This window comes from Microplitis mediator, chromosome 9 (assembly GCF_029852145.1).
Source record: "Microplitis mediator isolate UGA2020A chromosome 9, iyMicMedi2.1, whole genome shotgun sequence".
Lineage (NCBI taxonomy): Eukaryota > Metazoa > Arthropoda > Insecta > Hymenoptera > Braconidae > Microplitis > Microplitis mediator.
In genome coordinates, this window is record NC_079977.1 from 7,537,060 (window position 1) to 7,681,238 (window position 144,179).

The 144,179-nt window shown below is 28.2% G+C and overlaps 5 protein-coding genes across 7 annotated transcripts; 1 reads left to right on the forward strand and 4 right to left on the reverse strand.

The window, feature by feature from the left end:
• Positions 1-9,651: 9,651 nt before the first annotated feature.
• LOC130674460 (transmembrane protein 132E) lies at positions 9,652-87,530 on the reverse strand. 2 transcript variants are annotated; one of them, XM_057479796.1, is made up of 10 exons: positions 84,497-87,530; positions 30,194-31,259; positions 28,969-29,124; positions 28,561-28,852; positions 21,014-21,157; positions 19,931-20,827; positions 16,251-16,719; positions 15,789-16,117; positions 15,215-15,453; positions 9,652-10,904 (listed from the first exon to the last, which is right to left on the reverse strand). In XM_057479796.1, exons 1-10 carry the CDS (start codon positions 84,528-84,530, stop codon positions 10,310-10,312), a joined length of 4,221 nt encoding a protein of 1,406 aa, XP_057335779.1. In that variant the 5' UTR covers positions 84,531-87,530; the 3' UTR covers positions 9,652-10,309. The 2 variants fall into 2 exon arrangements, with proteins under 2 accessions (XP_057335779.1, XP_057335778.1); XM_057479795.1 differs by having other exon boundaries at positions 28,561-28,855.
• Positions 35,575-40,233, reverse strand: LOC130674461 (phospholipase A2-like). Its single transcript, XM_057479797.1, has 4 exons — positions 39,805-40,233; positions 37,720-37,879; positions 36,058-36,210; positions 35,575-35,931 (listed from the first exon to the last, which is right to left on the reverse strand). Exons 1-4 carry the CDS (start codon positions 39,944-39,946, stop codon positions 35,850-35,852), a joined length of 537 nt encoding a protein of 178 aa, XP_057335780.1. The 5' UTR covers positions 39,947-40,233; the 3' UTR covers positions 35,575-35,849.
• Positions 87,531-90,695: 3,165 nt separating the features above from the next.
• Positions 90,696-96,482, reverse strand: LOC130674815 (rRNA methyltransferase 3, mitochondrial). Its single transcript, XM_057480237.1, has 4 exons — positions 95,883-96,482; positions 93,453-93,694; positions 93,201-93,356; positions 90,696-91,514 (listed from the first exon to the last, which is right to left on the reverse strand). The coding sequence occupies exons 1-4, from the start codon at positions 96,233-96,235 to the stop codon at positions 90,766-90,768; spliced, it is 1,500 nt and encodes a 499-aa protein (XP_057336220.1). The 5' UTR covers positions 96,236-96,482; the 3' UTR covers positions 90,696-90,765.
• A 1,983-nt stretch (positions 96,483-98,465) lies between these two features.
• Positions 98,466-103,853, forward strand: LOC130674877 (uncharacterized). The gene is made up of 4 exons (XM_057480316.1): positions 98,466-98,642; positions 99,918-100,390; positions 102,647-102,988; positions 103,061-103,853. The coding sequence occupies exons 1-4, from the start codon at positions 98,579-98,581 to the stop codon at positions 103,664-103,666; spliced, it is 1,485 nt and encodes a 494-aa protein (XP_057336299.1). The 5' UTR covers positions 98,466-98,578; the 3' UTR covers positions 103,667-103,853.
• Positions 103,854-112,807: 8,954 nt separating this feature from the next.
• Positions 112,808-118,546, reverse strand: LOC130674836 (tumor protein p63-regulated gene 1-like protein). 2 transcript variants are annotated; one of them, XM_057480258.1, is made up of 6 exons: positions 118,203-118,546; positions 117,864-118,071; positions 116,880-117,056; positions 116,593-116,697; positions 113,293-113,426; positions 112,808-113,221 (listed from the first exon to the last, which is right to left on the reverse strand). In XM_057480258.1, exons 1-6 carry the CDS (start codon positions 118,291-118,293, stop codon positions 113,034-113,036), a joined length of 903 nt encoding a protein of 300 aa, XP_057336241.1. In that variant the 5' UTR covers positions 118,294-118,546; the 3' UTR covers positions 112,808-113,033. The 2 variants fall into 2 exon arrangements, with proteins under 2 accessions (XP_057336241.1, XP_057336242.1); XM_057480259.1 differs by lacking the exon at positions 116,593-116,697 and having other exon boundaries at positions 118,203-118,545.
• Between the last annotated feature and the right edge of the window lie 25,633 nt (positions 118,547-144,179).

Genomic DNA, 144,179 nt, shown 5'->3' on the forward strand with positions numbered 1-144,179 from the left:
CAAAGTAAAACTTGATGAAAACATTTTATTTTTATTTTAAAAATTAATTTTTCTTTATTTAATATTTAAATACTTTTTTTATTTTCTTCGTTATCGACTTTCTGAATAGTCGTATTTATGTATTACTTTATTATCGACAATCTTTTTTATCTGTGGATTATCGAGTAAAAAGGCAGGTATACGACTCAGCCATAAGCGACCCTACTATGGAGGTTAGAGGTAAGGAGCACTCTCTCTCTGTATCAGAGAGAAGAAGTCTTCTCTCTGTCTGTATATCAGAAGTTTCCATAAAATCAGATAAAATTATGGTGGCGCTGCTTTAAGAGAATGACTCAATTTGAAAGAAAGCGCCTAAAACTGTTAGACTAGGACAGAATTAAACAAAGAAAGATATAAATCCGGTTCGTAAGTGCGCGACTTTCAAAAATTTATACTATAAAATTTTAGAATGCCAAGAGAATAATGTTATTTCTGTCGTTGATACAATATACACTAATCCAATATACACTAATGGAAAAAATTAAAGGATCAAAAAAAATTCCAAATTTTTGGGCGATTTTCAACAGGCCCTAACTTTGAAAGAAATGGTCGTACAAGAAATAAAAAAAAAGGAAATTGTAGCTTTAAGTGTCTACTTTTTGGATTAGAACTTCAAAATTTTTTAGCGTCAGCGGTTTTTGAGTAATCTTAGAAAAACCAGCGACAAAAAAATTTTCAAATTAAAAAAATTTTTTTTTTTTGGTCTTCGGGCGTGGAAAAAATTTTCTTTGCTTAACCACTATGAGGATCGGATACCTTCATTATTCAGCTTTAATTTTTTTTTTATGGACCTTGATACGTCCACTTCTCGCCGAGATATCGGTCTTCAAATGGAAAAGGATCCTTTTATCTTTGATTATCGATATCTCAGAACCCACCCGACTAGAAATTGTCCCAATACATATATTGGGCCCCAATTGGGAATCGCTGTGGCACGCCCAGCCGGGCTATCCTAGTCAGAACCGGATTGGGAACTTGTTGGGATATCCCAACGCAAAAATCATCCACCCAGCATCAGTTTTTCCTAAGTGGGACCCAATTGGGAACTCGATGGGATAGCCCAATGCAAAAATAAATAACCTTGACTGGTTTTGCCACATCGGGACCCAATGGGGATATCCCAACGCAAGAATAAATAACTTTGAGTGGTTTTTCCACATCGGGAACCAATTGGGAACTCGTTGGGATAGCCCAATGCAAAAATAAATAAATTTGACTGGTTTTGCCACATCCGGACCCAATTGGGAACTTATTGGGATATCCCAACGCAAGAATAAATAACTGTTATAGGTTTTGCCACATCGGGACCCAATTGGGAACTCGTTGGGATAGCCCAATGCAAAAATAAATAACTTTTATTGGTTTTGCCACATCGGGACCCAGTTGGGAACTTATTGGGATATCCCAATGCAAAAATTATTATATTTTAATAACTTTTATCATTCATATATAATTTCAAATGCTCAAAATTTGTTGTTGAAAATGTTTTTTTTTTTTCAAAAATTTAATAAAAAAAATTGTTTTTCATGCTCGTACATAATATTTATGTTAAAATTACTTTTTTAATTATCTAAATTGTTTATAAACAATTTCATTATATCAAATTTATTTAATTTTCAAATCAAATTATTTTTCGCTTCTTCTGAATAAGATATTCTGTTTTGTGTTCCTCCCTCTTCTCTTTTCAATTTTTTCTAGTATAATTTTGATCGACTAAAATTTTTATTAACTAATTTTTTCTTGATTTACTTCAAGTACCCTGAGTTTTAATTTGGTAATCTATTTGATCACAGTGAATTTAATGGTAATTTTTAAAGAAAATTTCTTTACGTGTACCCATTATGGTGATTTTTATCCGTTCATCCGTTATATTCAAAGTTATACCAAGATTTCCGAACATCCTTAAATATACAGAGTAATCTTAAGAAAACTATCGAAAAAGAAATTTACCAAACTTTTGCTCGTCTTAAAAACGGTCTTCGAGCTTCAAAATATTTTCTTCGATAATTATGATTGTTTTTTTATTGCTCCGGAAGCGTGCATAATAAAAAAATTTAAAGACCCAGATCAGAAAACTAAACACTTAAAGCTACAGTTTGACTTTTTGTTTTTATTGTACGACCATTTTCCTTCGAGTTACAAGCTGTTGAAAATTACTAAAAAATTTGAAATTTTTTTAATATCCCTTAATTTTTGTAACCAGTGTATTTTGAATTTATTTAAATCATAAAATTTCTTATTAAATATTTTAACATCAAATAATCAAAAATAGGCAATATTAATTTATTTTATTGCCATTTTTATGGTTTCTCAGGGAAAAATGTGAAAAACTTTACTGAACAACCGGGAAATATCAGGGAATTTCGAAATCATTTCTTTGTGACCACCCTCCCGTGTAAAAAAAATTCGTTCCAAAAAGATTCCAAAAAAGTTCCGCATGTGGAACTTCCAAACATGAGACAGATTATAGAACTTCGAATGGAACTTTTTTGGAACGTTAGTAATTTTGATGGTAAAAAAAAGTTTTTATGAGCAAATTGAGAGTCAAAAAAGGACGTTCTTGGAATTTTTTTGAAAATTTTTATGGGCGTTTTTTTTAGTTCTACAAAAAATTCGAAAGGAGTGATTTTTGAACTATTTTGGCATGTTTCTGGAACGTCTTTATTCTACAAAAGATGCAACAGAAGTGATTTTGGAAAGTTTTTGGAACGCCTTTTTTAGACCATAAAAAAGTCAAAAGTGGTGATTCTGGAACTTTTTTGGAATGTTTTTGAAACGTCTACTTCAGTTCTATAATAAGTTGTAAAGTAACGATTTTTGGACCGTTGTTGAATGTTTTTGGAAGGTTTTTTTTAGCTTCCGAAAAAGGTCAAAAGTGGTGATTATGGAACTTTTTTGGAATGTCCATATAAAATTCAAGAAAATTTCCAAAAACGTCCATTTTTTAATCTAAATTCGCTCATAAAAACTTTTTTTTTTGCCATCAAAATTACGAACGTTCCAAAAAAGCTCCATTCGGAGTTCTAATCTGTCTCATGTTTAGAAGTTCCACATGCGGAACTTTTTTGGAATCTTTTTGGAACGAATTTTTTTTACGTGGGCTGTTAATACAACTTATTAAATAATCTGAAATTTATGAAAAATAAATAAACAAAAATACAATTACAATTTTTATAATTATTTTTTTATTTTTTTTCAAATATCTTTGCTGACGGTTTTGGTGGTAACAACAGGTAAATACTACATATTGTACATTCAATAGGCGACAGTCGTATCTTAATACTTATTTAGCATATATTTATATATATTTTTATATATATAGAGAATGATGATGATAAACAATAGCCATTGACTATCGTGTGTTTATGATAATTTGATAACATATTTATTTATTTTCAATTATTATTTATTTTATTATTTTAATTATCATTATTATTAAATAATTAATCATTAATAATTAATATATATATATTTATATTTATTTAATAATATATTATTTAAATTAATCTCTCTTAACACTTAATGTGCGTTAATAAACTTCACACGGAGGAATGATTTTTTATTTTTGTCACCTAGACAACAGCCTAAACACCTCCTGCATCAATCATTTATTCATTCTTTCCTTCATTTCATTTTTTTTTATTTTTTTTCCAATAATTAATTAGTAAATTAATTAATTTTTTTTTATATCAGCTTAACAATTTAATTAATAAATATACAAAGCTCATTTATACTTTTAAGTTTTCTACTTTAAATAATTTCGCGGACATTTTTTGAAAATTTATATATTTTTTTAATTATATTTTTAAATTAAGACCACTAACGTAGTGTAGTTAAATCAATTTCTAGTGCAAATGCTATTTTCGATTTATCAAAATGAAAAAAAAAGTTAAAAATTAAATTAAATTATTGTAATTACAATAATTATAGCGCATTGAATTGACAATGATTTAAATACCACGAGGGAATAGTGTGGGAGGAGTACTGTAGTGGTTTAAATTAACAAACGGAATGAAGGACGTAATGAGAGTTTAAACAGGAGGGAAATACAAGAGGTAGAGGACAAGAGGAGAGAAGTGGGAAGAGATAAACATGTAATGAGGGTGGATATAAAATACAAGTTGCTTGTATTGTTAATAATTAATTACTCGCTATTGAATTATCGCATTTGTGAGTGTGCACAAGGCGAGGTCATAAGTTTTTTTTTTTACATTAAGTAATTAATTATTTATTTATTTTATTTATTTATTCATTAATTGAGATGATATAGTTTTTTTTCTATAAATTGCTACGAGGTAGGAGATTTTTTAAGCGAATTACTTAAGTTGGTTTTTTATGGTTTCATGTATTTTTGGTAGAATTTTTTTTTGTGCAGAAATACTTGTGCAGAGTAAAGTTTCAATAGTTTTTGGCGGTAAAAATTAAAAAATCAATTTATTATTTCAAAATGCTATTTTCTTTTAATTTCTTTTTTGGCGGGTTGACAACAAAACAAATTGCAATGATAGAAAATAAATAACTGAGTGTGTTATCAATTTAAATAGAGAACAAAAAAATTAGTTTCGTGTAGTAATTTTCTGCAAAACCCAAATAGTAAAAATTACATTACTTTCAAAATTTCATAGTGTTGCATAAAATGTTTTCTAGTCAATTAGCTAAAGTTACATTTCAATTTGTGAATTTAAATGTTCTAATTTTATTTTTTTTATTTAGCTATCGTTATGAAAAAATCTATTAACATAAAATATTTTTATTAATAAATCGAACAAATTGAAAAAAATTCATGAAATGACTAATAGAATTTTTCGAACACCGGTTTAAAAATACAAACTTTGAGAATTAATTCATATAATTTTTTTTGTTGCAATATGCTCTTGGTCTATTTATCAGTAATGACAAAAAAGAATGTCAATTGTCAGATTTTTATGTTATTATCCCAAAAAATTTTTTAAAATAGAAGTAATAAAAGACATCCAATTTTATTGATCTTCGTATTTTTTTCATTAATTCAACGCGAAGTAAAATATTCATTGATCATTTTCAAATTCTTTACCGCTAAAAATAAATGAGACCGTACTGCATTAAAACTTTAATACTTATTAATTATTTTATTAAATTTATACATGACCATATATAATTATATAGGAACTCATATTTGGTCATACTTGAACATAAATAGTTATATCCAAGGATTTTATTCCTTGATTAGCCAAACTTTTGTCCTCATGTCGAATCAAATATGAGTTTTTCAACAATCATACATGATTATATATAATAATACAGTGATCTAAATATTTATAGCCATATATGATCATATGTATTATCAGATATGATCTTGATTGATCTTGATTGATCATGAATGACGTTACGTGTGATCAAATCTGATTATTTTAAATACATATGATCATATCTAAGTATCTTTACCTGGAGATAATTTTATTCAAAATAATCTAAATAAATTTTATTAAAAAATTCCCATGACCTGGATTCGAACTCTGACCTTTTGATTATTGAACACTCGCGACCCTCCATGAAAATTTTATTTTTAATTAATCAATAACTAATTAATTATTAAATTAACTTATTAATAAAACAAAAATCAATACATTCAAAAAATATATTAATAAATAAATACAAAAATATTTTTTTCTTAAATACATTTAATTTGTATTTATAATAATAATTAACTTAAAATCTTTTTCCAAAAATACATGAAACCTAAATTACCTCGATAAAATTACAATAAATAATTAAGTATTTACTTAAATATAATAAATTAATGGCAAATTATATTTAAATTAAAAAATTGAGCATTAATTTTTAATATTAACAATTAACTTACGTTCATTAATCACAAATAAATATTTTTAAAAAATCGTTTACTTTCTTACGTTGATTAATAAAAAATAAAAAAATACTGGAAACAATAAATAAATAAATTCAAATATTGATGAACGATAAAGTATTTTTTAAAATTAAAATAATAAATCGACTAGAATGTGTTGAGGAGGGAGTAAAAAACGCATAAGTCTCCCTTTTAATAATTATCATTATCATCATCATAATCATAATAATTATCATTATCGTTAATTAACAATTAATTACCGATATACGTACTGTATACTGACTTAATTAAATAATTACGTATTTTAATTATCAATTTCTACCTTCTACACGGCATTCTAAACACATCTAAATGTTTTTTTTTCTTTTCTTTTTTTTTTTTTTAATAATAGGTTCTTATAATTAGATTCCAAAGCCGTTAATTATTTTTAACTTCGTTCACTCTGCGTTACAATTTAAATATTTATCGGTTTTTTTATTTTTTATTCATTAATATTATGCATTATTATTTAGTTTAACACAGCAAGCTCATCAATTAAATACGTTAGCTCTTGACATTTATTTATTTCAATATATATTTATTGAGATTGGAACATTAAAGCAGGTTCCGGGAGTAAGGAAGCGGCAGCTCGACGCACATACTCTCAATTTTATAAATATTAATTAATTAATAATAAGCTGCTAATTTTTTTGCGCGTCGAGTTTATATTTTATTTAAATATATATTTTATATACTTTTAATATTTATTAATTAAATACTTTATAAATATAATTTATTTATTCGTGGCTTCAATGAAAAAATTTTCGTTAATATTAATCAATTAATAATTATTAATTATTTATTAACTATTTATGGTTAATTAAATAAATTAATTATTATTATTAATCAATAATAAGTTACTAATACATCGGTATATCTTGTACTATATCGCGTAATTTAATTATAATAATTTATACTTGTAATTATTTACAAAATCTTACAAAGTAAAATTTACAAATTTTTTTTTTATTTATTTTCTTTTCACTTTTAGACGCGAGGTCTATTTATTATTCATCTGCTAACGTAATTGTTTCTTGGTCTTCTTCGGTAGTCCGTAGAAACCATGTTAATTTTTTTTTTAATTGTTTAAGGTCTTTATGGTAAAAAATAAATTTTTTTATTTACGAGGCCCGGAAATTTTTTTAGGAAGTAGATGTTAACTTTTTTTTTTTTTAAAGCTCAATCGCATGATAAAGTGAGAAACCAGAAGTGGAAGATGAGAGATATGAAAACATTGCAAGCTGTGATATGATTTTTTTTTAAAATTAATACATTAATGGCTGGGATATAGAATTTAATTTTTTTTTTGAAAATTAATTACTTTTTTAATTTTTCAAAATAAACGAGTAATTATATTGTAATTAAAAAAATATTTTCCGACTCTATTTCAAAATTGTTTAGTAAAAGTTCATTTAAAAAAACATATTTGAGATAAAAAATTTTATTTCGAAATTTTGAATTTTCAAACAAAATCAAATTTTAAACGAAAAATAAGTAACTATTTTTGAAATTTGAAAAAAGTTTTTATAATTTTACTCTGAAATTCAACAATCAAAAAATTTTTTTGAAAACGTGTTTGAAGTCAAGAATTTATTTTACTTCGAAATTTCAATTGCTCAAATAATTTTGCAATTAAAAATAAATTATTTTTAATTAACTAGTAAGTCTTCTAAACCAAATTTTGTAGTTCATGGATGTGTAAAAAAAATTTTTTTAATAAAAATTTCATGATCTTTTTCATTAAAAGAAGAAAAAATTTATCGTAAAATTTTTTTTCTTGCATATGAATTAATTCTCGTTTAATTTATAAATTTTTTCAAAGCTGCTTTAAAATTTCGCGGTAAATATTCCATTCAGAATACCTTTAGCTTGACTTAAATCTTTTTATATTAAAACAAGAATTACATTTTTTAATTAAAAAAAAAAAAAAAATATTTTGAAAAATCTAGATTAAAAAAAATTAAATTCTCTCTACTTTCCCAAAACATTAATGAGTTAATTTGATTAACTTTAATTAATTATTTAAATATAAAGAACACGTGCTTATCAGTCGATTAATTTGCCTTTATAAATTGACTATTTGTTTTTACTAAAACGATTATTATTATTTATTATTTTCATCATTTATCGTTACTTTTAATAAACAAAAAATGTGAGAAAAAAAATTGAGATCTATTTTTTGCACCACGTGAACGGAAGAACTTGAAACCTATACATATATATTTTTTTATATTGATATAAATTTATAATTTATAAATATCGCAATCTACGTACAAGCCACCGAGTTTCTTTAACCCTGGACTGGTATCTATTTTCTTTTTTATTTTTAATAATTTATAATTGCTAGTTAATTTAATTAGTTTGTTGTTGCTGTAATTAACACTTCATCTCGCGTACAAAAGATATATCAGACAAGAATATCATTATTTATTAATATTATTATTATTTTTATTTATAATTTTTTTCTTTTTAAATGCTAGTCATATTTGACTGATAAAAATTTCAATTCTTTTTATTAAACTTTTCAATCTATTGTCATTATTATTGATAAATTTTTTACCTTTTATTACTTCATTAACTTATCGCTTATACGATCTTATTACTTATACCAAAATAATTATTTATTATTAAATAAATTTATATATTTATGCAACATTTAAATTATTTTAAAGTATTACAATCAGTCTCGATTTAATTAAAATTATTTAATAATAAATATTAATATAATTATTTTAATTGTGTTTATGTGCAGTGTCATAAAATAAGTATAAGTTTATTAATTAATATAATTAATGTCATTAATAAGCAATCATTAGTCACTGGAAATTAATAATCATTTTTTTTTATGAAAACAAATTATATTAAAAAAATTTCTTTCGCGCTTTAATTTTTTAATTTGAAAGCCGCATATTTTTTAAACGAATTAATTTACAAAAAAAAGTTTAAAATATATTTTGTAAAGAATTAAATTCTTTACAATATATATTTCATGAAATTTTCTGTAATTCCAATACGTGATGAGTTATTATCAAAAAACAACCAATAATTTTTTTAAACTTTTTCCCGCTATTATTTAAAATGTTTGATGTCATATATTTTTTAAGCAAACTAATTTACAAAAAAAAGTTTGAAATATATTTCGTAAAGAATTTAATTTTTTACAATTTATATTCAATGAAATTTTCTGTGATTCCAATACGTAATGAGTTATCATCAAAAAACAACAAATAATTTTTTTAAACTTTTTCCCGCTATTATTTAAAATGTTTGATGTCATATATTTTTTAAACAAATTAATTTACAAAAAAAAGTTCAAAATATATTTTGTAAAAAATTAAATTTTTTACAATTCATATTCAACGCAATTTTCTGTAATTCCAATACGTAGTGAGTTATCATCAAAAAACAATAAATAATTTTTTTAAACTTTTTCCTGCTATTATTTAAAATGTTTGACGTCATATATTTTTAAAAGAAATCAATATACAAAAAAAAGTTTGAAATATTTTTCGTAGAGAGTTTAATTCTCTACAATTTCTGATCAAAAAATTTTTTCATAATTTCAATACGTGATGAATTATTTCTAAAAAACTATAGATACTTTTTTTTCAATCCTGAGTTTATCATAATTCAAATAAATATACAAAAGCTTATTAAAAATCTTTACTAATTACTTGATAAAAGTAATTATTAAAATAAAAAAAAAAAATTAATTAATTTTTCCAGCGATTTTAGTTTTTTTTTATAAATAAATAAAAATATTCCATCCATTCTATTGATTTCAGTCAAGGATGAATTAACAAAAACAAAAACAAAAAAAAAAAATAAATAAATAAACAAGCTGACAAACAATAAATATAAATATACAATACATTAATTAGCAATTGTACCAGTAAAGGGTTAAAGTTATTTTATAATTTAGCATACGCATTAATTTACGTGCTGCTATAAAGCTGACTAGAATACATTGTCATACATTTATATACACATATACACACATACATGATACACTACACGATTTACCTACCCATATATATGTATATATATGTATACAAAATGTAAGGATACATATTTGTATAATTTATGGCTGTGAATATGTAAAACGTAACATATTCTTTGGAAAAAAAAAAAAAAAACCGCACACTTATCCACATAACGTAGCACTAAGTCGACGTGAGTTTGTATCGATTAAAGCCGACTAGGATTAATGTTCCACGTATACACACACGAATTTAATACAAGTATATATTTATATTAATATATATACGTGTGTAAGATGGAAAAAGTAAAATCTTAAGAAGGATTAGTGGCTGCACCTGACAGATAACGTCTTGGATATTAAATAGACTTTGCCCAGTCAACTAAATCGTGCAGCCGGGCTGTTACCTAGGCATTCGATTCCTTCAAGTTATCAAAATACTGCATGATTTGATTGTAATCCATACCAAGATTAAGGTCATCTAGGGCCGGTGTTTCTACTAGCGAAGCCATCGTTTCATTCAACTCTTGATTTGAGACTGTGGACGACGAACTGGATGAGGAAGAGCTGGATAAGTTAGACGAGAACATTGGATTCCCGACAATTGTCGCGCGTTTTATTTCGCGAGGGATTATTTCTTTAGGTTTCTCCTCGTTTACTTTTTTCAGCTCGACAAACTCCTCGTCGTCTATAGTCTGGGCCTCTTCGTTCTTTGATACGGGATTAGCGCTGGGCTTCGTGCTGTGAGTCTTTGGATGATGGTGGTGATGGTGATGCTTTACATGCCGATGGTTTGCGTGATGATTACGATGCTGATGCTTCTTTGGTGTCTCTGGCAGACGCGCTGTCACTCCAGTGTTTCTATGAGGTGGTACTGGCGGCTTGTAATCTTCATTGTTATTTGCTAGGTCCGTTACTCCTGCTCCTGAGGATGCGGGAACTGATGCTGGTGATGTGATACCGTGAGGTGGTAATGGTGGAGGGACATCTTTGACCTCATTTCTGTAAAATTAAATTTTTAAATTACAATTTTATGTTAAAAATTTAGATGAAAAAGAATGAGAAAAAAAAAAATTTATTATTTTTCTATTTGAAAATTATGATTTAATTTAATGGGTCATTTTCCGCGGTTTGTTCAAGCTCTTGAGCTCGGAAAAATTTTTGTGTTCTTTGGGTTTAAAAAAAGTTATGTCTTGTATTGATCTATGAAAATAAAAAAAATTGAAAATAATTAAAAAAAACAAGCAATTCTCAAATTTTTAGTTACACAGAAAAAAAGGATTTCTTGGAGCAAGAAATATTTTGTATTATGAATTGAAGACAAAAATTTTCTTAGGACTGAAAAAAATTTATTGGCGCAAGAAATTTATTTCAAGCCTCTAAATTTTTTTTTTCGTCCCAAGAAAATTTTTGTTTTCAATTTATAATGCAAATAATTTCTTGGGCCAAGTAAAAATTTTCTTGGAGTGAGTAAAAATTTTTTGTATTAAGAATCCTTTTTTTTCGGTGTATGATTATTCTTAATGAAACGCATGGATTCAGACAGAAATAAATATAAGAAATTTAGATAAAGAGTTAAAGGAGTCTTGAATCAGATCAGACTGACGAGCTGTGAAATATCCGAGAAAAATTACGAAAAAAGTAATTTTTCAAATGTTTCGTTGACGATATTTATTAAACCAATAATTCGATTACAATAAATTACGCAGTGATTAAAAAAGATTGTAAAGACAGAAATCTGGTGTAATTTTCTGGTGATAAATCACATTATGAAATAATGAAAATAAATAAATCGTATATAGTTAGTATTGAATATTAGTTTGAAAAAAATTATTTAATATTAATGCTTGAATTTTTAATATTTGCTTGATAGGCCACTGATAGAAAGATTTATTGATGCTGAATAAATTATTTATTTACGGAAATGATTAAATAAATATTTATTAATAATTAATAAATTGATTATTTGATGTGAATTTGTTGAGTTTAATAAATATTTACTAAAAGTCAATAAATTTTAATTCAGACCGCTGAAAAGTTAAAGTAATACAGAAATTTAATATATGTGACTCGATAACTTCTTAATTCGAACTAACTATGATAAATTTATCATATTTATCATAAAGTTTGTGCCCCACATGGTTCAATATTTGTTATTACGATAACATAAATAATTATTATTGGTTATTATAAAAATACAGAATACAATATATTTTATTATTTATGCATTTAAAACTATTATTAGTAGGTAACGTTAACCGATTGTCGATTCAATTTAATTCACGGATGAAGACTGAAAAAAAATAGAGTCTTTAGCGTTTTTTGAAACCTGAACAGAGGGTTAAATATTTCGTGTTTTCAAAAATTCTAATTAGTCTTGGAGAAATTTTAAAACAATTCTCATTTATTCTACAAGTGCAACAAAGATAGTCCTGTTTATTTTTCCGAGTGTGAGAAACAGGTCCGGTGGCGTTTTCCCTTAAGTCACATTAATTTTTTTGGGTTCAACAAAATTATTTATATCCAACTCGACAAATTTTTTTTGTGCCTGGGAAAATCGATTGATGAGCTTTGATATGATCATTTAGGTCAACAGTGAACATTCTTTACGCATGAATAGAATATACTTGGTATCATTCACTATATTATAGGTCATTTTCAATGATGTACGAATATTTTGGGAATTTGTTATGTGCAGCATATTTTTGTCTAATTGATATATATCGTCCAATCATTAATTTATGGATTATGAAGCTGTGGGTATTGTGTAGCGATTTATTATGTGAATATCAAAAAAAATGTAATCAAAACAAATAATACGTTCGATAAATATAAAATTTTTTAAATATTAATAAATATTCGTCAGCTACCAATAGATTAATATTTTCCGTAAATAAATATTTATAATACATAAAATATATGATCATTGAGTGTTGAAAATTTTTTTTTATTTAATTAAATAATTCATAAAATTTAAAAGATTTATTTTAAATAAAAGATTTATTTAAAATAAATCTGTTTATTAAAAATAATAAAAACGGTATTTTTATATCGAGCAAAGCTCATTCTGGAGTAGGGGATGCCTGTTTGTTACCCTCACCAAAAATATCAGCAAGATAGACTTGAGGTTATTCATACTAAATTTGTCAATTTGGTGGTTTATATTCTAGGGTAGAGGTACCATTTTTGGTCATTCCAGGGCCAGTTTTGAACATTTAAAAAATTGAAACAAAATCATCCGTTAAATACGGAATGATATAATCAATTATTTAAATATGTCCGAAGATACTTTTATCACACAATGGAAGTTTTTTTTTATACTTTTTCATTAATTGAAATAAAGTATTAAATATCCAAAAATGGAGCAGTGGCCACTCTCTAGAGGTTTCAATAATAATATAGAAGATCAATATAAATTTTTCAACATACTGGGATTTTACAATAAGCTCACCGACTTTGAACTTTGAACTTTGTTTTTTTTTTTATATTAGATCAATAACTTGATAGACTTCCAGAAATTTAAAAATAGAATAACTTCAATATTTCCAAAACTGGACTTAGAAGTACATTGTCTACAGAATTAGTTGTCTAATCAAACATAACGTTAAGTTATGTGTCGAGATCATTATTACTTGAAATTGTAAACAAATACTCTGACAATTTGAACTATTTGAGAGATTCGTTCTGCTGTTTTAAATCGGCTGGTACAAATTTATAAAAATATTGATTGCACACTGAGAAAAAGAAATACTATTTTCCAAACAAGAATTTCTTAGTTCAAGAAATCCGTTTAAAATATTTATTTTATTATTACTAATTATCAATTTCTTGAGAAAAGAGCATCAAATTAATTTTTTTTATTATATGAGTAAACAAAAGAATAGCTTTACTTGAATTCTTGAAAATTAGTAAGAATATATGTTCTTGTATCTAGTAAATGTTCTTGATAAAAGTATTTTTTTTTTCTCAGTATACTGTATATTTATTATCAATCGTTATTGGACTAGTTGTTTTTATATTTTTTTAAAATTTATCTTAGAACATCGTTGTTATTTATTATTTCACTTGGTAAATTTTTAATAAAATCTTTCTATCAGCGTGCAAATTTAATGAAAATTTTTATATTTATATATATGGGCGAAGATAAGCAATAACGTGTCAACCCACTAAAAATTGATTTGTGAATTTTTATACCATATGCTTCCTTAGTAATTAAAAAATGTATATTGAGTAGTCGAGGGTTAAAAACATTTTTTTAAATCATAAAATCAAAAAAATTGTAGACACAAATTAATTATCTGGGATGATACTTTTTGTAAAATCGAGTTAATAAGTAACTTGAGTTGAAATACTACATTTCAGAGCGTTATTGATTATCTAGAGTAAAAATTCTAGCAATTTGGTAGATTATTGCAAAAATCATAAGTAAAATTTTCTTATTACAAGTTAAAAATTTTACAAGTATGAATGTAGCAGACATCAGAGAAATTTTAAATTATAAATAAACAGAGTAAATAATTATAAAAGTAATATTTATAAAAATGCTCTTATTAATTTTTAAATGCGTATTTTTTAAAAATGTTATTTTATTAATTATTTACTCAATTTATTTATAATTTTAATTTTGTCTGATGTCTGCTACATTCACACTCGTAAAATTTTTATGTAATTAACTTTATACGGAACAATATTTCTGTTGTAATGATCTTAGCAATATGGGGTCAAGTTATTACAGATGAATTGGATTTAGTCGGCAAGTATGAGAGTAATTTTACAAAACCGAAGAATCAAATTTCATGAAACGTTTTTGAGAATTAGATTAGCCATTTTTTTATATTTTGTAATACAAAATTCAAGTATGAGACTGAAGTTAGTCGACGTCTAATTTTTGAATTTTTTTAAACGATAAATTAAAAAAAAAAATATTTAAAAAAAATGCACCTGTAGTTTTTAAAATTTCCTACATGTGCATATTCTTATTATTTTTTTTTTAATTGATTTGTTAAAAAAAAAAAATCCGAAAATTTTTAATTGCCTGCTAACTTCAGGGTCATGATCTAAGTTTATTTTTTATGGATTTACATATTTTAGATCCTCAATCTATTATATTTTTTAATAAAATCACAGAAGTAATTTATGCTTGAATAATTCGAGAGAAATTTTCAAAAATAGTTTTAAATCTTTAAAGGAAATTTTCACAAAATGGTATCATGTTGGTTGATACATTTGCTGATCTACTTCCATACATAATAAAATAAAAATAAATAACCCACTGTCTTTTTCTCGGAAATAAAATAAAATAACCTACTTACCCATTGCGTGTAGAAGATGTAACAGGACCATCCAAAATTTGTGTCTTAGCTGCATCATTTTTCTGCATATAATTACGTACTCTGTCACGTTTGCAGTAGGTAGTGGTATCAATTGGCGTAACAGTGACACGATTTCCCGCCGCTGGGAGTTCAATATGATTTGGATTATCAAAGCTGGTACCTAAATCACCGGCATCATCGTCAACTTCACCTGCCAGTGGGTTGTTTGTCACTCGTACCTGAAATAACGTCAACAACAAAAAAAAAAATTACAAAAACAATCTCAATCTTAATTTAAATAGTAACAATGGTTTAGTGGTCGATAAATAAAATATATATAGTAAAGAACATCAGTTAAAGTCACCACTAATGACTCGTGAAGATGGGCAATACGCCAAAAATTCAACAGTCACGACATACAATTGCTTTACCCTCTATCTTTAACTTCCAGTTCAACAGTATCTGTATCTATCTATCTATATATATGCACATATATGTATATATATATGTATATATGTACCTTTGTGTAAAGTCGATCACGAAGAAGCAATGTCTGAGTTAAAAGTTTAAATACCTGTTGAGGAGCACAAGCAGCTCGTTCAAGTGTTGCCCTACCAAGCCATACCCAATCATGTGCATTGGTCGTCGACTCACGAGGTCTACGAGCTGATGCCAATTGTTGGCTGGCTGCCGCAGCTCGTGCCCTGACAGCTCCTAACATTGGGATGCTTGGTAATGGTGAATCCGATTGATGGGGTTTGAATTTACTGGCGTACACGACGCATGAAATTACGAACACGAGAATAGCAAATCCAAATGCTGCTAGCAGAACATACATTCCTATTTCTAAAGGTGTCATGTGGCTGGCATTGTGATGACGTACTCCTACACCACCTACGCCACCTAAAGAATTAATCAATTGCAGGTTATTGATTATTGATTTCTGATATAAAAGATTTAAAATTATTTATTTAGCTTTTAGTTTATAAATAAATAAGTCAACAATCAATGAATGAATGAATAAATTGGTAGTTACCAATGAGTATGTCATGCAAATCAGGAGCAACCTCGCGTCCTGTTTTTCGCTCGCGGTGGTGGTGAGAGGAGCCACCTTGAACCATACCCCCACCGTCGTTCTGGACGAATTCCGGTCGATGCGGAAGGTCGCTAGACGCAAAATCAACCTCAACGTTCGCCGTCGCAGTAGCCAATGCTTGAGCACCACCTTGTCCGTTGTTATTTGCCCTTGATCCTTTAGCTCTCCTGCCGGCGTTCGCTCCTGACATCCTGCATGCCTCTGCTAACTGCAGAGTTACTCTCAGCAGATCTCCGTGACCTTCTCCGACTGCTATCACTCGCGGATGGTGCGATGCGACCATCGGTGCGAATGCCACTACCTCGGGGTCTAAACTCTCTACCGTCAGATGATAATCACTTACGGCTATTTCTCGCAATGGAGTTTTCATTGAATCCGAGAATTCGATATCTATATCTAGAAGTCCTTCCTAAAAGTTATAAATTCAATTTAGCCATAACATTATATAAATTCAATTCTATAAGATAAAAAATACCCAATACCCAATCACTTTCCACCGGAGTAAAAAGTCATTGGGTTAAAAAAAATTACTAAGTAAAATACGAGCACGATTTTTAATTTTCATACGAATTTATCAAGATTTTAAGTAACAAATAACTCAAGTTCAATTAAATATTATGGAAATATTTAATTGTTATTGATGTTTAAAATAAATAAATCGAATGCACCATTAGCAGATCATGGAAAAATACTCGGTACTAGCATTCAATTGAAAATATCCCGAATGTAAATCAAAGAATAATATATATTTTAATTACGATCACTATAATAATATAACAAAATAATAATACACTTTGATGTCAATAACTAATTATTATATATTCCTGCAGTACATACATATTTGAAAATAAATTCAACAATAACGAAATTTAAAAAGCAAAAAATAATAACCAATCCATGAAGCTTGTGGTGAATTTTTATTTATTTAAAATAATTTATAAATATTTTTTTTAGTGTTCAATCTTTCTTGAACTGTCAACTTGTCTTATCTAAGTCATTCTGATTCAAATAATATCAACGTTTAATGTTTTAAAGTAAATTTTTAGCGAACATAAAAACTGTGTGTACAGATCATTACACTGTAAAAAATTTTTGGGGTGAAAATGGTCCCCGAAGACTTTATACGGTTTGCTAGGTGTGAAATATCAAGCGGTGTACTTTTAACACGGTATGATGATTTTCTTTTCCTTATAAAAAAAATCCAAATGAGAATCCAGCCTTGATTCCTATGTGGGTTCCCACGTGGCGTTTTTGGATGGATTCCCATATGGTTTTCTATTGGGATCCAGCATAGACCTCGATATAGATTCTTATATGGGTTCCTATGAGAATCCACACCATGCCAAATCCATATGGGAACCTAGTATAGATTCCTATGTGGATGTTTATAATGATTTTTCATGGGAATCTGCACTATGTCTTTTATGAATTGGGAATAAGGAAAACTATCAAAAAGCGTCACGTTATTAATACAAATACCATAAAAAGCGTATGTGTTTTCATAAGCTTTCTTGGAGAACGATGTTCTTCGGAGAACGAGTACCTTTGTACGATTCCTAATTTAGTGTTTCATTAAAATTATTTGCAATTTCTATAAAGATGGAATACTTCTTGAGTTAATTAATAAATCAATAACTTATTGAAAAAATTAATGTAAAGAGCGTCAATTAATCAATTCTTGGTTAAAAAGTATCCTGTCAATAGAATATTAATCTATTCTTTTATTAATATCCGCGTATCAATAGACGATAGACATAGAAATTTAGATACCCCGGATTCTATAGAAATTACTTATAAAGAAACCCAGTTTCCTATATGAATTTCCCACAAAAAAATCCATATACCCAAATTCCTACATGGGAATCCAAGTACCCACAGTTCCCTATATGGATTCCCTACATTGGAATCCAGATACCCATGGTTTCTTACATGGATTCTTATATAAATCCATACACTCCTATATTAATTCCAATCCCTGTTTAGAAAATCTCATAGAATCTAATAAATTCTCATAAATTTCCATAGAGATTTTATAAGAATGAATGAGTTCTATGAGAAGTGCTATAGTTAAGGATAGGGCCTTATACATACAACTATACGAATCTATCGAATTTTTTTAGCAGGGATGGATTCTTACACAAATTCATACTTTCCTATATAGATTCCTATGGATTCCCATGCAATCTCGCATGGGTTTTTTTGATAGAGTTTACACTGTCCGGTGTTACTACATCAAATTTTGTCCAACGATATAATCTGTCATTTAAAATTATCAAATAACAATTAGGCTGCACTATATAATTATTATTATTTATCTAGATTATTTTGAAATAAAAATTAAATACTTAGTGTTCAAGTAATCAAGAATCGAGAGTTTTCAATAAATAACTTTTACATTTACACCATTGGTGGTGTGGACGTTCTAATTCACACGGTCCAAAATTTAACACCGTACATCGTGTCACCTTAACACCGGCAGTGTTAAAAATTTTAACACCGAATCATTCACACCACACCGCGGACTCAAAATTTTTTACAGTGTACGAAAAGTTTGTTGTGTGTATTAACAAGATGATCGAGTACTAGTTTAATAAATCCGACAAATTAAACCTAAACTAGATCAGATAATTTAAAAGAATAAACTAAACATTTAATCAATTTCAATATCTCAGATAAATCAGCAAAGAGTATTATCAATTCGTTTGCAGTTCACAGACTAAAATTTATCTGGGAAATGTTAAAACACTTGAAGCTTGTACTTCTTCCAAAAATACATGACATAAAAAATGCACGTCGGTGCTCGCTGTTTGAAATGGTTATTTAAACGCATTTATATTTCTTAACAAATATGTAAATATTCAATGTGCTGGATGTAAATTCAAATATAGTTCTTTCATTAATAATAAATTTTTCATCTACGGTTTATTATATGACAGTTACATAAATATATTTAGTAGGTCATATTTTAGGTATTGAGTTTGTTACTGTAACTGGGGTTCAATTTTTTATAGGTCATTAAACAAAAAAAAAATTTTGCTACTTTAATATTTATAAACAACACTAACAAAATATTAAAAATAAATTAATGATATATTTAATGCACAAAATATATTGTAAAAAATTTTGTAATCTCTTAAAGTAAATTTAATAAAAAGATTATTTCTTAAGCTTTAATTTCCTCTTTTTTCATTTCTCAACGTCAATCCTTTAATTTACTAAATGAGCAAAAATGACTTCTTGAAAATTAAAGTTTTGTTTTATTTTTAGACAAAAAAAAAGCTGACTCCATTATCATCAAAGCATTAAACTAAAGTCTTAAGCTTTAAAATGGCTTTTTCCCCATTCCGTTACGATAATTCTAACCCGAGTTACAGGTTCTCAAACTCACTAATTTATTTCCAATAACAAAGTAATCCTAAATTTATATCCCTAATTAAATACAAATAAATTAAATAAATGAGTTTAAGCAACTTTACTAATGTTATTTGACATTCTCTCACTTATCTCTACTCTTCGGTCTAGACACTAAGTCAACTAGCAATAAAAACCGATAAACCGACTCGTAAAAAAATAAGACAAAAAATAAAAATAAAATAAACAACTTTAGCATGAAACATTACCTGGTACTGAGCAGTGAGACGTCTAGTGACAGATGTTTCAGCGACATATCCATTCTCAATGGCAGTATCCGGGCTAATAGTCAATTGAAGACCCGAAACAACTTTAACGGATAAACGGGCAATAGACACCCGATCATTACCCACGCGTATCTCTTTGGCGCCAATGACACGTCCAGTAATAGGCGACAGTACTTGGACCTCAGTCCTGCCTACCCCTCGTCCCTGGACAATTCGATCCTGGAGCAGAGTTGCAATACGCGGGTCCGAAACACGAACTAGTCCAACAACTAGATCCGTGACCCTAAGCCACGTGCGTCTGTTAACGAAATACGACTCACGTCCGCTGTCATGTCCGGCCGCCAGAAACCGTGCATGCACTTCGACGGGGCTCTGCTGAAAACGTAAACGGCATGCCGTGGTAGTTTGCATTGAACGATCGATTGAATTAACCGCGTCCCATCTATCATCGCGAAATCTTTCAACTTCAATGTCATCAATCTCTTCTTCGTTGTCTTCCTCTTCTTCGTCTTCATTATCATGATTAATAGTCTCATCATCATCATTATCTATTGTATCTAGTCCCGAGACACTTGTTCGTCTTCGTCTACGTCTTTTATTATTATTATTTTTATTGTTGCTATTGATGTTAAGGGAAGTTATGTCAGTTTGATTTAAGCTTCTTTTATTTTTTTGTACTGGATGACCCTCTGGTACTTTCCATCCTTTTATTTGACTTAGACGTGAGTCAGTAACAGTTACTTCGAGCGGAAATTCCGGCATCCAGACTGTGAATCGTGCTAATCCAGTATATGTACCATATTTAACTAACACTGATGCATTACTTGATCCTCGTATTTCAGAACCGTCTACGTAGACGCTGCTGCATGATGATGAAACCTAGATATGTCAGAAACACAATATTTAATTAATTTTCTTACTGAATAAAGAGGATGAGAAGTTTGAGTTTAAGTTTCTGTTGGAATTATGATGATGATAGCAGGGGTGATTGTGGTGGTGATGGTGAATAGAAAGAGGAATTTAAAATACTGTTTTTTAAAGAGATTTACTTGTATTCTCACTTGCCTTGAGTACACTTTCATCCTCGGAGTGGCAGGATGACTGCAGTGTTACGTCGGCAACTGTTCCCGCTTGGCTGACGATGAAAACCTTCATCGCTTGGGATACTTGACGACCGGTTAGCACTGCGGTATTCATAACTTCCCAATTCTGTGTACGTATTACAGAATTTATTCATTAAAGTACTCTGTTAGCGAGAATTATATGATATTGTATGTAACTTTAAATTTTTATGGTGCAGATATTACATGAGGGCATGAAATAAATTTAAGTGACATTAAATATATTTAGTTCTTTAAAAAGTCGGACGGAAACGTGGAAATGAACAAATTTAAATACGGGAATTTTTTATTATTTATTAATGACTATTTTTTAATAGCGACTGCTGAACAATATTGTGCTCAGTTTATTAATAAAATGGGTCACTCAATAACTTTTTATTGGCGGTCTTCATTTTAAGTGTTTAATTTTTACGCTATACTTTAATCGATAAGTAATTTTGATAGCCAATTTATGGACTTTTAAAATTTAAAAAAAATTGTTGTGGTATTTTGAATAATTTTAGACGAAAGTTTGACAAATATTTTGGCTACAAGCAAAAGTCTAGTTGGAATATTTTTTTAAATTATGAATTTTTTTAATTAAAAAAAAAAAAAAAATATTTAAAAAAATTTGATAAATTTATTTAAACTGTAGATAAAAAATTATTAATATTTTGACCACAAACAGGAGATCGTACTTCAAAAACTTTTCGAAACAATAATTTTTGAATTAAAAAAAAAAAATTAAATCATCACTTCATCTCTAAAAATTAATTTTAAAAATACTATTAAAAAAATTTTGATAAATTGTTTTTTAGAATTACATGCAGAAAATAATTATTTCAAGTACAAACAGAAGTTTGTAACTAGAATATTTTATTGAGTATTACAAAAAATAACTACACGCAGATAATTATTGAGTAAAAATTACCCATAAAGTTTGGTACTGTAAGGACACCTAGCCAGCAACTAAATTTTTACTAGGTTGTTAGTAAAAATTGCACTTCATTTACATGCTATCGAGTAGTAGGAGAAAGGGGGCAGAGTGCGGGCCCCTTAAGGAAAATTAATTATAATATCATTAATTTTTTTACGTGTTTACTTCTTTTTAGACCTTTGATACTTATTTTTACTTCATTATACTGCGTCCATTAAAATTGAAAAATCTAAAATTAGGGGCAAAGTGAGTCCTCCAAAAAATTTCGGATTTGATATTTGTTATTCTTTACACGTGTGATATTTGCAAATAACTATAAAACAATTATATTTTAATAATATAAAAGTCATTTTAACAGTCTGCTGCGATATAACTTTAAAACGTAATTGTACACAGGGAAAATTATCTAATAAATATTACTCGTTAATTGTGAGTAAAACTGGGCCTGCATGAATAATTACTCGTCCTTTTCTAGATAGTATTCAATTATGGGGTAAAAAAACCCAATTTCGAATAATTTTTAAATAAAAAAGAATAAAAAATAAAACAAAACGAATCTGTTTTTATTCTTTCCGTATTTATTTTGTTTTCGATCCAAGTTTACTTCAAATTGCAGAGTAAATTTTATCGAAAAATTCTCTTCGTGTATTATCTTTAACTTTCTTAATAAATTATATTTAATGAACAGTTTTAATGATCTTTTCTAACCCTCATTTTATAAGAAATTTCGATAAGCTTATTATCCGTCCGAATTTATTGACATATAGAAAATTTTGAGGGGTCCACTTTGCCCCCCCCCCTACATTTTACAATGTGCATGGGAAACATTTAGATATTTCCTACGAGTCCTCACAGTATCGAACTTTTTGGGTAATTTTTACTAAAAAATTCTCTGCGTGTACTGTCACCATTCAAAAAGTCAAAACTCAAAAAAAAAAAAAAAAATACACTTCTGTATCAAAACCTTAGAGGCATTTTGTCTCACTTTATTCCAAGTATTTATAAATTAAAAATAAGTAAAATTTAACAATATCAGTGGGCGTAATTGCCTCTGAATAGTGTGTACACATAAAAGTTTACGTAGCAAAGAATAAAACAGCAAGTTGATTTAATCAAAAACTAAAACCAGTATCTTAGTATAATACCAGCAGTTATTCCTCACTATCGCTAAAGAAAGATCATCAACTAAGAAGTATAAGAGAATAAGACTTGTTAATGAGTTTTCCTTCTCAAGACCAATATCATTTAAAGATCACACAACTTTATTTAATTAACAATTAACAAATTATTAATAAACTATTTTATTCACTACTTGTTCAACAAAACATAAACGAGATTACTGAAACCCAATAAAAGCAATTTACTTTATTATTATTATCATTAGTTGTTTTTTTTAATTTGTTATATTTATTCAATTTCTTCACTTTTCACTTTGTACATTTTTTTTTTTTTTTGACTTGCCAAGTAAATAAAGTACGAGTAAAGTCGGCGCTTCAATAACTCCATAGATAGACTTTGAATAAGCCTTAAGATTCACACAATTTCCTTTACTTCTTTCATTTCATTTTTATTTATTTTATCTACTTGCGTTTCTCTACATATACTTTTAAAGCCTTGTACAATTGCTATTGTACAGTCATTGCTATTTGAAAGATTCAACAGCGAAAAAAAAAAAGTATTAAATTCACTATTATTTACACAGCTTTGCAATCTTCCGGTATATACATTACTGTTTCTTGTATTCTTCTGCATTAACAAAAATGAAACCAGAATTTTCCTTTTTTTTTTGTTTATTATTCTTGTTTTTATTTTGTTTAGCTTTGTATTAAGCCCGTGACAATATTTTTTGCTTACATTAGCATTAATTAACTTAATTGTTGCTTGTAGAATTAAAAAAAAAATACTAATTATAATAATTATAGAAGAGAGATTATTTGAAGACTATGATTCACGTGGAATGTATTATATTTAGCGATGCTTTGTATAATACAGATATAAATAAAAAAATATTAATGGTAATAGTAATAAACGTCTGGCCTAGATTTTATAATAACACAAAGAACTGGATTTTCATTGAGGAAATCGTACAAAGAAATAGAGTAGTACAGCTGCCAGAAACTCAATGCTCGACTAATGAAGCTTTTCAAATGTGTCAAAGATGGTCGCAAAAATAAATAAAAAGAGAAGTTACTGTTTCTACATTTTTAATTTACCAGAAGTTAATTACTTTTTTGGATAAAGAATGGCAGATATTTTGATGATGAAAATTAAAATTTTTTTTATTACACTGCAAAAAGAGCGGTGTTAGAAATGGGCTCAATTTAACACCGCGCGGTGTTAACGTGAAATAACACCGGTGTTAAATCGGTGTAAAAAAATTCCACGGATAGAAATTAGAAGAAAAAAATGTATTACATATAAAAAAATATAAAAATTTAATGAATATTATCTGAAAGAAATTTTAATTTTACTATGTACTTATTTAAATAATTATTTGTTATACGTAATTTACTTAAAAATTACACAATTTTACGCCCGCCATTTCAATCACCAATAATTTAATTAATTAATAAAAACACTAATTAACTGTAGTGATCTGGTAAGTAGAAATATTCACAAAATAAAATATTTTCAACACCGAAAAATATTTTAACACAGGGAAATTTTTTTAACACCGGTAAAAAATATTTGCACCATCAGAGGTGTTATTTTAACACCGAAAATTTCAACACCCATACCGCCTGGACTCGCTCCAGCGTTTTTGACAGTGTGCGAACACAATTAAAATTTTTTTTTTCGATTTTCAAGGATAATTGTCATGGGAATTTAACGGAAATTATTAATTTTACATGAATATTGATTTTTTATATAATTATAAAAATGAAAGCATAATTTTTAATGGAAATACAATGAGACTTTTAAAAATACGTGAAATAAATGGAATAAAATTATTCAATGGAATAAAATGGAATACATTACGATTTTAATTGTTATGATATTTATAACTTTAAAATTTTAAGTAAGGCAAAAATAAAGTATATAAAGAAGTTAATTTATACCCTATCAAAAAAATCCATATTGGAATCCAGTCTAGATTCTTATGTGGGCGTTTTCGGATGGATTCTCATGAGCTTTCCTATAGGAATCCAGCATAGATCTCGGTATAGATTTTCACATTGGTTTCTATGAGAATCAACACCATGCCAAATCCATATGAGAATCTTGTATGTAATTTTTGGTTAAAAAGTATTCTGCCAATAGAATATTAATCTGTTCTTTTTTTAATATCCGCGTATCAATAGACGATAGACATAGAAATTCAGATACCCCGGATTCTATAGAAATTACTTATAAAGAAACCCAGATTCCTATATGAATTTCCTACAAAAAAATCCATATACCCAAGTTCTTACATGGGAATCCAAGTACCCACAGTTTCCTATATGGATTCTTATATAAATCCATACACTCTTAATTCCAATGGATTCTTAAATAAATCCATACTTTCCTGTATGGATTCCTATGAGTTCCCATGCAATCCCACATGGATTTTTTTGATATGGTAATCATATTTATGTTTGATATTTCTGATTGATACAACTTATAAACAACTTCAAGTCTCTGATTGAAGTTTCAAGGAAAATTTTTAACAATAAATAATTTTTTTTTTATTGGATTAAATAATTAGGTGCATTTTTTTTGGTTTTTTTTTTTTTTTTTTAACCAAAAAACACAGAAAATTGAGTAATGTGAAAATCATTTAGCAGAAGAAAATGAAAAAATTTTAGGAAAAAACGAATTCATAAAATTATTGTGTGTAGGAAATTTTGAAAAATACTTTTTATAAACATTTTGAAAAAATAATCATTAATTTTTTAGGCTATTTAAAATTTAAATATTAAATTTTAATAAAATAGATATACTTAAAAGAGTTTTAAAAATTTATTATGAGTTAAAACAAAAGTCTATAATTTAGTACTTTCTAATTTAGAAAAAAAGTGAACGAGAAGTCAGGCTTCGATTTATTAAATTTAGAAATTGCTATTAATTCTCAAGTGTTTATTACACAACATCCTAGTACTAAATCAGTGTATAATTAATAATTATTAATTACTCTACGTAAAATATAAAAAAATAAAAAAAGTAACTTAAACTACACATTTTCAGTAAATTTCCGGTGTTTAAATTTCCTCTGATTTATTTTATTTTTGTATGTAAATTTTTTTAGTCAGCAATTATCGTATAAATCTTGTGAAAAATGAGTATGCAGTATAAAAAAAGGTAAATAAAAATAAATAGACGTGTGTGAAGTGTAATGTAACACGATTATAGAATGGTGATGTTAGTTGGAATGCGAAGCCCAAAATTGAAACAATTCAAATGAATAGGATGGGAATAAAGTGAAATGAGTGGGTTGTGGGCAGGTGCGTTGTTCGACGTGGGTACACCTGTCACCCTTTTTGCATATAACAAGTCCACACACTATATATATGTATATTTACATGTATATGTATATATATTTGTTACTTGAGTATGAGTGTAGAGAAAGAGAATGAGAGAGGATGTAGTAAATGTTGCGGAGAGAGTAGAGAGCGAGTGGACCTCGAGTTACTGGGCACTGTGGTTAGGTCAATTATACTGTCTGTGTAATTCTTGATTATGGTAGCGTACTGCTAGTTATACATATATGTAGTTTTGTCTATGTAGTTGTATATATATATATATATATATATATATATATATATTAGATTGTAGACCGAAGGATAGTAGCGAGATATAATTTATATCCTGGTACCAGAGCTACATCGAAACATGAATTACGATCGTTAAAATTCGCGGTTACAACTCATCTACAATCAGATTAAAATTTTTTTGTTGTTGTTATTTTGTTAAGTCGATTATCACTGATTTTCGTTATTATCATTTTTTATATTTAATAGGAAATACAAATGAAATAGACATTTTTGATAAAAGAAAGAACAAGTATAGAAGTAGAATTTTTTGTTGTTTGAAAAATTTTGAAACAGACAACATTTTTAAACGGTAACACGAGAATTGACCTAATGCCAAAATATCCGTGACAAAATACCCGCAACCCAAAACATCCCCGACAGAACACCCGCGACAAAATACCCGCAAATTGAAATCTTTTACGTTATTAATAAATGTATTTATGATTTCGAATACATATATTACTTGATAATATACTCATAAATTGAATTACCCGCGGTCCTTTTGAGGGGTGACATGCGTTAATATTACCAGACAAAATATCCCTATGACGAAATATTTTTAAACAATATATCTACATGACAAAATATTTCTAAAAAAAAAATGGCTCAATGGTAAAATAATCTAAAAATATTACAAACGGGTGCATTTACATATTTTGGTATTTACATAAACAAAACGCTTGAAAAAAGGGCACGTACTATTGCACGCGTGTGCATTAATATATTTCAGTAATTACACACACACAAAACCCGTGGACCATTGCAAGTTTGTCTATTATTTTACTAAATTTGATCACATATCGTTAATTTCACACAATTATTTAATTATCTTTTCGATTTTTTAAGATATTCTACATCTATTAATATCTTATTCATAGATATTTTGGTAGCGGGTATTTTGTCGTGGGTATTTTGGTTTCCGGGTATTTTTTCGCGGGTCAATGTTACTCAGCTTTTTTAAACTAATTACCCGATTCTGACCACCTTTGAACTGGATTAAGCTGGTCATAAAAAAGAAGTCGATAAAATTTTATTAAGATCTGATAAGAATTGTGCGTACTATCACCTTATATATATAGATACATGCATAAACTTTTTAGCAAATGGTATATCTGGAACCTTCTTGACGAATTAAGAGATAATTTAGAAAAATTTTCTTCATCTTTTGTCATGAAAACAAATGCAATATTTACATTTCTATTAAATCCGAATAAAAAATTTTTTTTTGTTTTATAACCGAAATTTTAATTAAGATTATTTTTCAAAATTCAATGCATTAATATCTTTGAGCTTTAAACATTTGAATTAAACTTTCGTCTAAAATAAAAAATACTCCATAAAAAAATGATTAAATTAAATTTTAATTTAAATACTTCGAGTTAATCCGAGCATTCCTAGTTCTCAAATTACTGAAATCAGATTCAGCCTTTCGTCGACGTTCCACAAATGTTCTAGCCCATTTCACCGAGGCAATAGATACTCTACTACTAAAGTTACGTCTAGTCGTCCACGCCTTAGACACCCAAAACTTAGATCCCTGAGGCGGAGACTAATTAACTTAAATTTAATTGTAAACTACCTGTATAGTAAGACCAAATCATACAATACATTATTAAATACTAATTTATAGCACAAAGTACATGGATATAATTTATCCCTTAATAATTCACTTAATTCATCAGCGTACAAGTACTTTCTAACAATTAGCCCCCTCACCCTTCAAATTAATTTCACAATTAATTTAGAAATTTTTAAAATAAGCTTAATAATTAATCGCTTACAAAACGAAGCAAATTTTATTTTATTACTGATCGAATTAAAAATGATTATCAATAAAATTACCTTAGAAATGGGTAAAACAGCTTGGATATCATCCTTCTGAATTTCCAATCGTGCGCTGAATTTTCTCTTCTCAATATGATGATGATGATGGTGATGCTGTTGCTGTAGTTGCTGTTGACGCTGCAATTGCATCTGTTCAGAAGATCCGGTACGTGTTTGCATAGTAAGATCCTCTTCATCTCCTTCCAATGTATAACGTACACTCCACATGATTCTCCCATCATCCCAGCTGCTGCTACCATCTCCTTCCTCGCTTGCCTCCAGCAGCATCGTCATTATTTCCTCAGCAGATCTGCTTTAGTTTCATTATATTACAAAACAAAAAAACAACTTTGTAATTATCTTCATTATACAATAATTACCAGAATAAATAAATAAATTAAGTATTTAAATAATTAAATAACTTACACATTTGTTGGCTCAGTCGTTATTTCAAGATCATCACGTCTACGTTTAACAGTAAACGTCGCAGCTGTATTTTTTCCATTTATATCAGAGGTTAATATCCAATTAGGGCTACTTGAAGATGCATCTAATATTCTCACGCCTGATTTAGCTCGTGCTCTGGATTTAAATTATTTTAAAATAAATATATAATATAATCGATTAGTAATTAAGTAACTTAGTACTTTATTGGAAAAAAGATATATATTTATAGTTATAAATAAATGAACCGGAAATTTACTACTTAAACATTATAATTAATTATTAAAGTAACATGGAAATATTTTAAATATGGATTTAAGTACATCAATCTAGCTATCAATTATAATTAAAATTGAATTGGAACACGATGGGAATATATATAGACTGGGTAAGAATATAAGAGCGTGAGTTTGTTAGGTCGATCAATAGAAGGTCTCTTGAATTATTTGAAACGTCGTCGTCTAGGTTCTTTTCCACGATCCATTTATTTTCAAACTTAATATCTCTTTTTTTCTTTTTTTTTTAATTCTTTTTTGCTTTTTAGTTTTTACGTATTCAAACGAGTGTGAATAAATCATTTTAAATCTTTTTACGGCATCAGAAAATAATGTATGGTTTTTTTTTTATTGGAATTAACCGCATTGTCTTGGAATAATTTTACTAAAGGTTAAGACGGTTGGCATTTAAATTTATTATTTATGAGAAATTTATAAAATTTTATTTTTTACTTTGATTATAATTGTAATTAAAATTTTTTACCACTCAAGTTAATTAAAAAATGTATTTTCCAACTAATTAATATTTACGCGACCCATTTTGCCTGGAAAAATCTTTAAATTTTATTAAGTAATTGTACTTGGAATTTTTTTAAACAATAAATTACATACAGTAAATTATTCAAATATTTCAGATAATTAATTTTTTTATGACCCATTTTAGCCCTTTCTTGAAAAACTAAAAATTTTATTAAATAATTATAGAGAACTTTTTTTACAACAAATTAAATGAAAATTTTTTCAAATTCTTCAAAAAATAAACTTTTATGCGGTTCATTTTGCCCCATTTGTTAAAGATAAGAATTTATAAAAATTACATAAATATATTTTTGATTCTCCAAAGAATTCTCATTACTGCGGTCCGTCTTACCCCATGTTATTTATTGGCCATTTTATCTGACTTTCGACTATAAATTAAAAAAAACAATTACCTGAGAACAACAGTAACAATGGGAGGTCCTAAAGCATCTTTATCTTCAATCGAGGCTCCAGTTGTATCGACAGTCATTGAATTTTGCGGATAAAGAAATACCGGGACATGCAATCTAGACCGTGGATAAAGTGGTCCATGTGGTACTAAAAGTACTAATGAATCATCAGCTTTTATTTCTTTGTAATCAGCACGATTTGGTGTTAATGGAATTTTTCCAAGTGGCGTAACTGGTTGGATTTGCACCCGCGGTCGACACCCTCCACTACCAGATGACCCAGAATCTGATGACACGGGCAGAGTTCTAGGGACTCCAGCATAAGTGTCAGCGGCCATGTCATCAGTAAGTACGACAGTACGTGGTTCCAAGACAGAATAAGCAACTTGAACAAGTCTGGGAGGTGTCTTGGTGAGTTTAATGTGTCCAGAAGAATCTGGTGGCGGTAGAGATGGCCACCAATCAGCGGGAATAGTTATCTGTGCCAAACAAACGCCATCTTCGCCGTCGGGACTGCATGCTGCGGTCAGTGGGTTTTTACCCGGTAGAGTTGCTTGCAGCAGGACACAAACACGTTGATGACGTGCTAGCAACTGACGTCTACCACCCGCTTCACTGCCAGCATGAAAAAGGACTCTGAGAACTGGAGAATCTCGTGATATACTGGTTCCTACTAAGTGCGCAGACATGTCCAAATGTCTTGCACCCAAATCTTGGACGTCCATCATAGCTGCGTTGGATGAAGCGGTTACATTACGTCTTTCCGGTCCCGGTAAAGTTTCTAACGGATCAGGGACAATGTAACGCGCTGGGACAGTTTGTTTTGTGCTGAAAGGTCCGTAAGTAGCACGTACTGATGCCGGCTCGCTTGTTTGGAAGACAGTAAATTTATCTATTGACAAAATTGAACTTGATGGTACGGAGGATGATGTCACGCTTGCTCCTTGTCCGGCGTTACTTGTGGACATTGTGTTGTCCAAACGCGAGGGGTAGTATTGACGAGGTGTGTGCTTTAGAAAAAAACCTCCGTCTTTATTTTCGAAGTGAACTTCCACCGACGCTGCGACACCTGAAAATAAATATTTACTCAGTCATTGACAGTTTAAATTTTAGTTTATAGACTTACTTCTACACGTAACATTTACTCTTTTTAAAATTATTATACGAAATTTTATTATACGGATCCATATATCTATAGATTGTCTTTAGATTTTATAAAAATGATTTTTTTAATTTTCCGCTATGAAAATTGAAAATTAAAAAAAAAAAAGGGAAGTTATTGTTTTCACCCCGATTTTCTAAAATCGAGTTTTTATCAGATATCGACGTTTTGAAGTACTGCGAAGCTATTCCGACTATTTCCGGATGGACGTCCGTGTGTGTGTGTAAGCTTTTTTTGTCCAAGGATATCTTTGGAACGAATCAACCGATCTAAACGTTCTTGGCGGGAGTCGAAAGGGCTTACCAATACTTATAGCTGATTAGATTTTGAAGTCGACCAGTCGAGTAGTTTACAAGTTATACGAAAAATAAGAATCAAAAAAATTTATTTTTTAAGTTTTTGTTACATAACTCGTAAGTCGCTCGACCGATTTACTTCTAAGTTTGACAGAATCTAAGTCTTAGCAAGCTCTTTCGATCGCTGCAAAGCACGCGCAAATCGGTTGATTTGTTTCGAAGATATCGTTGGAGAAAAATTACTTGTTTTCAGCAAAGTGTACATATTTTTGGACCAGCTCGAAGAGCTCAAAAGTTTACTAATAATAATGTTTTCAAGCTCAGAGAGTTCGTAAACAGCGGGAAGTTCTGGGATTGGCCCACAGGGTCAACCGTTTTTCAAATTTTTTTATTTAGTGAGATGAAAAACGTGATCGAAGAAGCCTAAAAGTATGTCCCCCCTAATCTTCTAAACTATGGGCTCAAAAACCTTAAAAATAATATTAAGACAACACGTTGTTGTCTATACTTTTAACAAAATTGACTTTGGTTGTAGAGAGTTTAATTTTCTCGAGAATAACTATTTTAAAATGATTGACCCAACTATAAAAAAAATCCATGTATGGATTCCTGTGGTATTTTTAACCGGATTCCCATAGGAACCCATATAGGTTCCCATAAGAATCTTTTAAGATTTAAAGCGAATCCTATATGAATTCTCATGAGAATCCATATATATTCCCAGAGGAATTTTAGGGGTCCCGACTTGAAATTAACGGACCCTTCGAAAATTTTACTAAATATTTAGTTCTGAAAATGAATCAAATTGAGTACTATTTCTAAACTCGGAGAAAATTTAATTATACTATCTACGATACTAAATTATTAATTTCAACTATTTTAAATGGTAGCAAAAATCTTCAGTGGTAATAATAATTAGTTTTACCATTGAAAATGATAAAAGTAACAATCGATGGTGGTGACGATTACTATCGAAGATGCTAATTGTAAGTAATTAATTATTATAATTGTTACAATCGAAGATGGTAACTGTTACCGTTGATTGAATATTGAAGCTATTATATTGATAACTTTAAATGATTGGGTATCATCATTAAAATAACAGCAATTATCCAAGTATTAAGTGAAATTCATAACATACACAGTTAAACAAAGAGAAAATTGCATGTAGACAAGCTTCCGACTGATAACGCCGATATTTAAATTCTTTATTAGTTTACATTCAAATTATTATTTAGGCTGATGATAACTATTACCATCAGGTTATTAAGAATTACGATGTTGATAATAGTTATAATTAGTTAAGATAATAATAATTCGAATTTCTTATTGTCATCAATAATTGTAGATTTTGCTATATAGTTGGAAGATGCTACAATTCATTGTTTGACTAATAAATTAAATGATATTCGCTATTATTGAATTCAGTTTAAAAATTTTATTATAACTAGATGATAACTTTTACTAGAAAATTCTCTCGAGTATAAAAATCCTCGGATATCCATAAGAATCCACGGAGATATTTCTCATGCAATAGAAAAAATCTCCATAGATTCCTATTGATTTCTTTACCTTGACTTTTCTTTAATACAACCCCCGAGTCAAAAAACAAATTCGGATTTAAGTCTCAAAGTTCTCAATGAGGTTTTTGAGAATCAATTTAGAATTTTAAGATTGACAACAGTATAAAAAGTTATCCTAGTTTAGTCCTCAAAGGAGTAGTTACGACCCATTTTATCACTTTGAGGACTAAACTGGAATAACATTATCTGAATTAGAGCCTCAAAATACTCAATACATAAAGGAACAATTTGATCCGGATTTGAACCTCAAAAGTCTCCGTCGTATTCTCTCCCCTCCCTTTTCTATCTAAAATTTTTAAAAGTCCGAAATGTAACTTTTCATTCGTTGAGGATTTTGAGGTCTTACTTATAATTTAAAATCGATAAATTATTCGCATTTAGACCTTATAGTTGTCATTGAGGATTTTGAGTACTAAAGTAGAGTTACTTTCTGGGCGGCAAATAAAACATCATAGGAATTAAGGCTTTTGAGGACGAAACTAGAATTTATTTTGGCTCGGGTTAAAAAAGATTCCTATACGAAACTAGATAAAATCAATGGGAATCCATTATGGTTGTATTGAAGAAAAGTCAAGGTAAAAAAATCAATAGGAATCTATGGAGATTTTTTCTATTACATGAAAAATATCTCCGTGGATTCTTATGGATATCCGAGGATTTTTATAGTATGAAGTCTCTTTATAAAAAAAAAAAAAAAAAACATAATTCGTAATCACTTAAAAGATTATTAATTTTAAATATGATAATCATTCAAAATTATTAAAAAAAAAGAATGCACCGATTTTTTTTCAATATTTGGCAAGTAAAAATCTTATTCACAAAGAAAGACCTATTAATAACTATGACATTTATTTAACGTGGGATATGTTTAAAAAATGTCATCTGGCAACTGGAAGGGAAGTAGATTCCTTTACTAAGATAACTTATAACCCTAATAAAATGGGTAAAAATGCTCAATAAATAAAGAGTAAAAAAAGAAAGCAAATTCAAGTTTATTTTATTAGCTTTAATATATTTTTTTAGAGAAATAAGCAAACTTTTTTTTAAAAACGTTATTTAAGATAGAAATCACGACAGTAGCGTTTGTCGTTGATCCAAAAATTTCAAATGTTCAACATTTCTAAAATACTTGACCAATTTTTATAATTTTTAAACCCGAGTTTTCAAATCATCTGTAATGAAGCTTCGAGTTTCAATGTCTGTAGTCAGTTGAAACAACACAATTTAAAACCAATAGCGCATATATCAACTGTCGTGTCGGAAGGTTTACACGAGGCTTACAAAAAGCAAATGAGATTCTGACGAGTTGAAATGAAGTCAGAAAGAAATTAATGCAGGCAGAAGTAAAGAGACATTTTTCCATTTCGAGGGATGAAATATACAATTTAATCCCACTAATAATTCGCATTGGTCTGGAACTATAGTGTAAAAAAAATTTTCATTCATAATGAATTTAGATCTGAATTTCATGACGAAACTTAGATCATGACACAAATATGACTTTCATCATGAATTTACTCCATCTTTTCGTCTAGTAAATCCATATCAATTCTAAAATTAATTCATTTTGTCTTTGAATTAGACTCAGGATGACTTCGATAGAAACGACTGAATTTTTACCATTTGTCAAATTTATCGATTCAGAAATTACCAATAAATTTCTCCTACTAAGTACTTGATTTACGTGAATCAGTTTCGATTGTAAAATTAATTTAGTGAATGAACTTTGGATCACTTGGATAAAAATTTGACTGAGTCATAATTTTGTTGTGATTAAAGTTCTTGATACAAATTCATGATGAAAGTCATATTCGTGTCACGATCTGAGTTTCGAAATGAAATTCAGATCTAAATTTTTTATAAAAAAAAAATTTTTTACCCGGGTACAAATCTAAAAAAAAATTTGGACTCAGTTCGATGGAATTATTTAAAAAAATTTTCCATTAAACTGTAATCTTTAAATTCAAAAAATTATTTCCCTCAATTAGTTTTCTTTTATTGAAAGATAAAGTAAAAAAGGGCTTTTTATAAGTTATCATAACTACATAAAAAAAAAATCGTAACAGAGCTCATTAACTTGGCTTGCCAAAGCTGGATCTCAAAGCTTTTGAATCCCTCTAATTGCTTTAATCTGTATTTTTTTTTCTTTAGAGTTATAACTTAAAGACAAAATAAAAAAACTTTATCAGGAAATTAAAAAATGTTGTATCCAGTATTTGATAATTAAAAAAATTTACACGTAATTATTAACAAATTTAAAAAATAAAATAAAGACGAGATAATTAAAAAAAAAAATTGTTTTATTAACAGTTTCAAAAAATACACAATAAAGTCTTGAAAAAAAGTAGCTATCGATAAAACGTGCTCATCATCGAGTTATTGCTAAAAAAAGAAATGATAAAAAATTTGTTGGTCGTTTATTTCCGGTCAATCAATCGGGCGAGTTCGAAGCTATTAGATGAAGTGGGCTTTGGATGAAAATTCACGTTAACGGTGTAGTGTATGCTAGTAACCAGCACGTGAAAAGAAGCTGCTATGTTGTATTTATATATATAGGGTATATATAGTAGGTGGTACTTTTCTCCTCATCGCTACTCTTGATTCCAGTTGAATGATCATCAGTAAAGAGGCACGTCGAACCACTGGTATATTTTATCTTGGCTCCTATCCAGATCGTACTCCATGCACCGTTTTGGATACCTGATAATATTTTGTTGTATATTCTTTAATGTTATCAAACCTCGTTTCATTTATAGATAATAATAAATATCAAGTAATAAAAAATTTTATTTAATATATAAAAATAGAATTTATTGAAGAGCTTACATGATATATTTTTTACAAGATATTATCGGAAAATCATTTCGAAAACATTGGGTATTAAGAACATTGAAGTAAACAGTTCCAACTTTCTGTGAGATATTCTCTTCAGCCCCATGAAGACAGTCGTAAAATTTTTCATCACAAGAACAGTGTACCCTAGTTCATAAATAACGAAGAATGTAATAAAATCATCTAGATCTATTATTTATCGCTATTGTTATTATTTAAATAATTATTATAAAATTCATCATGAATTACTCCTCTTCGTTTTCTTAATTTCTTTCGATTAAAAAATTTTGAATCTTCTTCAAAGCTGAATTATATACCATTTTTATAATGTACTTATTACTTGTTTAAAGCGAAAGGTAAGTTTTTAAAAATTACCCATTAAATTATTAGATTTCAGCTGTTGGTTAGCTGTTAGATTCAGCTGTAGTAGAAAATTAGAGGATTTTTATAGCTAATTCATTTTCAAAGTCATATTTGTTTCAAAATCTGAATTTGATGATCAAATTCATAATGAAATTCATAATGAAGCAAATTTTTTTTTGCACGGGTTTAAAGCTTTTAAAGGGTACTTGAGTATAACGAGGATTATTTTTTCGATAATATGAGCCCGAGTAAAAAAATCGTTCCAAAAAAATTCAAAAAAAGTTCGACATGTGCACGGAAAAAAATTTTTTGTGACCACAAGATAAGATAACTTACAGTAACAAAATTCTGCCTTAATAGACGGATAACGAATTATCGTTGGGATTACAATGTTTTTGTAATGCTAGCAAAATATTTGTTGGGCCAAACAATGGTTTGTAACTGTGACAAAACTGCTGTGTTCCAATAAAAAAACTGATTTGTTGAAGTAACAGAATGAATTTGTAGCATTGACAAAAATTTTTGTAATCGTAAGCTACAATTACTTACGGTAGCGAATTCCGGCTTTAAAACACGATGATATTAATATAATAAACATCATGTGTTCTCATAACAAATCGACTTCTTAATTACCACACAAATTCATTTGTTACTATAACAAATTGATTTGTTACCGTAAGCTAATCATGTTTGTCATTACAGCAAAATCTTTCGTTATTCCGTCTTTTGTTATCTGGACGAAATTCGTTTTTTCCGTATGGAACTTCTAAACTTGAGACAGATTAGAACGCAAGGAACTTTTTTAGAACTTTGGTAATTTTGATAGTGACAAAAAAGTTTACCTAGAAATTTATATGAGCGAAATTTGAGTCAAAAAAGAACGTTTTTGAAAAGTAATTTTACTACATTTTACCCTCATTCCAAAAAAAGTTCCCATTGGAAACCAATAGTCATAAGAATCAAAAAACGTTCATAAAAAGTTTCAAATTAGAGGTTTTTTGAACTTTTTCGGAACCAGGGTAAAATGTAGTAAAATTACGTTCTGAAAACTATGTCTTAGAAACGTTCATTTTTGGTTCAAATTTCGGTCATATAAAATTCTAGATAAACGTTCCACATGTCGAACTTCTTTGGAATTTTTTTGGAACGAATTTTTTTTACACGGGAGTATAAGTAACATTTTTGAAAATTGCAGTCTCTTAGAGCAGAAAAGCTGAGGTTAGCGCAAGCGCGGCCAAAGAAGTATTATCTCGATAATGTAAAGAAGCTCAATATGAATGTGTTTTTTCAAACCTCGTATAGTAAGAGGGATTAGTGAGACCGTGTCTGGTTTGCATAGCTTCGATCGTTTCGTCGCAGTGGTCGTGCATTCGACAGCAAGCATCCGTTTCTCTGAAGTAACCCAGGTCGTTGTAGTTTTCCGCAATGCTTCCGCTTCCGCACCACTTTGTTCCTAAGATGAACATTATATATAACGCAACCGAGCTGAGGCAAGCCCACCCCTTTAGAACCTTTAGAATTATTCTCACTACCCGAGTAATGAGGGTAATTCCTTTCCCTTGATATAACCGAGTACGGTAGACCGAAATAAGAGAGCTAGAAAAGATATAAAATTGTGACGCTCCCTTGGGTTACTGCTAAAACGGAATTTCAATGTTCATTAAATGTCTTTTCATTCTTTAAAAATAGATAGCAAAGTTTACACTTTTGTTTTAATCAAAGTTCAATATTATTGTGAATTGTAGTTTCACTTCTTTCATTTATAAAATTATTATTATTATATATTTCTATTGGTTTTACTCGTTGTACAGTATTCATTATTTTACAATAAATTTTTCGAATTTTAGAAGAGTGAAAATTCTATAACTGTCTGAAGTGTTGAAGACGAATTTAAAATTCTCATAATTTTAGAAAATTTTAGAATCTTGTATATTTCAGCCTGTTCTAAAATTGTGTAAAATTTCAAACAGTTTTTGAATATCTCATTAACGATTTTAAAAATTCTAAAATTTTCTAGAATATTTTAGCCCGTTATAAAATTTTCAGATATATTTCAGTTTTTGAATTTTTGTAACTGTTCTGAAAAATTAGAAAATTTTCTGAAATGTTCCAAAGAAGTTTAGAACCTTCTAGAACGTTGCAATTTATTGTAAAGTTCTAGAATTTTTTGAAACGTTCCAATTGTAAAATTTTTCATAAATTTTTGTTTTATTCTAGAATTTAAAAAAAATTTTTTTAATTTTGCAATTTTCACGACTGATCTTAAAAATTTTAGAATTACTTGTAATGTTCAAAGCATTTTTAGAATTTTTCCAAATAATTTTTAAACAACTAAAATTATATACAATATAGAATTATTATTATTAATAGATTATTATCACAATGACTTTGTCTCTTTTTGTATGTTCAACTTTAAATTAAACGTAAGGTGTTAATATAATCCGGTACAAAGTTTGCGAGTTAAAATTTTATGGAAAACAAACAAGGAGATTGACTGAACAACGACAGTCTTATTACGAGGATTTAATAACAAACAAAGACTAAGGATTAAATAATAAACAAGAGTTTATGAAACCATTGACTAAGTAATTATTTTATTTATGTACACAAAAGTAATGATTTTTTGGTACATAAAATTTTTTCTCGCCCCAAGAAAATTTTTGCATTATAAATTGAAAACAAAAATTTTCTTGGGGCGAGAAAAAATTTTCTTGAGGCAAAAAAATTTTTGTTTTCCTTTCATAATGCAAAATTATTCTTGTGCCAAGAAATCTTTTTTTTCTGCACAGAATAAAAATCTTGAGTCAAGAAATTATTTTAGAAAACAAAGGCTCTCGGGAACCAAGTAAAAATTTTCTTGAGCCAAGAGAATTAGTCTAGGTCAGATGAGATTTTTACTTTGCCCAGGAAATTGAGGTTTTCAAAAAAAATTTCTTGAATCAAGAATTTTTACTTACAGTCGAGAAGTTTTTTTTATCTGTATGTGTAAAAAAATTTTTTTAATGCTTTAATAAATATAAAAGAAATTTATAAACCAAAAATTTTTCACTCTCATTCCTTTAAAACAATTTATATTAAAGTAAGAAGTTACATAAATTTAAAATTATAAAACCAATATATGAGATACTAGAATATTTTTTAAAACATGTGGTAGCTGCCGCACATGCTGTCGTTATTTACAATATTAAAAAAAAAAATCTTTCACGATTTTAATAAAAAAATCCATTATTTTAATGTGGTTTATATTAAAAAATACATAAAATCCCAATAACTTATAACTCATATTGAATTTTTTTCTGCGCATTTTAAAAATTTCAGCAGTGATTTTTTTTTGTAATGAAAATTTCTAAAATATTAAACAAATAATCGCTTTCTTACCTGGGAAAATTAAATTAAATCTCTCATTTTGATTTTCACGAAGACCATTGTCCTCATTCAAATAAAAATTAATTAACCAACAATTAAGTAAATTTATTTGAATTATTATTGTCGTAAAAACAATTAAAAGTTTACTGAACATAATTTCAAGTAATTTACAACTTTAAACTCGTGAGCCTTTCAAGTTATTGACTGGGAGGTTAAAAAGGCAGAGCCTTTTGTTGGATTGATAAATGGATATTTGCATTTTTAAAATACGGAAACCAGCAGGGAATCGGTAGCAGGAGGGTGATATAAATGATTTGACTATCTGGTAGTAGGTAAGCTAACTAAACCAGGAACGTGATCTGGTTGTTGTAATACATATAATATAAGGCCAGTGCTGTAGATGCTTGGTAGTGGGTTATTTCTCTAGCAGACTTGATGGCCGAGATGAAAGCTTTGGATACCTCGTGCTACATACTCTGCATTACGTCCTATTTTGAATGATAATGATATACATGAACGCTGTTATGTTTTAGTTGTATATGGAGTTGTATGTAGGAGTACTCAGCTATTCAGCAAGGTTGCATAATCTTGCGAACCGACGCAACATTGGCGTGGTCTTTGCGGTCGATGAACTTATATATGTATATTATGTATATTTCTGCTCATTAGATTCTCATAAATTGTTTAAATTACTGGAAATGTATCAAGCTGAGCATTGTGAGAAAGGTAAATGGACATAAATAAAAAAAAAACACAGCATACTGATATGCAGATTCAAATTGGGGTAGATTAGTTTTTTAAATGGGAATTTTAATAAGGAAATAGCTTCCATAGGTTTTTTATTTCTTTTTTTTATTAGTATTTGAATTTTAAATTATTTATTATAAACTGTTGTGTATATTTGGAAAATAATCGACTTTTTATACTGCCGGTAAATTTATTTGTTTTAAATATTTTGAAGGTAAATATTTACCGCGCTTAATTATTCATAGTTTATTTTCAAAATCAATAGATTGTTTTTATAATTTTTTGCTTGAAAGGCAATCGAGATATTTATATATTTTTCTTTTTAATGCAGTACAAAATTTGGCTATAATATATTTTGATAAAATTCAAGTTAAATTTATCAATATTATGCATTATGAAAAAAATTACAATAATTTACTAGTAATTTTGATTTTTCTGAATAATTTGAATTTTTGAAATTTTTCGATTTCATCTGAATAATTCGTAAGTACGAATAATTCGCGCACGCGTCTGAATATTCATAGGGATAAATTTATTTTTTCATCTCTTCTTATCTTTGATAATTAATTTTAAAAAAAAACTAATTGAAATTTTTTGATAAATTTATTTTCAAACTAAAACTTAAAATCTGAAAAAAATTTCAAGTGTAAGTGTAAATCTGTAGTCGGAATACTTTGAGATATAAATTTTTTAATTTTACATAAAAAATTTAATGATATTAAAATTATAATTTCCAAAATTAATTTTCTAAAAATAAATTGATTTTACTCTACAGCCAAAAATTAAAAATACAATTTGAGTTTTGTACTCCAAATAATTGTCAAGATATTTTTCAAAATTTTAAAGTATTTAAAATTAAAAATTGTAATTTTAAAATAAAATAAATTCCCAGCATTTGATTAAACCCCACCTTTAATTATACATGGACTATTTAGTAATTACTCATGAATGAATGATTAATGATAAATGAAGAATTTAAACGGAAATGAATAATTTGCCAGTGGCATCAGCATAATTTATCCACGTAGTCGGACAATAAAGGTAAGACAAAAGGTGTCCGCGTGACTATGCAATCAGAGTAGATGTTAGAACAACTACAGCCACAACTACTTCTCTAACAACTCCTGCTATACTACTCTACTACCAACATAGCCAGTGGCATGTATATATAAGACTAAAGGATGATGGTACAAATGCCAGACGAGATGAATTGTCCTGTCGGTCTGTTGTAAGTTGAGCTCTCAGTAAGCTCGACTCTTGTTTAATGCACGCTGTACTAGCACAGAGGTGTAGTAGAATAGTCCAAGCGTTGAGTATCAGGAAGCAATGTGTCGTACAGGTGCTATAAGCTATTAGCTATTGTGCCCCGTTGATCTTCCAGGCGCAATTGGTGTTAAAGTGATGGGTGATCGTCGAATTAGACACTCCTCTGGTTCAGACACCGGCAATATGGCATTTACATCTTGCAGCCCAGAACCAACCGACTACAACTAAACCACTGACAAGATTCTGCGATGAATAAGGTAATCAAGGTGACGGTGGTAGTGATGCTGATGCTGATGGTGTCTGCTGTATGTAATTGTCATTAACGACCTAAAACTTGTTTACCAGTCATACATTTCTGTATGAGGATCCACAATGTATGCTGATAACTTTAGGTAGTTAAGATTTAACTCCGACTTGGATTAAACTTTAAACTAAACTGCAACACTATTACTGTTATTTGAATTATTTTGGGCGGAGGCGAAGGGCGGAGACGCAATCCCAGATAGAGGGTCTTTAGGGAACAAGCTGGCTAATTCTCAAAGGGACGAGACCATGATCATCTGTAAAAGATTAAATGTCTGATGTTGCACTGGCAATCTTAAAAGCATTGCTGTGTTTTTAGTAGCAGAGGGTAGTAGACAGTAGACACTACCGTCAAGTTTAAAATGTTGAAACATCAGCTATCGCTGGACTGTGTGAGTAAAGCTGTAAAGCATAGAGGTTTAGTATGAGAGTAAAGATCAACGAGTTGCATGGTATAGCCTGTAAAGGAGTAAAGGGAATGAAATGGAGGGAATAGAGTAGAGTGAAGGAGTTGGGTCGAGTACGGTAGCAATGGTCCAGCTCTCTTTGGCTGGTCTCTACTATCGCGTCGATAAATTGAACGAGGCGACGAAACTCGCGACCTCGTCCTCGTCCTCGTACTCGTGCTCGTGCTCGTATACATGACTATACACCGACACTGTGCTATATACTTGAATGTTACTAGTGTATTTGTATGTAGAGTACAGTGCTGGGACTGGAACTGGGTAGAGGAGGTGGATCGATTATCACCATCACCCACTCACCCATCCACCCATCCAGTCACCCTGCCCCCAAATGCTTCTATGTATTGTCATGTATGTACGACACTAGTAGTGGATCGCTGTAGCTGTAGTGTTGAGTGTGCATCCCGACTATGTTTCAAGCTGCTTGTGGCGTCGCTACGACTACTATCGTTTCTATTCTATGCGACATGTACTCAAATATATATGTATATATATTTGTATGGCATATAGATTGTAGAGGATGAGGTGGTTATGTATAAAGTAGATGGAAAACCGGGTCGGTGAATCACTTCCGAAGCTATTGTGTACACAAGTCAAATGTTTAAATAATTATTACTATGATATCATTTATGGCAGTATATATAACACAATTTTATTGGGAATTTATACAAATATGAATAAGGACGGATGAGAATTTAGGTGACATTGTTGAATGAGGTCATCAAAAATAAAAAAAAGTTGTGGTTTATGAAAACTATTTTTTTGTTGTTGTTGTTTTTATTACTCGGAGGTTGGCAATTTTATTGGGACATATGTCGGTTTTATTATTTTTGGTGTATTACTGTTATAAAGACGGATTTTGGCTGTATATGGAGGATTACAGACTTTTATTTTGTAAACGAAAAGGTTGGAAATTTATATTTGTGGAGGTAGTCGGAATTGAGCTTGATGTTTTAAATTATGGTTGACTGAATGTAACTTTGAAAAAAAATTCAAAATACGTGAGTTTGTTATTGATTGATAAATTTTCTACGTACTATTTAAATTTCATTCAAGTATTGGAATTTTTATTTTATTTTAAATTTTCAAACTGACGGATTTGTCATATTTATTAGTATCCTTCATATAATTTTTATGTTCATAGTTGAAAGTATATCAATTTGTCGTCAAAGGTTTTATCAGGCTTTTGAAAAGAATTTCACTAAAAAATTCCTTGAATCATCTCAATTAGTTTTAAAAATAAAAATTTTTTAAAATACAAAAAAAATTTAATCATTAAATTGGCTACGAATTTTTCAAATTATGTGCTAATAATTTATCAGTGTGAATATTAACCCACAACACTGTAAAAAATCACCGGGGTAAGTCCAAGCGGTGTAGGTGTTAAAATTGGCGGTGTTAAATTTCAACACCGAAAGCGGTGTAAAAATAACGCCACTGCCGGTGTAAATATTCTGTACCGGTGTTAAAAAAAATTCTCCGGTGTTAAAATAACATCGCTGCCGGTGTAAATATTCTAGACCGGTGTTAAAATAACGCCGACGCCGGTGTAGATATTCTTTACCGGTGTTAAAATATTTTACTTTGTAAATATTTTTACTTACTCGATCACTATACATGTTAATAAATGATATTCTTTATTAATTTTCATAAAGAACTGACATTTTTTGTGTTTTATAATCTTTAAAGTTAATACTCCAAGCGGACGCAGTTTACCCTGCTTTTACACTTTTACGCCGGTTACCCCGCTTTGACACCGATTTTACTCCGCTTTTACACCGGTTACCCTGATTTAACACCGGTATTTTTAACACCGGTGAATTACTACCGGCGTAATTTTATTTTAACACCGGGCAAAGTTAAAATGAGTCCATTTTTAACACCGCTCTTTTTACAGTGTATTTAAATTTCATTCAAGTATTGGAATTTTTATTGTATTTTAAATTTTCAAACTGACAAACTTGTCATATTTATTAGTATCCTTCATATACTCTTTATGTTCATAGTTGAAAGTATATCAATTTGTCGTCAAAGTTTTCATCAGGCTTTTGAAAAGAATTTCACTAAAAAATTCCTTGAATCATCTCAATTAGTTTTAAAAATAAAAATTTTTTAAAATACAAAAAAAATTAAATCATTAAATTGGCTACGAATTTTTCAAATTATGTGCTAATAATTTATTAGTGTGAATATTAACCCACAATTTATTAAAAATAAATAAAGTTATTTCTTCGATAGCTTTAAAATATTTAAAAAATTTCTTTTGAAGTTTTGTTTTACGTTTCTTCAGTAAATAAAAATCTTCTCAAAATAGTTCTAAAAAAAAAATTCCCATCGCCACATTTACATATTCTCATTTTACTCTATAAGTTTTTTTTTATAAATAAACAAATGTTGAAGTAAATAATTTAACATTTAATTCTAGTAGAAAAGGATTATTGCTTTCGACCGGATTTCTCATCTGACTCTCGACCTCATTGGAAAAAAGATCATACGTTTTTTTTTTTTTCAACCTTTTTTTTTATCCTTTTTCTCTATTTTCCGACGCTCCACTAGGACCAATAAATCGAATGTCGTGCAGTAGCGCATAAGAAAAACAGTCCAACGGGATATAAGAGATTGAAGATCAAACTAAAACTAAAACTTGTACTAAAACTATGATTCAAATATATATACATATATATTATATATTTTTCTCAGTTAACTTTTTTTATCAGTACATCACTCACTTTGATTCGTAATATAATGTAATGATGTTTTTATATTATGTATTACACATTATATGTATATTTACTATCCCAGCATGTATGACGTAACGTACGCGACCTACGTTAGACTGAAATTAAATGGGGTTGCATACCAGTCTATAAATAAATCAACGTACATTCAAATTTTCTCAACGTTAAAAGATTATGAAGATGAAGATGAAGAAGACGATGAGCATAAGTATAAATATAGTAAGAATATAAATATATAAATATAGACTACAGTGATTCCAAAACTGACAATTATTTTCTATTGTAGGAGACACAAAATATTGTGATTAATAAAAAAATAATTTGTTCAAAATTTAAAATTTTTAGATCGATTTTAAAAAATCGCTCAAGCCAGTTGTCGATATTTTTCGAATTAAACCAAAAATAAACACAAATCCTCTTAATTGAAATCATTTTTTTACGAATGAGTAAAAAATTACTATTTTGTGTGAAATAAAGGGTAGTAAATTCGCAAATGAAATTTCTAACCCATTGAAGTCGAGAAGAATTTTCGAAAGGACGTAAATTTTTTAACGTTACGGATGTTTTCGACTTTTAAAAAAGATTTTCATGTCAACAAAGTTTATTTCCTTGCACATTCTAAAATGGTTTACGCAAGCGAATCATTAATAACAATAAATTCCATTCTTGATAGAGAAAAATATTTTTTTTCTCTATGATTTAAATAGTCACGGTATAAACGTTTTTTATTTTTGTCGATTGTTTTTTTTATTCATTTATTTGTTTTCATGTTAAAAGCTTTAGCCGACAGCATAATTGTCTCTGTGTTGTGCAAAAACATCTAAAAAATAAGATGGAAAAAAAAAATTTTCGAATGCATCAACTGATCAATAAAATTGGAATATCAAAAAATTGGCTTGCGCTACCCGATTTTTTAAATAATAATTTGGGTTTTTAGTTGATATTGACTAAAAAACGAAATTTACAGGCAAAATTCAGGCAACCACTTTACAGGAAATTTGATTCTTTACAAAAAAAATCCTCTTAGTTAAGTGGCTCAAGTTCTTCGTTCACGTGATATAGGGATTTTATTAACTTGTAAATAAAATATTTTTTTTTTAATTTGGCCAAATCCCTTTCAATTTTAATTTTAAATCAGTAAATAATTTTCTTTTTATTAATTTAACCCATTATTGAAAATACGAATGATTAAATTCGATAAGCTTTAGGAAAATTTTTGACAAATTTGAGTCTTAGTAAAATTACTACGGAAACTTTTGAAGAGTATTCGATTGCCGAACAAAATGCCGCAAAAGGTGACCCGATAACTTGAATACGGCTGAGCTATAGAAAATTTAAAAAAAATCCTAACTTTCCTATATATTTTAAATGCTAACTTCAAAATAAAATGTAAAGCACTGAAAATTAAAATTAAAGACTGAAACTTGCAGGGAATTTTTTTTTGAAACCTTAATAAAAATAAAACTATTAAACTTTTGAACATGATACTTTTAGCATTCAATGCAGGATCGCATGGAAAAGGTTTTTTATTTCAATTACTTCTATAAATATTTATTTCGCCTCAATAAAAACAAAAATATGTCACTTTTTTTATATTGAACAAAGGGTAAAACAAAAGGCGCTTTCATTTCAACTATAGCGTTTCAGTAAAATAATTCTCAGACTAAAGCTTATCAAAAAACACACACGTACTGTAAAAAATTTGAGGAGTAAACGTGGATTAAATCTGGACATATTTGTCATTCGTTTCTATAATTTCGATTTTTTTACAAAAACTTTCAAATGTAAATCTTAAAGGCTGCAATAAAAAAAAATATTTTTAAAAAATATCCATCCATTGTCTAAGCGATGAAAGTAAAGATATTGCTAGTAGATATATAAATTTGAATTTAAATTATTTGAGAAAATTTTTTAATTATAAACTCATGAAAAAGTTCTGTATATATCTAGTTGCTACGGAGATTGCGGATAAAGATTAAATTGCTGAGGTAAAAAAAAGAACATTGATAAGAAAAGTAAAATAAAAAATAGAATAATCACAGAAAGATATTGGATACAGAAGGAGTAAGGATGCAAAAATTGTAGATAGAAACTCATTACATAAAAAAATAAAAAAAGTTATTTAATACCAGGATTTCTTGGGTATTTTCACGTGGATTTGAATCTAAAGAGAATTATAAGAATTAATATAGATGTATATATATGAAAGTAAAAAAAAAAAAAAAAGAAATAAAGAGTAAAAAGGAAATGCAAATTAATCTTAGTTGAAGAGCAAATAGATAAAAAGTTTTCTTGATAACCCATAATATTTAAAATAAAATATAAGTTTGAGAGATATTAGTTTTTGAAGAAGTCTTTTTTGTGTGGCAAAATATTTAGAATTATTAATTTACAAAGTAAAAAAACATTATAAGAAAATTTAATTTAACAACTAAACAGCGGATTTCTGTTGAATTTAATAAGAATTATATTTTTTTAAATTTGAAACTTGTCATTTGTCAACTGCATTGTGTTATTATCACTATTAAATGTATTTCCACGGTTACATGAATTTTTGTCGTGTTACGAATAATAAGGTGTCAAGATTATACAACTCTAAAATTAAAAAAAAAGTTATTTTAATGATCACGAAAGTATTTTTAATGATCTACATAAAAATATAGAAATGTCTAAGTTGTTAAAATAATTTGATAAAAGTAATTTTATTAAAATTTTTTTTCGGATTAATTGGATAATTAAACTTAATATTGATGATAACTTTTTATAGTTGAAAAATAATAATAATAATATTGAAAAAAAAATGAATTTTATATGATTATTTAAATGTTAAAAGTAAATATCTTACGTAGCATTTTTTAAAATTCAGTATACTAATATTTAAATACAAAAAAATGTAATAAAAAAAATAACTCAGCATATTTAGATCCACTTTTTTTTTTTAATAAAATAAAATATATAATATTATTTTTATCCACAAAAATAATTTTTATCTCTTAACAAAAATATTTTATTAAGTTCCGTGCATTGAAACTTTAAAATAACAATTTTCAGTAATAAAGCTCCCTAAGACCCCGTTATACTTTTATTTAAATCGATTAACGATCTCCCTATATTTTTTTTATACTGCAATAGAAAAAATATAGGGAAAAAATTTTTTTTACTATATTTATATACATGTATGTATCAAGTCAACGAGCTTTTTTTTTTTTTTTTTTTTTAATTTTTGATTTAACTAATTTTTCCAATGTCATTTCTCGTATGGCCAAAATTCTTGACCGTCAATTTTAAGTCACGAGTTTTTAAAAAACTAAAAAAATTTGAAATATAAATAGTAAAAAAAAATGATAAAAGATATTTGAATAATTTTTCAAAAAGAATTTTCTTGCTTCTTAAAATCTGAAAACTTATAGATTTCATTTTTTTAATACAAATTCTTTTATATTTATGAAATAGAACTTTTAGAGCAATAAATAAAAAAGCAATTCGAAAGGATTCAAAATTTAAACTATTTAATTTATATTGATTTCTCCTGCTTATGCTTGTCGATAGATTAAATCAATTAAAAAGTGCAAATTAATTAAATAAATACAGTAAAATATTAATACCGGAGTTTAAAAAACCGAAGGTATCCAAATCCTTTTTTTATTGATCGCTCTAAAAATTTTATTGTAAATGTAAAATAATATTAGGGCTTCACTCAAGATCGAGATTGTATTGGCCTTGTCTTGATCTCGTCTTGATTTGTCAAGACAAGACCAAGACGATATTATAGATCGCAATTCAAGACCAAGACCAATATCATTAAAAACATCTCGCTAAGTCTTGACAAGACATAAAAATACAATAAGTATACACTGAAAAAAAAAAAAAATACTGTTTTTAAGTATCTGTGTGTTTGAATCCTCCCGAGTAAATATTTGTTTAATCATAGTAAAAATACACTCCAACCAAGAATATTTTCTTAAAATAAGTATAAAAATTCTTAAATCAAGAAAATATTACTTGGTTGGAGTATATTTTTACTATGATTAAACAAAATATTCACTCGGGAGGATTCAAGCATGCACCCGTGCAAAAAAAATTTTGCTTCATTATGAATTTCATCATGAATTTGATAATCAAATTCAGATTTTGAAGCACCTAGGTGTAAGAACAAAAAATACAATTATGAAATAAAACATATTTATCTTATAATTAATTCAATATGAATCTAGTACTGAATTGATAATAATTATTATCAAATCCATCATGAATTACTCCTCTTCGTTGTCTTAATTTTTTTCGATTAAAAAATTTGGAATCTTCTTCAAAGCTAGGAATATACCATTTTTATAATGTACTTATCACTTGTTTAAAGCGAAAGGTAAGTTTTTAAAAATTACCCATTAAATTATTAGATTTCAGCTGTAGTAGAAAATTAGAGGATTTTTATAGCTAATTCATTTTCAAAGTCATATTTGTTTCAAAATCTGAATTTGATTATCAAATTCATAATGAAATTCATAATGAAGCAAAATTTTGTTTGCACGGGCAGATACTTGAAAACAGTATTTTCTTTTCAGTGTAAGTATATGAGAATTACTCGTACTAAGACTCCATACTTTAAGAAAGATTATTAATTAATTATAATAATGATTATTAGGTTAAAAAGTGAAAACATATTAGAAGTATTTAAAACGATCAAGTATATTTATATAAGATTCAAAAAATAATAAATTCTTCCTTTATTGAAAAAAAAATATTCAACTGTGTGTTGTGTGATGACTGATATTAAGAAAATTTCAGGTTGTTCAAGACCAAGACGAGATCTTGACAAGACAATACAAGACAATATTATTAATAACTTATTTTTCGAGATCGATGCAAGACTTACATTTTGAAGTCAAGATCAAGACGAGATCAAAGCTTTCGAGATCAAGACAAGACTTTCCCAATCTTGTCTTGTCTCGGCTCGAGTGAAGCCCTAAATAATATACATTTAAAAAAAGAAAATCGATGATATCGTATTTTTAAAAATCATGAAAATTTAATTTCGAACAAAAAAAGTAAATAAAAATTAAATAAAAGTACACCTTTTGATTTTTTTTCCATAACCTACATTTGAAGACACAAAAATACATCAGTAATTAATGTAATTGTCTTCTGTCTACTCAATGTCATGAATTTTTTATTTAGGTCAGTTCCTTATTTTTTTTTTTTTTAGATTTTCAAGAAATCCATAAGTTTCGAACTTACAACGACAGCGGACTAAAAGTAATCAAACACGGCCTTTTTTCAATACCCCAGCGGATCCGAATTACGATAAATTACCGTATTTTAGCGCAACATACCGTAACCCGGGTCAAAAATAAAACTTGATTTAGACTTGGTTTACCAAGTCGAAATTTGGAGCCGTTTTTTATAAGACAAACTGGACTTTTTTTTACGAAGATCTGAAATACATTGAGTTTTCGCCTTGGTTTAGACTTAACTGGCTTACTTAGTCACGATTTAAGACGAAAAAGTTGAAATCAAGTCGAAGTTGACTTGGTTTAGACTTATTCGACTTAAATTTTAAGACGAAAAAGTCTAAATCAAGTTGAAATTGACTTGATTTAGACTTATTTGACTTAAATAATTACTGTACTGCAAACAGAATTATTTTTAGAGCCTGTTAGATTATTAACATTACCTCATCTATATAAGTGCTTTAAGACCGAAAATGTAGTCGCCATCCCAGTTGATAGTTTAATATCTGTTTGTTTTTGTATTAACACAGGTAATCAATTATTTATTGCTGAACCAGTTAATAATTATGAAAATGAATAAATTAAAATTTTTTTTTTTTATTGTATTATAACTAATAAAAATGGCATAAATAAAATTATTTTATAAATAAAAAAACGTCTTACCATTAATTTTTATTAGTAATAATTAACTTATATTATAAATTAGTTACATAACGATTAATTAATTTTATTAACGTAATAAACATATTTTACACTAAAAAATACAACTTGCTTTGAACTAGGTTGAGCAAGTCTAAAGTAAGGCGAATAAATATCTTTTTTCGACTTGGTTTAGCAAGTCAAAAGTAAGGTGAATGACTATCGTGCTCGAAGTTAAGACGAATAAGTTCAAACTAAGACCAAAAAATACGAATAAGTTGAAGTAAGTCGAAACTAAGATGAAAAAAGTTCAAAAAGTTGAAAAAAATTAAATTTAAGTCGAAAAAGTCGAGATCTTATCGAAAAATCGTCGGCAAATCCATAACTTCAAAAGAAAATAAGGCGAAGCGAGCCTGAATCAAGTTTTATTTTTGACCCGGGAATTTACTGTAAATTTGCCGCCTTGCACGGTAATTTACGGCAAAATGCGGTAATTTACGTTATAATACGCGCAATGTACCATAATTTATAGTGTACAGAAAAATTATCGTAAAATGCGGTATTTTACTCTCTAAATCTGAAATAGTGAAAACCACTGAAAAATAGTGTATATACACTATTTCACAGCTATAAGTATACCACTTGGTATACTTATAGCTGTGAAACAGTGAATAGTCACTGATTCAGATTTAAAGAGTACCGTAAAGTACGGCATTTTAACGTAAAATACCGCAGTATTGCCGCACATTTACAGGGAATTACCGAAATTTGCCGTAGAATGCGGTATTTTACCGTAAACTACCGTTAATTGCCGTAATTTTCCATAATTCGAATCCGCTAGGGTATACTGACAATAACCGATAAAAAAATCTGTGTATCGGTTGATCCTGTGGGCCAGCCCCAAAATTTCCCGCTTAACAAGTTCGAAAACATTGTTGAGAATACATTTTCGAGCTCGAAAGTACTTTTGTATGCCGTTTTTGTATGTTGTTTTTGAAAAAAAACGTTTCTTACTATTTTTTCTCCAACGATATCGCTCAACAGAATTGACCGATTGAGACGGTTAAGGTGGCGATTGACGCGTTATTGAGTTTTAAAGCTGATCAGATTTGAAAATTGATTTATCCAGTTGTTTTTGAGAAATTAAAAAAAACTAAAAAACAATTTGTTTTTAATCCTTTCGTTAACGGTTTCTCTTGAACGAACAAACCGATTTTGATAGTTAAGGTGGCATTCGACGCGACTTGAAGTTTTAGAGCTGATTAGATTTTGGAATCACCCGACTAGAATTTCTTCCTGATTTGTCTGAAGTACCATGAGGACCTTATTAGGTTAATATAAGGTTTGCCTTATTAGGGCAAACCTGACAAGTTCCTTGTCAGGACCTCGTCAGGATATCCCTATTCAAAAAAAAGTTATTTGTCATCGGGTCAACCTGACAAGTTCCTGATCAGGACCTCGTCAGGATATCTCTATTAAAAAAAAAAAGTTATTTGTCATCGGGTTAACCTGACGAGTTCCTGATCAGGACCTCGTCAGGATATCTCTATTGAAAAAAAAATTTTTTGCCATCGGGTCAACCTGACGAGTTCCAGATCAGGACCTCGTCAGGATATCCTTATTCAAAAAAAAGTTATTTGTCATCAGGTTAACCTGACGAGTTCCTGATCAGGACCTCGTCAGGATATCTCTATTAAAAAAAAAAGTTATTTGCCATTTGATGAAGATATCCTGGTAAGGACCTGATAAGGCAATCCCGATAAGGACCTCATGGGTCTTAAGCGTTACATCCATATCAGGATCCTCGTCAGGATACCCTGATCGGGACCTTATTTGAAATAAGGTTAACTCGATAAGGACCTCGTCAGGCCCTTATGAAAAATTCTAGTCGGGCGCAATCCATCGAGCACATTAAAAGTTATCTAAAAAAACGTTTTTAAAAAAATTTTATTTTTGGAATATCTCCGAACGTACCCTACCAATCATGCTCAAATTTTCATAGCTTGTAGAAATTAACAAGCAGCGTCGAATGTCACCTTGACGACCGAAATCGGTTCACCCGTTCAAAAGTTAAAGATATTTACATACGTACGTACGTACGTACGTACATGCATACATACATACATACATACATACACTCGGGCATCATCTTGAAATTAGTCAGAATAGCTTTCTAGAACCTCAAAACGTCAAGATCTGATAGAAATTTGATATTCGAAAATCGAACCGAAACCAATAACTTGCCGAATTTTTGAAAATTTTCAATTTTTTTATCGGGAAGTTAAAAATAATCCAAATCGAAAAATTATATACATAATATATAAATAATTTTTTATTATGTCTCCTAATAGCCTTTGAACTCAAACTTTATTTACATAATTTTTTTCTTTCAACCCAAATACATAACAGATTTTAAATTTTTCTTGCTCGGATTATTTATTTATCTAGCATTTAAAACAAATCTCTCGAATTAGTATAGATTACACTGATTAAATAAATAAGATAATCTTCGTTAAGTGAAAAAAATCTATATTCATTCACAATGACGTCAACTTGAAAGCTTTAAAAATTATTATTAGAAATATCTCAAGAATATAAAATAAGTTTTATGCAGGTCACCATCTACCATCTTTACTAACTTAAATTATAAATGTTCTTGAAATAAATTCAATTAAATATTCACATTACATATTATGTATATATAATAACTAGATAAAACCCATGAAACAATTAATAATTAATTATCAAAATGATTAATGCTGTTATCATTAAATGATGTCCCTCGGGCATTTTTATCATAAAATTACCCACAAAGAGTTATAAATTAGTTAAAAAAAAAAAAAAACTATTTATTAAAGTATGAAAGCTATTTTATTGATAACAAAAAAAAATAAAATAATAAAAACTAAAAGCGTATGGAACGTTAATAAGGCAATTCCCGTGGGTATAAGACTCTGCCGTCAGTTGAGAGAATTTCTAACCCTCTAAAGCCTCCGCCGTATCGATTGTCCAGTGGTGTAAAAATATTACCCCGAGGCGACGAGCCGACTGGATGAACTTTTATTCTTTTTTTAGATTTTTTTCTCCCTATTTTTCATTGACTTAATAATTGTATCACAAACCTTTATAACTAATAATAATAATTAATATTAATATACATTAATACCCACACAATTTATCACCATTTATTTTATTACTTTTTCTTTAGTACATTTTTTTTTTTAAATAACTTTTTTCTACGGCGCTTTTTTAGCTGGTACTGCAATGTCGTTAAGTGCAATTAATTAAAGTCTTTCCCACGAGTGTCGTTGAGTCTTGGACAGAGGAAGTGTCTCAAGTTGCGGGGGCCAACGAGACCCTGCTGACAACCTCCACATTCCACTAGCCACTCTTCAACAGCTTTAATACATTCATCGTTAACAACATCACCAATTCCGATTATATTGTAATTTATATCACCACTAGACTCTTTAATTCTTCTTATAAAATTCATTACAATGTCTCCATTTCCTACTTCATCTCCATCTCTCCCTCTACTTTCATCTTTATCTTCAACTTGTTCCTTCCCCTCTTGATATATTTCACTCCCTTTTGGTTCAACATCTTCATCTAGTAATAACGACGATGATAAACTTGATAAATCTCTATTTTTTTTACCCTCACTTCATAAGTTTCATAGATCCCTTGGAAAATATTTTCAAGACTCAACTTCTCTTTCATGTCTGCGTACACGTCTTTTATTATTTTCTCTTCTTTTAACATCTCGACCTTATTCTCTTTCTCTTCTTCTTCTTCTTTTTCTTCCTCTTCCTCAGTCACTGACTTTTTTTTTCTTTACCCTCACCCTCTAGTTCCACCTGCTCTAACTTCGTATGGTTCTCTAGCTCTGGTAAAACCCACCCTACGTCTAGTTTTTCTTCACTTTTACCATCGCTCTCTTTACTAACACCATCATGTACACCCACATTCTGTTCTTCCTGACGTTATTAGTTTCCCAAAAGACAAATCGATTAAAAACTTAAACTTAGACATTCAAAAAAAATGATAAAAGTATATAAAAAACTTTTTGTTTAAACTCTTTATACATATGTACATTATCGGTAGATATATGTATATATGTATACAAAGCTAATGGTTACACACCTTTGAGCAAACTTTTGTTGAACTATAACCGTTTGACTTGTTCACATAACAATTACTCATTGACTGTATACTCAAGACTATTACGCTGAGTTTTTCTCTTTTTAATACTTTTATTATCAGTAATATCGTCTTTCTTAGTATAAGCGTATTTTTGTTGAGTATGAGCAGTTCTTTCGTCAACAACCATAACCCCGAGCTCTTTCTCATCAGCTTTGACAACGTCCAAACGAGCAAAACATTTCATATCACCCCTGCTTATCTCCGCTTGTGTCACAGTACTTTCTTTTACGCTTGAGCTCGAGGCGACGTCACAAACACGCTGATTGCAAGTCTGTATTGTATTGGATGGATTTTTATTAAATAACCCAATTTATTAAGACCTTTTTTATCTTAGTAATAATTTTATTAATGTAACTTGTAAGTCTAAGTGAAGGTTTAAATTGTTAATATTTTTTTTCCTCAAAAATTTTTCGTTTAGAAAATGAGTAAAATGAAGTAATCACTAAAGTTTTTTTTTATTGTTCATTTTTTAAATATTATTAATCCAAAAGTTTTATTAATCTTGTAAATATGCAGGCGTTTAAATTTTTAATTTGTAGAAGGATTGAAAGTTTTTAATTATTAGGGCACTTTTTTATAATTTTACAATTTTAATTCAAAAAGTATAGAGTCGCAGAATTATTTTGTTTGAAAATTTATTAAAATTTTGGTGATGTAAAAAAATGTACTAAAATATTTTTATTAATTTTTGAATATCAGATTTAAAAATATCTAATTATTTTTATATTGAAGTCTGTAATTCTAGTTTGAAAATTAATATCTCAAGAAGTATTATATCCTGTATAATAATCTTTTTCAATTCTTGAGCAAGTCTGCTCTCAAGACCGATAGGTGCAAGTGTCTTTTTCTACGCATGTGTCTTGCTGCAGATACTTGTGACCAGATTTGAATTGAAAGTCTAGTGCAAGCCTTACACAAGAAATTCGTGCCAGATAACTCAATTCTGGAGGAAGACTATAGTTGAAAATAGTCGCGCATGGCTTGCTCAAGATCTGCTCATGGCTCAGAATTGACCTTGAGCCTTGAGCAGATCTTAAGCAAGCCATGCGTAAGTACCTTCTGTAAGTTACTGGTGCAAGAAATGCGTCAGATATTTTTTCATTACACCGTGTTCAAGATATCTTTAATATTCTTGCGTACGATACCATGAGCAAGCCATACACAAATCTTGGCATAGGTTTCTTGATACACGATCTTGCGGAAGACACATACGTAGAAAAAGACACTAGCAGCTAGGGGTCTTGCTCAAGATACTTACTCCAAAATCTTGCTCAAATACGTGTTACTAATGGGTTGAAGATGTAAATTTAAACTTTATTTCAAAATCTAAATCAAATTTTTGGCTATAATTAACAAAATGTTTTTATTAGTTTTCAAGAAATAAATTTATGAAGAAGTGAAAATTTAAATACTTTTTAAATACACCCATGCCAAAAATGAAACGAACAGAAAAATTTTAGAATTTTTTAAGTGTTTTTTGCAAGGCTGTAACTTCGTGAAAAATAATCATATCGAGATTTGAAAAAAACATTTTATTGCTTGAAATCTCTAGTTTAGGTGCATTTTGATCGAAAATTTCTTAGAGTCACGGCTACTGCGCATTGAAATTCTGTATTTTTAATCAAAAAATCGTAATGAAGTTAATCTTGTTTTTCAAAATTTTAGCCTTAACTTCAGTTCGAATTAAAAAAAAAAATTTTCAAAAATGTCTAATAAAAAGAAAAACATCTCGAAGTGTTTATATTGACATTGAATTTTTTTATCTCCATTTTACTTCGTCTTTTCCAATTGAAAACAATTGCCAATAAAAATATTACATCTAATACACTTTATTCTTTATTGTCAGAATAATAGAAATACCTGACTTATGCAAACAGATTTCAAGAAGACCCCGGAGATTGAACTCGTAAAAAGCATTTTATCTCTATCTTTTTTCAGCATCTTATTCTTCGTCTTTATCTCCTCCCCCGGTTTATTCTTCTTCAGTAATAGTGAATGTCTCAACAGCTTGTCAGGAATTTTGAGATTTTCAGAAGTACTTTCGGGATTTTCACTGGAGCAATCGAGTCGTGCTAGATAACCATAGATGCTGAGCATTGTCGTGAGTGGTATCATACAAGATCCACCTTCAGATTCCTCCGTAAGCAGCTCACATACGTAAATCATCGTTTCTTTGAGATTCTGTATTATGTACGCCAAATAAAATTTTTTCAACATAATCCCGACAGTATCTCTATTAATCGGTATTCAGAATATGCGACTATTGACAAACTAAAAATATTTTTTTCTTTTTTTAAGTTTAATGACTTAAAACTATAAAACGTTTTGACATGAAACCTTCACCATCATTCGATGCAGAATCGCTTGGAGAAGGTTTATGACTACTCATTATCTGAAGTTCATCAACGTTTACTACACAGTTAGAAATTTTGCGTATTTGTGTTGAAAAATTATTAGGTTAAATTTTTTGTGTTGATTTTTAACACAGAAATCTGTTAATTCAACACAAACCGTTTGTGTTATTTTACTTTAACAGATTTCTTATGTTAAATGATTGAAAAATCTAGAATGTAACACATTTCTTGTATTATTCGAAAATTAACACAAAATTTGTGTTGTTTGACTAAGCGTTTTCGCGCGATCCTTTATTACTACAACCAAGCAAAGCATTGTAGCAGCATTGTCTGCAGGGAAATTTGGATTATAATTTACTTACAATTAAATATATACATTTTACGATTAAATTTAGATAACTTTCATACCTTTTTGACCTGGTTCAATTGTTCGCTAAATTGACATAAGTTCTACTAAGGGTAGATCAGTATACTTGAGTTGGTTAGGTTATGCGCTTATGTTTATTAGTTGATTTTAACACGAAAAATGTGTTAAATTTACACAAATTTTCAGTCAAAAGAACAGATTTTATGTGTTCAATTTCATTTAACATAAAATTTGTGTTAAAGATCAACACAAACGCAATGTGTTAACTTAACACAAAAATTTGTGTAGACCGTTTGCAACAGACGATTTGTGTTGAATTTAACACAAAATTTCTAACTGTGTAACTTTTTTCTTAGATTGCTTTTATAAATATTTATGTCGCGCCAATAAAAACGAAAGAGTTCACTTTTGTTTCTCTCTACTGATTCGAAATTTGGAGCGAATGTTCCTTATCTCCATAAGTATACGCCATGATGCAGTTTTTTTCGAAAATAATTTCTGGAAGGGGGTTGCTAGGACGTCAAAGATAAAAATGCTCCTGTTTTTTAACTCTGATATCTTATGGACTTGAACTTTGGAACATTTGTTTGTTGTCGTTTTACTTAAAAGAATCCGCTATTACTTAAGAATTGTTTTTTTTTTGCAATTTATTTTATCCTCTTAGATTAATTTTGCAATATCCATTCTGACTAGATGTTTACATAAGTGAAGGAACCGTTTTACTAAAATTGTAAGTGTGTGGGATTTATAACTATACAATGCGTTTTTTTATTTTCGATACCTCTTTTTGTTCTTTCCCGCAAGAAAAAATGTATATCCCGGCAAAATAGTATATATCCGGCTTATATCTTTAGTATTGTCATATGTATGTTATTTTGCCAGGATATATTTCCGGATATATATTTTTTCGTATGGGTTCAGGAGTTTCTTTTTGCAATATTCGTTTTTTGTAATTATAAATGTAATCTAAGAAATATCTCGACCATATTCCAAGTCGATTGGATTTATAGTTGCAACACTTGAGTTTTTTCAAGTTTGACGTCTCCTCTTACCCTTTAGAAATTTATTTTTACAATATCCCTTCTTAGTTAATATGATTGTAGTTTAAGAAAGTTCCCTACCGAATTTAAAGTCGGTTGGACTTATAGTTAAAAATAATATTTGATACCCGATAAACTTGCGTTCAGCGATGCAGGCGAGTGACGGCAAATATATATGTATATATTAGGGTGTGCCAATAAAATCGACCATTTTTTTTTTAACTACCGAGAAATTTATAGTACATTGAAAAAAATAATTTCATAATAACCAGAGCTCTAAAGACGTATTGAATTCTTGATAATGCTGATCGCATTTTTCAATTTTCCAACTATTTAACACAGAAAATAATTTCCTGTCAGGCTTTTTGATGTATTACCATGTCAAAATAATGTGCTACGAAATTATGCATGACTAATTTTTAATTTAAGTAAAAATTTTAATATTATCCAAAAATTCAAATAAAGAAATTTGTTGACTATTCATTTCTTTGCAAAAAATGTATTATTGATTTAATATAATATGTAATTAGGTAATTATGACTTTAATCATGATCAGAAAATTATTTTTATTCGAAATATAAAATGATAAATAAGAATTCACTTATAAAATTTTTTGTTTGGAATACTCTCAAATTTTTTAATTAAAATTTTTGACATCGTTGACTTTTTTGCTGCGTCAAATATTGGAATAAAAAATTGAAGTGTTGAGGACTGCAGTTTAAAAATTATCAAAGAGAGCGCTTTGAAGTTCAGGACTCTATTTGTCGAGTGTTGAATTCTCTATGAAAAAATGTCATGTGCTGTTTAGTAATAAACTAAGTCTGACATTGTAATACATCAAAAAGCCCAGCGGGAAATTAATTTCCATGTTAATTATATAGGAAATTAAAGGCTGCAATGATCACTATAAAAAATTTAATATTAATAACTCAAATTTTCAGAAATATTTTTTTTTTAGTATACAAGTTTAAAATTTTTTTTTAGTACACCCTAATTTATATATATGTTTATTTTTATCTTTATTTAGGAAATCTTTATTTAAAATATTCTCAAGTTATTAATATGAGTTATTATTTAGTGGGGCTTACGGAACCAAAAAGACCACAGGCAACTGCTAGAAAGCGATATAGATCCACTTGGCGTCTGTCTTGATCATTTAAAAGTCTACCTATCATCAAGATCTGATAGAGAAGTGTATCCGAAAGACCGATGCCCTGCCACTGTACTAGTAGACGATCCAAGGCCACTTTGCTGTTTGCTCGGCCAAATTGATTGAGAAGGGTCTTCAGGTAACGCGGTGTCAGTCCTGTAGGATGAGTGAAAGGCGGATACTCAAACCGTTCCTGTTATGGTACAAAAATAATTCACTTTTGGGCTCGCTTCGGGCTTTCATTTATTATTTTATCCTTATGTGTACTAAATCTCACCCGAAATTATAATTTTTAATTTTTAATTTGAATTTTTTTAATCATTATTATTGATATAATCATTATTGGTTAATAATTTTTATGATAATTAATTCATGAATCGTTGAATGAGTACTTGAAAACAAGCACTTGAGACTTGAGAGATGAATTAATTTGTGAGTGTTGAAATACTCTTATACTAAGGGGTCATTCTACTATTAAATATCAAATAAATTTTTCTGAGATCGATATCGTGAAAGCGGATTATATGAATTCGTTTACTTGTTTGAATTAATAACAATTTGTACACGTGTTTTTTTTTTTTCGGCGTAATTGGAGCTGTCATTACGAATATCATATTGAGTTTCGCTCTAGCTTATAAACTATCGGGCTTATGTGCAAATTGATAGATACTTTTTTTTTAGAAAATTTAATTTCCTACAAAATTTTTCTGTGTCATTTTTACCGTAACTTTAATAGTTTAGTCAGAATTTTAATTGAAAGACGCCCGAAACTAAAATTGAGTTTTTGATAAAAATTAAAAATTAACTTTGATAATTACTAGCTTCTAAACTATCGGACATACACGAAAATTGATAAGGTTTGTTACTTGAGGAAATTTAACCCGAGTCGAAGAATTGATTCTCTGTAAATTTTTTTGATTCTTCTCTGTTTTTCACAACTAAAGAGGACCAAAGGAGAATTCAACGAGATACTACGTTCTCATTCAACTCCATATAATTTTGATTGACAAAAGACAATATAGTAATTTTAACTAAATTCAAAACAAAATAGAATTTTTTTATTCTATTTGCAGTTTTTGGTTCAATCATTTTGGCGATCCCGGGATAATTAGTTATTCGAATAAGTGAATTTTTAATCGAGTTAGAAATTTTTAATTCAGAGAAAAAACACTAGGCTTATCGACGACCACACAACGCTTTAGTGGGATTCGAACCCTGGACCCTACGAATGAAAGACCGATGCTTTAACGACTAGGCTACACTACCAATAGCGACTACTACGTTTAGTTGTGCTACATAGGATTGAAAGAAGACATCCGCTTTTAAGTGGATTTTTTGAGAACGAAGGAGAATCAAAAGCGAATCATCGTCCATTATTTTCGGTTCCGAGAATTAAAAACTTTGGATAGAGAACTCAAAACAGCTTAAAGAGAATTAAAAAGCAAAAAAAAAAACAATAATACTCTCTAAACTTGAAATAGTTTTCACTGTTTTTCCCAGTGACCAACTAATTCACTGAAAAAAAATGAATTTTACGTATAAATAGTGAAAATTTTACTTTTTACACAGTATATTTAAAACATTACTTTTTAATAAGTAATTATCATTAGAACTATTTACTACTAATAACTACAGTGAATTTCAATGTTTTCATAAGTGCATCATTTCACTGGGTAAATGAGTGTACATGCACTAATTCCAAGTGGCCGACTTTTAGCTGTGGCAAATAGTGAATATACACTGTGAATTAGTGATAATTAACTATTTCAAGTTTAGAGAGTAGAATGTAAGAGCATAAAAAAAAATCTAAGAGAAATCAAGAAGAATCAAAAACATAATTTTAAGAACTTGAGAGAACCAAAAGAGAATTAAAACTTCGACTCGGGTTAATTTCCTATAAAATTGTTCTGTGTCATTTTTACTGTGACTTTAATAGATTAGATCAAATTTTGATTACTAGAATAAAAATTATCAATATTAATAATTAGAGCGACATTCTTTTTTAAATAAAAAAAAAAGTTTTGACGTTTTAATAAGAGGTTAATAACAGACCTTGACTGGTGGCAGTTGATTATTAGCAAGTGCGCGAAAATAACACGCAGTCCATTTAAGAAGATCATAAGGCTGCGTACGTATAGCGGCTTTAGCGTAGGATTTTAAAATACCCGGAAATGTTCCCGGTATATTTATTTGATCTGATGAATAAATATGTCGACTAATCCCTGACATTTTTAAAATCTATAATTTACTTTCTTCGGTCTCTGGCTTTCTGCCAAAAAATTATTATTTTATCACCCTCATTTTTATATAAATAATTATTTTTTTTGTATTTTTCAAGTGTTGATTTTTTCAATAAAAGTTAATAAGCATATAAGACTCATTGTTAAGATTAAAGTAAAGAGTTAAGGGTTATAGTCTGTGGAACTAAAGAGTACTACTCGTGCTGACTTGCACCCTCGCAACCCTCACAAGCCCTTACAACACTCTAGTGCATTTTTTTTTCTTACTAGCCCTCTCCGACGTTAACAATTGCCTTGCACACTATACCTAGGTGTCCCAAGAGGACCTCCGAAGACTTGAGATTCCAAGGAGTCTACTGTACCAGAGAGTATAGAGACAAGAGTATAAAAAAAAAAAGTAAGAAATAAAAGAAAACTTGAAATGGAATATTAAAAAAAAATTTAATAAAAAAATAAAAAGAAATAGCAATTCATTTAAGGGGTTTTAAGCGAACAATTTCACGGAGATTTTCATGTAGATTATAGACATTAGCAGCACTAAAGCCCGCTATTAAATAGTTTTTATAAAAAAAATTAATTAAGATAAAAAAGGTTAAGGAAATTAAGATAATGTTGAGAGGAGGGGCAAAAAATATTTATTAGTTGCATTGAGGTCGTAAAGAGTTTAAATTTAGTATATAGTATGTATATATCTTTGAGTGTTCAGTCAAAGAGCCCATGGATGATAAGTGAGAGATGTTGAAAGTCGAAGTGCTCGAGCAATTAGACTTGCTAAATTATGCCTTCGCTGGATTTATCAAGCACCTCGTTTTAAAGCTCTTCTATTTCAACCGGAACATCAAGAGACTTTGTAACGATCTGGAGTTTTGCAAACGTTTTATTGTTCAAAGTTTAGATTTTTTTTAATCATTATTTTTTTTTTGTTTTATTATAAATTTATTTTATTAAAATTTTGGAGCGTATGATTTTCAAAAATATATTATATTTTGAAATTTTGGAGATGAAATTTTAAAATTGATATTAATTCAAATTATGAGTTACATATCTTCTATTTGTCGTTAAATTTTTTTTAAATTTTTTAGCTCTAATTAAAAAAAAAATTGATGTAAATACGTCAACGTTTTTTTTTCAATAAATTTCTTATAGTGAAGTAAAAGTAGAATTTTGATGAAGTATATAAATTATGAATTTTAAATTGACAAATTAAAAATTCCAAATTTATTAAATATTTGAATTTGTCACTAAAATTTTTTTGTAAACATTTGACCACAATTTGAAAAGAAAAATTCATAAAAATATTCTAATTAATATTTGTAAAATAAATTTTCGAACGTGAAGTAAAACATTTAATTTTTAATTATTAAAACTATACTCAAAATTTAACAATTATTAACTTACGATCTACCAAAACTACTCGTGCTTGCAAGCATGTATTCTACATTTTAGTTAAAATACAATAAGAATTGTTTCAAATCTCAATTACTGATTAAGAAATAAAATTTTTGAAAATATTATTTTAAAAGGTTGAAATTTGCTAGTTAAATTTTTTACTTAAAATTAAAAAATATAAAACATGAAAATTTATCAGTTTTTTGAGCTTTTACTCCAAATTTTGTTTTACTTTGAGTTGTGTTAAAAAAAAATTTATTAAAATATCTTGATGCCATTCTCAGACAGTACCCCCCACTTTTTTAAAAATTTCAATAACTTTCAATTGTCATAAACGTATAAAAATTTGATCAATTAATAAAAAAAAAAAAAAATTAACCATTAATTAAAAAAAGAACAGTTTTGCTGATGTATAGATTTTTTAAAAAATTATTTGCAGTTAATTGGGAGTTGAACGAAATTCGTCAAATAAATTTCAGTAAAATCTTTATGTCAGTTTTATAATTCGAATTTTCAAATTTTGTAGGCTAAAATTTATTTAACAAATTTCGTTTAACTCCTAATTGATAACAACTACAAGTAATTTTTTTTAATTAATTAATAAAATTTTAATACAGTTATATGACAGTTGAAAGTCATTACATATTTTTAAAAAGTGGGGGCGGGGTACTGTCTGCGAATGACCTTAATAAGTTCTTATCAAATAATTTTCAATAAAAATAATCTCCAAATTAAAATCCTTTGCTAGTTTATTCCGTTAAAAGTAAAAATTTTTTCCTTCATTTCCAAAAATAAAATCCATTAAAAAAGTAATAAATTATTATGTCATTGTAAAGTAAAAAAAATCATTAATATGCCAATAAAGTTTCTGGCACTTTTATTCAAAGAATCGGAACGCATCCGCTGAAAAAATCACAATATTCATCGCAGGTATTCTTCAATGGATATATGTGGAACACGTCTCTCTATATATCTCTCATACATCTCTCTATATATATATTAATATAGACATACCTACATACACATACACATATATATATACATTTATTATATATGCAAAATATAGTGATAATAGTACACATCTATATATAAATGAAAATATAAAATAAATTTATATTTTATATTCAAAAAAGTCGAGGATGAAAAACGAAAATATCTTTCTATATATTTATATATACTTCTATATTGAAAAAATAAACCATAAAGATCAAAGGGAAAATATAAGAGAGGCTTTTGAAGTGAGTAAAACACGTAAATAAAATGATGAGTACCAAGGATGATGCAAGCTTCGTAAGAGATAAAAACCCAGAAAAATTTTTCTATATCCTTAATACAAATTCATATGTATGTGCATGCATGCATGCATGTATGTAATGTGTACATAACTACAGCATGTAAGAGAAAAAAAAAATATTGTACAGTAATAAGAGAAACGTTGAAAAATTTAGAGTCTGAAGTAATAGCGGCGCGACTGCGGTTACAAGCTATTTCACGCCTTTTTTTTCGCTTCTTCAAACCTCGCTTTTTTTTTTTTTTTTTTTTTTATTTCTAGTTGTTTTAATTTTTTTTTTATTTAGCGCTATTCGTTCTTGACCTTTTTTACGGAGTTAACACGTGATAATCCTGTCGTACCTGCAGTATATTTATTTATTTTTATTTTTCTATATAAAATAAAAATAATTTTTTTTAATATTTTAAATTTATATGAAATCTGTGAAGCGAATACACGTGAAATTAACGAACGTATATACGTACAGTATAATCGCTTTTATTTTAACGTTTTATTATCGCACTTTATTTTATGTACATGCAAAATAAAATTTAAAAACAAAAAGAACTAAATTAACGAAATAAAATAAAAATATAAAAAAAAAAAAAAATAGGATGAGATTATTGGAATCCCTGGGAGTTTTGTGATGATCGAACGTGGAACGATGTGTGGACTCGATGAGTACGAGGGAATGAGTATGAAGAGGAGTGAGGGTGAGGGAACGAAAGAGAAGAGAGAGGAGAAAAGAGAAAAGAGTAGGATATAAAGAATTTCCCGATAACGAAAAATCTCTCGTTCACATCGCGATGAAAAGTACATTGGAGATAAAACGAGAGTATTATGAAGAGAATTGAGGGATGGAGTAAACGAAAAAAAAAAAATATATAATAATCATGGTAATCATTATGACAAACACAAAAGATAGAAAAACTTTTCTCGTTTACTTTTTTCAGATCGAATTGCCAGTTTTTTTGTCTTTGTTATTTCTAGAGAATGTATAAATTTTTAATATATAAGGGGTGAAATGGACATTTTATATTTTGCTTTGGAGATTTTTTTTTTTGTTTTTATATTTTAATGAATTTATTATAATTTCGACGTCCTGCTTTCATATAAAACTACGATTTTAAAATAATTTATTGTTAATATTAAAGTGATAGTTAATTAAATATTTGCTTTAAGGGCATTCTCAGTCAGTGCCCCCCCCCACTTTTTAAAAATATTAAATGACTTTCAACTGTCATGAACGAATTAAAATTTTATTAATTAATTAAAACAAAAAATCAAAACTTTAATTTGAAAAAGTACAACGTAGTCGTAATTTCGTCGAGATATAAAATTAAAAAAAAAATTACTTACAGATGTTATCAATTAAGAGTTAAACGAAATTTGTTAAATCAATTTTAGCTTACAAAACTTGAAAATTCAAATTATAAAATTGACAAAGATTTTACTGAAATTTATTCTGCCTGACTCCAAATTGATATCAACTGTAAGTAATTTTTTTTTAAATCTATATATCAGCGAAATTGCGAGTACGTTGTCCTGTTTTCAAAAAATACTTCAATTTTTTTTTAATTAACTGGTAAAATTTTGATACGCTTGTAAAAGTTGAAAGTCATTGAAAGTTTTCAAAAAGTGGGGGCACTGTCTGAGAATGGCCTTAAGATAAAAAGTTTATAATTTATCAAATAGACTCAAATTAATAATTATGGCTAAAATATTGAATTGACAAAAAAATTACCAGACATCGTTTGTAAAGAAAATTTTGTCCATAAAATAGTTTCAATACATTTTTCTTGTATTTTTAATAGTTTAGCTACAAATTAAATTTAAAAAAATTCAAAATTTCTATTGAGACACTTACATTTACGGTTTCTGATTTTTAATACAAAATTCTGATTTAATTATCATAGAAACCACAAAAAAGTGATGAAATAATTTTATAAGTACACGCAGAGAAATATTTAGTAAAATTACCCAAAAATTTTGATACTGTGAGGACATGTGGTAAATATATAAATTTTTCCCATGCACATTGTCAAATGTACTACTCGATAGCATGTAAATGAAGTGCAATTTCTACACGATGAAAAAAAAATACCAACTATTACCATCTTGCAAAAGGGAATGATTACCATCTGTATGTGATAATCATTATCATGCTTTTATGTTAACTATTCGTTTCTTGTATATTAATACAGTAGAATCTCCCTAATGTGACTCTCCGTAATGTTACACTCTCTCTAAATTTAACAAGATTCTCTCCCTAATGTTAACAATCCTGTCTCCCACTACGTTTTTTCACGCAACCAATCAAAAAAAAACTTAGTGGCGGGTAATTCAAATCTTTCCGTTTGCACCTATACGATTAAATCCTAACCTAAAAAAGATTTTTTTTTCGTACATCACGCATTTTGACTGCGCAGACCTGCGCACATAAGACACGAGTATTGGTATGGTGGGGACGATAGGATTTGTTAATATTACGGAATGGTCCTGGACAGGAGTGTTAACATTACGGAGATTTTACTGTAATTACTATCGCCGATAGTAATAGTTACCGCCTTGATAGTAATATTTCTTATATCTGAAAAATTTTTAATTTAGACTCTGAGATAGTAATGATTACCATCACAGATAAGAATGGTTACCATCTCCGATAGGAAAAATTAACCTAAAAGAATAAACCATTAAAATGTGAAGATGGGAATAGTTACATCGTTCTCTTTTAAATTTGAAACAGTGAAAATAGTGACTATTCACTGTTTTCTAGTGAAAAGTATGTCACCAATTCAAACAGTGGTATATTTTTCACTAGCAATAAGTGACTATTCACTGCCAAATAGTAATTGTCACGTGATTTTCACTAATTCGTTTTTAGAGAGTTAAGATGAGAAGTATCACGACTTTTTTTTCGGCGTGTACTAACAACAGTAAAAATTTAGTTACTGGCTAGATGTCCTTACAGTACCAAACTTTATGGGTAATTTTTACTCAAAAATTATATGCGTATAATTGAATTTTAGTAACGAAAAAGTGTTGACTGATTTTCATGTAAATTTATCAATTTTAATGTAAAATGGTTCTTTTTAAAATATTTAATAAAATTTAAATGATCGTTTACATTTTGGAGTTGAAATATTAAATTATAAAAAACTGATTAAATTTGTATATTTATTGTAAATTGTGTTTTAATCTCGAATAAAAACTCATAAATTCAAAGTTAATAAATTTATTTACTTTAAATTGAATAAATAATATGACGCGACGTTAATTTCATTTTTAATGACAAGTCGCGACGTCTACAAATTATATTTATTTATTTTATATTTTTTAAGTGTCAAAACCTCAATGACATAGACAATATATATAAAAAAAAAAAAAAAAAAAATATATATATATGTTTGAACCTAATGTCAATATGGTCAACAGATTGATTGACTGCGGGGCTCTACACACACTAATCGTCGTTAAACATCCCCCTGTTGGCACAAAGAGCTCACGAACAAATTGATCGAGAGTAAGAGAGGATGATAAAAGGGAGGATGAGGAGGTTGAAGAGGGGCTAGTTGAAGAGCATCACTGGGGAGTGTACAGAGAGGAGTAAGGAGTAGGCAAAAGAGAATGATAGATGTTACAGAATTGAAAGGGCGAATGAGAAAGAGACTAAACGATAAAGCTACAACGCCAATCGACCAATTTGTTGAACCAGTGAATCTATAAATTAATTATCTGCCCAGCAAACTCATTCGTACGATTTAATATCATTAGTATTGATTATTATTTTTCATTGTCTAGGGAAATATGATATGACATAATTTTTTTATTTTCCTTAAATCACTATCTCTTTTTTCACTGGCACATTCTATGACTTTTTAAATTTCATTTTTCGGGAATTAAAATATGATAATTTGTATAATTTGTGGAATAATTAATTAAGTTTACTAAATTTTTAATTCGGATTTCCTTTCATAAATGTCAGTTTTACTTAAAATTTAATTATATTAAATATTTTAAAAGGTAAAAAAAATTAATTTATTGTTAATAAATATAATTTTTTGTTTTCAAAAATGACGCTTGAGTTGACATGAAAAACAAAAAATACTTTTAAAAAAAAATAAAACTATCACTGCTTTTATGACTTGTAAACCGATGAAACGAATAAAAATGTTTTTCTCAGTAAATATAGTTTTTTGTTATCAATCCGCCGTAAATTGAAACATTCTAAAAAAAAAAAAAATTTCATAACTCAATTATAAAATTTTTACGTCAAAATAAATAAAGCGTATTCCTGTTTCCAAAAAAAAGAAAATTTTGTTTCTAAATAATTCAAAGACTAGATCAATTGATTTAAAAATGTAATCAGCAATAATATTTGAACGTTTTCTTCAATTGCCTCCAAAATTATTCAAATCGGCATATTTGATGGAAAGGTATTGCCGATTCGTACATACGTACGTACATCTGTACGTAGACCCATAGGTTTATATTATAAAATACCCTCAAATACATACGACTCCAAAGACTCATAACCACCCATATGTCTGTTGAAAAAATACGATATTTGAACATAAGTAAAAAAAAGCTGTCGAAATATTTCATATGTCGAAATAGGAACTTTTCCTATGTTAGCATAGCAATTTTTCTTTCATGGATAGTAAATTAGCGGACCGGTTCCAAAATATTATAGAAACCATTTTTATAAAATTCTATCATCATATCATATAGGGGAGGGGGAGGGGCAAAAGGGGGTACCCAAGGAAATACTAAGTTTTCGAGGACTAAAATACGCTAAATCTTTTTGTTTTTAGTGATATTCGAGGTAAATAGACAACATTTTTAGCTGCCGTTAAAAAATAAAATTTTTATTTTTGGCGGGCAAAACGGGGTACCCTTAAAAAAAGTTGAAAAAAAAAAAATTCTGAAAATTGATCAAATTTTATTACTTGAATCTTTTATATGTAATATACATAAAGAAAAATTACATTTCACATCATTGGTGGACACGAAGGCAAAAAAAAAAATTTTTGTGGGGCAGAGAGGCCTCCCTCCAAAAAATGATAGTTTTTTTTTTTTTTTTTAAATTATTTTCATTATTAAGAATGTAGGGGAGAGTGGGGCAAAGCGGCCCCCCTAAGCCAATTATTATTTTTTGTGGCTTCCAACCATAAGATCACTTTACTTTTGTCCTATTTCGAACAAATTTATGGACATTTTGCCAAAATTCTGAAAAAAAATTTTTTTTTTTTGTGGGGCAAAGCGGCCCCCCTCCAAAAAGTGATAAAAAATTTTTTTTTTTCGTTTTTTTTTTTTTTTAATTGTTTTCATCATTAAGAATGTATTTCTTTCTCTTGACAACTAGTTTTGGTTTTATATTACTCGAAAAAAATTTTTTAAAGCGTAAAAAATCGTTCACTCTTGATTACCTTAATTACTAATTGTTATTTAATAAAAAAAAAAAATCAATTCTATAATTTTACTTTATTTCAAAAATTTATTAACTAAAAAAAAAATTTAATTTTTATAAATTTTTAGTGACCAAATTTGCCTCTTACATTGAGAAACGGCCGAAAAATATGAAAAAATAATTTTTTCGGAAGTTTCGGCTGGTCCATTTTGCCCCAGGTGTTATGCGTAGGGCTAGAAATGTGGAATTGTAATCATTTTTTTTTTAATTTGACGATAAAAATATGAAAAAATCACTTTTTCAAAATTTTGGGCTTGTCCATTTTGCCCCAAATGTCATGCGTAGGGGTGAAAATGCGCAAACATATCGGATTTATAGTAATTAGGCGAAAAAAAAAAATTTTTTTTTTTTGATCAAAATTTCAGGGGGGCCGCTCTGCCCCATGGGGGCCGCTCTGCCCCACCCTCCCCTATATCTTTCTCTTGACAACTATTTTTGGTTTTATAATACTCAAGAAAAATTTTTTCAAGTGTAATAAATCGTTTCCCCTCGATTAGCTTAATTACTAATTGCTATTTAATAAAAAAAAAACAATTCTGTATTTCTTATTTGTCATTATTTCGAACCCAAAAAACGTGTTTTTTGATTTTTTAGATTGCAGATTATTTAGCATTATTTAAAATATTTTATCAATAAAACAATAAAATATTATTTTCGAATATTTTTAGTGGCCAAATTTGCCCCAGCTATAACAAATCAGCCGAAAAATGGATTAATGTATTATATTTTATTTAATTTGACGATAAAAATATAAAAGAATCATTTTTTCAAAATTTTCGGCTGGTCCATTTTGCCCTAGGTGTTATGGGTAAGGCTAAAAATGCGGAATTATATCAAATTTTTTTTAATTTAACGATAAAAATTTAAAAGAATCATTTTTTCAGGATTTTCGGCTGATCCATTTTGCCCCAGGTGTCATGCGTAGGGCTAAAAGTGCGCAAATATATCGGATTTATACTAATTAGACGAAAAAAAAAAATTTTTTTTTTTCATTAAATTTTGAGGGTACCCCGTTTTGCCCCCCCCCCCCCCCCCTTCTCCTATATCAAAATAATTTTGTTTTTTTTTTTCACTCTTTTTTCTTGAGGAGTTAGAGTATATGATAAGAAAAAAAATCCTCAAAAGTGTGAGCTCAAAAACTTCGCAGGTAACTCAGAATTTTTTTAATTTTTAAAATATTCAAAAATTCGAGTTTCTTTTATTAAAAATTTTGTATGCTACGGTTAAACACAAATTAAAGCCAATTGAATGAAATAGAAGATGCTAATCACCGCGATTCAGAAGTCGTCTAATGATAAATCAACAAAAGTCGATTTTTTCGAAAAATTCAAAAATTTCAAACGATCCTAACTTCTAATCTTTCTGGTCGATTTCTCATCTTCGAACTGAACCGAACAAACTAAATAATAACCATACGAAGTTTCATTAAGGTCAATGTAGAACTGTGGTCGCTATCGTGGGAGAACAGGACGTTATATCGTCTGTGTGTGTGCAAGTACATATACGGTTTTTTGAATCTACACGACTAGCTGAGACAAAAAATGGTGAAATTTTTGGAAAGTTGCGTCATGAGTACCAATGCAATAGTAGGATTTCTATGAAGTCTACTAAAAAATTTGCAAGCAAAAATATTGTTTTAAAAACAATTTTATTGTTAATATTAAAGTATAAAACTTTTAATAACCAATTAAAACTCCCACGAATGCTCATTAAAAATAAAAATACATTTATATCAACCATATGAATATATTTTTCGAGAAATCCATACTAGTTTTCGCGCAATCCAGTTGAGTAACTTGCGCTGAATATCTCTCATGCACCAAACTCTCACCTCGTTAGAAATAATCTTTTCACAAAGCTCATACCCATATAAATTTCACCTCTAGTATATATATAATATACATAAATTAATAATTAAAATGATATATGAAAAAAAAATTTCTAATTTGCTCAATAAATTATTTACTCTCATTAAATATAAATAAATCTTAATTACAGTAATAAATTAATGTAACTGGATTTAGCGAGAAAATATTTTGAGTGCTTGAAGTTGAAGTAAATCTATATATACTGTATAAAATGTACTCAATTTTATATGTGGTCTACCCTCGACACAATTTAAGGGATGTTATAAAGAGTCACTAGAGTAGTACATATATAACTAAATATATATACATGACATTTGGGGTTTGTGTATTTGTATATATAATAGTTGCACAGTGAATACGAGTTTTAGTTTAAAGTTTTAGCTCCATTCGACGTTGACCCACCACTACAGCATCACCCATCACAAGAACTGGGGGAGAATTTACCCCTCCTTGATTTTTTTTTAAACTTTTTTTCTTACAACAGCCATCTGGTCTCTTACGGCCCATCCGGGGGCCTTTCCCCATACTACTCTCTTGGCTGTTTTCTTTTTATTCCTTTTTCCCGCATCGAAAAATCTGCGCCTACACAATGCTACGCTGCACCAACATAAAAGACCATCCAAGAAAAATATTTTACTCAAATATTTTTTTTAATTGGATGAAGAGAAATTTTTTTTCGTCTGTTTTATTTTATTTTCTGACCAACTAAACAGTCAGTTGACATTCAAGATAAGATTATTGATGTTTGAGGTAAAATAAAGATTAAGGTTTTACTGGCTGATAAAATCATTTTCTATTGAGAAAATAAAATTTATAAGATTTTTTTTTTTCTTTTGTGATACTTTAAGTGTTTGTTGTGGACTAAGGACAATGCCTGAAATATATAGTGTAAAAAAAAATTGATATGAGATATTGAAAGAGAGAAAGCAATAAATTAAAGTCGAGTGGGACAATAAGCTGGATCCAGCAAACCAGATGTGGAATTAACTCAACAATAAATTCGTTAGTCTCCCCCGAATATGCGGGCTGTTACTTCATATATATGTGTATATATCTTTATATATATATATGGACATATATAGATACACTCACATATATATATATATAAATTTACATCTACATACGACACATGTGCACATCCGAGTTCTCCCGTGGTTCCGATTCCGGGAAAAAAAAAAATAAAATAAAAAAAAAAATTTATCACTCCGACCTTTCGATCTGTGGCCCCGAGATTGTGGATGCGAGCCAGGGAATGTAACATGCACATATATATAGATATATATGTACACATACTTACATACATGATCCACTCGTGTGAAGACTTTTGTAATAGTGGGAAACGCCTTTTCGTATTGACCATTTCCGCTGCTATCTCATATAATAAAATGTCGTATGCAATAAAAGATTATTAAGTTAAATGACCTATTGCTTATTTATTTATGACGGGAATGACTAATTACTTTTGCTGGCTCAATTTATTTTCGGACATAAAAAATTATATTATTTTTAAGTTTTTTAAGCTTTTCTACTAAATCTTTTCTAGACATCACGGAATTAATGGAAAGAAATACATAATGCGTACTTGTAAACTTTGTTGTTTCAAAGTTAAAGAGCTTTTGAACTGTAAACAAAACGTACTTTTTAATTTATTAGTTTTTCCATATTTTTAGTGTGTCCGTAAAACAACACTTATAAAAAACTCTAGTATGGCTTAAAAAAGGTTTGCTCGATTTTAGTGGAAATTGGCATAGAAATTGAATCCATCTTCCAAACGTACAAAGTTTATATTAAAATTTTTTTTGTTGAATTTTACATTTAATTTAAATAAAAAAAATTTTTAGCAAAATTTACGTTTTGGAAATTAAATTAACTTTTATGCAAGATTATAATGTTTTTTATTTTTTATAATGCAGTATTAATATTTTAACCAGTTAAAAATTTAAATATCATGCTATGATTAAGAAAGAATAAATCATTTATTTATGTATAATAATTTATTCTGCTTGCAGGGGTAGAAAATATTTTTTTATATTTATATTTTTTTTCGATGGACTTTAATAGTCAAAGTATTAAACCGACAAAAAAAATGACTTCGGACCTCTTTTTATAAAAAATTCAATTCTCTACAAAATTAATTCAATATATTTTTTTTCATGTTTTTGATAGTTAAGCTATAATTTGAATTTAAAGTTCAAAGAATTTAAAATTTTTATAAAAATATTCAAATTGAGGGTTCAGCTTTTAACTTAAAATCCTGGTTTAAATATCAAAGATATCACAAAATTATACTGAAATAATTTGATACTTCACTTAAATTTCGTAATTTTTCATACACAATAAACAATATACGAAAGTTTAAATAATTTCGATTTAAAAAGATTTTTAAAATAAATAAAATTGTGTAACTCTTCAATAATTTTTGCTTACTCCAACAACATAATTATAAAGAAATGTATGATACTGAAGTTAGCCGATGTCTAATAATTTTCGGATTTTTTTAAAAATGACACATTATAAAAAAAAAAATTTAATCTACAGTTTTTAAAATTTTCTACATGTGCATATTTTTATTTTCTATTTTTTTGCAATAAATTTTTTGAAAAAAAAAATCCGAAAATTACTAATTGTCTGTTTACTTCAGGATCATAATAATTTTCGTTTTTATTCAAATATTTATTTAAAAACGTAACAGGAAATTACGATGTTTAAATAATTTTTAAAAGTTTATTTGTTTAAAAAAAAAAAAAAAACATTTTTTCTATTAAAAATTAAATTCTATAAAATATTTGAATCACGAGTTCATAAATAAAAATATTTATTGCGTCGTCAAATAAATGTTAGAATTTAAGAAAAAAAAAATTATACATAATCATGTTTTACTCTCATTTTATGTGAAAGTTATCGTTGATTGGATCAACTACTTATTCTTTTGCTTTACTCATATCACACATTACATGTGGTAATCTATATATGTAAGTACATATGTACTTACACCCGATAGGATAACCGATGTATAACACATAAATATTTATGTTCAAAATTTTTTTTTCTTTTTTGTTGTTGGTGACAATTGAATTTTAACTGGCGAGAACAATAAATGAACAGTAAACAACAAGTTGTTTTAAAAGTGTAGTAGAAATAATTTTTAAAAAATTATAAACAAATGTTAGTTTCAAAAAATAGTATGCGGTATAAAAAAAATAATTAATAATTAATAATAATAATAATAATGAAATTTTTCAATTGTTTATTTTTATTTGTAAAAATAGTAAACATGTATAGTTAGAATAAATCAATTCTCTTTAAGCCGATTGCGCGCGCTTCCGGGATCGCGCAGGGTTCAAAGGGATCCGAGTTGTAAGCGAGTTGAAACGAGTAAAGCTTGAAAGACCATAGTATACCCTACACCCTACAACTTTATATATACGAAAAGAAAAGCTTCTGTGTATTGGCTTTCAAATTGAAAGAAAGAAAGAAGGAAAGAAAGAAAGAAAGAATGAAATAAAGGAAGAATGAAAAAGAAAAAGTATCTATGACTTTGTCGATACGATATGTAGACCGTACTATAGAGGCTAAAACGTTTATTCGTGTACGAAATATAAAAAAGAAAAAAAACCCATTTCCTAAAGCCGCTTGAATTCAAGAATAATAATGTTAAATAATAAAAATATTTATTAAAGAATTTTTTTAAGAGAACATACTGTTCAACATGTAGGGAGAGACATTTAGCTTGGAATTTAAATTCTCTTTCAACTATTAAAAATACGATAAAAATGATAGTAAATAATTTTATGGATAATTTAATTTCTAACAAAAAAGACCTTTGTCAATTTTTATTAAGCTTGATAGTTACGTCACTAGAAAAAGTTGAAATTTACGAAAAAAATTAGCCTACAATTTAAATTTCGTAATTTTTTTTTCAATTTGTATGTAAACTTTATACACGGAAAAAATGATGCTCAAAATTTTAATAGCTTGTAGTTTATTTTTGACTTAAAATTAGTATATTTGTATACTAATATCAAACCAGGATCATTATATATATTACAAAATAGCTAATATTTATATTAAAATTTGATACACATAGAAGAGCAAAATTTGTAATTTCGTATACTAAAATTAATATGAAAAAGAATCGATAAATTGGTATCTGCAGTTATTACTATTCAAATAAACATAGAAAAATTTTAAAAATGAGGAACCGAAAAATTAGCAAACGTACATATTAATATATAAAGATCTAGTATACTAATTTTTTATTTTATTATTTACCACTTATTCGATATATGTATATAATAAATTAATTTATAATAACGAATAAATAACATTTTATATTAATTATTAGTCAATGGGATAGAATTTATAAAATAAGAGTTAGAAGTTTTCGGTATTTTTATGAGCAAAAATATCCAGTATCTAGTATAATAATTTTTCATTTTATTATTTACCACTTATTCGATTTATGTATATTGTAAATTAATTTATAATGATGAATAAATGATATTTTAAGCTAATAATTGATCAGTGATATCGAATTTATAAAATAAAAGTTTGTAACTTTTGCAATTTTTCGGCTGGAAAAATCAGTATCTAAGATAGTAATTCTTAATTTTACCAATCATTACTTTTTAATAGATGTATGCCATAAATTAATTAACTTTCACTAATGTCACGTATTATACCTAAAAGTAATAATATTTACTTACTTTTTGAAATAATTGATAGCAGTTTTTAGGAATCTGCAAAAATTAGTAAACTACTCTGCATTAAGTACATAATAGTACTAATTATTGATAACAGATTCCACTTTTTACTATTATTTATTAATTTTTAATATTCTGTTTTTTTTCCGTGTACAGTTCATTTGATAAAACTTAAAATTAATGCGAAAATTTTAATTATAAATTAAACCAAATTTTTTACCTTATCTCGAAATTTAAATTCCGACCAATCTATTAATATCCCAATAAAAACGACAGAATAAAATTATATAAGAAATAAAATTCTTTACAAAAAAGGCTCTTATCACATTTTATGTAAACTCGATAGTCTGGTCGCTACAAAATTTCAAAGTCAATCCAGCTCTCGTTCTTCAAAGAATTTAAAAAATTTACAATCTCCCAAATACAAATAAATCTAAAATCCAACCGTCAAACATCGCCCTTTAACATAACACGTTTTAATATAAAAAATAAATAAATAAATAAATAAAATACTTTAATTTAAATCGTAACTTTTTAATTTGAAATTATAATTTTATTTTTCCCGATTTTTTTTATCAATGTATCCCGTATTTTATTATAATACATTATATGAGTACATATATATTTATATATGTATATGGTTACTATTCCCAGGATTTTGTCATTGAACCATACGAAACATAGTTTGAAACCGTCCTCGTGAGTGGGTGTGGCGAAAGCCGTGCCGGCAAAGTAAAACGAATAGAATAGAATAGAGTAGATGCACCATACCGACCATACAAAACGAACCACCGAACCACCATGCCAGTACCATTCGACACATTGATAACTTTCCGATGATAGTATAAGGTCGAAGTCTCTGTGTATCGATACTTTACGTGTGTAATTTATCGACTACTCTCCGACTCTCTATCACATATGTACATACTACACATATATATGTATATAATACAAGTAATCTCACTACTATACAATGACACTGTTGCTAAAGTGTATATTGTGTACTCCTGCACTACACTACTGAAACAACCCTACACTCTTTTACTTTCCTACTACAATAGAGGGTTTACGAGACTTTTCAGGGAAAAAAAATGTATATATATATGGTATGTATATATTGTACCCTCGACGCTTCCCTTCTGTTGCTAATTTTTTATTCATCTAATACAAAGAAAACAAAGTAAAGTGGATTGCAATTTTTTTTATTCAACTTTTAAATGCTTTTATTTATTTATTTTTATTTACAGTATACTGTAGACAAAAAGTTTAGAGAAGCTTCCGGAAGCGGCAAGTTTAAAGAGTTCGAGAGTTTTACAAAAATCATCACATCTCTAGTGTAGTAGAGAGGGTAAAAAATAGTAAGAGGAAGGTATAAAAAAAAATTTTTTTTTAAATAAAATAAAAAGTAAAATTGTAAGTAGAGAGTAGTGTAGGTAGAATGTGGTACAGTGAGAGATGAAGAGACCAAGTTTAACGGGCTTGAACAGCCGTGCATCCGCTATTCTATACCACTCTATCTATTCTGTACTCTCGAAAATTTTAAGGAGAAAACGGAATAACTTTTTTGACGGAATGAAAGTTTAAACTTTGGAGCTTTTCATTTTATAGATACATCAAATGGAAAGTTATATATATATATTTTTATTTTTATTATTATTCTTACTTTTTGTTAGCTTCGAATATCTGACCGTATAATTTTAAAAAAGTTTAATTGTATAGATGGATTTTTTTTACGAGAAATATTTCTATTGTGATTCATTTTATTTTTCGTTATTACATTTTTTTTTTGTTCATTAATGAAAACATTTTTTTTTTAAAGTCACTGGCATGTGACACATAAATAAAAGAATGGGTTGTCATCTCGTGAATCTTGTCGCGCTCGTTTATTAGCCCAGGCGCCACGTGAGTACGTGACAGACTCGAGACCAATGACCACGATGCAACCTACCAACCCTCCTAACTGGCTATCTCATATCAGTTATAAAAAATTGTTTTTTTTTATCTGTATAAACGTGTCAGCATGTGTCGGAATTACTAATTAACGTTTTAAATCGTAAAAAAATCTATGGAAGAAAAATATTTCTATTTTTAAAATCTGGATATTGTTGGAAGTTAATAAAAATAGAGCTTTTAACTTATTTTTAGCCTGGCTAATTAGATTTGTGGGTATATCGAGAGGTAGAAGACTGTTAAGATAATTAGTTACGGTTTTGTGATCATTTTAACAAGCATTTGAATTTATTGAATTAATTATCGGTCTTGAGGTTCACTTTTATAGGGAACTAAAATAAGTGGACTTTTGTGCGGGCTTGAAAAATTGAGTTACTTTCTTGACAATACAAATTTAATTCAAATTAAATATATTTATTTTATGTATTGATAAAATTTATGTCTATTTTAATGTTGAGTAATAAAGATAAATAGATTTATAAAAAATAAACTGAGGATGAAATTCTAGAAGAAAATAAAGTTAATCGTTTTATGAACTTGGGAGTCATAATTTTAATGAAAGCATTTTTTATAATGTATGTTGTTTTACTCCAAATAAATTTTTTTTAACCAAAATTGAGGGTGGCTACACTGTAAAAATCAGGAGTGAATTCGGAGTAATCATAGATTTTATTTAAGGCTGAGTTTCGGAGTTTTAAAAAAAATCACTACGCATACGGAGTAAATAAGGAGTTTGTTTTTTCGATAGTGTGATTTTGGAGTGATCTGAATTTTTTATTTCAATCTGCATTCACTCTAATTCGCAGTTTTAATATTAAAATAAATTTCTTTTAGGAGTGAATTTCACTTCGAACCAGAGTTCCAAAATTATAATTAACTCTCCTTTGAAGTGAATTTTACTCCAAGGGCATTAAGTAAATACACAGTCATCCGCTCCGCATTCATTTCGAATTCTCCGGATTTAATACGCGTTCACTCTGCAAATTTTTCAGTGTATCAATTTAATGCTTATGTAGTATAGATTCTCATAATATTCGTAAAGGTGCATGATTAATATTTTAATTAGGTAAAAAAATCAAACTATCATACTTTCAAGTGTCCCTAATTTTGGAAACGTGAATCAGAAATGTGAAAAAATTTAAGGTGACGGTGTTGTCTACACTGTAAAAAGAGCGGTGTTAAAAATGGACTCAATTTAATACCGCACCGGTGTTAAATTGGTATAAAAAAAAATTCGACGGATAGAAATTAGAAAAAAAATGGATGAAATATAAAAAAATATAAAAATTTAATGAATATCTGGAGGAAATTTCAATTTTGCTATGTACTTATTTAAATAATTATTTATGGTATAGGTAATTTACTTAAAAATCACACAATTTTACGCCCACTATTTCAATCACCAATAATTTAATTAATTAATAAAAATTCTCTTTAACTGCAGTGATCGAGTAAGTAAAAATATTCACAAAACAAAATATTTTCAACACCGAAAAATATTTTAACATTGGAAAATTTTTTTAATACCGGTAAAAAAATATTTACACCGGTGGCGGTGTTATCTTAACACCACCTTCGGAGTTGAAGATTAACACCGAAAATTTTAACACCTACACCGCCTGGACTTATCCCTGTTTTTTTTACAGTGTATATTTAGATAAAAAATTAACTAACAGAGGGGCATTCAAATTTTTAATAAAAAATTATTTAAAAAAATAATGAATGTGTCGGTTAATTTATAGAATTTGAAGAATGAAAAATTTAAATAATAAAAGAAAAGAAGTGCATCATCGGATAAATATTTATAATTTAAACATTCGGTTTACGTGTAGTAATAATTAAAAAATATTTAATTTATAATTTATAATTAACCAACTACCCAGTAGTAAAAATGACATTTGTTTTATAGAACTTAATTAACAATTACGGTCTAAGTATGAAATTTACAAGAAAACCGTTGTAGACTTTTTTTTACAGAAAATTTAATAATCCTCTACAAATTTTTTTTGAATATATTTTTGATACTTTAGCTATAGTTTCAATTTAAAGTTAAAAAATTTTAAATCTTTATTGCTATTGAAATTCAAATTTACTAACTTTTAGTTCATAGTTCTGGTTAAACTATCAAAGGAATCAAAAAAATATGCTGAAATAATTTTGTAATTAATCGAATTTACTACAAAAACTCTCTATTAACTTTTATGTAAATTTGGTACTTGGCTTAAATTTTTAAATTTAGTCATACAAAATAAATAACGAAAAAAGTTTATTTCTAAATACTTTCAAATTGACATCGGTACAAACTTAAATTTGTCGACTTTTTTAAAATTTATTCTCAATGAAAAATAATCTATAATTATCTCCAATCATTAAAAAAAGTGAACTGTAAAAAATACTTTTACAGAATAGTTTTCTATTTACGTACGTACACTTTTCTCGTAAGCTAAAATAGTTACAAACTTGTGTTAGGGCTGAAAAAATTCCTCGTCTGCACGTCGTTTCATTGAACATCACTAGTATTTATAACACTTTTAACAATGACAGACTTTACTTATCTAAAAACTCATTTGTTTTACTAAAATAATTTTTTTTAAAACCAGGTCCAGTTTCTCATATTTTTCTCTGATTAAAAAAAAAAAAAACGAATCTCTATTTCTATTAATTAGACAAATGTACCGCAAGATTAAAAATCCAACTTTCACGCCCACAAATTAATCTTCATTATAAAATTAATTAATGACCACTAAAATATCAAAATATATAATATATATAATTACATCTCATACCAAATAATAAAAAATAATAATAATAATAATTTCCTATCTCAGAATTCGGTAAAAAATATTTCCATCGTAAAAAATCGGGAGTGAATTCGGATTTTATTTAAATCCGAATTCACTTCGTCACTCGGAGTTCCGGAGTTAAAAAAAATCACTTCGCATGCGGTGTAAATAAGAATTTTTTCATGGGCGGAGTGATTTCAGTGTCGCGGATTTTATTTAAATCCGCATTCATTCCGGTCCGGAGTTTTAATACTTGAATAAATTTATATTCAACAGAAACAGCTGATAATTAAAAACATAATTATTCAATAAATAATTAATTCAGATATTAATAATTAAACTTAAAATATTATGGTTTTAATTTATGAAATGTTTTAGTGACTCACTAAATTATAATTTCATATATAAAATACATGGCGAAAATATTAAATTATTGAATAGCTGTAGTGACATAGTTTTTATGGCAATGTTTGATATTTCGTTATAGTATAAAATGTTATCTCGTGATATGGTTGATGTAAGTCATACGACAGTTTGTGACAGTGGAATTATATTTTTGCAAATTTTATTATCAGCTGCTTATTATTTTTAAAAATCATTTCGTGCGAATATACAGAAAGGGAGCTCGTAATTAATTCCGTACTCAATTTAAATGTCAAAATATCAAAGACCTCCCTGATTAAACAACTGAATCCGACCGAATTAAAAATTTTAATTCTGTTATATTCTGTCGAATTCTACAAAACAGAATTCAACTTAATTGAAGATTTGAATTTGAATTAAACAAAATAAAACCGATTTAAAAATTTCGAATTCGTTTTAATTCAGTTTAATTCGGATTCAGAACTAGAAATTGGAGAATTATTTTCGAATTAATCAGAATTAAACCGAATAGAATTATTCGAATTCGTTTTAATTTGGACAAATTCTGGTTTTCCTGCCGAATTAGACAGAATTCATTTTAAAGTTAGGTACCGAATTAACAGAATTTATCCGAATTACATAGAATTAAAAACTGAATTCTGTTTAATTCGATCGAATTCAGTTGTTTAATCAGGGCTAAGCTCACTATGCGTTAATAATTTTTTTTATAATTAATATTTTCCGAAACTCCCCTTCGGAGTGAAATTCACTCCGGGAATTAAATAAATAAAAATCATCCTCTCCGCGTTCACGCAAATGTTTTTCAGTGCAAATATCTCCAAGTAAATAAAAACTATAGCAATTAGATGAAAAAAGTACTATATAAAAAGCCAAAGTAAAATAAACGATTTAATAATAAAAGATGGAGATAGAGATGATAAATGATAATATTAAAATTATGTGCAATGGTTGCGTACTTGTTCAAGTAGAAGCAACTTATTCTAGCATGAGTTGGGAATTTACTCGATGGATCGTAACGATATAACGGACATACAGACATCCATAGCATTCGATACTCTCTAAAGTTATATCAGCATAATGCCCAACTCGTCTTTACTTGTCTCGTCTCGTCTCGTCTCATATCGTCTTGTCTCCATCCAGAAGTCCAGAGATCATAGATTCAAAATAAGAACCTGAATCGACGATTATTCGCCCGCGGTTATATTCCGGGTCTAAGAGTTTCGTCACGAATCAGAGCATGCACACAATTATATTCATATTTATATATATTTATATTATATATATATATAATAATAATACACATCTCATCTTGGTATCTCTTACTCATAAATATAAATATAAATTTATTTACATAGTAATCTATTTGAATTTAAAAAAAAAATATCCTGTACTGAGACTTCGAGGACGCGGACGAAGACGAGGACGAGAACGAGGACAAAATAAATAACAATAGTAACATTGCTTTACGTTGTCTCTTGCAACGAGCAGTTATAAACTTTTGGAGTAGTTGTAGCGTAAAATAAACGAGCCAGTGGTGCATACACCGACTACTACTCCATTCTACAGTACTCTATCCTCCGGTGAAGAATCATCAAGATCTTAAGCGACCAAGACGCTCAACTAATGGAAAAAGACCGGCGTAATTACATCCATAGTTTTATTATTATTATCTCATTTATTTTTTTTTTAATAAAATAAATTACTCCATTTTGTTAAATTTTTTTTTCCCAAAATTTAAAACGAGTACGAATGTAACAGACATCATACAAATTTAAAATTATAAATGATTAAAAAAATAACATTTTTAAAAAATGCACTTATTAATTTGAAAATTTTTTGAATGTGCATTTTTTACAAATTTTATTTTATTAATTATTTATTCATGAATCTGAATGTAGCAGACATCAGAGAAATTTAAAATTACAAATAAATAGAGTAAATAATTAATAAAATTAAATTTTTAAAAATGCGCATTTTTTTTTCAAAAGTATTTACTCTATTTATTTATAATTTTAAATTTGTTTGATGTCTGATACATTCACACTCATAACTTGAATATCTTCTTTGTCATTACAATAAAATTTTTACTGCTCTACTGTAATTATATTTGTATTGACAATAAATATTATTACATAAAAAAAAACTTACCGAGTATAAATATTAAAAAAATCCACGAATCCATGATCGATTTAATTTATAATTATAAATTTAAATTCAAATAGTTATTTCATTAATGCGGGCACATGGTTGTGGTATGCACGTATGCAATATTATTGTAGAAATGTACATCTACTCATTACAATTAACAATAGTAATAGTAAAAGTAGTATTCGTATATATTTTAATATATATATATATGTTGTAACTTAATTACAATGATACACTCACTGGCACTTACTCAATAAATTATAATAAAATATAAAATATTTATAATAATCTTATATTTATCTTAACACTACGTAAACGTCACCGCGGGTTTTTTATTCACAGAGTAGTTACTACCGACGACACGACAGACACTCGTGTCACTGTCACTCACATTCAAGTTCATTCACATAATTTCATACTTTATCTTAATATAAAAAAAATAGTAAATATTAATTTAATCAGCATCTTCACTCAAGTGTTTAGAGTAATTTGTAATTACAATTATTATTTTTTATCGCTCACAATTAGTTATGTAATTTATCATATTAATTAATAAATAAATAAATATATGTATTTATATATATAGATATAGATATAGATATATATATATTTATATAAACGTGGTACATAGATATAGCATGAAAAACGTGTATTCGTCAAGTGCACGCCCGTCAACGTCCACGACGTAGAGGATTCTGTGTTGAGTTTGCGTCTGTGCGAGGACGGCGATTACGATGAGGAGGATGACGTCGAGGGAGATAGAAAATAGTAGACGAGGTGTACGGGCTGTGGCTCTGATGTAGAGCCGCGGTGCTGCTGCTGCTGCTGCTACTCCCCGCGGAGGAGGCAGAGAGGCACCACAACGCGGTACGCGAGCTGCTTTAGAGCTGTGTGATGCGCTTTATATTCGGGCGCCTACGAGACTAATACTACTGAGTGAGGAGTGAGCTAAAGACCAAGACGAAAGCTAAAGAAGAAAGAGAAGAGAGTAAGGCTGCGTGCGCCTCTTGCCTCCACACATTTTCTCTCTTAGTTAGTACCCCGTGTTCACATATGATCCCTTCCTAAACCTGAATTAAATTCATCTCACTTCGTAGAATCACATCCCAGGTAACTTCATCTCCCTTTATCTTGTGCCGCGTATTACTCTGTGAAAATACAACTCCCACCCACGAGTTTTACTCCCTCTCTTGGCGCCGTCGCGGTCGCTGTCGCGTACCGACGTCGCTTGGAGTATTGACCGGTTTTATAGTTTTGTCTTCTATTCGGTCTTCGACTCATACTCACAACTTCAAACTCCATTTGGATTCGATTCGGCAAACTGTTAAGCTGCAACACCAACGCGCCAGCATCAACTAGAGTTTCTGATTTTAAATTCCATCTCTGTGCGCGCGCATATTTTTACATTTGTAACTTATGAAAAATAATAATGTTTTTAAATTACAATTGCAATAAAAAATAAATAAATTATGTACTTTAAATAAGCGTAGGGTTGTGTGCTTTGTCCTCACCCTCGTCACTCATCTGCTAATTCCTTTTTTATTTTAACTCTTACACAGAAGCTTTTATAAGCCGCGTGCACGGGGGTGCCACTTGTCGTTTTGTTGAGAATGCGTGCATTTAAAGCACATGCACTTCACGCGTTTAAATACCGGCACAGTAATAGTAATATTTAATTTCCGTTATACTTTTTTACGTTTGTTTACCCTTGTTTTGTATGTCACGGACTCTCTGTATTAACTATTTAATGGGGCTGCGAGCTTTCAAGTTACCGTATACTCGTTTTTTATATTAAAGATATTAAATATATAAATTATAATAGTCAATATTTTTACATCTTACAGTAAATTTACCCATGAATAATAGGAAGTATTTTAAAATAAAAATTTTTTATTATTATTAATTAATTATAGAAATTTCTGATGTATGGGAGCTGATGTTAATCGATTTTAGGACAACGGAAAAAAAAATCAAACTAGAAACTAAACCCAGACAGTAAAATCACGAAATGTCCAGCATAAATATTTAGTATGGAACTATAAGCTTCTCTGGCAATAATAAAAGTTTCATGCTTTCACTGATACTTGAATTAAAGTAGGAGACCCAATACACGATCACTTTTCGTTGGAGTGATGTGAAATTAACTTAAAAAAAGTTACTAAATAAAATACAAACACGATTTTTATTTTTATATTATCAAGGTTTTAAGTATCACATAACACAGGTTCAAGGTAAATGTTAATTGTTAAAAATTTCTTCGATTTATAAAGAATTGTCACTGTAAAAATTTAGCGGATTAAATCCGGAGTGAATTCGGAGTAACTGCGGAGTGAATGCGAAGCGGATGACTGTTTATTTATTTAATCCCCTCGGAGTGAAATTTACTCCGAAGGGGAGTTTATTTTAATATTCAAACTCCGAATCAGAGTAAATAAAATCTAGATCACTCCGAAATCACTCGGCTGAAAAAAATAAACTCCCGATTTACTTTGTATGCGAAGTGATTTTTTTAAACTCCGGAACTCAGGGTGACGGAGTGAATTCGGATTGAAATAAAATCCGAATTCACTCCCAATTTTTTACAGTGCATGAAAATTTAATATTTATTTATTTCAGATAAATGTCGATTTGTTCACACACTGTACAAAATTGCGAGTGAATTCGGAGTGACTACAGATTTTATTTGAATTTTAATTTACTCCGATTCAAAGTTTCAATATTGGAATAAACTTCCCTTCGTAGTAAATTTCCCTCCGAGGGGATTAAATAAATAAACAGTCTTCCGCTTAACATTTGTTCCGCATTCACTCCGGATTTGTTTCGCATTCACTCCGGATTTATTCCACGTTCACTCAGCAAATTTTTTACAGTGCATACTTAAAAAAATTATAGCATAATCTTTGATGAAAATACAATATGACAATTTAGAGCAATATGGTCTATGTAATTAATCAAGACATTAATTTGGATTTCAATTCAAATTTGTAAAATACAGTACTAATTTTCTCCTTAAAAACCTTAATTATTTTTTGATAATTGCGAGTATATTAAAGTCTTACTATGAAATTTCTCGCATTTAAAAATTAAGTATATACGAAAAAAAAAATAATTTGGAATTATAACTGGTTTTTCAAATAACTCTCAACTTCAAAATCAATATAATTTAAAATTAATTGACTTATGAATAATTAAAAAAAAAAATTATTTAAATGAAATAAATAAATTATTTTGTGATTTTAATTCTTATGACATTTATCACTTCACAGAAAAAAATGAACTATATAAATTGAGAATGACAAGTAATATAATGATAAAGTGATCAGTAAATACCATCATTCTAAATAGTAATTTTTTCATTTATGATTAAAATGTGAATAATTACAGGATAAGTATGAAAATTTATTGTCTATGTAAGAAAAATTACTATTTAAATTTAAAACATCGTAACTGATACTTAGAAAATAGACGACACGTATTATAAAATTTACTATTTGAATTTAAAAATTTCTCATATTGACAACCGGGTTCCGGATTATAATTTCAAATAGTAATTTTTAAAGTTTTTTTTTTCCGTGTTGGAAATTTAAATAACAACAAAATACATAAATAAGTTAATTTATAATTGTTTTAGTATTTCATACTTCTGATTGATTTGAACTTGTGAATAACTTCAAGTAGTTTGCTTTAAAATTACAAAAAAAAATTTTAACAGTGTTATGAATGTTAATTATTATCAATGTTTAAAATAAATAAATTAAATACCTCCAGTAGCGGATCATAAAAAAATTCTCGGTACTAGTGTTTGATTGAATATATCTCGATTACCAATCGGAGAAAAACATATACTTTAATTATGATAACCATAATAATAGAACAAATAAATAATGAATTTTGTTGATATTAAATTATTATATATCTCTGCAGTCCATACATATTTAAATATCAATTTAAGATAATGAAATTTAAAAATAAAAAAAAAAATAATAATCAACCCATGAAGCTTCGGGTGGATTCTTAATTATTTGAAATGTTTTTAAATATATTTTTTTGCTATTCAATCTTTCTCGAACTGTCAATTTTTCTTGTATAAGTCATTTTGACTCAAATCACATTAACGTTTAATGTTTGAAAGTAAACTTTTAGCAAAGATAAAAAATATGTGTACAGATCATTATGAAAAGTTTGTTGTGTATTAACAAGATGATCGAGTACTAGTTCAATATCCGACAAATTAAACCTAGACTAGATCAAATAAGTTTGAAGAGTAAAAAATATAATAAGACATTCAATCAGTTTTAATTTCTTAGATAAATCAACACAGAATATTATCAATTCGTCTATAGTTCACAGACTAAAATTTAACTGAGAAATGTTTAAATACTTGACGCTTGTATTTCTTCCGAATTTACATTACATAAAAAGTGTTCATTAATGCTCGCCGTTTGTAACAGTAATTTAAAATATAATAAAATGCATTTATATTTTTTTTTTTATTAGGTATTTAAATATTTAATGTGGCGGATTCAAATTCAGAAATACTTATTTTGTTTTGGTATTTTTTTCCTCTACTATTTGTTTTATAAAATTTATATGAAAATAAATATCATAATTAATCGGATACTGGGTTTGTTACACAGAAATAAATAAAATTTAAAAATTAGTGTTTGAAATTATAACCCGGAACCCGGGTGAACATATGGGGAGTTTTAACATTCCAATTAATAAATTTTATAATAGATGTCGTCTATTTTCTAAGTATCAGTTACGATTTTTAAAGTTCAAATAGTAATTTTTCATAGACAATAAATTTTCATACTTATTCACTTTTTAATCATAAACGAAAAAATTCCTTCGTGTACCTTAAGCGGGGTAACAGGTCTAGGATACAAAAAAAGAGCATATTTTTGTGATTTTTTCTTCCAGAGTACCTTCTTTATTGAAATTCTTAGTATTTTTGACATTACTAAGCATCATTCCAAGAATATTCTGCTAAATTTTCATAGAAAAATATTGAAAAATAAGCCAGTGGTTGTGGGGAGAGACGAGTCACCTCAAAAAAAAATTCTACATGCGATATAGTCAAGATAACTCATGACTGCCTCATCTGAAATCAAAAAACCAAAAAGATTTCTTTAGTACATAAGTTTATCTTGGATTTGAACGAAGGAATAAACAAAATATTCATTTTTTAATTTTCAGTGAAATTGCAATCGAAACAATTTAATTTTTACCAACAATTGCTCCTTTTGTTTAATTAAAAAATAAGTAGTTATCGAAAAAAAAATCCTTCGTTCAAATCTAAGATAAACTTATGCACTAAAGAAATCTTTTTGGTTTTTTGATTTTAAATGAGGCAGTCATGAGTTATCCTGCCTTCGGCATGAAGACTTTTTTTTTAAGGTGACTCGTCTCTCCCCACTACCACTGGCTTATTTTTCAATATTTTTTTATGAAAATTTAGCAGAATATTTTTGGAATGATGCTTAATAATATCACAAATTTTAAGAATTTTAGTAAAGAAGGTACTCTGAAAAAAAATCACAAAAATATCCTCTTTTTTTTGTATCTCATACCCGTTTCTCTCCTCAAATATAAATAAATTAACTTCTTATTAAAACTATTTAGAAAACAATAAAATCTGTTTATTGGTGTCAAAAAATAATGAATTATTTAAATTAAAGCCGCGAGATAGTCGACGGTAGGAAACTTTACCCGTTTACTGGAGACCTTGATTCGAATCCTGAGTGCGACTTTTATTTTTTATATTTATTTCTGTATTTTTAAAGCCGCTCAATAGTCTAATTGTCGACAAGTCAAAACCATTTTATACAATAAAATAATAATAATAAACGATATAATATAAAATTCACGATATCAATATCGCTTACACATGACACGAGAAAATTATTTTTAAAGCTTACGTTTTATGTGATACAAGACATATCTCACGATATGTCTAGTGATAACATGCTCCAGCTACTCATCGATATGCCAAAGGTAAAAAAAAAAAGTTCGATGAAACTTCTCGACGCCAACAGAATCTAAAAACTTATCCATATCACATCTACAACTAATCTGAGGACGGATTTTCTCCTCATATATCAATAATATCGCGTCATAAATTTTTCACGAACCTTCTCTGAATCGTCTTTAATAAAAAATCATATTATTATTATTATTATCAATTTTAATTCAATAAAAATGTAACAATTTTAATATTTACATTTACATTTAACTCAATAAAATTAAAATAACCAATAGGTTATTAATTAATTATTATTTTTATCTTCTGAAGTTTGATTAGTAGCTTGCTTAGCAGCTTTCAAAGCAAACTGACGTTTTATTTCAAAAGCAATTATACCCAAAGCCATGCTTGAGTTAAGACTTTCAACTCCGTTAGTCATCGGAATATTAACGCGTACACCGAACTTATTATTAATCATGTTAATAGCTTCGATACTCAAACCCTCTGTTTCACCTCCAACGACAAGAACAATTTCATCTTCAGTATAATCAGTGGCATAATACGGAATAACTGGAATATTTTTGGTCATTTCCTTCGCCAAATTAAGTTCATATTTTGACGGCTCTCCACTCTTTCTTCCATGTTTCTTTATGTTTATTTCTTGATCTTTGATCTGATCATCGTCATTTTCTTTTTCATCTTCAACCTGAGTATCTAAATTTTCATCTTGACTTTTTAGCTGAGTATCTAAATTTTCATCTTGATTTTTTAGCTGAGTATCTAAATTTTCAACTTCATTTTCTGGCTGGGTATCTAAATTTTTTTCTTCACTTTCGAGCTCAGCTTCTAAATTTTCTTCATTATTTTCTTCTAAAACATCTTCAGAAACTTCTAGTTCTTCAACAGAAGTATTGTGATCAGCGACATACACATTTGCAAACGAGTCAATTAATCCACTGATATCGTCCCAGGTTTTACTGTCGAATATCGGCATGCGGAAATGTGCACCAGCGGCAGTTTTCAACACCTTGGGGTTCCAAATATCAACACAGCCTAAAAAATAAATAAACAATTATTTTAAGAATTAAGAAAGTTGCATTAATTTTTTATCATCTCAAATTTATTTATAGAGGAAAGAACAATTTTGCACGCCTCGGAAGCGAAGCGGACAGGTTGTGCTTTATAACCGACCTGTCAAGGTCACACGATTTCCACTCATTAAAGTGCATATATTTTTTTTCTATTACTCTTACACATTATGAAAAGCACATCAATATAAAGCTGAAACACTAATAAATAATCCTGATACTTTTTTTAATTTGTCTAATATGTATTAATATAAAAAAAAGTTCATTAAAAAAAATTTATGGTGGACGTCCATTAGTCTGTGGTTCAAAAAAACGGCGTGGTACGGATATCTCGAGAACGACTTGACGAAACTACTTAATTTTTTTTTCAAAATTTTCAGAAATAAGCAAAGAAGGTTCCTTTCGAAAATCACTACTGTAGGCCTTCTCGTTTTTTTAAAAATAAATCATTACGGTTAAAACCGGCAATCTTACATGTAAACAAACACACACTGCCGCCATTTTTCATTAGGAATGTTCCCCTTATTTATTTTTTTTTTTACTTTTATTACCGTATATTTACCATGGAAATTTCTATGGGAAAAGAGCGGGATATTCAATTTTATTCGAAATTTAACTTTAAAAAAAAAACATAACATGAGCTTTCGAGGCGTGCACTTTTGGGTTTTCCAAATTTTTTTAAGAATACATTTTAATTATTTTTTTTAAGTTTAAATTTTTATTTTTTTATAAATTAAGGTACTAAGGTAATAAGACCTGTCGGGTAATAAGGCCTAATTGACAGAAATGATATTAAAAATAACCGCCTCCGTTAAAGGCTACTCTAGTAGAAGGGTCTTGCATAGAGATGTTACGACAAGTTTATAAAGTCCCGATACCACGTTCCCTGTCTTCTATATTTCATCATTCGTCATATGCTGTCGTAGCGCAAAAGAAATTATAAAAAACAATCTAGTCTTCTGACTCTTAAAAAATATTGTTGCTAAATTTAAGTCATGATTCATCTCTAATACCAATTTTATTAAGTATAATTAAATTATTCCAGTTTGTTTAACCCGTAGGCCTTATTACCCTATCGTAGTAAAATAAGGCCTATTCGTATGGTTTTTGTAAAAGTTTAATTTTTTGTTTGTTTATGGTAAAAACTACCATTACTTCATTATATTTTATGGCTAATGTATTGAAATAAAGATTAATGATACATTTCGATAATTAAATGCAATATTTTCGATTCTATTCAAAATCTCCCTAGACCTTATTACCCACCGGTACCTTAATTATAAAAAATGAATAAATTTTGGCGCAAAAAAAAATGGTTTATAATTGGCTATGACGTCATTACATCTGTTGGAGCTGAGAACCAATGAAAGTCACGTTATTCTCTTGTATTTTCTTTTTGTTGTGATTCTGATAGGGTAAACATGGATATTTTTTCATCTCTGTGTGAAAGCGCGTTGGAGCCGATATAATGACGTCACTAGCGTTTGAATTTACAGTTTTAAAACAGAGTTTTTAATTTAAAAATTAATCGAGAAATCAATTACTATAAACTTTTTCCCTCAAGTTTTCTTAACAACTTTAATTAAATTTTCAAAAAAAATTTGAATTACAAAACATGCAACTTCTCTATTAAGTATTAATAACAAATTACCTGTAAGTGTTATAAATTTTTTGCAGCCAACTGCAGCCGCAGCGCGTAGTATTGATCCTAAATTACCTGGATCACGTACATTGTCACAGATAATAGTGACAGGTAAGGAATCAGGTGCTGGTGTGTGCATCTCTGACTGGGGCATCATAAAAAATGCTGAGAAAATATTTTAAATCAGTAATCAAAGTTTCTAAACTACTTTGAATTATTTAAAATAACTGGGGCAGCTTTCATAAAATTTTATTAAATTACCCATCAGTCCTGGCGGTGTTACGAGAGTTGACCATGTTTGAATCATTCTGTAAGGTACTTTAAATAATTTAATGCCAGTATCAGGCAATGGCAGCTTCATAACATCGGCATTCCTACTAAATAAAATAATTTCTGGCTTCAATCCAGCGTCAATTGCATCATTAATGAGTCTGACACCTTCTAAAAGAATTCTACTGTTTTTGTCACGTGTTTTTCTTGATCTTACTGTCATCATCAGCGATCTAGAATCAATAAGTTAATTAAAACACTCATAAAATAATTATATAATTAAATGAAAGGAAAAAAAGATTCAATAGACGCCTAGTTTAAAAATAGGACAAGAAACATTTTTTAAACTTCTGTAAAATGGTTACAAGAAAAAACTAACAACTAATGAACCAGCGGTAAAGTGAACTGTGAATCCATACAGAAAGTATGAATTTATATAGAAATTCATGTAACAAACTGGGTAAGTAACTAGCCTCCTATACAGGAAGCCCATATGGGAAACTAATGCCTGGATTTGTAGTTTGGGATTCACTTGAGATGGTATGGATTCTTATAGGAAACGATACGATTTTTTTTAATAGGGTCGGATATGACAATACGTGGTATTCAGTTTTTTAAAAAATAAAGGGCAAATCGATCGTATTGAATGACTGAGTTGAAGTAATATAAATATTTTTAGGCCAGTTTTGATCCTAACGATTTTTAGCTCGATTTCGATCGCAATTGGTAACTGAAAAAAGTTTAGTTTTGATTTTAACTTCATTTTGTTGACTAATTTTTAACGTTATTATCTAATTTAATTCTTTATCGGTTGTGCATTTATACAAATTGTTACTCATTTCATAATTTATTGGTTGATAATTTTTCAAAAATTAAGCAACTATCAAAAACTTTTTATATCAGTAATATTTAAAATGTGTGGTCTGGGTTTTTATTTTAGAGTAGGCATAATTTTCGGATGCTGATATCGTAATTTTTGTTATTTGTTTCTATTAATGAGCTAGAAAATTGTACACCCTGTATGTCATTACAAACTTTACCAAAATCTTATCCAATGGTTTGTAACTAATTTATTTTTAAGCTATGGCTAAATTTAAAAAAATACTTTGCCACAACAGACATAATTTTTGATTAACAAATAAATTATTCAAAATAAATAAATCAATAAAAATTAATTTTTGATAGGCAGTAAAAATTTTTATTTATTCCCCGATTTGAATTAAATAAATTTATGCTAGATTTATAACCCACACGTCAGATTGAACCGATTTCGTCAACCACCAAATTTTAAATTTAATTTCTGGGAATAAAAATGTACGTGAAGATCAAAATGTTTTTCGCGCAACGAAAATGAAAAAATTGAAGTAATTCGACTACTTAAGGGGTAGTTCCAGAAGTTGGAGGTAGTCCAAGATTTTTGACTGACATACCAGCATCTATATGTAAAACATTTCAAAAATCTAGTCATCCAGTAGAATTTTACTTTCCATTTTTTTTTTTCATTGCGCGAAAAACGTTTCGATCTTCAGTTACATGAATAAAGTAGCATTTTACTTAAAATCCTGCAGGTATATGATAGTACTTAACAAATAAACATGGTGACCACAACTTTTTGAAACTAAAATTCCCTGACTTTTCCAGGTATTCCAGTCAAATAATTAAAAAATTCCCTGACCATATCTAGTTATATTAAATCCTCGGAAATTTTTATTTAATTCAAAATAAAATGGTATAAGTCAGTCTAACAAATAATCAATCGCTGTCGTTAAATGAAACTTTATTTTATTATTGGTCAATGATTTTTTTATTTATTAAATGAATAATTTTTTATATTTGATTTTAAATCTATGTTTTTATATAAATTACTCCATAATAAAATATAAATAAATTTTTCATTTTCACTAAAATAAATTTCATAAATAAGAACGTTTTTTATAGAATATTAATAAAATATTAAAGCACGCGAATAATAAATATACTGAAACTTATTAGTTCAATACTTATGTATACTTTAAATGTTTTTAGTTTTTTAACTTGTCAATATGGATGTTAATAGCTTGAAGATCCTGACGATTGGTTTCTACTAAGACTTTTTTTTTCTAACAGCTTTTTTAATTCTAACTGCTTCATTTTTTCACTATAGGAATCTATTTCTACTAATATTTTTTCAACTCAGTATTACAATTACATTCGCGCCGCGCCAATTTTGAACAGTTTTGACTGCAGTATATTTATAATTCCCTGACATTACCAGGTTTTCCAGAAATGTGGCCACCATGATAAAGCAAAAATTTATGAAAAACTGAATTTCCCATTTGCTGGAGATGTCCTATTTTGAAACCAGTAGTTCTCCGAATCAACTGATTTAAAAAATAAAAAGTAAATTATTACGACATGCTAAATAATAAATACTAAACTTACGTTAACATGTGATCATTTTCTTTTAGTTCAATAAAATTTAAAGAACCATCTTCTTTGAGTTTAGTATCAGTAGGAGTAGCTCGTACTTTTTTTTTAGGCTGACGTTTTTTCGTTCGAATTTTCAATGGTGCATGTGTAGGTGTTGATTTTTTTTTGGCTGATTCAAGGAACTCATTGGGTCCATCAGCAGCTTCTGCATACTCTATAATTTCTTCTTCATTTACAATTCGCTTTGGCTTACGATGGAACCAATCTGAATAATTTTGAATCCTTGTCATACCCGACACTGGATTTACACGTTGATTTGATGACTGGAGACATTTTATTGTCATTCTTATTCCATTTAAAAACATTGTTCACTTTTTAATCTAATTTCTCACTTTATTAAAAACTTAACCTCACTATAATTCACGTGCTTTATGTTTACCATAAAGTAATTATTGATTTTTATAAACTTACAGTTTTAAATACAAATGATTATTTTATCACTTTTATTATACTAATTAATTAATTAATTACCATTTAAATGAATCAGTAAATAGTTACTTTTAAACTGATCTTTATTTATTTGTAAAACACACGAGATTTCTATCAATTTGTTTTTATTTTAAATTTTTAAAGAGGGCAGCAGTTATCGGGAACTAAATGGCAGCGTAAATTGGCGGGAAAAAAATTATGAGTGTAAATGTAGCAGACATACGACAATTTTTTCATTACATATAAAAAAATTGAATGATTAAAATAATAAAATTTAAAAAAATGCATGTACTGAATTTGAATTTTGAAATGAATTTTCTTACTTTTATTTTATAAACATTTTAATTTATTATTTTAAAATTTGTCAGATGTTCGCTATTTTACTATCAATAAAAATTTATAGTTTTTTGATAAAATAAATTGAATAAGAGATTATAAATATGTAAATATATATAATATATATATACATCGATATTTATAGCACAAATATTAATAACGACGAAAATAAAATAAAAAAGATTCATTTACTTACCAATCAGGAATGATGATAAAATTGCTGGCAATCAGATTCTATAAAAAAAAAAAATAGTAATAATTTGTTCATTTATTTACTTATATATAAGTAAAATGAATATTTAGTAATAATAAACTTGATGATTCTTAATGATATTTGAAAAAAAAAGAATTTTTAAAAAAGTTTGGATCAGGAAAATGAAAATTTGCTCAATAAACTTTGACGCAATAGTGATAGCAGCACACAACTGATAGTATTTAATTTTTAATTTATAAACACACGTAATATACGAGTATGAATGCGACAGATAGGAGTCAATTTATAAATTTTAAATAAATAAATTAATTAATTAAAATAGTGGAATTAATAAAAATGCGAGCGCTTATTTTTCATGATACTGAAAGAACCAGTCTTTAAAAAAATTTATTTCTTTTAAATGAATATATCAAATATTTATAAAAAAAACTGTAAAAATTTGCACATAAAGAATTTTTTAAAATATTTATGAATTTGAATGTAGTAGATATGTGACAGTTTATAAATTTTAAATGAATAAATAAATGAATTAAAATAATGAAGTTTAAAAAAATGCACGCACTGATTTTGTTTATTTATTCAAATATTTAAAAAATTTCCAATTGTCTACACACTCGCCACTCATAAATCTTTTTGTGCATATTCTGAAAGTTATGATTATTTATAAAAAATTAATTATGATACTGAAGTTAGCAGACGTCTAATAATTTTTTGATTTTTTTTTAGACGATAGAAGATAAAAAAAAAAAATTTGAAAAAATTGCACCGGTAGTTTTTTAAATTTTCTACATGTGCATATTTTTATTTTATTTTTTTACAATTGATTTATTTAAATACGAAAATTCAAAAATTTTTAAATGTCTGCTAACTTCAGGATCATAATTAATTACTATCATTTATGAAAATTACGAAATTGTCTGATGTTTGCTACATTCAGTATCATAATTTTTCATTGATCTAAATACGCGTTTTTTAAATTTTATTCTACTTACATTTTAATTATTTGTTCACAAATTTTTGAAATTGATAACTGTCAGTTACATTCACGATCATCTTAATATTTATAAAAATTTCTAATTGAAAAACAAAAAAAAATATGAACGCAACAAATAAATACGAAACGTAAAGCACTCATACAATAACACTTTAATACAGTCCACATTATGAATTGTCATGGAATAATTTTTATGAATTATCAGTTTTGAAGTTATTTTATAAATAAAAATAAATAAATCAATAGATTATAATCGTATAGAACATAATAATTGAGAGTGTGATTATCAAAATCAAATGCTTTGATTGAAATTTTAAACAAAACTGAAAACTGAACTAAACTGAAGAGTGTGAATGTAGCAGACATCAGACAATTTATAAATTTTAAATAAATAATGAAATTTTAAAAAATGCTCGCGTTGATTTTTCAATTATCTACTTACGCATTTTCTAATTTTTATTCTACTCACTTCTTATTTATTTATTCAATAATTTAAAAAATTCCTAATTGACGGTTACGTTCACACTCATACTAAACTGACTTTACGTACAGCGCAGTAAAAATGCGCAGAAATTTGCGCGGGAAAATGTACAGAAATCGAGAAAAAAAATTTATCTCATGCATTTTGTTATGAAAAAAAAATTATAATAGTCGTTACTTTTAAAAGCGTATAAAATGGATAATGAAAATGAATCTAATAATAATACTCAGCAAAATGAACTCACTGAAGAAGAAAAAGGTCAGTGACAATTATTTCAATTGTCTTTTTAAATATTATTTTGGATTTCTAACCTTAAAAACATTTGTTTACATTCAGTTAAATTTTGATTTTTAATTTTTATCAATTACTTAAATAACTATTTTAAACAAAAATACACAAGCAATTATAACGATAAAATTTGATTATTTACAATCTTTAAAATTTTTGTAATTCTTGTAAATTTTTATTTATTTTTGTGCGCATAGTAATGCATTCAAAATATTTCTAAACATAAAAAGCATGTGAATTTATTATTTTAAATCAAATTTTTAATGATACTGAAGTTAGCCAACGTCTAATAATTTTTGAATTTTTAAAAAAATAATAAATTACAAAGAAATTTCAAAAATTTCAAAAAATTGTATATATAAATTTTTTAATTTCCTATAGGCGCTTTTGTTTCTATAATTGATTTCTTGAAAAAAAAAATCTAAAAATTGTTGATTCTATTAACTGCAGGATCGTAATTTTGGAAATAATAAAAATCAGATAATAATTTGAATAAAATTCATGCTTGGAAACAATAACTAAACAATTTCAATCGCACTAACAACAAAAATGTAAGACGTAACTCTACTGGTGTCTGAAACTTTTAGTCAATCGAAACTCTTGATAAAAATAATTTAAATAAGTAAGATTTGTAAAATGGATTTAACAAATTAATTATACTAAAGTTAGCCGACGTCCAATAAGTTTGGGTTCTTTTTTAAACAATAAATTATGAAAAAAAAAAAATATTTGAAAAAATTGCACCTACAGTTTTTAAAATTTTCTACATGTACATTTTTTTACTTTTTTTTTTGTAATTTACTTGTTAAAAAAAAAATTCGAATATTTTAAGTTGTTTGCTAACTTCAGAATCATAAAAAATTATTGAATAGTACTAAAAAAACCAGCATTAAAAAAAATTTTGCATGGTAATTTACGAGTGTAAATGTAGCAGACATTAGACAAATTTAAAATTATTAATAAATACAGTAAATAATTAATAAAATTCAATTTAAAAAAAATGCACTTATTAATTTGAAAAATTTTGTAATTGCGCATTTTTTAAAAATTTAATTTCATTAATTATTTACTCTATTTATTTATAATTTTAAATTCGTCTCATGTCTGCTACATTCACACTCATAGTAATTTTAAAAATAAAACGTCTGAGTTTTATATTTTTTCGATATATATTGTATGGTAAAAATTTTTTTCCTTATGATATGATTATTTTAAAGTAAAGTATTTATTTTGTTTTGTTTCTAGAATTATTGGAAGCTAAGAAAGCTAAAATAAGACTTCAGATTTCCCAGTTGGAAGATTTAATTGAAGAAATGACTTTGCAATCTGAAATTGTTAAATTTGGAGATCTAGATATTGATCCCAGTACTTTAGCTGCTTCGACTGTACCTGAATCATCAAGCAAAAATATTGATGATGAATTAGAATATGAGTTATTTAAATTGTCAGGACTTTATTGTGCAAAGTGCACAAATAATGAATTTGTTTACAATTTTTCGCCGACATCAAACTATGAGTGTCCGTATGCGGTACAATTTTTTTTGGATGACAATAAAATAACTTTAGGGAAATGGGCATTGCCATGGGGTATCAAGATAGAGCACATTTTGAAAGAAACTCCACTGGAAAAGCCATCACAAGTGTCAGCCTTTTTAAGAAATTGCAAGCGACATGTTAACTGTCACGATGCACGAAGGCAACAAGTTGAAACTCTCAAAGTATGTTTTCATAAGTATAATTTCCTTAAACTATTTTATTGTTATAGTTATCAAGTATTTAGAAAATTATTCATTATTATGTTATGTGCATACACGGAGAGAAATTTATAGTAAATGGTACTAGTACGTTTATAAAATATCATCCCATACCGTTATGGTAATAATTACTTGGAATTATGGGATATAAGCCCATACTTTTTGGTGAAAGTTCCCATAACTATGGAAACAATTCCCATCATTATGGTAACATTTCTATATCGCATGGTAATAGAATTATTGTAATGATTACTATACTCATGGGAATAGTTCCCATAAGCAAATAGGAGCAAATCCTATAATATTTAGAAATTAAAATCATTTATCAATCAATTTTGAAAAATTTATACTATTTTATCAGGACTGCGAAAGAATTTCCAAGCTTCAAAAACTCGAAATGAGACCCGAAATATTGTTTTCGAGCTTAGAGAGTAGCCGGAGGTTTTGAGACAATGTTGCCAGGGTCGGTAACCAGTAGCTGTTTGCTGAACCATAGAAATAATTATTGCTACAGCTTTAAAAACTGTAACTTAGAAAAAACAAAATATGTTTTTTTGTTTCTTGAAAGGTCTTTAAGTATACTTAAAAAAAATTATTCAAATAGCAGACAAAATGATGCCTCAGGACTGAAGAAATTATGATAACCATTACCATAATATTATGGTGATGGTTACCATAATATTATGGTAATCGTTACTAGGCCACTATGGTAATTGTTCCTATAATATTATGGTAACCATTACTATAATATTATGGTAGCAATTACCATAATATTATAGTAATGGTTATCATAATATTATGGGAATGATTACCATACTATTTATTTTTTTTATTTATTTAATTTTACGTGCGTTTTTAGGAAACAACCCTTAATACACGATACATAGATTCGGTGATGATAAAAAGATAAAGAAAAGCAGTTATAGACATATAAACAATTGGAGCACAACAGAAACAATTAGATATAAATAATTAGAGCTAGATTTAGGCTTGAACATGGGGGAGACGCATTTACATCGCTAAAGAGGAAACATAACTGCTTCTTAAAGCAACGACATCACATAGATAAAAGTATAGAGCCTTTGAGCAATTCAAAGCGTCTTTAGTAATCACTGAGAGCAGGTTTGTTGGAGGAGCGTCATCCTGAATCCAAGGTCGTAGATGCTTTTGACGGAGCTGATTGTACGCTGGACATTCCCCTATTATATGCGTTATCGATTCTCTTTGAAGAGATTACATTGAATACACAATTTGGTTGGGTCTCAGGTTGTGGGTAGTACCATTAATGGTTATGTTGGACGCAAAGGCATTTGCCAGCCTTAGTTGGATGTTTAGTTTCGCAAAGTGATACGGGAAAATATACAGCAAACAGGCGCTTGGAGTAAATTCAGATTTGGGGTAGATTAGTTGCGATGCCCTGGATTGCGCGTACCTGTTGCGATCGATGCTCATGCGGTATAAGCGATACTTGTCCACCATGCTTTTTTGTCGGCGCAACCAGAGAGGAAGTGATAAGTTATCTAGCACAGAGTCTTCGTTTATCGGCTTTAGCAGAGTTCTCAGGCGTGATATCCAGTTAAATTTTTCAGAGCCAGACTGACTCGTCTCTATCAGTTTAAATAAGCACTTTTTTGTTAGACGAGAATCATCCATTTTCAAGACGCATATTATCCAGTTGACTGCCTGCCTGATGATTCTGACAGAGATGTGGTTGATTACCATACTATTACAGGAACAATTGCCATAGTAACATAGTAACGATTACCATAATTCTATAGGAACTATTCCGATACCATATAGGAATTATACCCATATTTATAGAAATGATTGCCATAATATGTATGGGTGTCGTTCCTATAATCGACATTTTAAAAAAACCGGTTACTATGCGTTATGGGAACCATTCCCATAATATATTGTAACTGTTACCATAAATTTTTCTCCGTGTAGAAAGTTGAATATATTTTTTTAAATTACATCGTAATTATTGGACGAATTAAATATCAGTTCATTTTTAAATTAATATGATAAAGAACCAGATAAAAATAAAACATTTCTCAATATTTATTAACTCAAGAGTTTAATTTTTACACAGGGTTCAAATATTACGAAATAATTTATGTTTTTTTTAAATTATTTTTAAATTAACAGTAAAGTGCCTTATGATGGAGCTTAATTCATCTAGTAATTAATTGACAATTAAAATAAATGTGATTTCAGAAATCCACTTCAACAGTAAAAAATATCAGAGTCGAAGGGTCTCTCGGCTACTTGTACATATACATAGATTTATTGTTAGTCAATAATAATGAACTAGACCGCAAGCATAATTTAGGAATAAATATTTTCTACGAATCAGGTGAAGTGCGACCACATTTAATAAAAGTAAACACAAATTTAGATAAGGAACCAAGTGAAGATCTCTTATTGAAAATGACAAGATTTGCAAAAGGTTTTAAAAGACACAGTCTAGAAGAAGCTTATCAGATGATTGCAGAAAAAGATCATCCAGTATTTGTATGGAAGCCAGAAGAAAATAATGAAAATAATCAAGATTTTGCTGTAAATATTTAAATTCTCAATAATTATCGATAAATTTTTATTTTATATCGTAACTATTTTTTTATTATTTAGGACTTGGGATTAGATGACTCCGCGATCAGTGATGAAGAGTCTGAGGAAGAGGTTCAACAACCAGGAAAACGAAAACGTGCCAAGAAGCGTGTCATTAAAAAAGGAAATAACTCGGGAAAGAATCAAGTTACCGAAAATAGTGGAGGCAAAGATTCTTTTGAAAACTCAGAGAATGAAACTGCAGTTGAAAATAATGAAATAAGTAAAAATAAAGTAACTAAAAAAAAAGTATCTGTAGGAACTAAACCCGGAAGAGGTAAAAAATCACCGAGTGTTAATAAAACAACCAGACCTACAGTCACCAAGTCACCTGGAGGCAAATCTATAAAAAATCAACCCGATAAACGGCAGACCAGATTGAGTTTCAAAGGAGTCCCTCTAGATAGTTCTGATGCACGAATTTCACCTCGTAGACAAGAATTTAATCAGCGTAAGCGGGATACAAGTACACCGAAGCTAAATAGATTAAATAGAGTCCCCATAGTTCCGCTCACACCCATCAGTATTAGTTCTATTGAAGCTAATTCTGATGAGATCAATAGAAGTAAAGCTGACGGTAATCAGAAAAGAGAAAAAAAGGCTGCTAAGAGACAAAAAAAAAAGTAGGTATTTTTAGGTGATAATTAAAAATAGTTTTTATTTGAAGTATCGTAAAAAAATGAGTATAATTTTTTATAGCATAAGATTTTGTAATTCATAGTTGTAATAAATTATTTTTTATGTTTAATTATTTATAAAATGATATGTTGAAGTAAATTGATCAATTACAATATTTATAATCGATATCCTAAATGTTTTAAAAATTTTTTGTATATATTTCTTCACACAAAAATTCACCATTATTTTTATATAAAATTAAAAATAAAAATATGAATAATTTTAAGAAATTAATACAATTTTTTAATTTTATCATCAATTCATTTCTCGAGATTTCTACTGTAATTTTTTTTAGATATAAAACTATCCATGAAAAAATTAGTCATTTTAATCGATCAATTACATGGTGGCCACATTTCTGGAAAACCTGGAAATGTCAGGGAATTATAAATATACTGGAAAAGTCTGGGAGTTTTGTCACAAAGCTGGAAAAATTTTTACTTTCTTTTTTTTTGACTGAAAAAATGCGATAAATTTTTTTTCTGTCAAAACTGTTCAAAAAGTGGCGCGGCGCGAATGCAGTTGTAATACTAACTTAAAAAAAAAAATAGTAGAAATAGATTCCAATAGCGAAAAAATGAAGCAGTTAGAATTAAAAAGGCTGTTAGAAAAAAACAGTCTTAGTAGAAATCAATCGTCAGGATCTTCAAGCTGTTAACATGCATATTGACAAGTTAAAAAACCAAAAACATTAACAGTATACCTAAGTATTGAACTAATAAGTTTCACTATATTTATTATTCGCGTACTTGATTAATATTTTATTAATATTCTATAAAAAGTTCTCATTTATGAAATTTACTCCAGTGAAATTGAAAAATTTATTTATATTTTATTATAGAGTAAGTTTAAAAAAACATAGATTTAAAATCAAATATAAAAAATTATTCATTTAATAAATAAAAAAAATCTATGATCATTGACAAATAATAAAATAAAGTTTCATTTAACGACAATGATTGATTATCTATTGGACTGACTTATACCATTTTATTTTGAATTAATAAATATTTCGAAGCATTTATTATAACTAGATACGGTCAAGGAATTTTTTCATTATTTTACTGGAATACCTGGAAGTCAGGGAATTTCAGTTTCCAAAATCTGTGGTCACCATGAATTATAATCGAGTAAAAATGCCGCTAATTTTAAAAAGTTAAAAAAATATTTTTATTGAAAAAAAAAATTAAAATAACTACAATTGTTACTTATAAATAATTGAATTCTAAATGAATATTAATGAAAATTCATTTTATCGAAAATTTCCGTCTCAAAATTATCGTGAACTTGATATTTAAAATAGGCAACCATAAATGGGTGTTTCTCAGTTTTGTCATCATCAAAACCCACAATCCCTATTTCTTCTGGTCCACCTCGGCTTAATTCTTTTCCATCAGCTGTTACAGTCACATTGATGCCTCTATTTGTTCCCGGATTTTTACTCCAATATTCGTAACCATCAGTAATATCGATTTGAAACCATCCGACACGATTCCCTGGTATTTTTATTGAATTCACATAAACACAAGTTTGAGAATCTTCGATCACTCGATATACAGTTACGTTAAGTGATCGAAAATAATTTAGTTTAGCATAAGAACATTCGCGATACAGATATAATTCAGCGGAAATTAAATTTTTATTTTCTTTGGTACTAAACCACATGTGGTCGACATAATTCGGCTTACAGAAGTGATTGTCCGGATGCTTGGCCATAAAAGTCGACACAGTATCGTCGTTATTACTGTTTTCATAATGATTCAATGAAAAAATAAATGAAGATTCTCTAGACATTCTTCTAATATTCATCCGATCTAGAGATAAATTTTTTGGACAATTTATTCCATTTGATACTTTCTGTAGATTTAAATTATCTGAGAATGTCCCTTTAAATTTTAACACAATAGTCAGTAAAATAATTATTGGCTTATACATTTTTTATTTATTAAACAACGGAGACTTTTTTATTGCGACGAAACACTTTTGCTATTTTGAAATACTTAATCACGAATAACGTTTGATAAAAGGTATATCTCGTTTTTTAGATCATTAAATAACTATGATACGTCATTAAAGTTTTAGAGTTATTAAATAATTTAGCTGAAAAAAATTATCAATTTGTTAAAGTATTAATAGAAATTTCTTATGACGTAAACATTACGAATTGTTTTTTAGGTAATTTTTTATTTCGTGGAATTTCCGGTCAACGTTGTTGAATCATTTACACTAATAATAATTAAATCGTTTACTATTTATATGAAACATTTTTTTAATTAATTAAAAAATATTTTTTTTTTATTAACTATTAAAATTTCTTTGTGTAAATTTATTTTTAAGGCCATTCTCAGACAGTGCCACACCCACTTTTTGACAATTTTCAATGACTTTAATTGTCATGAGCGTATCAAAATTTTATCAATTAATTAAAAAAAAAATAAAACTTTATTTGAAAAAAGAACAACGTAGTAGTAATTTCGTGGAGGTATAGATTAAAAAAAATTACATGCAATTGATATCAATTGGGAGTTAAAGAAATTTGTTAAATAAATTTCAGGAAAATCCTCATGTCGATTTTGAAATTCGAATTTTCAAATTTTGTAGGCAAAAATTTATTCAAAAAATTTTGTTTAACTCCTAATTGATAACAGCTGTAAGTAATTTTTTAAAAATTCTATCTCGGCGAAAATACTACTACGTTGTTTTTTTTTCTATTAAGGTTTTAGTTTTTTTTTAATTAATTAATAAAATTTTTGACGGTTTTGACAGTTGAGTCATTTCATATTTTTAAAAAGAGAGGGGCACTGTCTGAGAGTGCTCTTAATAAAAATTTTGATAAAGTTTGGAAATTTCAAACGTCTCAACTATCAAATTCATATAAATAATTTTTATAACGTAGTAAATTTTTTACGAATGTTCATATACATTTTTATCTTATCTTTAATTGTTTAACCACAATTTTGATTCAAGTGGGAAGCTGGTCTGAGATACAAAAAATGAGCATATTTTTTGTGATTTTTTTTTCAGAGTACCGTCGTTATTAAAATTCTTAAAATTTGTGACATTATTAAGCATCATTTCAAGAATATTCTGCCAAATTTTCAGAAAAAATATTGAAAAATCAGCCAGTGGTAGTGGGGAGAGACGATTCACCTAAAAAAAAAAAGTCTTCATGCCGTAGTCAGGATAACTCATGACTGCCTCATTTGAAATCATAAAACCAAAAAAATTTCTTTAGTACATAAGTTTATCTTGGATTTGAACGAAGAAATAAACAAAATATTCATTTTTGATTTTTTGGTAAAGGTGCAATCAAAAAACTCTGATTTTTGTCGAAAATTTTTCCTTTTGCTTAATTAAAAAATAAGTAGTTATTGAAAAAAAAATCCTTCGTTCAAATCCAAGAGAAACTTATGAACTAAAGAATTCTATTCGGTTTTTTGATTTTAGATAAAAGTCATGAATTATCCTGCTAACGGCATGGAGACTTTTTTGTTGAGGTGACTCGTCTCTCCCCACTACCGTTGGCTTATTTTTCAATAATTTTTTATAAAAATTTAGTAGAATATTCTTGGAATCATTCTCAATAATGTCACAAATTTTAAGAATTTTAATAAAAAAGCTACTCCGAAAAAAAAAATTACAAAAATATGCTCGTTTTTTTTTGTATCTGAGACCCCTTTCCCCCCTTAATTGTTTGACAAATCGATTCTTAATGGAAAATTAATAAATTTTAATAATTTTTTATTACAATAATCCTTAAAAATAGAAAAAATTTTAATAGTATCGAAAATCGAAAAGAATACTTTACGTCATGTTTTTCTTATAATTGTCCAATTTGACGACGGATTAATGAAAAAGAAAGTTGCAATTACAAAATATTAAAAAATTGATATAAAAGTAAAAAAAAAACTTTTTGAAAAAAAGAATTGAAAATATATAATATTTTTAATTTTCTATACCCAAAAATAGTTAAAGAAATACTTATCTATAATTGTCGGACTATTTTTTGTAGAGTATTTAATTATCTAGAAAATTTTTCATAATAATTATTATCGTATCTTTGATACTTTATTCACAATTTTCGTTTCCAAAAATTACAGTTTGAAATTATGATCACTCAATACTAAACATTAAATTATCCGTCAAATTTAAAAAAATAATTAACTATTTATATTTATAATATTAATCTATATTATTAAGAGAATAAGGAAAATTTTGATTCCGCCATATCTATATGATAGAATTAGTTAATGTTATTGAAATTGGTATCATTAGATAAATCTTGACTTGAATTTGTGCCTTTTCGTGGTTTAAACTCTTTTTAATTGCTAAGTATTGAGATGAATAGGATCATTGATATCATTCGAATTACATTCAAATTACGCGGGAAAAAAGACGATCGTATTTATTTTCTTTAAATAAATTAATACTTGAATTCTTCTGTCGCTGAATAATACTGAATGTCACTGAATATATAGCTATAGTATTTATATCGCGTTACTTATTCCAAAATGACACATTTCTATACTCCCTTTTGGTTTTAGGAAACTTCTCAAAGCCAAAAAAGTGTGCATAAAAAAAAAAAAAGATTCATTGACACAAAAAATCTCTACTCGCCTAAAGAAATTTTTTACTTACCCCAATAAATTTTTTGCATTGTGAATTGAAAACAGAAATTTATTGAGAACTAGAAAAAATTACCTGGTGCAAGAAATTATTTCTTGACCAAAAAAATCTTTTCTCGCCCCAAGACAATTTTTGTATTTAATTGATAATGCATAAAATTTCTTGGTGCAAATTAAAATTTTGTGCGACAAGAAATCCTTTTTTTCTGTATATTTTATAAATTCAGTAGTGATATTTGGGCAGTCACATAGTGACTGCAGGTTGCTCGTATTAACTTATTTGATTAATTATTATATTAATTATACTGTTAACTTATTATATTTATACAAACATTTTTCACTACTAACAATTGAAGGAGTGAGAACTGAAGGAGTATAGGTGAAAAAAAAAACTTTTTCAGCTGAAAGTGGTTTTGAACTCAAAAATTTTGCCTTTTTTCTTTTTTTGGAAAAAGAATATTGAAATAAAAAGTTTTTTTTTGTCACATATCCCTTTGATTAGAAAATAAAGCTCAATTTCTAAATAATTTTTTTCTTTATTTAAATGAATTTTTATTTTTCCAATACATCAAAATCAATTAACATGAATAAGTAAACAATCAAAGTAAATATATAAAAAATTATTGACACCCACAGCTAGCCACTCTATCATAAATATACTTCAAAACATAATTATAACCATTAATATAATAAAAAAATGGTTTTCCCTCCCATCTTCGTGGCCTGCAAGATTCTGTAGATCCTTGATAATTATTTCTCCACATATAATTATATCCATTATAATTTTGATATCTTAAATATTCGCAGTTTCCAGCACAGTAACTAGCGTAATATTTTCTTGGAGCAATAACCCAAAACTTATTGCGCTGATCAAGATCAACAAACTCCGATCTTAACTGACATCCAGGATTATTTTTTCCATCTGCTCCATTATTATCATTATCATTATTACCATAAATCGGGAGCAAATTTTGTTGTTGCATATCTGTATAGAAATTATTCTTGCTATTGTCGTTGAAGTATCCGATTAAAAATGTACGTGTCGCCGGATTTCTCGAAAACTTCGGTATTCCCAAATCTTTAAAGTTAATTCTACTATTTTTTTTATTATAATTGACCGCCGTAGCAGTCAATAGTATGCCCTCATTATCTTGTGGGTACTTTGTCCAGTATTTAAAACAATCAGTCATATTAAATCGTATCCATCCGCTGAAATCATCATCAACGACTACAGTATTATCGTGATTTATCGATGTCTTTCTGTTATTTAAATCAGTACAATTAAAACTAATCGATATTTTGGGTCCTCTTATTTTAGCTAACGAACTGTTGCGATAAATTCGTAACTCAGCGGCAATAATACGGTCATTGGTTATTAATTTTTTTGTAACATCAAACCACAATCTGTTTATTCTATTATATAATTTATGAAGACGTTGATTGTCATGGAATATTTTAGGATAGAAAGTCATCAACATGTTGCTTTTTTCTAACTTCTCAATATCATGCATGTCCAATGTTTCCGGTATGAATCCATCTTCTGGTAATTCTTCGACAATGTAGGAATAAATGCTGTTCAAAAATTTTCCTGACGACTCTTGTAATATATCCGTGCGATCCATTTTATGCGGAAGAGCGGGAAGTAACCATCTGCCGTCATCTTCAATTTCTTGAATGTATTTAGCTTCTGAAGAGAAACGTCTGTTCGATCGTGATAAGTCTTTTGATATTGCTACTTGATGAGTAAATTTAAAACTTGATAACAAGCACAACAAAATTATTAAGTTAGTTGACATTTTTTAAAATTTATTTTACACCACTGATGCACTGAACTGTTGACTATTAACTGCGAACTGTTTGAATGAAGAAATAGTGTGGACTGTATGAACTTATGGATGCGAATGAATAAGTAGAGGGCTGAGGGTATATGTATAGTAGGGTATGTAATGAGGGAAATATGGTCATTAAAGTCTAGACACTGGCGCCGAAGGGTAGATTTAAGTTTTAAGTCTTTAAAATTAGTACTATAGTAAATTAAATTTAAATATCTGGGTAATTATAATTTGGAGACAAGATGCAGACAGTTGGTTAAATCACCTAAGGATGTAATGTGTTCTTTAATTGTTACTTATTTATTTTTCTAAAGAAATACTTTGTATTTAACTGTTTATCTGAAAGTTTAAATCTAATAGAAGACATAACAGCGCCGTAATGAATTTTAGATATACTATTATATATATTATAGTTAAATTATTTATGTAAATTTAACTAAAACCTAAAAATTTTGTAAAAATTAAACTTTGACTTTATTATAAATTTTGTATTTCTTTTTAAATTAGCAGGAATTTTTGAGCGCCATGAAATACGCGGGGTACAAAATTTAATTATAATTTTATTTTTTTGTTATTCCTGACTTCTTGTATCTTTCAGGCTACGTTATATTTTAAATATACTCATGTAGTTTAATAAACTATGGTAATGTTAAAAATTCATTAAAGGAGGGAAAAGGGTTTGAGATAAAAAAAAAGAGCATATTTTTGTGATATTTTTTCAGAGTACCTTCGTTATGAAAATTCGAAAAATTTGTGACATTATTAAGAATTGTTTCTAGAAATTTCTGCAAAATTTTTATAAAAAAATATTGAAAAATAAGCCAGTGGTAGTGGGGAGAGACGAGACGCCTCAAAAAAAAGTCTCCATGCGGTAGGCAGGATAACTCATGGTTGCCTCATCTGAAATCAAAAAACCAAAAAGATTTCTTTAGTACATAAGTTTATCTTGGATTTTTGAACGAAGGTTTTTTTTTTCAATAACTACTTTTTTTTTAATCAAGCAAAAAGAGCAATTTTTGGTAAAAATCAGAATTTTTTGATTGCACCGTTACCAAAAATTCAAAAATAAATATTTTATTTATTCTTTCGTTCAAATCCAAGATAAACTTATGTACTAAAGAAATCTTTTTGGTTTTTTGATTTCAGATGAGGCAGTCATAAGTTATCCTGACTACCGCATGTAGAATTTTTTTTGAGGTGACTCGTCTCTCCCCACAACCACTGACTTATTTTTCAATATTTTTTTACAAAAATTTAGCAGAATCTTCTTTGAATGATGCTTAATAATGTCACAAATTTTAAGAATTTTATTAAAGGAGGTATACTCTGAAAAAAAGAAAATAAAAAAAATACGCTCTTTTTTTTGTATCTCAAACCTTTTACCCTCTTCAAGTCGGTATTCATTTTATTGTTTTATCGATCAGCTTGAAAATCGTTGATATTAATTTTCAAAAATTGATGTTTTAAAAAAATTACAATGGATCAAATTGGAGTCATTAATTTTAAAGATTATATTTTTAGCTATAATTAAAAAAAAGTCATCAATTGATTTTTGATCAATCATTTTTGAACAACAAAAATTTAAAGATGTAGGGCTTTTTTTTTAAATCAAATATTTTTTCCAGGTCAGCGATAAACTGAATAATTAAATAAAAATAAAATTTTTTTTGTTATTGAAGAATATGAACGAGCAACCTACAGTCACTACGTGACTGCCCAAATATTTTTGCCAACTTTATAAAATATGATTTGAATTTAACTGCTTATTAAAATTTCTACTGCAAAATCAATTCTAGAATTTTTTGCTTATTTCTGTTATAATTAAAATTTAATGAGACCAATTTCATCATTAACTCGGAAACTTATTGATTTCGATGATTATATAATCATGGGGTTCTTAAAGGATAAATCTACACACGGTCAAATTTTTTTTTATTAATCGTCTAATATATTTTTTTTCACTGACACCGAATTAAATTTTTTGAATTTTTATTATTATAAAAGACATCGCATAGACTAAAATTTTTTTATTTGCTCTTAATTACATATATAATAGTCATATATATTCAGTCATATCCAGTGACAGAATAATTGAAATATTTATTTATTTAAAGAAAATCAATACGATCGTCTTTTTTTGTCCCGCGTAATTTAAATGTGATTCGAATAATTTAGATAAATTTATTTTATCTCGAAACTTGGCAATAAAAAAAGAGTTCAAACCATGCAAAGGCACAAATTCAAGTCAAGACCTTTCAATTGATACCAAATTTAATAACATTAACTGATTCTATCATGTAGGCGGGAACAAAATTTTCCTTATTCTCTTAATAATAGAGATTATAAATTTATTTGAAAATCAATCATTTAAATATAAGAGAGTTTTTTTTATATGTTCTTCAATTCTTACGGTTTAAAAACCGATCAAAATCGGTCCTACTTCCTTTGTGTGTAATACCCTCTCTTGATGTATGACATACTAATTAATATTTAATTACTGTAGTAAATTATTATTAATTATTAAAATATGTAATTAAAAAAATAAATAAATCAATTAAATATATGTTTTATTAAAGAAATAACATCAACATAAACTTTAAATTTTTTCATAATAAATTTTAAAAGCACAAATATTTATTATATATTATATGTATGTTGTAAATTTAATTAGGCATATAATTATTTTATATTAATTAAGATTGCAAGTATATAGATATCAAGATATAAATTTATATGAAAAAGCACCAGTCTCTTAAATTAAATATTTGGTATCATATATATTTGATAAATAGTATTATTGATAATTTATTTAATAGTATGTAAAGTTTAAATGACCAGTGCTTTTAAATTATTGGCTGATTAAAAGCTGACTTTACCGCGTACTTTAAAGAATCCCAAGGAATTGCGATTGTGTAGAATTGCACCTAAACCCAAATAATTTTCGATAATTATCTGTTCCTTAGTAAATTCACACTGAATATTAAAATGAGTCATTAATGCGTCATGAAAATCATCAACGTCAAATCGTTTTTGTTCCTCACTTGTGCCTAAAAGTACAAGAAAAAATTTTTTTTTTAATTATTTCATTTAAATTGATACAAATAATTTAATAATTTACTTTTATGCCAGTATAGTGGGTGACTTGTGAATGTAATCCATGGAATACGTTTAGCAAATGGATTCCATTTCTTATCTAATGATAATGGTTTGCCTTTGTTCCACATTATTTTCACACCAAACATGTTCCTTTTTCTAAATAATAAACAATTTTATTAATTTATTAAATAAATATATAATGTTAAGAATGAAAAATATAATTTTTAGAAAATATTATAAAGCTTTAAAGGAGACCACTAGTGTGACCACCCGAAAAAAGATGATTTTTGGGAATTTTTTTAAAGAAAACTACTTCGTGGAATGCTTTAATGTTTCAAGGATATGTTTGTGGATATTGAATGAATACAAGATGAAATTTATGGACCAAAAAATTCAAAACTCAGCGAGATATTCACAATCTCCTAAGGCTCCAAAAAAAAGTCCCCCCACTGCTGCAGTGATAGCGACCTTCGCGGTGCGTGAAATCAAAAAAACCAAAAAGTTTATTAAACTAGGAGGTATTTTCCGTACCATGACCCTCGGGCTAAGAAAAAAATTTAAATTTAACAAAATGGCAGTTTAAAAAAAAAAATTCAAATTTTGCGCGAAAATCTGATGATTTTTAGCCTGCCAAAATTACATTTTTGATTCGATCGAAAAACTGGAGTCTCATGGTACATAGAAACATATATGAAAGAAATTGCAATTCAATTTATATTGATCGGATGATTTGTCTTCGAGTTATAGAATGTACCTGAAGATCGGAACGTCTTTTGTGCAACGAAAATGAACAAAATTTATTATGTAATTTGGCTTCTTAAAATTGACTTAAGGGGTAGTTGGGGGTGGCTGCAATTTTCGGCTGACATACCAGCATCTATACAAAACACTGCAGAAATCTAGATCCAGTCGATTCTTTACTTTTCATTTTCTTTTTTTATTTTTGTTCAGTGACAAACGTTCCGATCTTCAGGTACATGTTATAGATGCAGCAATTTTGGAAAATATATTTTCGAGAACCGATAAGCGGCTGCTCTTCAGATGGCTGTAACTCAAAAAAACTATTCGAGATATGCACTAGAAATTTTAGTGTGTTATTTTTGAAGCTATAGACTATCAAAATATGCAAAGAAAAAAAAAATTGATTTTTCAAAATTTCACACTAGTGCTTCCCCTTAAATAAAATTTTTTTAAAAACGAAATATAAAACACATCGATTATTTATACAAAAAAAAACTAAATAGAGTACATAAATGTTTAATTTTACTAAAAGCTAAATTAATTCTAACAATTATTTAAACATAAAATGCAAAAATAACAAAATTTTGTATAAAAATAAGCAAATTAATTTAAAACACTGTGATTGAAGATAAAATCTTAGAAAACTCATGCTTACTAAATGTGGGTATTACTGCCGTTCATGGTTTAAGCTTAATAATTTAATGAAACGTAACAATCTGTTGCGTTGAAAAAACTTTTAACCACTCAATAGTAAATTAATGTAAGTAAAAACAATCGTAACTATTAACTAGTTTTTAACAAATTGATAGCTGCCTTTACAGAAATTTTTCTATTTGATAATTTCAGTTTCAACGATTGTCTAAAGTAGAAGTCAATACAAAGTAATTTTTTTTCTTTTATTATGTCAATAATATGCCGAGTTATTGTTTCATAGTTTTTAACCCGATCACAAAAATCTACATGGGATTGCATGGGAACCTATAGGAATCCATACAGGAAAGTATGGAATTATTTTAGAATCCATAGGAATCAATATAGGAGTGTATGGATTTATATATATGTGTATGGATTCATATGGAAAATTTACATAGGAAACTGCGGGTACATGGATTTCCATATAGGAACTTGGATATATGGATTTCGTTGTGGGAAATCTATATAGGAATTTGGGTTTCTATATGTAATTTCTATAGAATCCGGGATATCTGTCAATCGTCTATTGGTACGCATATATGAATAAAAGAACAGATTAATATTCCTATAGAAAACCATATGGAAATCCATCCGAAAACGCCATGTCGGAATCCACATAGGAATCTAGGCTGGATTCACATATGGGTTTTTTTTTTGATAAGGAAATCATACAAATTTTCAATTAAAAAATGAGTTAGAATGTTAATTTTATTTTGTTTGGTTTTAAATTTGCTCTGCAGCTATTGGGTTCATAATGTCAGCGTGCATATTACTGCAGTTATACAACCAGTGCGTCAGAAAAATTTTTAAACAAAAAAGGCAGAGTTCAAAATTTAAATGCTCAGTTATATTGAATTTAAATTAGAAAATGAATCTGTAATTAGTTAAAATAAAATAGTTAAGAATGAAAACTGTGTCAGTAAGTCTGTAATTTCTTCTTGCTGATTAAAAATTTATCCAGCTAATAATTAATGCAAAAGATAGAGTGCCTTATATTTAATTGAATAAAATTCCTCGACATTTATATAATTTTATAATATACTATTTGTTTAATAATTGGCAATCTGTATTTCATGACTTAATTAATATATTTATAATTTACTTTGATCATTCTTAGTATTTGACACACGGAAAAAAATGATCTATATAAAGCGAGAAACGACACTTAATATAATGATAAAATAATCCGTAAATTTTATCATTCTAAATAGTAATTCTTTAATTTATAATTAAAACATAAATAATTATCCAAAAAATAAAAAATAATTATTTGAACTTTAAAAATTGTAACTTAAACATTCAAAATTTATGACAAATATTATAAAATTTATTGTTTGAAATTTTAAAATTCTCTATATTGACACTCAGGTTCCGGATTATAATTTCAAACACGAAACTGAAGTTAGCCGACCTCTAATAATTTTTGGATTCTTTTTTAAAACCATAAATTGGACAAAAAAAATATTTGAAAAAATTGCACTTGTAGTTTTTAAAATTTTCTACATGTGCATATTTTTAGTTTTTATTTTTTTTTTTAATTAAATTGTTGATCAAGTTTGTTTATTTATTTTAATCAAGCTTCAAATTAACAGTAACAAAGACGAGGTAACTTTCATTAATTATAGAAAGCATTTTTATGAATTCAGCCTTGTACTTTCTATCGCTATACTCACATTTACTCTATTTCAATTAAAAAAAAAAAAAAAAAAAAGTATAAATAAGTTAAATTAAAAAAAACTATTCTACTAAAATATAAATTTTGCATTTAAAAATAAATATAAGTAAAAATGAATTACTATTAGAAAAGAAAATCCAAAGATTAAAATAATTAAAAAAAAATCTTTGCTAAGGTGTAAAAAAACTATTATTCTTTTTATATAAAAAATACCTAGGTTCAAATTTAATATCTGATCTCGAAGCCAAAGATGACCATTGCTGACGTACTGCACAATGTATCACCGATGACACACCTTCAGCAAAACCATTCAATCGCCTAAATATTATTTTAAAATTTTAAATGAAATAAAATACTTTTTTTTATCTCACAAATGATTTATCAATGATAATTTATAATTGTGATTTTATTTTAATTTATTAAAATTTCTAAGTAATTTTAGATAATTAATTTCAATTAAAAATATTTGTTTTATTATTAAAGAAAAAAAGACAACATACGGTGCAATTGACGTTTTTGGATACTCCAATTCTCCATAAGCGATCGTGTCAACTTCAATCATCGGTACTCGATCGAATTCTAATAATTTAAGTGATATGAAGTCATATTTTATTGTGTAAAGTGCATTTTTAGTCAATAAAACAACTCGTTCTTTTTCAGTATCCCAAAGACTTATTCTAAAAAAAAGTAATTGCTCAATTAATTATTTAATTTAAAAAGTTTAAGGAGGGAAACGGGTCTGAGATACAAAAAAAAGAACATATTTTTGTGATTTTTTTTGTTCAGAGTACCTTCGTTATTAAAATTCTTAAAATTTGCGACATTTTCAAGAATCACTCCAAGAATATTCTACTAAATTTTCATAAAATAATATTTAAAAATAAGTCACTGGTGGTGGGGAGAACCGAGTCACCTCAAAAAAAAGTCTCTATGCCGTAGGCAGGATAACTCATGATTGCCTCATTTAAAATCAAAAAATCTAAAAAATTTCTTTAGTACATAAGTTTATCTTGGATTTGAATAAAGGATTTTTTTTTTCAAAGACTACTTATTTTTTAATTAAACAAAAGGAACAATTTTCGGCAAAAATCAGAATTTTTGATTGCACCTTTACAAAAAATGAAAAAATGAATATTTTGTTTATTCCTTCGTTCAAATCCAAGATAAACTTATGTACTAAAAAAATTTTTTTGGTTTTTTGATTTCAGTTGAGGCAGTCATAAGTTATCCTGACTACGGCATGAAGACTTTTTTTTGAGGTGACTCGTCTCTCCCCACTACCACTGGCTTATTTTTCAATATTTTTTTATAAAAATTGAGCAGAATATTCTTGAAATGATGCTTAATAATGTCACAAATTTTAAGAATTTTAATAAAGAATGTACTCCGAAAAAAAAAATCATAAAAATATGCTCTTTTTTTTTGTATCTCAGACCCGTTTTCCCCCTTAATTAATTAATTGAATTACTGGGTATTATAATTACTCAGTTAATAGCCAAGTGCCAATAATTTCATCATTTTGATCAGTAGCCAAAGTTTCCCGACACTCTTTGATAGCTCGTTCAACAACTTCGTCGCGGTCAGAAAAAAATGTATGGACATCAATATTTTTATATGGAATACTCACAACATGTGCATTATCTTTTTTAATTTCATTTTTGTCAGTACTCAAATCATCCCGCGTATTTTTATCTGTAATATCAACCGGCGATAAAATTATTATAATTTTTTCATCACGAGCTGTCAGATGGCAATTTCACAGGTGTCAAAAAAAATTTTCATAAATTATAAATTAGTAATATTTTTATGTGCATATAATTTACCATTATTATCATCGACTTTATTAGTTATTCTCAATGTAGCGGCTTCAAAATTAACTGAATTTACTTCGTCCAACTGATTATGGTCTAACATTTTATTATATTTTACTTAACTTTACTTACTAGGCTGGTGTACAGATCAATATAGAAAATATTTATTATTTATTTTTTATAAGAGGATATTTTATTTTTTAACTGTTGCTTTTTAAACTTTTTATATAACTTTCTTTGATTCTTATTATTAATAATATATACACTCTGAATACACGTGTAATTAAATTGTATCGAACCTTGAAACCTTTCAAATAATATCTTTGTACGCGTAGTAAATGGAAAAAATATATATATTATTATTCTGTCATTTTCAAGCCATCTAGTGGCTCCAGATATAAACAAAACTATATAGGGGGCAATCCATGCGAAATCACCGAGGTTTTGACCCGACCTCTACCAAAGACTTTTTTCTGAATTTTTGCAAATTTGTTTACCCAACCCAAAAAAAGTTACGAATTTTTGAAAAAACCGCTTTTTTTTAAATTGCTATAACTTTCTCACAAATTAACCTTTTGGCACTTTTTTTTTTTCAAAATTTGTGTTTTAAATGGCGTTTTCAGAAAAAAATACAAAAAATTTTTCGGAAGTCACGATATATGAAATATTTCAGTTTTTTCAATAAAACCGTCATTTTTTCGAAGTCCGAAACCTTCGATTCTCAATTTTTTTGTCTAAAAAAAAACTTCAACTAAGACAGTATTTAACCCCGCTATTCCCATTTTGTGCCGACTTTCCTTTCTATTTTGTTTTTTTCGATAGAAAATAAGAAAATTTCTAAATTTGGCTTATTTTTTATGACTTTGCGCTGAGGTTTTTAGTAGATTTCATAAAAATCTAACTATTGTATTTGTCCTCATGATGGAATTTTCGAAAAATTTTGCTACCTCTAAACTCAGCTCGACGAGCTGAGTCAGGAAATACATTCAGTTCAAAAGTTTATATATGTATTTATATATATATTAGGGTGGTCTTTATTTTGGAAATTTTCTAATTTTTATGGTCCCAGAGGCTTATGTGGTTCGAAATAAATAAAAAAAAATATCCTCCGAGTTTCAGGGCTCTATCTCAATTTTAACCCGTGCCGCACAGCGATGTAATTTTCCCATTTGAATGACACAGGGTTTTTGGCATTGAGCAATTAATTTTTTATTCCGGTCGAAGTAATTTGTCAAAAAATTTGAAACTCAGTAGACTTTATCCTTATAGTAGTAGCTACTCCTCAAAATTTTTACAGATTTTTAGCTACTATAATTTTGGAGGTTCAGCACGATCAAAAAAAAGAAAAAAATTATTTTTTTTATTTCTATCTAAAATTTTTTTTAAATAACATATCAAATCACTCTGCATCCTTATCAGAAGTCCTTACTTTTTTTCATTCTCGCACCCAAGTGGGTGAACGGTATATGTTTGTCGCACTACTACAGTAATCAGGAACTTTGCATTAGTGTGCAGTAGAGTGTTCCTTATAAGGATTTTTTGAACTTATTACGATCACCTTACAAACGGTTTCAATTACGACAGAAAAAATTCCCTTAAAGTTTGAGCTCTTAATTTCGACGGGACCACGTGCCGCAAATTTTGTTTTTGTGACTTTTTAAGTTTATTAAATTTATTTATAAAAGAGATCTATTTTATTAATAATTTATTATACACTCCTCACATAAATTAAGGGAGCAAGAAAAAAATCCAAATTTTTGGGGGATTTTCAACAGGCTGTAACTTGTAGAAAAATGGTCGTACAGCAAATAAAAAAAAAGCAAATTGTAGCTCTAAGTGTCTAGTTTTTGGATCTGAGTTTGAAAAATTTTTTTTTTAATTTTTTTTCGAGTAATCTTGAGAAAACCACCGAAAAAAAAATTTTCGATATTTTTTTGTTTTTTTTTTTTATCCTACGGACTTGGGAAAAATTATTTTGACTTAACCTCTATATGGACCGGATAACTTGTTTATTCAGCTTTAATATGTTTTCATAAAGATCTCGATACGAGAATTTCTCGCTGAGATATCGGTGTTTGAGTGGAAAAAGGTCATTTTGTCTTTGATCATCAATATCTCAGCAACCAATGATTGCACAGAAAATTCAAGGTTGGTTTCGAAAACTTGAATAAAATCTCTACAAGAATTGGCTATTGATTTTTTGATAAAAAAATTTTTTTCAATCATTACATGAATTTCAAAAAGCCACCAAAAAAGAGCTTTTCGTGGTTTTTTGGAAAATCAAGCGCCTACTCAAAAATATCGCGGAAACCACTAATGTTAAGTGTGACTTTTACTGTTCAATATACCCACAAAAACCCTACCAAGTTTCAATTTAATCCAGCCAACCGTTTTTTTATCCCACTTGATTGAATTTTTGAAAAAATTAAAGGAGCAAGAATTTCGCTCCGAAAAGGTCATAATTATTATTAAAAATAAAAAAAAAATTTTTTTTTTCATTTTCCTCTCAATTCTGTATCAGTGACTTGGTAAATTTGAAAATTAAAAAAAAAAAAAAAAAGAAAAATCGAAAATTTTTGAAAAAAATATTCAAAAATTTAAAAAATTTTTTTTTTTTTTAGTTTTTTTTAAATTGGCTAAAAATTAAAAAAAAATTACCGCCGGCATTACCCAAAGGTCAATTAAAGTCCGGAAGATGAAAATCGGTGAGAATGTGAGTCGCTATGTTTTTTTAATTTTCAGCCAATTTTTTTAATTTTTGAACATTTTTTTCAAAAATTTTCGATTTTTCTTTTTTTTTTTTTTTTAATTTTCAAATTTACCAAGTCACTGATACAGAATTGAGAGGAAAATGAAAAAAAAAAATTTTTTTTTATTTTTAATAATAATTATGACCTTTTCGGAGCGAATTCTTGCTCCTTTAATTTTTTCAAAAATTCAATCAAGTGGGATAAAAAAACGGTTGGCTGGATTAAATTGAAACTTGGTAGGGTTTTTGTGGGTATATTGAACAGTAAAAGGCACACTTAACATTAGTGGTTTCCGCGATATTTTTGAGTAGGCGCTTGATTTTCCAAAAAACCAGGAAAAGCCCTTTTTTGGTGACTTTTCTAAATTCATGTAATGATTAAAAAAAATTTTTTTATCAAAAAATCAATAGCCAATTCTTGTAGAGAATTTATTCAAGTTTTCGAAACCAACCTTGAATTTTCTGTGCAATCATTGGTTGCTGAGATATTGATAATCAAAGACAAAATGACCTTTTTCCACTCAAACACCGATATCTCAGCGAGAAATTCTCGTATCGAGATCTTTATGAAAACAAATTAAAGCTGAATAAACAAGTTATTCGGTCCTTATAGAGGTTAAGTCAAAATAATTTTTCCCAAGTCCGTAGGATAAAAAAAAAAAAACAAAAAAATATCGAAAATTTTTTTTTCGGTGGTTTTCTTAAGATTACTCGAAAAAAAATTAAAAAAAAAATTTTTCAAACTCAGATCCAAAAACTAGACACTTAGAGCTACAATTTGCTTTTTTTTTATTTGCTGTACGACCATTTTTCTACAAGTTACAGCCTGTTGAAAATCGCCCAAAAATTTGGATTTTTTTCTTGCTCCCTTAATTTATGTGAGGAGTGTAGTTAGAAAATTGTAAATAAATAACTATTTCGATATTATAATACACAAAACTATAAACTTTTTGTTTATTATTTATTGCTTAAACTAAATAATAAACTTAAAGGTGACCAACTTATTGAAGCAAATGTTGAAAGAAATTTAATTTATTGATAATATTCATTAAATGTTAAACTAAGGCGTAATATGATTAGTCGCATAGATATACCGATCTCATATATCGATTGAATGCATTATATATTTTTGAAAAAGACGCAAAGTCAAACAATATAAAAAAATAAAATATTTCGGAGACAAATCACAAAAAAATTTTGCGGCATCTCTTTCCGTTGAAATTAAGAGCTTAAACTTTAAGGAAATTTTTTCTGCTGTGATTGAAACCGTCTTGAGAGGTGATCGTAATAAATTCGAAAAATCCTTTTAAGGAACACTCTACTGCACATTAACGCACTATCCCGACTAGAATTTTTCATAAGGGCCTGACGAGGTCCTTATCGGGTTAACCTTATTTCAAATAAGGTCCCGATCAGGGTATCCTGACGAGGATCCTGATATGGATGTAACGCTTAAGACCCATGAGGTCCTTATCGGGATTGCCTTATCAGGACCTTACCAGGATATCCTCATCACGTCCTTATCAGGATTGCCTTATCAGGTCCTTACCAGGATATCCTCATCAAATCCTTATCAGGATTACCTTATTAGTAATTATTTAAAAAAAAATATTAAATTGCAAAAAAAAAATAAGAGAATTTTAATTCGATCGAGAATGTTATCTATTGTATTGAAACCATTAATTAGAGGAAGTAAACATATTATTTATTGATGAAGAAATCCCGATAACTGCTGGGCTCGAACCTGCGTCCTTTCGATTCAAAGTCCTCGATGCTATCCACTGGACTGACATACACATGTGATCTTGAAAGTGTAAATATAATATTTATTATGATGTCAAAGAATAACTGATAAAGAAGTAAAAAATCTGTGCTACAATGATTGACGTGATTTTTATATAATATATTCTTTTGTACTTTTTTAAATTTTTAGCCTGTAAATGAAATATTTAAAGGGATGGGATAACTTTTTTTTGAATAAGGATATCCAGATAAGGTCCTGATCAGGAACTTGTCAGGTTGACCCGATGGTAAATAACTTTTTTGTTAATAGAAATATTCTTACGAGGTCCTGATCGGGAACTTGTCAGGTTGACCCGATGGCAAATAACTTTTTTTTTAATACACGGAGAAAATTTTATGGTAAAAGTTACCATCAAGTTATAGTACAATTTTTAAACTGAATTATATGATTGATAATATCATTTAAATTATTAAATAAACAATCTGAATGGTAGTGTCTACCATCTGTATGGTAAAGTTTACAATTATTTATGATAATAAGAAATTATAACTGTTATTATCTAAAATAATTATTACTATTATAAAAAATCGTAATTCTTAATAACCTGATGGTAATGGTTACTATCAGCCAAAATAATGATGACCATCTAAGCTAATAAAAAATCAAAATATAAACGTTATAGTCAGACGCTTGTCTATGTGTAATTTGATTAACTGGGGAAGTGATTAATTTCACACACACACGCACACACGCACATCCATGCGCGCACTTACCCCCACACACGCGCACACTTAACCGCACACATGCGCACACTTACCCCCACACACGCGCATCCATGCGCACATTTACCCCCACACGCTCGCATCCATGCGCACACTTACCCGCACACACATGCACACGGTTGCGCACATACCCGCACGACCACATGTACACACACGTGCACACATATACCCCACACGTACACATGTACACACACATTCTTAGTTAAGAATTTTTACAACTTTGAATGGTAAGTGTTACCATCTTCTATTGTAAAAATTATAATTTTCGATAATTACAATTAGCATTTTCGATAGTAACCATTACCATCATCAATTATAACCATGACAATCGTTAATAGTTACAATTAGCATTTTCGATAGTAACCGTTACCATCATCAATTGTAACCATTACAATCTTTAATAGTTATAATTAGCATTTTCAATAGTAACCGTTACCATCATCAATTGTAACTGTTATCATTTTTAATAGTAAAACTAATCATTTTACCGGTGATAAAATGTTATTACCATTTTCGATGGTTAAAATTACAAATTTTGTATTGTAAATAGTACCATTAAATTTTCTCCGTGTAGAGATATCCTGACGAGGTCCTGATCAGGAACTTGTCAGAATGACCCGATGGCAAATAACTTTTTTTTTAATAGAGATATCTTGGCGAGGTCCTGATCAGGAACTCGTCAGGTTGACCCGATGGCAAATAACTTTTTTTAAAATAGAGATATCCTGGCGAGGTCCTGATCAGGAACTTGTCAGGTTGACCCGATGGCAAATAACTTTTTTTAAAATAAGGATATCCTGACGAGGTCCTGATCAGGAATTCGTCAGGCTGACCCGATGGCAAATAACTTTTTTTTTGAATAGGGATATCCTGATGAGGTCCTGATCAGGAACTCGTCAGGTTGACCCGATGGCAAATAACTTTTTTTTTAATAGAGATATCCTGGCGAGGTCCTGATCAGGAACTTGTCAGGTTGATCCGATGGCAAATAACTTTTTGATAAATAAGGATATTCTGACGAGGTCCTGATCAGGAACTTGTCAGGTTGACCCGATGGCAAATAACTTTTTTTAAAATAAGGATATCCTGACGAGGTCCTGATCAGGAATTCGTCAGGCTGACCCGATGGCAAATAACTTTTTTTTTGAATAGGGATATCCTGATGAGGTCCTGATCAGGAACTCGTCAGGTTGACCTGATGGCAAATAACTTTTTTTTGAATAGGGATATTATGACAGAGTGATTAGCTTGCCAAGTCTGGTCGCACCTAAGTATTATAGTCGAATATTAGGGCGCCACTGGAAGATGGACTCGGCCTTCCAGAACTGGATGTTAATTGTATTTTATTTAGAGACTCAGGGTCGTTTGTAAATTTTATTTTTTGTGAGAGAGGAGAGGAATGGTGAACAGGCTGAAATAATTTTATTTAAACTTTACTTTCAATTTCTTATTAATCAAGCACCTTGCTTATTATTTATTTTCCCTTAATAACAATTAATAACCTTATGACAAACTATGCTTATGACAAACTAAACTTATGACAAACTAAATGCGTCCCCTGGACGTTTCCACACTCCCACACACACACGTATTTTAAGCGTCTCTCGGACGTAACACACACACACTCTCTTTAAAAAACCGTCCACCGGACGTTAAACCTAATCTCCTTAAATTCTACTTTAAAAAACCGTCCACAGGACGTTAACCCGCATTTTCTTATTTCCTAGTGTCCACCGGACATATCTTAAACCTAACTTAATGTTTGTCCACCGGACTTACATCACAGACACAGTTTCTTTTAACTAACATTAATTTGACTTTACTCAGTAATTTTCTCACTCAATTTTTTACAATTCATAATTTTCAATACTCAAAATTTTCTCATACTATAATTCACTGTATTTCTAATCAATTAATTTATTTTTTGTTTAATGTAATTTATAAATTAATTAATTTTACCACTCATAAATTTTCCACTAATTATTTTTGACTGATTAGATTTTTCTAATTAATTTGCCACAATTATTATTCGTTTATAATTTTCGATTCCTAAATTTTTCACTGACAATTTTCACAATCAATTTTATTTCACTTTCAAAATAATCCGTTTTCAACTTTACTCACAATCTAATTTATCCAAACTCTAGTATCTTTTATTTAATTTTTTAGATATTTTATTTAACTTAAAATTAATTTAGTAATCACGTAATGACTATATAGAGTTAGATTTCGGGTTGACTAGAATTTTAGGCCGGTGAATTGGCGTCACGCGGTTCCCGATTTTTATTTGACGTTTTCGAGTAAATCGATTAATTTTATGAATCTTAAAATTAATGCGGCTAACGGAATAAATTCCAGCCTGTATTAATCTTAAGATAAATTAATAAATTAATTTATAACGGCTGGAGAGCCTAGAATAAATTTATAAATTAATAACTTTAATTACCGGATTATTTACGCGATAACTTTACTTTATTCTGGCTGTGGAGCCTTGAATAAATACTATAGAGTTCAAACACTTAATAGTGACAAAACGAGACGCGATAGAACTTTCGAGAAGACGAGATTGAACGGCTGGAGAGCCTGAACTATCCGTTTCTTTACGCGAGATCAACGGAAAGATATTAAGTAATATATTATAATTAATTTGCCAGATTAATAAAATTAATCAGAGGCCTGAATTAATTATGATTTACCTCCAATTTTAATTTCAGCAGTCCTTGGAACTTTTAGTGGTGATCTGCTCCGGGCTGCTATCAATCTCTCGATGTTAGTTGAGTTTTCAGGTTTCCGTTGTCTGGCTTACTTTGTCCTCGTAATTCCACTCCCACAATAATATTAATTATTTCACAATATGATAGATAACCTTTTATGTATACGGTCTGATCCCTTTGGATGTCCGATGAACTCTCTCGATTTTTGGCATTTCACTCCCTTATAACTCTTCGATTCGGGTCTCTTTGATTTACCCCCGGAAAACTCATCCCTACTAAATTAATTAGTCAAAGAGAGGGACGGATGTTCGGGTCTCACTGATTAGTGACACCCGGTGACATGTCGAATCACTCAATTTAATAAACCGAGTTATAATTAGGACCCGTTATCGACCGTGGACAAATCCAAATTTAGACCTTAATAAATAATCATTGGAATCTATTTTACCCTGTTACAATATCCTGATGAGGTCCTGATCAGAAACTCGTCAGGTTGACCTGATGGCAAATAACTTTTTTTCGAATAAGGATATCCCGATGAGGTCCTGACAAGGAACTTGTCAGGTTTGCCCTAATAAGGCAAACCTTATATTAACCTGATAAGGTCCTTTTGGTACTTCAGGCAAATCAGGAAGGAATTCTAGTCGGGTATATGTGCTTAATAATTATATTCAGTATACTGAATCACTATAGTGATTTAAATTGAATATTTTGATAAATATTTTTTACTACTTATTTGTAAATACCCGATGAAAAAAGATTTTGTCTAATCATATATGATTATATATGTTCATATACACTAATGGAAAAAATTAAAGGATCAAAAAAAAATTCTAAATTTTTAGGCGATTTTCAACAGGCTCTAACTTTGAGAGAAATGGTCGTACAAGAAAAGAAAAAAAAGGAAATTGTAGCTCCAAGTATCTACTTTTTGGATTAGAACTTCAAAATTTTTTAGCGTCAGCAGTTTTTGAGTAATCTTAGAAAAACCAACGACAAAAAAATTTTCAAATTTTTTTAATTTTTTTTTTTTGGTCTCCGGGCGTGGAAAAAATTATTTTTGCTTAACCACTATGAGGATCGGATACCTTCATTATTCAGCTTTAATTTCTTTTTTTATGGACCTTGATACGTCCACTTCTCGCCGAGATATCGGTCTTCAAATGGAAAAGGATCCTTTTGTCTTTGATTATCGATATCTCAGAAACCAATGATCGCACAGAAAGTTAATGGTGGCTTTTAAAAACTTGAATAAATTCCCTTCAACGATTAGCCATTGCTTTTTCGAAAAAAAAATTTTTTCCTATCGTCACATGAATTTAAAAATGCAACAAAAAAAGGGCTTTTTGTGGTTTTTTGGAAAATCAAGCGCTGAAACGAAAATATTGTGGAAATCGATAATGTTGACTGTGCATTTTACAGTTCAATATGTCCACAAAAACCCTGCAGAAAGCCAGATTAATCCAACCAGCCGTTTTTTTGTTTCACGCTATCAAATTTTTAAAAAAATTAAAGGATCACGTTTTTTGCTCTGAAAAGCTCATAATCTTTAACAAGATGAAAACAAACATTTTTTCGGAGCTTTGCCCACAATTTTATTGCAGACAGTGCTTAAATTTCAAAAAAAAAAAAAACTTTTTTTTCGAAACAAAATTTTCAAAAAAAAAATTTTTTCAAAAAAATTTAATGACTGGGAGATCAGTAAAATCACGGAATGCAGCAACGTAAACGTGCTAAAAATTATTGGGTGTTGGTTTTGTAAATTTCCTAAAGTTATTCCAAAAAAAAATTTTGTTGAAAAAATTTTTTTTTTGAAAATTTTGTTTCGAAAAAAAAGTTTTTTTTTTTTTTGAAATTTAAGCACTGTCTGCAATAAAATTGTGGGCAAAGCTCCGAAAAAATGTTTGTTTTCATCTTGTTAAAGATTATGAGCTTTTCAGAGCAAAAAACGTGATCCTTTAATTTTTTTAAAAATTTGATAGCGTGAAACAAAAAAACGGCTGGTTGGATTAATCTGGCTTTCTGCAGGGTTTTTGTGGACATATTGAACTGTAAAATGCACAGTCAACATTATCGATTTCCACAATATTTTCGTTTCAGCGCTTGATTTTCCAAAAAACCACAAAAAGCCCTTTTTTTGTTGCATTTTTAAATTCATGTGACGATAGGAAAAAATTTTTTTTTCGAAAAAGCAATGGCTAATCGTTGAAGGGAATTTATTCAAGTTTTTAAAAGCCACCATTAACTTTCTGTGCGATCATTGGTTTCTGAGATATCGATAATCAAAGACAAAAGGATCCTTTTCCATTTGAAGACCGATATCTCGGCGAGAAGTGGACGTATCAAGGTCCATAAAAAAAGAAATTAAAGCTGAATAATGAAGGTATCCGATCCTCATAGTGGTTAAGCAAAAATAATTTTTTCCACGCCCGGAGACCAAAAAAAAAAAATTAAAAAAATTTGAAAATTTTTTTGTCGCTGGTTTTTCTAAGATTACTCAAAAACCGCTGACGCTAATGAATTTTAAAGTTCTAATCCAAAAAGTAGACACTTAAAGCTACAATTTCCTTTTTTTTTATTTCTTGTACGACCATTTCTTTCAAAGTTAGGGCCTGTTGAAAATCGCCCAAAAATTTGGAATTTTTTTTTGATCCTTTAATTTTTTCCATTAGTGTATATGATCATATATTATTATATATAATCATATATGAAGTTATATATAATCATGCATGATTATATATGGGGTCATATATAATTATATATGACCCCATACATAATTGGATCTGATCATACCTGGCTGTTATAAGCCCATATATAAGTCTATATATGATCAGATCTGATTATATATAAGTCTATATATAATTAGATCTGATAAGATCTGATTATATATGAGTCTATGTATAATTAGATATGATCATACCTGGCTGTTATGACCCCACCCGATAAAAAAAGATTTTGTCTAATCATATATGATTATATATGTTCATATATATGATCATATATAATTATATATAATCATATATGAAGTTATATATAATCATGCATGATTATATATGGGGTCATTTATAATTATATATAATTATATATGACCCCATACATAATTAGATCTGATCATACCTGGCTGTTATAAGCCCATATATAAGTCTATATATGATCAGATCTAATTATATATAAGTATATATATAATTAGATCTGATCAGATCTGATTATATATGAGTCAATGTATAATTAGATATGATCATACCTGGCTGTTATAACCCCATATATAATCATACATAAGTCTATATATGATCAGATCTATTTATATCTAAGTCTATATATAGTTAGATCTGATCAGACATGACTGGTACAGACCTATATATAATTAGATATAGACCTACATATAATTAGATCTGATCAGACATGGCTAATATAAATTCATGTATAGTCGTGCATAAGTTTATATATGATTGGATCTGATCAGACATGACTGATATAAACTTATGTGTAGTTATATATGTATATGTATGATTAAATCTGGTCAGACTTTATTAATATGAAACCTATAAATATTTAATTATGTATATTCCAATAAATATATATCCAGCATCGTTTTCTAGTTATTTCCATTTTAATGTCGAGCTCTTGAAATCGGCCAGAACCACTTTTTTAAGAGCTTGAAATTAAAATGAAAATAAATAGAAAATAATGCGGAATTTGAAAAAATTTTACTGATAGTAATTTGTAGAGAATAAAATTGTCAACAAAAAAGATTCTACAACATTTTGTGATAAGTCTGATAGTTTCGCCGAAAAAGTAAAAAGATCTCCAACTTTACTTCGAGCTCTAATAACTTTTGAACAGATGGATTTATCGAAAAATGATAAGAGACCTTTTTTGTAGAGCGTTCAATTTCCTACAAAAATATGTATTAGTCTATTCAATCTATTGATTTGCTTAATGAGTTAACAATACTTAAAGCTAAAAAAAAAATTTTTCCCGTGTTATTTAAATGGGAAAATCGAATTTTTCGATGAGCTAGGTCTGTAATCGACATAGAATTTTTTTTTCTACCGCGAAAATTTTTTTTTTGTGTTGAACTATGATTTTTTCCACAAGCACTTAAAAAAAAAAATGTTGCTCTGAAATGAAGCACCCTAATATATATATTAGGGTGCTTCGTTTGAGATGACTATTTTTTTTTTCCAAGTCCCATGTCAAAATATCATTGTACACATTGAAAAAAAAATTCTCACCAAAGATGAGCTCTTAATTTTAATTTTAAGTACTCGCTAAATGAATTCGAAATTTTCCCATTTGATCAACACGTAAATTTTAATTTTATTTATTCAATTATCTATAGCTTTACGGCATTTCAAGATATTTGATTGACCATAGGTGTAAATCACAGAGGAATCGTTCCTCTTTGAAAGTGCTTGTAGCTAATTTATGTTTTGTAACCGAACTCACCGGTAAAAAATCTTAAAGCCAATTTTTTCTCAAATTTCATGGTTTCTTTTATTTTACTCACAAACCATCAACTTTACGACAAAATTGTACAGAACTTTTTTTGTAGGGAATTTGATTTCCTACTAATGAAGTTATGTAAGCCATTACCGTAGAGCTATTAGTTTTCGAGATAAATCCAATTAAACATCTCAAAATTTGAAAAATCGCTGTTTTATCCAAGATTTTAGTACTTTTTGGTAAAATCATTGCTGAAAACACAAATAATGTATGAGAACAAAATATTTCTACGTAAATTTCTGACGTAAAAATTTTTACGTCAAACATTTCTACTATTCAAAAGTATTGGTCCCACCGTGAGCTACAAAATTCCAAGCCTTAAAAAATAAATTTTCCCATGTTATTTAAACGGAAAATAGAAAATTGCGATGCGGCAGTTGTTAATATTAATATTAAGAGCTCAAACTTTCACAGTATTTTTTTTTCGTCATTTCCAACAATATTTTCGATATAATGAAGGAAAAAAAAATTAGTCGATTTTTTTGAATCAGTCTAATATATATATATATATATATATATATATTAGGGTGGCCCAAAAAAACCGACTATTTTTTTTTTTTCGATCTCGCATGAAAATTTGTTGGTTTACGATGTTTTAAGAAGCCTCTCAAAAAATCAGCTCGATAAAAAATTTTTAAGAGGTCGCTCACGAATTTTGAAAATATCAAAAATAATCGAAATTCGGATTTTTATTTCTAAATTTTTTTCTTTCTCGTAGCAGCAATAGGTTATATTTGTGAAACCATGACCACGCTGAAAATTTCAGCCCAAAATTTAAATATTTAAACGTCGCTCAAGAATTTTTAATGTTTCCGAGTACTGTCTCTTGGATGTTTTCGAGCGACCCTTGAATATTAATAATAAAGCTTCTCAATTTTTTTACCATGAATTTGTATCATAATGAATAAAAATACAACCCGAGAAATAGAAATAATAAGTTATTTGCATACTTTTTCATTTTTTAATTCAATTTGTAGGTTTTTTCGCTTTTTCAAAACTTACCAAATTTTATTGTTTAAGACTGTCCTGTATATTTTCTATTATGCAAAAGTTATATTGAAGTGAAATGACAATAATTTAGTTATAAAAACTAATTCAAACTATTAGTTACATATTATCAGTTAATATTCAAAATTCTTGAGCGAGGTTTAAATATTTAAATTTTGGGCTGAAATTCTCAGCGTAGTCATGATTTTACAAATATAAACTATTGCTGCCACGAGAAAAAAAAAAATTTAGAAATAAAAATCCGAATTTCGATTATTTTTGATATTTTCAATATTCGTGAGCGACCTCTTAAAAATTTTTTATCGAGCTGATTTTTTGAGAGGCTTCTTAAAACATCGTAAACCAACAAATTTTCGTGCGAGATCGAAAAAAAAAAAATAGTCGGTTTTTTTTGGCCACCCTAATATATATATATATATTAAATAATATGAGAATTTTTTAATATTAAAGTTATTAAATTTTTATTCTGTCAACTATCAATCAAACTTAAATCCCCAATAATTAAAAAATGTTCAAAGGTTTCGGCAGCAATTTAAAAGTATAAAGTATTAATTTGATTATTTGAGTTAAGTAATACCATAAACTTTTCTTAATTATAAGTGTAGAACAGACTAGAGGATCAGACTACAATCCATAGATAACCAAAGTTAAGCAGCATCGGCGTAGGACATTAATTGGACGGGTGACCGCATAGTAAAATAGTAGTCAACGGATAATAATTTTTTTTTTTTATTATTTAATTTTAACCGACATTTATATTCATGAAGACAATAAATCCTAATTAAATTACTTTAATTAATAATTTACAGATATTCTAAATGAGATTCTATAAATGACTATATTCGTTCATGCATGATTACATATAATCATATCTGTTCATATATAAACAGATCAAGTTATGTATGATCAGACCTGGCCAATTTTTGGATCTGATCATATATAGACAATTATGCATGATCATATATGATTAGACAAAATCTTTTTTCATCGGGCATATATAATCATACATAAGTCTATATATGATCAGATCTATTTATATATAAGTCTATATATAGTTAGATCTGATCATACCTGGCTGTTATGACCCCATATATAATCATGTACAAGTCTATATATGATCAGGTCTGATCATATATGAGTCTATATATAATTAGATATAATCATACCTAGCTGTTATAACCCCATATATGATCATATATAAGTCTATACATGATTAGATCTGATCAGACATGATTGATACAAACCCATATATAATTAGATATAGGCCTATATATAATTAGATCTGATCAGACGTGACTGATATAAACCTATATGTAGTTATATATGTCTATGTATGATTAAATCTGATCAGATTTCATTGATATAAAACCTATAAATATTTAAATATATATATATATATATATAACCTGATTAAAAGAAACGATTCGAAACGATTTGCAATGTTAAATGCTTATAAGAAGGGCGATTCAAAAGTATTCAAAGTATTCAAAAGCATTAAAAAGTATTTAAAATTTTTTTTTTCTAATCGTTTCAATCGTTTCTTTTAATAAGGGTATATATATATATATATATATATATATATATATATATATATATATATATATATATTAAATAATATGACAATTTTTCAATATCAATGTTATTAAATTTTTATTCTGTCAACTATCAATCAAACTTAAATCCCCAATACTTAAAAAATGTTCAAAGGTTTCGGCAGCAATTTAAAAGTATAAAGTATCAATTTGATTATTTGAGTTAAGTAATGCCATAAACGTTTCTTAATTATAAGTGTATAACAGACTAGAGGATCAGACTACAAACCATCGATAACCAAAGTTAAGCAGCATCGGCGTAGGACATTAATTGGATGGGTGACCTCGTAGTAAAATAATTGTCGATGGTTAATAATTTTTTTTTTTTTTTTTTTTTTATTTAATTTTAACCGACAGTGATATTGATGAAGACAATAAATCCTAATTAAACTACTTAATTAATAATTTACAGATATTCTAAATGAGATTCTAAAAATGACTATATTCGTTCATGCATGATTATATATAATCATTAGGGCGTTTCAAAAAAAACTAAAAAATTTTTTTTTTCTCGGAACCAGGCTCAAAAGTTTCGTTTAGATGCCAAAATAGGCCTCTGAAAATATTTCCCATAAGAATAACACAGGAAAAAAATTTTTTTTTCTTCTGATTTTTGAAACTAATGAACCATAAATTTCATTGTAATGTCCATCAGATGTTTTTGTAGAAAATTGGACGCTCTACAAAAAAGTCTCTTATCATTTTTTGATAAATCCATCTGTTCGAAAGTTATTGGAGCTGGAAGTCAAATCTACAGTAAATTTCGAGATCTTTTTACTTTTCCAGCAAAACTATCAGACTTATCAAAAAATGTTATAAGACCTTTTTTGTAGAGGATTTTATTCCCTATAAATTATTTTTAATAAAGTTCACTCGGATTCCGCATTGTTTTCTAGTTATTTTCATTTTAACGTTAAGTTCTCAAAATCCATTAGAAGACTATTATTTTTATGATCTTGGCTTAAAGTGTTTACTACACTTTAAACACTAAAAAGTGTTTAGTAAGTGACTACAAGTATTTAAACGCTTAAAGTGTTTTAAAACAAAACACTTGGATTTGCAGTGATATTTTGGGGTATAATCTATTATAATGCTCGTTATAATTTTGGATATATTTAAGGATATAGCTTCAAAGATATATTTTAGGGTATAATTTATTATAATTTTGGTTATAATTTGCGGATATATCGGCGAATGTAACCTTAAAAATATATTTTGGATTATAATGTATTATGATGTATTATAAATCTTGTGGATATATTCCGACAATATATTTCAAATTATAATAATTATAACCGATTATATTTTGGGTTATAAATTGTTTCGTATGGGTCTAGAGCTGATTAAAATTTGAAATTGATTGGTTTAGTCAGTTTGATGATAGAGGGAAAAAACCGTTTTTCACCATTTCTTTCTCCAACGATATCTCTCGAACGCATTAACCGATTCAAATGGTAGAGGCGGCCTTCGACGCAGCTTATAAAGTTTTAGAGCTGATTAGATTTTGGAATCAATCCATCGAGCACATAAGAAGTTATAAAAAAAAAATCTGTCTATCGGTTGACCCTGTGGGCCAGCCCTAAAACTTCCCGCTGTTTTCGAGCTCCTTGAGCTCGTAAACATTGTTGTGAATACATTCTCGAGCTCTTCGAGCTCGAAAATACGTTAGTATTCCATTGTTTTCGAATAAACCGTTTTTACCAATTCTTTCCCCACGATATCCCGCGAACGAATTAACCGATTGAGACGGTTGGGGTGGCAATCGAAAGCTTTTATCGAGTTCTTGAGCTCGCTAGATTTATGAATTGATCGATTCGATAGTTTCCGAAATATTCACGAAAAAAGAAAAAAAACGATTTTTTTTCATTCTTTCGTCGACGATATCTCTCGAACGGATTATCCGATTACGACGGTTGAGGTGGCAATCGGCGCATTTTATTGAGGTCTAGAGCTGATAAAATTTTGGGAATGATTGGTTTAGTCGTTTCGACGATATTTGCAAAAAACCGTTTTCTACACAGAAAAAACAGTTAACTTGAATCAAGGGAAATATTCTTGATTCAAGAAATTTTTTTTTATCTATTCGGAAAATAAAAATTTACTTGCCCCAAGTAAACAATTATCTTCAAATTTTTATCTTGAATCAAAATTTTTTTTCTCACGTCAACATATTTTTACGCTTAAATCGAAAAATTTTCACTTGTTTCAAGAGTTTATATTTCTTAAAGTAAGAGATATTTTTTTTGGAGCAAGATAAATTATTTTTTTGTAGCAATATTGCATTTTTTTGGTTAAAGAAAATAAAATTTCTCGGAACAAGTACTATTCTTTTTACGCAAGTATTTTTGTATTCTCCGACCAAGAAAACAAAAGTTGCTTAAGCCAAGAGAAAAAATTTCTTGGGAGAAAAGATCGATATGGAGAAGGGGAAAGTCACCGGTGCTAGACAGCAGCAGCCGGAGTATTTCGGTGCTCGCCACGAGATCGCGCCTACGATATGTAGTGTCCCTGGTAAGACATTTATTTCAGAAGTGTTATATTCCAAATTTCATTACGATTTTGTTCGAGTACTCTTCTGTCATTTGACAGAATTACAAGTACCCTTTTGAATTGTACTATAGTATATCCTTTAATACATCATAACTTTAATATTTAATATTAAAGTTTACTTGAAATTCAAGTCGTGAATAATTTTGCTCGGAAAAACAACACAAAAAATTACGTTTCAAATAAAAACAAAAAATAAAAAAAATCCACACGTCAACCTATCGGAGAGAGAATACATTTTTGACTGAGAAAACTTTAAGTCTTCATTAAAGAAGCAAACTTTTGGAGCAAGAAATTTTTTTTTCTTGGCCCAAGCAACTTTTATTTTCACTTAAGCAATTTATTTTTCGGAGCAAGAGAATTTTTTTCTTGGGCCAAGAAATTTTCTCTTGGCCCAAGGGATTTTTTTTTTTTCAATCAAGACGTTTATTTTTTGGAGCAAAAAAATTTTTTCCTTGGGCCAAGAAATTTTTTCTTAGCCCAAGTTAACTTTTTTTCGTTCAAAACTTTGAGTTTTTGGAGTGAGAAATTTTTTTTCTTGGGGCAAGAAAAAGTTTTTTGGCCGAAGTTAAAATTTTTTTGTTCAAAACGTTGATTTTTTGGCAAGAGATGACTTCTTTTCTGTAGCCAAGAATTTTTTTTCTTAAACCAAGAAATTTTCAATTTCGCTTCAAAAATAAATTTTTTCGGAGCAAGAGAATTTACTGTCTTGAACCAAAAAAAAGTTTTTGAATCAAGTGTTTTACTTTTATTAAATCAAGAAAGAAAATTCGGAAGACAATATTTTTCTTGAACCAAGTTAACTGTTTTTTCCGTGTACTGTTTCTTTCGTCGACGATATCTTTTGAACGGATTATCTGATTGAGACGTTCTTGGTGGCAATCGAAAGATTTTATCGAGTTCTAGAGCTAATGAGATTTTGGAATTGATCGATCCAACAGTTTTCACAATATCCAAAAGAAACGAAAAAAAAAATTTTTTTTTTTTTTCGTATTTCTTAAATATCTCCGAGTTTATTTGACTAAATGGTTTTAATTTTTTTTTAAAATCTAAGTTCAGAAGATACCTTTCGAATGCCGCAAGAACAATCTAAATCGGTTCATTCATCAAAAAGATATGAGAGGTTTACATCCACACACACACACACACACGCACGCACAAACACACACACACACACACACACACACACACACACACACACACACACACACACACACACACACACACACACACACACACACACACACACACACACACAACATACATACAGACATCACTCTGGAAATGTCAGAATAGCATCCTAGCACCTTCAAATGTCGACATATGATGAAAACCCGGTATTTGAAAATCGGGGTGGAACCAATAACTTACCGAATTTTTTGAAAATCGTCGATTTTCTCAGCGGAAAGTTAAAAACATTTTTGAAAAAATTTTATTTTTAGAATATCTCTGAACGCAGCCTACTGATCGAGCTCAATTTTTCATAGCTTGTCGGAATTAATAAGCCGCGTCAAATGCCACCTTGGAGATCAAACCCCCATGAAAAAAATTTATAAAAAAAATATATGTTAAAATATAAAAAAAATATATTTTTAATACAAAAAAAATATATAAATATATATAAAATATGTATAAAAAATATATTTTAAATAGCTAACTTTTGGCCGATTTTCGTATATATTTTATATATTTTAAATATGTTAAAAATATATCTTAGAATGTATAAAAAATACATGTATAAAAATATACAAAAAATATATTTTTTTTATATTTAAAATATAAAAAATATAGGCAATATAAAAAAAATATATTAGTAATATATTTTTAAGTTAATCACCAACCTAGAAAATGAAATATAAAAAATTTATATAAAAAATACATTTTTTATATAATTTTTTTTACCTAGATTGTTGGTTGAATTAAAGATATGTTACTAATATATTTTTTTTATATTACCATACCTATATTTTTTTTATATTTTAAATATATAAAAAATATATTTTTTGTATATTTTCATACATGTATTTTTTAAATATTCTAAGATATATTTTTAATATGTTTAAAATATATAAAATATATACGAAAATCGGCCAAAAGTTGACTATTTAAAATATATTTTTTATATATATTTATATGTTTTTAATATATTTTTTCTATAAATTTTTTTCATGAGGGTCGGTAGTCGAGCGCCATTAATGGAACGAGGTTATCATTACGGCTTAAGCCGTTTATCGGCCAATAAAAATTGCCATTGCTGAGCCATTAATCGACAGTCTCGGCCTAGTAATGACCCGATCTAGGGTCGATTTTCAAACTTTGTATGGGTAGTCATTCTGACGATATTTTTCTCTCCGTGTATGTAAGTGTCCGTTTTAGTCAGGGGATGTCAGCCTACGACTCTGACTATAAAAAACCGAATTAAACTTTTTTGGATTCAAAACATGATATAGGCTTGGAATAAACCTTTTAGACTAAAAATGTTATAAGTCAATAATATATGTTGGCTTACATATTGATATGATAAAATTACGTATGTGTTTATAATATAATTTTCAATATATGGAGTTCATATAGCTTGGATATGTGCAAACATATTATATTATATATCATAATTGTATATTCTGAAAATATATAATTACATAATTAAAACGGCAAAAAAATTGTTATTCTAATATATATGACTTCCTATGTAAATGATTATATTATAATATAAACTGTTTTATATTATTCAGTATAATATTTTAAGGTATAAATATTTTTCATGCGGAATGGTAAATTTTACCAAACGGGATAATAAAATTGAATAAATATATAGTCATGTATAATAATGCAGTTTATATTTATTTCCATATTTAAATAATTAAAATTACAAAATGTAAATAAAAATTAAATTCTCAAGGTAGTGTAAATAACAGAATTTCAATAGCGTTTTAAAATTACAATATTAATTAATTTTAACTCATAGTTTTGAGTAAAAGTCACTAGATTTGTTTCTCCGTGTATGAAATTATAATTCGAACCACATAAGCCTATTGGAGCATAAAAATTCAAAAATGTCCGAAATAAGGACCACCCTATATATATATACATAAAAAAAATTAATCCGAACTTAACAAATTATCGTTATCACAAAGAGTTATAAAATCTTCTAGTTCTTTATCATCAAAATGTGTCACAATTGTTTCGCAACAATCATATGGCAAATAATTATAAAATAAATCAAATACTATTTTTCTAGTTTTTTCTATCAAAGTACTTTGTTTTATAGCAGTATCTAAACGATCTTTAAGCATCTTGTAATACCAATAGACGTCTTCACAATGATCACGTAAACATAAATTCCGAACTTCTCTATTAAATGAAAATCTTACCAGCTCTTCCATTTCAGAAGACAATATATGCCATAAGGTAATATTAGTATTTCCAATCTTTGTTTGTTTTAAATATGGGATAGTCTCATAAGCCTTAATTTGAATAGAGTCAAACTTTTCTACGTATTCTTCTTCGGTGCTGTCAAATACTAATTGGGACGTTAATGCTGATGTTAACTCTTTTTTAACTGAAAAACCGATCATATACCTACTCAGAATGTAAGATATCATTTCATAAGCAATAGCTTTGAACTCATTTCTAAGATGCTCAATAAAATCAACGTCATCTTGAATACTTGGGATGATACCTTCTTGATATATTTTTGATCGTTGAATTACTGTATGATCGATGTCCTGATAATCAAAATCGGTAGCAAACAAGATATAGCTGACGAGTTTCCTTTGTCCTAAAACAACCGCGCAGTTAAGAAGTATATCAAAGGGTTTTTGCAAGTGCCAAATTGCATTGATGTCACCTCCAGCGTCAATTAAAAGTTGCAATATTTTTATTTTTTCATCCTTCAAATCTAATTCTTCTTTATTATAAGGAGTTGAATGCATATTGGCATTGAAGATAAGGTAAAATAATACTGGTTCACCACAATAATCTCGATCGTTAGGATTTGCTCCTTTCGCCAAAAATGATTCAACCAACTCGGGATCACTTGCTTCAACAGCGTGCATCAATGATGTTTTATCTTTTTTCGTTTTTAAATGAATGTCAGCCCCATACTCTAATAATAATTTTGTCATATCTTTGTATTTTCGAGCAATCGAACAAAGTAACAGCGTTAAATCCATGTCCTTCCAAAAACTTGTATTCTTCCATTTTTTATTAAAGAATTCATTATTAAATCGTAAATTAATATCTGCGCCATTGTCCAAAAGCAATTTCGTTACTTCAACATAGTTGTTAAACACTGCAATGTGGATTGGATGGTAAATATTTTCACATTTTGGGGTAACACTTGCACCATATTTTAAAAGAACTTTTACACATTTAACTTTATTATTTAAACATGCAAGATGTAGCGGTGTAAATCCATTTTTAATTGGTCCAGTTAAAGCAGAATCTACACGTGCTCCATTTTGGATCAGAAGTTTAACAATTTTGTGATGTCCACGCCATGCTGCCACGTGTAGTGGAGAAGTGCCTTTTCGTCTTGAACTGTTAACTTCTGCGCCTTCAAAAATAAGCATCTTGACTAGTTTAATATCGCCAACTCGAACAGCATAGTAGAGTGGACTTTTAAATAAAAAACTAGTTTCAACAATTACTCCTTTTTTTACTAATAATGTCGTAATTTTATCTCGTTTATCGACGAATGACGGCCTCAGAACATGTTTTTTAGTTGAAACTACTGGAGCTTCAGATATCTTTAGAGTTTTCATTAAATCGTAAACCTCACGTTCATTTTGAACTGGATGAGTTGAAGTAAAATCACTGCATGAAACACTTGCCATATTTTTAATTATAAATATTTTACAAAAGCGTCGATAATTTATAGTTCAATCTAATTTATTGTTTAGACTTATTAGATGGTACACGCACAAATTTTTTTTTTCACTAACTAAAACACGTGGTAACTATACTTTATAAAAATGTGTTCTTTTATAGAGTAAGGCAGGTCAGTAGTTTAGATTTGCGGTTGGTTTACTGTAAGCAATGAGTTGCTTCATGCAAGACTTGTGATAAATATTGCACCAAAAAATTATATTCTAGATTTAAGTGGATTGGTAATTTATTTATGTGACTGTGCGCTATGATGCTTTCAGTGTAACTTTATATTTACAATAGCTTACATAGGTTTAAATATACTTTGACCCAAGGTATGGGCATCACAATAATTAGTAGTGGGAGTCGGAAAATATGAAGTAGGAAATTTTATCAACGAAGGAGAAGTAGGTCAGGTGACCAGAGGCAGGAGTAATTAACAAGGGACTGTTTTCAGGAAGGTGTAGGTGCCGAGAGACTAGGTGCAAATTTCACGTCATTCGGTCCATAACGTACCTGAGGATAATTAAGGTAACAAAAGTTGTTGGACCCTAATTGCAATATTTAAAAATATTCTTAGTAATTCTATTGAATTCTCTAAGTATGCGGGCTATATAGTATTGTATACAGTAGACCCGGAACATTATTGTTGGACCCTAATTGCAATATTTAAAAATATTCTTAGTAATTCTATTGAATTCTCTAAGTATGCGGGCTATATAGTATTGTATACAGTAGACCCGGAACATTATTACGAGATTACAAAAAATGTGTGAATCTAAAATTGATGGCTATAAGAGGATGAGCAAGGATACTCATCTCTTTGGGTATAATAAAAATATTCAAATATTTTCTAAAAGATCTCATATTCTAATGACTAATAAGAAAACCCAGCTATTTGACGACAACCTAATATAATTTCTACGCCTAATACTGCAATAAACTCATTAAACTTAAGTAAAAATAAAAAAAAAACAAACGTTTCAACTATAATTTTAAGCGAATTTTAAGTGTCAATTGTAGACAAAAAAAATTGTTTTAACATAATAATAAAAATCTATAATGATAGATGTGCGACTGAACATCAGTCTTATTCATCTACACCCGGGTCAAAAAAAAATCTTAAATTTGACTTGATTTAACTTAATTTCCTTTAAAGTCGTCGATATGCCGACAACTGTATTCCACATTTTAACTTTTTAAACTTTTTTTGACTTAATATTGACTTAATCTTGACTTTTTTTAACTTTTTTGCCTTAGATTAGACTTTTTTTGACTTAAATTGTTTAGCTTCCTTTAATTTAACTTTTTTTGACTTAAATTATTTCATTGCCTTAAATTTGACTTATTTTGTCTTAAAAAAACAACTGGTTATCGATTCGAAATCTAGTTTTATATTTGACTTAATTTTAACTTGAAAATTAAGTCAAATCGAATGTGGTTTTTATACTTATTTATTAATTAAACTAATCTAAAATTAAAACTCAATTTTAATTATAGCAAATTTTTTAAAAATTATTTCTGATTAAATTAAAATTACTATTAAAAAAATTTTTATTGCAATTATTTTTTTTTATTCTGTTCCTGAAGAATTTGTATAAACTCTTGTTTACAATATCATTTATTTTCATACTGATTAACCAATTCTGCAATAAACGTTTTACTACCTGTATTAATGTAAAAACATACCGATAATAAATTTTCGACAGGAATCGCAAATACATTTTCAATTACAATGAATTCATATAAGTGTGATAGTTGGAGAAGTCTGACAGGCTCTTTGAAAGGTTTTGTTTGCAGAAGAGTTATTATTGCAAAATGATGGCCAAGGAACTTACAATTACTAATTTTTTGACAATCGCATATTTTATCAATAATTTTTATAAAAGAATGAAGAAGACCAAAACGTTTTTCATTCAAGTATTTAAATGCTACATAAGAAGAAATATTTGTTAATGTTTCTTTATAATTTTTTGATATAAACAATATACCATTTAATAATAATCAAAAGTATTCTAAACCATAAACACCTTGAATATTTATTACTATCATTAATTATATGTTACTAATTATAAGTATTTTTTTAATTTGCGTTGTAACTGGCTAATTTTGTTTTATTCTGACTTTAATGTGACTTTTTTTAACTTAAATCTAAGTAAAATGTATTTAATTCGGCGCAATTCTAACTTGAATGTGACTTTTTTTGTCTTAAATATAAAAGAAATAGAGTCAAACAGAACCAGTTTTGACTTAAACGTGACTTATTTTGTCTTAAATCGATCCTAACTAAGCCAGAAAAAGTCAAATCTAAGTCAAGTGTTATGGAAATTTTACACTGACTAAAAAATTGAACTTAGTTGAATTTGAAGGATTTTGACTTAAATTTTAAGTCATAATTGAGATTTTTTTTCGACCCGGGCACATACGGAAGGCTATTTTCGCCCTCCACATTTTCACCCGACTCTTATCTTATTCCTTGAAATTATACAGAAGAAGATAAAATTCTGTACTCTCACTGAGTCGTATTTACGCAATTATGGCTATGCATAAGATGCCAAATTATATGAAATGAAGAACTTAAAGAATAGACTGGGCGAAAAAAAAATAATAGCTTTTTTTTTAACTTCCCGCACGGAAAAAAATGATTGACCATAATTGTAGTTCAACTTCTAATTATTTATGATATGTTCAATAACTAATGTCGTTTCAATCAGTAAAAATATAATTTTAATATTTAAACTGCTACAATTAACAGTTAATCGTTGAAATATACTGCTTGAATATTTAAAATTACTATACTTAAACCTTAAAAAAATACAAAACAATTGTCAAAAAAATGCATCTGGTATTAATTTCTTATATAAAAACGTCTACGTTCTACTCCATAATATTTGCTGAGATTCGATCTAGGTGCGCTGTTGACGAGAATCTCAGAATATTTACTAATATTTTATTTCCGTGCGCTAAGAAAATTGAAAATTTTCGAAAATTCAGGAAGTTATTGGTTTAGGTCCCATTTTCAAAAATGAAATTTCTATCAGATCTTGACGTTTTGAGTTTCTAGGAAGCTATTCTGACTAATTTCAAGGTGATGTTGAAGTGTATGTATGCATGTATGTACGTACGTACGTATATATTATAAATAGTCGGTAACTTTTGAACGGATGAACCGATTTACCCCATGAAAATAATATATATTTTCGATACAAAAATTATATATGTACTGTTAGGTATAAAATACAATAAAAATACATAAAAAATATAAAAAATATATATTTTAATATATGCAAAATATAGTTAAAATATATGGAATATGCATTTCAATTATATCACTTTAGGCCAATTTTCGTGTATTTGAAATACATATAAAATACAAATAAAATATATAGAAAAATACAAAGAAAAATGTATGCTTAAAATGTATCTTAAATACAAGAAAAATACATAAACAATATATTCTAGAATATCGAAGAAATTTAAA

Coding starts and splice junctions, on each gene's coding strand:
- LOC130674877 (XM_057480316.1), top strand. CDS start 98,579: ATGGATAATGAAAATGAATCTAATAATAATACTCAGCAAAATGAACTC. Junction 100,391..102,646: donor AACAAGTTGAAACTCTCAAA/GTATGTTTTCAT, acceptor ATGTGATTTCAG/AAATCCACTTCAACAGTAAA. Junction 102,989..103,060: donor AAAATAATCAAGATTTTGCT/GTAAATATTTAA, acceptor TTTATTATTTAG/GACTTGGGATTAGATGACTC.
- LOC130674461 (XM_057479797.1), bottom strand. CDS start 39,946: ATGTTCAGTAAACTTTTAATTGTTTTTACGACAATAATAATTCAAATA. Junction 37,880..39,804: donor ATTTAATTTAATTTTCCCAG/GTAAGAAAGCGA, acceptor TGTTCATCTTAG/GAACAAAGTGGTGCGGAAGC. Junction 35,932..36,057: donor TCTTGTAAAAAATATATCAT/GTAAGCTCTTCA, acceptor AAATATTATCAG/GTATCCAAAACGGTGCATGG.
- LOC130674460 (XM_057479795.1), bottom strand. CDS start 84,530: ATGGATTCGTGGATTTTTTTAATATTTATACTCG. Junction 21,158..28,560: donor CTGTTTTACCCATTTCTAAG/GTAATTTTATTG, acceptor ATACGTACACAG/AATTGGGAAGTTATGAATAC. Junction 16,118..16,250: donor TTTGCATGACATACTCATTG/GTAACTACCAAT, acceptor TTAATTCTTTAG/GTGGCGTAGGTGGTGTAGGA.
- LOC130674836 (XM_057480258.1), bottom strand. CDS start 118,293: ATGTTAGACCATAATCAGTTGGACGAAGTAAATTCAGTTAATTTTGAA. Junction 113,427..116,592: donor GATATTAAATTTGAACCTAG/GTATTTTTTATA, acceptor TTTATTATTTAG/AAAAAGGAACATGTTTGGTG. Junction 113,222..113,292: donor CCCACTATACTGGCATAAAA/GTAAATTATTAA, acceptor TTGTACTTTTAG/GCACAAGTGAGGAACAAAAA.
- LOC130674815 (XM_057480237.1), bottom strand. CDS start 96,235: ATGTTTTTAAATGGAATAAGAATGACAATAAAATGTCTCCAGTCATCA. Junction 93,695..95,882: donor GAAAATGATCACATGTTAAC/GTAAGTTTAGTA, acceptor TATTGATTCTAG/ATCGCTGATGATGACAGTAA. Junction 93,357..93,452: donor AACACCGCCAGGACTGATGG/GTAATTTAATAA, acceptor ATATTTTCTCAG/CATTTTTTATGATGCCCCAG.